Source organism: Aythya fuligula, chromosome 14 (genome assembly GCF_009819795.1).
Source record: "Aythya fuligula isolate bAytFul2 chromosome 14, bAytFul2.pri, whole genome shotgun sequence".
Classification (NCBI taxonomy): Eukaryota; Metazoa; Chordata; class Aves; order Anseriformes; family Anatidae; genus Aythya; species Aythya fuligula.
Window position 1 is genome coordinate 14,050,784 of NC_045572.1, and position 116,686 is coordinate 14,167,469.

A 116,686-nucleotide genomic window follows, 5' to 3' on the forward strand; every position below is an offset into this window, starting at 1 on the left:
TCGCCAAGTTCAACACCTAAACATCTTTTAAAGACCTCCACATTCAACATATAAACGTATTTTAAAGACTCCCAGGGATGGTGACCCAACCACCTCCCTGGGCAGCCCACCCCAATGCCTCACAACCCTCTCAATAAAGAAGTTCTTCCTAATATCCAACCTAAAACTCCCCTGGCGCAACTTTAGCCCATTCCCCCTCATCCTGTCACCAGGCACGTGGGAGAACAGACCAACCCCCACCTTGCTACAGCCTCCTTTAATGTATAGAGAGCGATAAGGTCGCCCCTGAGCCTCCTTTCCCAGCTCCCTCAGCCGCTCCTCGTAGGACTTGTTCTCCAGGCCCCTCACCAGCTTCGTCGCCCTTCTCTGCACCCGCTCAAGCACCTCCATGTCCTTCTTGTAGCGAGGGTCCCAAAACTGAACACAGTACTCGAGGTGCGGCCTCACCAGAGCCGAGTACAGGGGGACGATCACCTCCCTAGCCCTGCTGGTCACACTGTTCCTATTACAAGCCAGGATGCCGTTGGCCTTCTTGGCCACCTGAGTACACTGCTGGCTCATATTACTGAGGGTGCACTCGATCCCCTCATCCAGATCATCAATAAAGATATTAAAGAGAACTGGGGCTGGGAGGGGGCATGGGGCTTGGTGGGAAATGTAGTGCCGGGGGTGCGGGGCTGGGGCTGCTGGGCATGGCTGGGGAGGGCGGGGGGGCGCAGGGGGGCCGGGGAGCTTAAGAAGGAAGGTCCAGAAGGAGCTGGGCTGGATGGGGGTGGCCAAAGAGGGCCTGGAGCCCCTACAGAGGAACCCTAGGCTGGGGGCACCCTTGGGACACCCCAGGGACCCACAGTGGGTAGCGGGGACATGCCCAGGAGTCAGCCCAGGAACTACCTGAGGGCTCAGTTAAGGGCAGATGTGAAATGGGGTGTCCCAGGAGGGGCCGTGACCCCTTCCACCAGCCCCTAGCGGGCCATCAGACCCCCCCAGCGAAGAGGACGGGTGGATAACCACTGGGGTGCGGGCAGGGCGGTGGTTATCAGGCAGGGTGGTGGTTATTGCAGCACCTCCCGCTGCATTTTCCTGCCGTGAGGAAAATTTCCTTGCTCCCAGAGCTCTCCCCAGCTGAGCCCTCCGGGCTGATTTACTGTCGGATGGATGTGAAACTGCTGTGAAGAGCTGCCCAGGCATTTTTGGGCTAAAACAAGCAAACAACGAGAAGAGAAGAAGGAGCCCCTGACACAGAGCAGCTGCTGGAGAGCGGCTGCGTGGCAGAGGGGCTGCCCCGTTAGCGCTCCCCCGTTCCCCGCGCTGATACTTTCCAGGAAAAATCTGGCTCCCGTCACTTTGGCAGAGGTTTATTTTTGGAAGGTTTAATAATGTCCACGGTGCGCCTGTCACTCACTCCAAATACAGAGCCTTTATTTGCATTTATAGGCAAGATTAAATATAAAACTGGCCCCGCTCCAGCTGGCTCCCGCGCCAAGTTTCTTTGACACCAGCGTCGTCCAAAGCCATAAAGCCAGCAGCCAGGTGGCAGTTTTACAGCCCCTGTAAATGGGGCACGGACCTGGCCAGTCCTTTCTGGGGGTGACCTCCGCCGGCACAGATGGTCATTGAGGCTCGGGGTAAATGTGGAAGCTGCAGCCCTGCGAGGGCGACGGCGTGGCTGGCCGAGACGTTGTCCCCTTGCTCCGAGATGACCCTCACACAGAGGTGCAAGGCTTGATCAGCTGGCAGCCTGGTTTGGAGATCCAATTCTCCTCTCCAGTGAAGGAGAAGAGCCCTGTAAGGAGAGTATCCTGGGGCAGAAAGCCCTGAAGTGTGCTTTCTGGGGAGGTTATGGGCCAGGACCTCTGGAAATGGGGTTGGGTTGAGATTCAGCCCCTGTGATACACAAAGGGTGCTGTCTGCTGCAAGTTTATTGATGAACAGATTTTGACCCACTTTGACGTGGAACAAGAACCATCTGCAATGGTTTTATACCTCCTTTTCTGTTTGTTCTGTCTATTAAAAAATAAATAAATTCCTAAAACCAGACCAATCCTCCTGCACCCCTATCCCTGCATACCCCATGGTGTACAGGAGCCCTCCGAGCACAGGAGGGGCTGCCCATGCCTAGGGCAGAAAGAGGAGCCTCTCTGCCAGGCAATGAAGCCCTCTCACCAAACGGCATATGCAAAAGGAGTCCTGTGGGGTGTAGGGAGCTGCAAGAGCTGCACATAGATTGGGCTAAATGGAGGAAGGACGGGGCATCTGGTGCTGGGAGAAGGGCAGGTGAGCAAGCAGAAAGTCATCAAGAGCATCAGAACATCCACTTGCAGAGACAAGGGGCAGGGAGCACATCCCAGGGACTCACAGGGACGGATAACAGGAGCAGACACATGCGGGCAGGGCGAGGGAGACCCTCAGAGTCCTGCAGGGCTCAGGGGCTGGGCTGGGGGCATTCGGCCAGGTTTCAAAGAGACAGAGATGAGCATAGATGAGGGAGAAACACATTCAGGAGGTGCTGCTTATAGGAGAGGCAAGTAGAGTATGCTAAAGCCCAGAGTGCAAATGGACAAATGGCTTTAAAAAATGTCTATTTTTTTTTTTTTTTCCCAGGTGTCTCTTTGCAGGTCTGCTGCAGTTCAGGGTCACCTGAGTCCAGAGCTCCATACCTTCAAACCATGGGCACCCTCAGCAAACCGCAGAGCGGAGCCCGGTAGTAACACAAACCACTTGAATGAAGAAATCTAAAATACATATATATGTACGCTGCACCACAATTACAGGTAGAGAAGGTATTTGAGGCGGTTAGTAAACATGCCAAATAATAAATACAGTTATTCAGCCAGCAAACAGCTGCGTGATTATAAATAGGAAAATTTACCTCAGCCCAGAGCCAGCTGAGGCCCAACAACATCCATTTATTAAGCGGCGATGTTTTCGGGGGCATTTTTTTTTTTCGCAGGGATGTTGAAAATATTTTCGCCCGCTCTTTATTTTAGGAAGGTGAACCGTCCCCGGTGGCTTTCAAAGGCTAACCTCTTGGGTATGCGTTCCCGGTGCCAAGGCACTGAGTCACGGAGGGAAGGGAGGAAGCCGTGTCAAACCCAGACGGGGATAAGGCGGCCGTAATTTGGGAGCCAGCTCAGCTCCGTCTGCTACCAACCGCACGGCCCCGGCCGTGCCCTCAGCCCTGAACGCAGAGAGCTTGGGGGAAAGCTGCTCTGTCCCCATTCCGTCCTGAATGACTGCCTGTGTCCTGGCCAAAGCCGGGCTCGGGGAGCGTGCTAGCAGCTGGAAGCGCTGCCCATCCTCTGCTGGGTGGGAGCCGATGGGCTCTGAGCACTCCTGGTGGACCCTTGGGCTTGCAGGGACACTTTTCTGCTCTCTGCTGCTCAAGCTACGAGCCCTGGCTCGAGGGATTTGTCCGCTCACACGTTAGGGGTGGTTTTCAGGCATTGCTTCTGCCTGCGTGGTGCTGGGGAATGAAGTTTGCCTTGAGCAAAGTGAGGGGACGCCGTGATCCCCGCGGGTGCTGGGTTGTTTCCTGGCATCTCTGGGGTCTGGCTGCTTGGGGGTCCCAGGCTGATTGCCTGAGGACGTTTCTGCCTCCTGCTGCTGGTGGTTACAGCGCGGGGCGGCAGGGATGGTGGAGAGGTGCTGTGCCTGCTTCTAGCTGCTTGTATCCCCTTAGGGGAAGGATCATCGGGGGTGCTTCACGCGGCATCTTTAGGGTGGCTGCTCCACGGGACCTGCTGCCTTGTCTGGTCTGGTCCTGAGGGTGCTCCCTGCTGGGGTGGCACAGGAGTGGGGATGTGTTAGGGCAGGGGCAGTGCAAGAGGGACAGGAGGAGGGAGAAGGGATGGGGAGCAGAGGAACTGGGAGCACAGGAGCCAAGCTAGAGGAAAGAGAGAAGTGGGGACGGGGAAAAATCCTCATTTCCAAGGGAAAATCAGGCAGGGGAGGGAGGAGGCAATGGAAAATGAGAGGCGAAGAAGAGGAAACGGCCAAGGGAAAATAAAAGCCACAACAGCATCTGGCTCGGGGGGCTTGGTTTTACTCCTGCCCCCAGTTAGCCAGCCTGAAGCTGGCGTTGCTCAGCTCGGGGTGCGCGGGGAGAGGGTTGCCAGGTGCTGCTCCGCGAGGCTTTGAGTCACTGCGGGTGTCAGCAGCCCTCGCTGCCGGGCCCGGGGGAGCAGCGGGGGCAGAGGGGTCTGTGGTGAATCCCCCTGCCCTCATCCCACAGGGTGGGCTCGGGCTTGGCGAGGAGCCTCCCGCAAGAACAGCCTGACTCAGGAATCCCGTTTTCTCCCCGTTTTGTTATGCTGTTCTTCCTCCCCCCCCCCCCCTCCTCCTTTTTCTTTGTCTGCTAATGCGCAACAGATGGGAGGAAATGCCATTTTAAATGCCACAGCATCCTGATGAAACGCGATGGGTTATGGCAATCTCCGATGAATCACGGCATTGTTTTGTGTGCACGGCCCCGCTGCAGCTCGGCCTCGCCTCAGCAGCTTTCTGCCTCGGCTTTCACGGGCACAGCCAGGGTCACGGAGGTGTCCGCACCGGGGGCAGGTGCCCTACAGGACCGGGGTGTTCAAGTCACGTTAATTAATTAACCGGCCACATTTCTGGAGTCGAAACCGAGCCCGGGGGGCCTTATCGTTGGCAGAAAGAGCAGCTAGTTTAGAAACATCTGGTCCGCACTGCCTTCGGGGTTATAAATTACACCAAATTCCCATGTTGCGTTTATAGGATTTCCGCACAAGGTGCAGGAACTCGGTCCCCAGAAGGATGGAGGATGGAGAGGAACAGCAGAGCTGTCCCCAGCACCTCCAGCTTCGCCCGTGGCCCCTTTGGGAAGCGAGGCCGTGTCCCCAGCCCTCGTCCCACGGCCGTGCGGGTGGGTTCTGTGATGTGGTTCCCTGCGGCTGGGGGTTTGCTCGGGGAGATGGGGTCGTTTCAGCCAAGCCATGGGGCAGGCATCAAATAATATTGACTCAGTGGCGGGCAGCCTGCTGCCAGATGAGAAACAGCAGCTCAGAAGTGAAAAAAAAAAAAAATATATATATATATATATATATACACACACAAATCCCAGCAGCTCCATGACCCAAAGCCGTGGTGACCCAGCCCTGTTGGTTTTTAACCAATTAAGCGTGGAAAAAAAAGTCACCCCTCAGCCCGCGGAGCATAAAGCAGCCTTGTAATTTGGGTGGCTGCGTGAACAGATTTGAGAGCTCCGACGAGCAGAAGACGTGACATTAAAATTTGGTTGCAATCTGCTTAATTTTAACAATCTAGCTTGGGAATGCGTCCCTGGGTATGTCGAGCTGCCTGCGTGTCTCCTGGCATGGCAGAGACTCGGCGCTGGCACCGAGAAGCCGCCAGCATTAAGGCGTTTAATGCCTCGTGCCTGCGTTAGCTCTAATACGCGCTGCTGGAGCAGGCAGAAGGGTTGTTAGCACCAAGCAGCCCACATCCCAGCCCTGCTTTCGCCCTGCTCGGGGCTGCTTTGTGAGCGTGATCCTCGTTAAAGGGCCTGGCAGCCCCGCGGCGCGGCGGGGCCAACACCAACAGCCCGGCCGTGTTTGCCCAGGTTTCAGCAGCTCTACCTGGAAGGAAAGGGAGAGGGAGAGGGGCTGTGTTTGCTTTTGCAAAGCCAGGGGTTTGGGGGATTGTTTTTCCCCCCGCCAGGCGTCCTTTGCTGATTGAACTCATGTCAAAAGCAGGAAGAGGAGGGGAAGGAGGGAGCGGGGCCACGCGGCTGGGGGTGGAGGGGGAAGAAATGGGGACTTGGGGTAGGAGCAGTCCTGGCTCTGTCTGCGTGCTCCCAATGTGCTGCTGCCCTGCACCGTGGCTCAGCACTCTTCCAAGCACCCTGAGCTTGCTCCTCAGTTTTTTCAGCAGCGAGCTGCCCCGTTAGCTTGGCTGCACCACATAACCTCACCCTCGGGTGGTCGGTCCTGCCCGGCCCCGGGGTCTGTCCCCAAATCCCTGCCCGTAGCCAGCACCTGCCTCCTTCCCGTTGATTTGCTCTGAAATCCCACAGCAAATGGTGCCTGGGAGGCTGGGAGGCAGAGGGAGGGATGTGACTGCGGGGGTCACGCCGAGAAGGGTGCTCCTGGGGACATCACCGTGTCCTGCTGCCCTGCTGTGGGCACAGCCACGTGCCAGCACGGAGCCGCAGAGGTACAGAGGGCTGTCCTCAGCTCGGGGGGAAGCAGGAGGTGAGAATCCACCCCCCTCTTACCGGGTGTTTCTGCTTTGCACATTAGCATCCCTTCCCGGTCCCTCTCATGCCTGGCCGTGGCTGCTGGGAACGCCGAGAGGGCCATTAAGGAGCTCTTGATGTGTGTTTATTTCGTTCGGCACATCCTGAGTGCCGTGCTGAGAGCTTTAGAGAACGTTCGTTACGGTGATTGCTTTCCCTGCTCGTTAAGATGGAAAAAGCCACAGCGGCTGAGGGAGGGGAGTGGCCGGGTGCCAGACGCCGCCGTGCTCCGGGCAGACCCTCAGACCCTCAGACCCTCAGACCCTCAGACCCTCAGACCCTCAGACCCTCAGACCCTCAGACCCTCAGACCCTCAGACCCTTTTCCTTCCACACGTGCCTTGCCCTGGCCTCAGGAGGATGAGGGCAGTGCTGTGAGGAGCACACCCTCCCCGTGGCCACCTCCCCGTGCCCAAATTATGGCACGTTGAGGGGAGTCTCCTGCAGGCTCCATCTCCGAGCCGTGCCTCGTACGGTGGGGGGTGATGTCCCCCTCCTCCCAGCACAAGGAGGTCCTTTTAATGGGAGAGCTCAGGTGGGTCAGAGCCTCCCACCATTCTCCAGGGTGATTTGGATGTTCCAGAAAAGCTCAAGCTTCCCACAGGAACAACTGGCAGCTGTCTGCAGCCTCTCAGCCATACCAGGGAAGGGGCCGTGGTGGACGCACACCACGAGGCTCAGAGATGCCTTGACCCCACTGATCGCTGGCTGTCGTGTGCCCCCAAACTGGCCATGTTGTGTTTAGGATCTGAGCTGGGGAAATGGGATTTTTGTGCGTCGCCCCACCCGTGGAGGCTCAGCTCATCCTGTCCCTTCTCTCCAGGTAGCTCCAGCTCTTGGTCTGCAGCTCGTGGAGAAGTGAGCTGGGTGGCAGGACACAGCCTGGATCTGCACCCTCCTGACAGCAGTGACAGTCCCCGTCCTCCCTGCCCTCCCGAGGGGACAGCACGAGAGCCGCCTGCTATCTGCCTGCGGCAGCAGCACAGGGGGACTGCAGAGAGCTCCCTGCCTTATCTCGCTTGAGGGTTACTGCAGCAAAGGGATTTATTCCGGCCTTTCTGCCAAAAAAATGTACACCGAGATTCCACCGAAGCACATCTATATGTTTCTCTTGGATGCAGACAAAGCTCTGGCATCCGAAAAGCCCTGCGCTGTTATTAATCTCTGGGGTTTTATCCAAGTTTCTTTAGGAATCTGGACGTGCTTGAAATGGCTTTCAGATAAAGCTGAATGAGTCTCCCTCTCCCTTTGAGGCTGGTGTGGCCTGATTTCCCAGCCGAGCCTTGGGTGGGTTGGGAACGGGGTGGGAGATTTCCAGCCACCTAAACCGGGGAGGAGGGAGCCTCTTAAAGCAACCCAATCTGAGCGGATTGTGGGCACTTTCCTGGGAGAGCAGCAGCGTGCCATGGGCTATCCGAACCAGGGGAAGGCTTCCTTGGTCAGTGTTAAACCCCATGGGCAAGCAACTGTTACCAAGACACAGCTCACAAGGCAGGCAGGCAGTTTGGAGAGCTGGGCAGAGGTGATGGTCCATGGTGAGCAGCCTCCTGAGCCCCCTCGGAGCGTGGAGCCCCCACTTTGGGTCAAGCCCAAGGTGCTCCCCAGCCGTCCCCGGAGCAGGGACCCTGCTTGGGGCCACCTCGAAGCCACAGCAAGCCCGTCAGCCACAAGAGGGTGACAAAGTCCCATCCTGCGTTGTGGTGGCCCTGGACAAACCTCGGGATGTCCCCAGCTGGCACAGGACAGCAGCCCACCCTGGGGAGCTAGCTGGGATTGGGTGAGCCGAGGCTCTTGGAAAACCCTTGCTGGAGTCCTCAGTCCGAGGGAATGCTGGCTGGAAACGAGATCCCAGTGCTGAGAAGCTGAGGGCTTTTTTATTTTTTCCACCAGGCTTCAGTTAGCATCGGCAAAATGGTCCGGTCGCCAAACGAGGGGAGAGCTCCCAAAGACGGGAGCAGAGGGATCCTGGAAGAACTCCTCAGCAAGCGGCCACAGCCAGCCTGCCCTGCACCTCCGGGCTGCCTGCAGGGAAGGTGCTGGGACCTGGGGACACAGCTGGGCTGAGGAGCCACCCAGGCTCAGATGGGGCTGGGACGGAGGCAGCTCGGTGACCGGGACACCCCAGTGCCCTGGTGGCTTGTCCCAGCAGAGCCCAGGCTGGGCTGTCACACTGCACAGGCTGTAGCCGTGGCTGTGCCCATTCTCTTGGGCTCCTCGTGGTGCTTCAATCCCATGGGGACCTCTGGGGCAAGCAGTGGTCCTTGCTGCCCGTGCCTGTCCCCTCTTCCCCATGGCATGATGTGCACAGGGAGCGTGTGGCTTCCTGCACCCTGATCTGTCCCGAGAGCTCCCGGAGCATCGCCCGCCTGCCCCAAAAGCTTGAAGCACCGTCCCAGACAGGACTAACACACTCTGGGGCTCCTCCAAGGCCAAATCTCCTCCTCCACGGTCCCAGGAGGCCAGGCAGTGGCTGTGGGCTTGGTGGCATCTCCGGCGAGGAGCCACGGCCAGCTCCCCAAAACCTCATCGCGTGGAAGGAAAGCCAGCAGGGGGGCGACCCGTGCCAGGCTCGGATCGGGGAGGTGAACTTGGAGATCCCCTCGCTCCCATGCTTGATTGATAAAAGGACGAGGGAAAGAAAAATAATAAAAGAAGCCCGCTCTGAAAAGGGAGTTGGGCACCACCTGGGCTCAGGTGCCTTTGCTCAGGTGGAGCAGGGGCTGACGGCTCCCCGAGGCTGTGCGTGGGACAGGCAGCTCCTCCGTGCAGCCTGCGCTCCGAGGAGGTTTTTCTGTTTTCTCTTTAAATACTAGAGCTAATTAGTCGCTGCTCATGAGTAATCGTTTGGACTAAACCGCCTGGTTTCGTTTAAAGTGGTCAGTACGAACGGCCTCGTGATTCGGTAGGAAAAAAAAAAAAACAAAGAAAGGCTCCTTCTCCTCCAGCCTCATGGGGCGGCGGTGGGGAAGTGGGCACCTTTCCTCACCCGTGCCCAGGATCTGCCATGAAGACTTCCCCGGGGAGGAGGAGGGAGAAAACATCGCCTCCGTCTGCGGGCAGGGCTGGGAGGATGAAAGAGGGGCTGCTTACAGCGTGCGGCTTGCCAACAGCCCCGAAGCAGCACGCAGAGCCGCCGGCTGCCACTTCCCCAACCAGCACCTTGAAAGCCCACGGCCCATGTTAACGACACCAAGCCGCACCGCGCCGAGTTTTACAGCCCTGGGTGAGAACCAGGATGGTAAATCTGCGCCCGGCGTCGCTCGCTCAGCCGCCCTCCATCCCACGGAAACCTCTGGCAAATCTGGTGTTGACTTTGGCCGCGCCTGGTGTTAATGGCAGGGGGATTTTCGAGGCCCTGGCCGCAGCGGTGCTGCTTTGGACGAGCCCGTGGTGGGGGGACCGGGCTCTGCGGGGTGTGCTCGGCGTGTTTTGATGCTGAGGAGGCATTTCCCAGCAGGAATGTGGGAGCTGCAAGGGGGAGAAAGTTGGGGCTGGTGGGGCCAGGAGCCCTGGTCCTGGGTGGGGGGAGGCTGGAGGCACCCCCAGGGCTCCCAGCCCTGCCGCAGACCCCACAAGGTCCATCCACTGCCCCTGCCCGTGCCAGGCTGACCTGTGCTGATGCTTGATGCTCGCCGTGCTTTCCGTGCTGGGCTCCTGTCACCTAGCAACTCTGCATCTTCTCGCACGGCGGCGTGAAATAAACGGTGCTGAGCAGGACCGCAGGCCCTGCCGGGCCGTGCACCCGCTGCGGCCGTACACCACCAGGAGCGGCTCCAAAACCCCTGCTCGCGCTTACCCCTTCCCCAAAGCCCTGGAATTTGGGATCTGTGCCAGTCCTGCGATACCAGGGACATCAGGAGGTGCTTTCTGCCCGTGCCACGCTCACTTCTCTGGGGTGGGATCCCTGTCCCACCTCGGCTGGGATCCCGGGGCCGAGCTCCGTCCCCTGCTTTCGCTTCGTGCTGTGTTTCTGGAGCCGAGCACGGGCAATACCTTTCCATTTATAGTTCCAGCGAGGCACGGTTGGATCCCGTTCCCGTCATTTTTTATCTCGACTAAAATGTCGGTTTGGAAGGCCTATTATTAGCAGTTTTGTAGAGCTTCTGGATTACTGCGGGTAATCATGAATCACCCTCTGCAGCAGTGATATAGGGACTCTCAGCCTCCCGACAGCCGCCCTGCACGTTACGCCCCTGGCTGGGAGCAGAAAACCCCCGATGCCGACGGCTGGGCTCGAAATACGGCGCTCCAGATCCTGCTGTGTGCTTCGGTGCCAGCCTCGAGCCCGTGGCTCCCAGGAGTGTCCCACACATCCACCCCGAGGCCTCGGAGAGGGAGAAATCCCGTGCTGCGCCCTGCTTGGCTTCCAGCCCCCTCCCCAAAACGGGGTTTGGTGTTCTGCAGGCTGGGCAGCAGGGGCGCCTGACCCTAACCACGGGCAGGTTTAGAGGGTCTGGGGAACCTGCACGCACTTCTAGGGGATTTGTTTCTAGTAAAGATCTCCAGGAAAACATACCCAAGGGCTAATAATCCCTAATAATAGGGATTTTCTACCTCCAGCAGTGCAGGAGATGATGCACCCCCTCCCCTCTGATCCCCTTAAAGGGTTTGGTGGGCTTCCCTGCAGACCCAAAGGCCTGGGGAAGGCATGGCTGGAGCCCTCCTGCCCTGCACCATGGGGACCAGCTCCTCGTCTGTGTCGTGTGTGTCCCTCAGGACAATGCTGGGGTGGACACAAACAAATAAAGCTCGCCCCAACCTGCTGCTCTGCGAGGAGCTGCCCCGCAGCCTGTCCTTCTGTGGACAAATCTCACCCCGCAGAGCTCAGCTGCAAGCGAAACGTGCTGCAAAAATCCCTCCCGGAGCTTCCCATTTCTGTGAAACCCCGCAGCGCGTTCCCTGGTAAACTCAGCTGATGGGAACTTGCTTTTCTTATTATTGTTTTGGTCCCGTTCCCGTTCAGGAGGGAAGAATCCAGCCTCGCAAATTTCCTCCAGGCTGCCTTTGCTGACGGAGCTCACTGCGCAGCTAGGAAAGGCAGCTCTGGCAGCCCTCGGACACGAATTTTGGGGCAACCTCCTCGCCCCTGGCTGAGGTCCAGCACCTAGATGAGTCTCGGGGTCTCATCAGCACCCCCTGCTCCGGCTCATGCTGGGGAAGCAGCAGCAGTGGCTGCGTTACAGGGCGAGGGGAACGCGGGTGCTGGAAGCCCCAGCTTTGGGATCCTGCCTTCCACCCCGCTAAAAGGGCTGTGGGCACCCGGGGCCCTGGGAGAAACTTCAAAGCAGCCAGCACAGCACCTCCTGGTAGCGGGGAAGGCTGATGAATAATAGAGTGGACCCACCCACTCCCGCTCTAATCTGTCATGTTCTGTGGAAATTAAGCCTCTCGCTTACAAGAAGGCAATTTGTGCTCTTGGCATCCTCAGCGAGAGAGCGAGCTCTCATCCCTTCCGCGGGGTTACGGATGCCCTTTGTGTGCAGTTAACGCGCCGCCTAATTGGGCTCTTTGCCTGCTCCACAACGCTGCCCCCGAGCACCCTGCGGGGCCGGGGCGGGCAGGGGACCCCCGCTGCCTCTTGCTGCCACCGCAGCGTGTTTGGGGCCAGCTTTATGCTCCAGGACATCGGTCCCCAGCTGTCCCTTGTCCAGCAGGTTTGTTCCCTTTGTCCCTTGGGGAACAAACCCCAAACAGGCGGCGCTCGCCCTAATGGGTTACAGGTGCAATTAGGACCGGAGGCAGGTGTGTTTTCCTTGCTCTGAACGGGACAGGGGGATAAACAAGCAGGGCAACGGGGACTGGAGTGCCCTGCTGCGAGCTCTCCAGGTGATAAAGGGCTCCTTGTCTGCGGCAGGCACCCGAGCTGGGGGGTGTTGAGGGTTTCTCTCCCCTCCTTCGCTGCGCCCTGGCGGGGAGCGGAGCCCGGAGGCGTCCTGCTGCCGGCCCTCGCATCTCCTGCCAGCCCAAACCCACCGCAGCCTTTGAAGATCCTGAACTTGAAAGGGGAGCTGGAAGGGAAGGGAAGGGAAAGGATGGATCCGGGGGCTGCCCAGCCCTCGGGAGCTGGGGAGGGGAGCAGGGGGCACCGGGGACGGAGGTGCCCCCGGCCGTGCCCAAGCGGTGCCGGGAAGAATCGCTCCTTCTTAGCGAGCCAGGGGTGGCTGGAGCATGCTTTGAGGAGTGAGTGAGGAGCTTCTGTGTATCCCACGGCGAGCCGTGTCAGGAATGGAGCTGGGGGAGTCCAAAAGCAACAGGCTGGGCAAGCCAACGTCGGGGTCAGGCAGTGGCGCTGCCAGAACCCAGCTATGCTGAACGCTTAAAGCCTTCCTTCCGCTGCCTCGGGACCTTCTCTGCTTCAAAGGGGGCCCTTGGAGGCAAAGGGAGCTGCTGTAGGTGAAGCTTCTCCCTTCTGGGGGGTGGCAGAGTGAACACAGCATCCACCCAAGGAGCTTGAGCTGATGGGATGAAGCACAAACCCACCTGCCTATGGGGACCTCTAGTTTTCCATCCCAAACTGCCCCATACAGGGATGTTTCCCATCAGCTGGGACCCCCCCAGCAAACCCCGGGGCTGGGAGGTGGCAGCGGGGGGCACCTTGCTCACAGGAGGGGCTGGATTTGGGGTGTGGAAACTGAGGGCCGGGGGCAGAACGAGGAGGGAGAGCACCCAGGCGGGGCGCAAAGCAAGCCATAAGGCATGGGAAGGAAGCAGCGGTGCCAAACCCGCGGGCTCCTCTCCAGCTCGTCAGCTCCTCAACGCGAGCACGGCAGTCGGGAGGGGAGGGGAAGGCGGCGAGCTGCTCACCCAGCGCTGGGGTGAGCCGAGGGGACGGGCGTTGGAGCAAGGAGCGGGGCTGGGGGCTACCGGAGGAAGGGGAAAGAAAGGAAACGCGAGCAGGAATGTGCGCAGCTCATTTCATGAGAGAATTCGCAGAATCGTTGAAATGTGCCATCGGGGACCAAAAATGGAAGAAAAATTCCTTAGCCCGAGACAAGCTGACTCGTACTGAGAGCTTTTATTTCTGGTTTCAGGAGCAAGGGGAGCAGCAGTGTTTTTTGGGCAGGAACAAGCCCTGGCCAAGCCCAACATGTGTGCGTTAGGAGAGGCTTCAGGATGGTGCTGGGGCTTCTGGGCGCCTCTCGGTGATGATGATTTTCAGCTGCCCCAGTGGCACGGAGGCAGGCAGGGCACTGGAAAAGGCCATGTGGCTCCAAAACAAGATCCCAAGTGCTGCTGAGCCCTGCCACGGCCGATGCTGTCCCTCTGTGCCCGATGGCCTGCGGGCTGTGGCTGCTCCATCCCCACAGCGTTAGCGATGCTGCAGGAGCCGGTGCAGATTTGCTCTTTCCTCCTCCCCTGGATCCGGCTTCCAGGGAGCAAAATAATGGGGTGTGTTAAAAACTGGGGGGACAAAGCATGCTGGCACATCCCACCCCAAAAACGCGCTCCGGGGGCCACCAGGGAGGAGGCAGAAGTGCTGCGTACCCGCTGTGCGCCAGGCAGGGGAAGGTCCCCTGGGTGATCAGACACAGGAGGAGCAAAGAGGCAGGGAAGACAAGGACAGGAGCGTGATCCATCCCCTGGCCAGCAGCAGGACCCTCGGGGTCTCTCCGAGGCTCCCCAGGTCGATGGTTTGGCCCCAGCCCTGTCCCCTGCCGGCTCCCCGCAGGGCAGCAGCTATTGGAAACCTCTCACCCCTCTCTCAGAGGGCTTTTTATTGACACCCCTCTCCCAACAGCCGACCAATTCTGAGACTTTCTCTTAGCAAAGCAGCTCACGGGAGACCTCTGGCTCCCAGCCCCTTGGCCTCCCACCCTCCCCGCTCCCACCGAGCCCCCAAATCGCCCGGCCGTGCCTCCCTCTGATCCTTTTTCCCCCCCCTCTAGACAAAATAACAAGCTCTCCCCTTTCTCGGGACCGCTCGCTTCTTTTCCAGACTTGCCTCGGCTCTTTCATCACGCCAATAAAAAAGCAAATGCATCACACGTTGGCCGGGGAGAGCGGAAACCCTTAAACATCTAAGAGGCGGCAGCGCCGGGCTGTGTTTGCCGAGGCCAGGCACGGCCCCCGATGCCCTGTTAGGTCGAACGCCTGGCTCTGAAGGAGGAGAGAGGGGACTTATTAAAAAACCCTTTCCTATTTCTCGCTCCCAGGGCCCGTTTCGGGGGGCCAGAGGCCGAGGCGTGAGCCGGGAGAGGGGCTGCCGAGGGGGAAGGGCAGCGAGCCCGCGGCGTGCAAACAGATTGTGCAATATTTGCCTCGCACAGAGCTCCCATTGTACGGCCTGGGAGTTCTGCTTTCAATAATTCCCCTGCTCATAATGCCCCATTGACTGGCGAGAGAAAGGCGGTATTGAGGGCTGGAGGGGCTCCGGCCCCGGGAAGGGTTAAAAAATAAAGAAAAGATGGAGGGATAAAAAAAAAAAAAAAAAAAAAAAAAAAAAAAAAAAAAAAAGAGAGAGAGATTTGAGGCTTGGTTTGAAGCTTTGCTGTGTGGCCCTCGTGGCAAATCGTGGCCGTGGAGAAGTGTGTGCAGCCTGTTTGCATAACCCGGCGTGCAGCAAGCGCCCTGGGAGCCAAAGCACAAGTGCGGCCAGAGCCGGGGGGCGGCGGGGAGAAGCAGCAGGAAGGGCCGGGATTATTTTAATTCTTGCCCCAGGCCGCACAAAATTAATAATGGAAGAAAAAAAAAAAAAAAAAAAAAAAAGAGCTGATGTTCAAATATTTGGTTAGAGGAACAGCTGTGCAAATGCAGGCTGCTGTGCCAGCTGCGGGGACACGGAGAAAAAATGGCTGGGATGCTGCTCCAGGCTCAGCGCCTCGGCTCCTGGCCGAGGAGGGCACCCGGCACCCTTCCACCGGGTTAAAAAACACCAAAAATGAGCCATGAGACCGTAGGGATGTGGGAATATTTGGCTGGGACGTGGGATGCTGCCTGTCCCCGTGAGCAGGCGGAGGATGCTCTGCCCGTGGGGCCGCTGCCAGCCCCGTGGGAGCACCCGGCACGGCCCCGTGGGGCTCCCCATGGCCTGGGCACCGCGGGTGGGAGCTGGCTGTGGGTGCAGCGGGGGGAGCAGGGGTGGTTGTGCCCGGGGAAGAGGCAGGACAGGGGCAGGCAGCGGCTGTGGGATGGGACACGTAACGTCAGCCCGCTCAGCAGATGCAGCCAGGCCAGCTGCCAGGGGAAGGCTCCCCGTTGTGCAACGCCGCAGCTCTCCGAGGGAGCTCCTGGCTCTTGAGACATCTCCCAGCGAGGCCGGACAAGTGGCTGCCCCGAATTCAGGGCGGTCTGGGGGGGGTGGCTACAGGCCCTGAGAGCTTTTTCCATGCGTAGACCTTGTGATGCATTAATCACCCACGGAGCAGCCTCGCAGCTGGCTAAAACTCCCTGACCCCGAGCCTCCAGAGCTGGCTTTCCTCCCCCTGCCTCCGTCACACTTCTTCCTCTCCCTCCTCCTCCTCCTCCTCGCTCCCGGCTGCTCCCATCCCATCCCTCCGCTTCGAATGATCCCAGCAGGGCTGCTCTGAGGGTCTGCGGGCACCTTTCCTGCTGTTTCCCCTGGGGTCTGGAGAGCTCCCCATGAGCCTCTCACCACTTTTCACCCTGTCGCCATGTCCTGGAGGGGACCCCAGGCTGTGCGCCCCTGGGATGCTTCTGCCCGCTGCCACCCGAGCCCTCAAAGCAGGGTCCCTGCCGATGGGTTCGGTGTTTGTGCTCTGCCAGCAGGGCCTTGGGCTCTTGGAAAACCTCCCCGAGCCGAGCTAACCCGCTGCCTTCCCCCCTAGACCCTGGGCCAGCTGCGCAGGAGGTCCCCTCTCGGTGCCACCACGTGCCCGTGTCCGTATCCTTCCCAGCCTTCGACCCTCTGAGCCTCCAGCAGCTTAAACTCCCGGTGATTTTCCCAGCCCACGCTTCCTCTGCTGAAGGCATGGGCAGGATGTGACCCACCACGGGGCTGCAGCGGCCGTGACGCCGTCCATCCCTGCCTCTCCCCTCCTGCACGTCCCTCCCAGCTCTCCAAAGTGTCCCCAAACGCTGTCACACCTGGGCTCGCTCCCCCAGCCCCAGCTCTGCCCCAAACCCTTCCCTTCAGCCCCGACACCTCCAACAATTCCCCCTCTGATCCGTAATTCAGCAGGTCCTGCAAATCCTTCCCCCCGTGCTTCGGAGGGGTGAGCGACGGCAGCTTTCGGTAACACCCTGCCATTAATTCCCAGCTCTGCTATAAACAAAGAGCGTAACCCAGCCGTGTTGGCTAAGTGGAAGCAGGCGGGCTGTGGCAGGGAAGGCACTGGGTTTGAATGTTTCCGAGAGGAACTCATCCAAACCAACCATTATTGAGGGTTTGGAAGGAGCTGGGATCGCAGTCCCTGCCTCTAACCCTGCCCGTGACCCGAGGTTTTTGCGGGGAGCCACGGGAATAGGGCTGCACGTCGGGGTGCTCCCCGTGTCCCGCAGCCCCCGGTGGCTCAGGGGGGCACGGGGAGGTGGGTGCAGGGCCCCCAGCCCCGGCTGCTGGGGTCCGTGGGGAAAAGGAGAGGAGCAAACGGGACCCTGGCACCCAGGGCCACCTCCTTTGTGAACCCAGCCCTCTTCCCCCGCAGTCAGACCCAGGTTTTTCTGCGAGGAGGGAGTTGCTCCACGCTGAAGGAGAGTGGGGAAGGGAGAGGAGGAGCGGGCGGAAGGAAAGAGTGATTAACCCCCGGGGATTAATCAAACCTCGCCGAAGGGTTTGACCCAGCCCTGCAGCACCGCTCCGAGCGAGCGGGGATTTTTGCCAGTAGGGAAAGGGAAGTCTTGTGCACAGCTGTCCCTGTCCCTGTCCCTGTCCCTGTCCCCTCTGCCTGTTGTCTGATTCCAGCAGGGAGAAGCCCACCCTCCTTTCCTTCGGGTCCCCCCAGCCCACGGGAGCGGGGAGCCCCTGCAGCACCTTCCCATCCCTCTCCCTGCTGGTGCTTGGGGTCCCCGAGGGGCAGGCTGGTGTGGGATGGGGGGAGATTTGGGGCACGGGGAGGCGCTGGGGGCATCAGGGGAAGGACAGCGGCTGGGGCAGAGTGGGGGAGAGCCCAGAGAGGGGACGTGGTGGGGGGCACAGAGGAGGAGAGCCCAAGGAAGGGGTTCCCGGGGACATGGGGGGACCCGCCGGAGAGCCCAGGGGAGGGGACGTGGAGGGGCCTGGCAGAGGGAAGCCAGGGGGAGGGGGCAGCGGTGGGGGGCCCGCAGAGGGGAGCGGAGGGAAGGGGGCCGGGGGGGCCCGCAGAGGGGAGCCATCTGGCTCTGCTGTGCAGCACAGCCATCCCAAAGCCCCCGCCGAGCCCCCGCCGCTGCAGCCCTGCGGTCCTAAAGCCAGGCAGTGCCTTGGGGGGGGGGAGTGTGCTGGGGTGTCCCACGTGCGGGGACCCTCGGGTCCCCATCTGGCCACGTGCACGTGCCCAAATGTCCCCCCGCATCTCCCAGGGCTCTCCTCCCGGCTCCACGAGGGGTGGGGGAACACGTGTGGGTCCGTGCTACCAGAATCCCCCCTCCCCGTGTCAAGCCAGGCAGGGCCCCTATTTCACACCAACCCCTTCCCTGGGCTAGCAGTGGCCACGGCGACTCCAAGCGGCCCCTCTCTGCCTCAGTTTCCCCACCCACAAAGTGCACCCACCTCCCCCCGTAGCGCTCAGCACGCCCTGGGGTGCCTTTCTTCCACCCCAGGGCTGTCCCCATAAAGTTTTTACATCCCCCTTTTGCCCGGGTGGTGGTCCTGGCCCCATGGGCGGCCGTCCCCATGGGGCTGGATGGATGCCGGGGGTCTGGGGGGCTGCGGGTGTGGGGTCCATGAGCTGCACGTCCCGGGGCTGAGCCGCGGCGAGGCGCGCAGCCACGCTTAGGACCCTGCAGGCTCGGGTCTTCCCAGCTTTTTTTCCTGGAGTTGCTGAGCGAGCGGGGAGGGGCCGAGCCTGCGGCTCCCCATAAACCTGGCCGCTTCGCCCAGGGCCCGGCAGATGTGGGGACTCTCCTCGTCCCCCCACGGCGCGGCCACAGGCTGCGTCCCGCTGCCCTCGGAGCTGGGCGCCTCGCCCGCCCTCCCCGCCGCGCTGAGCCCGAGTTTCCAGAGCTCTTCGCACAGTTGGGAAAGACTTCGGGGCTGGCCGAAAGGAGCCGGGTGAGCCGAGAGGAAAAGAGGGAGGGAGAAGAAAGGAGAAAAAAAAAAAAAAAATAAGGGGAAAAAAATCATGGTGGTGAGGGCTTGCCAAGAAACGCTTCGGGAGAGGACGGTGAGAAAAGGAGACGGCGGCTCTTCCCCGAGGGGTGAGGACGGGAGCCCAGCACCTCTGGGCTTGAACTTTAGCACCCTCTTCTGCGAAAGCGCACGGAGCAGGATCGCCTCGTCCTGAGCCAGCCGGGAGAAGCCAGCCGCTCTCTCTCCAGCGAGGCTTTTTCTGTGCTGCTTGCAAAAGAAAACACCAGGAAGAGAGCGCAGGGAAGGCAGCCGGCGCTCGCGGCGCTCGGGACGCTTCGTGAGCAGCCGTGGGGCTGTTGGGAATTGCCGAGCGGGCTTTGGACTGAACGCACCCCGGCACGGCGGATTTATCCCTTTGTGTGTCTGCCTCCATGGCAGCTCCCCCCGCAGGGGGCAGCCCCTAGGTGGGGGGCTCTGCGGGCACCCCGCGTGGCCCTGGGGCGATGCCGGCGCAGTAGCGCCCGTAGGCAGGCTCAGGATGGCTGTGTACGCCCTGACGGGCTTCTCGCTGGTCAGCCTGCTGAGTTTTGGCTACTTGTCCTGGGACTGGATGAAGCCCGGCTTGGTGGCCGACGTGCCCACGGGCCCCCTGGAGAAATCGCTGCCCCCCGCCTTCGCCCGGCCGCCCCACATCATCTTCATCCTGACCGACGACCAGGGCTACCACGACGTCGGGTACCACGGCTCCGACATCCAGACGCCCACCCTGGACAGGCTGGCAGCCGAGGGCGTGAAGCTGGAGAATTATTACATCCAGCCCATCTGCACGCCCTCCAGGAGCCAGCTGATAACCGGACGGTAAGCCCCTGCGCCCCCCCTGCCCCGCGGGTCCCCTTCTGGTCCCCTGCCCCTCGAGGTTTGAGCCCGGCTCGCCACGAGGCAGATGCCCCAGGGAATGGGGTTGTGCTGGAGGTCCGCTAGGGAAGGGGTCTTGCTGGCTCCGGCGGTGAAAAGTTGATTTTTTTTTTTTTGCCTGGTTTAATAACAGCACGTGGTGAGTCACCGAGGCCACAGTGCGGATGGGGTTGGGGAACCGAAGTCATGTTGGGAGGAGGCGGTCTGTGGCCATGAGGGCGCAGGGAGGTGTCCCCAAGGAGGTCCCACGTGGGTGACACTGGGGTGCTCGGTCTCTGGGGTGGTTTGCTCTCACGTTGGCCCATGGGGATTCATAGGATCATAAAATCATTGAGGTTGGAAAGCCCTCCAGTATCATCTGGTCCAACCGTCCCCCTACCCTTAGCATCCCCCAATAACCATGTCCCCAAGCACCACGTCCAGCCTTCCCCTGAGCACCCCCAGTGATGGTGACCCCACCACGTCCCTGGGCAGCCCGTCCCAATCCCTCACCATTTGCTGCTGGGCTGTGGGGTGGAAGGATTTCCCTCCCCTGAAGATGCTGCCTCTCCCTCGGGCCCTACTTTTCCTGCTGCTCATCCGATGCCGCATAGACCGGATCAGGGGGAGGGAGGACGGGGATCTGCACGCAGCTGGGGCACTGCAAACCCTTTGGGATTGCTGAGCAGCTCCTGCTCGTCCTGGCAAAGAGCCCAACAACTCCGCCAGGCCGGCAGCAGCAGGGTGACTGCTGGTGGCATCCTAGTTTTGAAAGATCGGGAGCCCAGGGTACTTTTGCAATGTCTCCTGAGCGTGTGCACACACACACTTTTTTTTTTTGCACTTGCTTTTGGTGCTTTTGTGTGGGAAAGGGGTTCCCTGCTCTGGCACGGAGCTCATCCTGTGGGATTGGGCTGGGTGACACGGAGATCCGCACGCTTTCCGGGTCTCCATAAGACAAAGTGCCATCACCCAGCCCCGCTCCCCACTGCCACCGATCCCTCTTGGCTCTCCCCCGGCAGGTACCAGATCCACACGGGGCTGCAGCACTCCATCATCCGCCCCCGGCAGCCCAACTGCCTGCCCCTCGACCAGGTCACCCTGCCCCAGAAGCTGCAGGAGGCCGGCTACTCCACGCACATGGTGGGCAAGTGGCACCTGGGCTTCTACAAGAAGGAGTGCCTGCCCACCCGCCGGGGCTTCGACACCTTCCTGGGCTCGCTGACGGGCAACGTGGACTACTACACCTACGACAACTGCGACGGGCCGGGCGTCTGCGGCTACGACCTGCACGAGGGGGAGGACGTGGCGTGGGACCAGAGCGGGAAGTACTCCACCTTCCTCTATGCCCAGCGTGTCAGCAAGATCCTGGCCTCCCACAGCCCCAGGGAGCCCATCTTCATCTACGTGGCCTTCCAGGCCGTGCACACCCCGCTGCAGTCGCCCAAGGAGTACATCTACCGCTACCGCTCCATGGGCAACGTGGCGCGCCGCAAGTACGCCGCCATGGTCACCTGCATGGACGAGGCGGTGAAGAACATCACCTGGGCCCTGAAGAAGTACGGCTACTACGACAACAGCGTCATCGTCTTCTCCACGGATAACGGCGGGCAGACCTTCTCCGGGGGCAGCAACTGGCCGCTGCGGGGACGGAAAGGGACGTACTGGGAAGGGGGCGTCCGCGGCATCGGTTTTGTGCACAGCCCTCTGATCAAGCGCAAGCGCCGGACCAGCTGGGCGCTGGTGCACATCACGGACTGGTACCCGACCCTGGTGAGCCTGGCCAGGGGCAACCTGAGCAACGTCCCCGGCCTGGACGGCTACAACGTCTGGCCGGCCATCAGCGAGGGGAAGGAGTCGCCGCGCACCGAAATCCTGCACAACATCGACCCCCTCTACAACCACGCCAAGTACGGCTCCTTGGAGGACGGCTTCGGCATCTGGAACACGGCCGTGCAGGCCTCCATCCGCGTCGGGGAGTGGAAGCTCCTCACCGGCGACCCGGGCTACAGCGACTGGATCCCCCCGCAGACGCTGACCAACTTCCCGGGCAGCTGGTGGAACCTGGAGCGCCTCACCGACGGCCCCAGGAAATCCGTCTGGCTCTTCAACATCACCGCCGACCCCTACGAGCGCTACGACCTCTCGGAGCAGCGCCCGGACGTGGTCAGGGCCCTCCTGCTGCGCCTGGCCTACTACAACCGCACGGCCATCCCGGTGCGGTACCCCGCCGAGAACCCCCGCGCCCACCCGGACTTCAACGGCGGCGCCTGGGGGCCGTGGGCCGGCGAGGACGATGTGGAGGAGTGGGAAGGAGGCCGGGAGCCCCCGAAGAGCCGGGGCAAGAAGAAGAAGTGCAAGATCTGCAAGCTGCGCTCCTTCTTCCGCAAGCTCAACACCAGGCTCATGTCCAACCGCATCTGACCGGGGGCTCCCCAGCGTCGATGCAGCCCGGCCGGGGGGGTGCCGGCAGCGCCGTGGGGTGGGATGGAGGGAGAGGGACGTCCTGGGGGGTGCTCAGCGCCCTCCTGCTCTCCTTAGCCCCTTTGCTTTGGGGCACGCCACCCCCAAAATGCTGCCCTTCATCCGGACCAGCAGCTGCAGGAAGGGCGGGTGGGTTGGTGGGCGAAGATGGGTGATGAGGCTCAAGGCTGAGCTGTGCATAGCCCATTTCGAATTGGGACACATTTTTTTTGGGACCAAATTGGAAGCTCTAAGTGTTGGCCGTGGCAGCAGCACGAGGTGGAGGTGCCGCCGGCCTCGGCTGCTCTGGCTGCACGTTTCCCTCCGCGTTGTGCTGTAGATACGTGTTGCTGCCTTCCCACGTGCTGCCAAGCAGCTGTCTGCTTTGCTGTTGAGTTTCCAGGGCTTTCCCTAGCCCACGACTCCCAAATTTCCCTGTTTTACTTCCCAGCAGAAGGACGGACTCCTGACCACGGATGTCAGACCCGGAGCCACCAGGGCTGGACCCAGCCTTGCTGCCACAGGGACCCCGCGTGGGGCCACAGCTCCTCCGCGCTGGTTTGGGGTGCCCAGGAGCAGCCCCAGGGCTGTGGTCCAAAGGGACGTGGCTGGAAGTGGTCCCCTGATGTGCACACAGAGGACAAATGGCTCCACACAGCCCCACACATTTGGGACAGGTTTGTCCCAAGCTCCGGCAGCCTCCACATGGCTCAGGTTCATCCCATCTCTGACCAGACCCCGCAGCCGCATGGCAGTGGGCACCCCTAAATTCCTCCCCGTGCATCCTCCACCCGCGACCAGCTGACTCCATGACCCCAGGACAGAAAGATCTCAGGAAGGTCTGTGCAGAGACGATTTGCCCTGCTCCACGACCACAAGACATGCAACCACGGGGACACGGGGAAGGAGCATCCCCCTGCACCCCTCCTCTCTTGCTGCCTTTGCTGCAGCCACCCTGGGGACCCCAGAGCTGTCACCACATCCCCTCGCTGTGGCCAGACCCTGCACCCCCAGAGCGATGCCTGCACGGGGGGACCCCCATCTGCCCACCGAGGGGCTCCAGGCAGTGCCTTGGTGTGGGGCCAGGCAGCGCGGGCAGCGAGCAAAGCGCCGTGCCCCCGCGCCTTCCGCAGGGTGCGAGCGCGCGTACGTGCGCTCAGATGGGAGCTGGCTTGGATGAAAGAGGGTAAATAGCTTTAAAAGCATTTTGGATGCATGGTGCATTTCCATTTACACAATGTGTTTTACATTTCTCCCCACAGGTTTCTCTTGGTGCAGCGTGTGTAGGCGAAGGCCCTGCTGTGAATTTTGAAAATAGTTATTTTTGTCTCTGGAAAATGAGGCCCGTTAGGACTTGTCAGCTCTTGGATGAGCAGTGTGGGCTTTTTTTTTTTTTTTTTTTTTTTTTCCCCCTCTCTCTCCCTTGCAAAATAACATTCATTTAAAATCTGTCATTGAAAGATGTGACAATTGGCAGCATGCACGCTGAATACCTTTCAGTGCGCTTTCAAGCCCTGCGTGTGAGAGAGGGACGGGGACGGGAAGAGAATGCAATGACACGTTTGTGTTTTTTTCTTTTTTTTTTTTTTTACTCTTAGCTGGATTATTTGGGGGAATTGGGATTTTCTATAGAAACAAAGAAAAAAAAAAAAAAAAGCTGACAGCAAGGCATAATACAGGAGGCCCTCTCCTTGCAGGGATGGGAAGGAGTTTGCAAAGCCGGAGCCTGGCTGTCGGTGCGCCCGTCCCAGCCGCTCCTCGCATCCCCGTCACCGTGTTGCTGGCTCTGTGGGCACGTCCCCTGCAGCAGGACCAGGGACGGGCTTCACAAGAGGCTCAGCTCCCCCACGAGCCCCACGATGCCCCATTTCCATCCCCAGCTCACTTACCAAGGCGCTCTGCTGGGACATCACCAACCCCGTGCCCATCGGCAGCGCGGCTACAGCACCGGCTGCCATTTGGCAAAGCCTCCTGGCGAGAAGGTGCCAAATATAAACTGGATCCTTGCAGGAGGAGGGTGCTCAGTGCTCAGCACGCAGGGGCTGAGGTCCCCCCGGGGTCCTGGCACAGGGCTGCGAGGCCAGGGGGGAGCAGGCAGAGGGAGCGGGGCTGGCCCTGGGGCGGCGGCGAGGTGCGAGGAACGGTTTTCATTTCCATATTTATGTAAACGCGTCCAAGTTTAGTCCTCCTTTTATTTTTTTATTTTTTTTTCTTCAAAAATGGAAATTTCCATGAAAACGTGTTTGATTTGTTCTCCCTTCAGTTTTACTAATATCTCCATGAAAACTGTTCGCCTGGTCTTGTCTCGTTTCCAGTTTCTGATCTCCTGGGCCGGTGCCGGTTTCGCGCCGTCAGTCTAGCCAGAGTTTTAGGTCTGGGTTCTCTCTTTTTTTTTTTAAGTTGAAATCTGAATTTTATCAAAAAGAAGCATTTGAAGGAAAGTGCTAATCCCTGAAAAGAGGAGAAGTAGGCAGAAAAACCTCTGGGTGTTGGGAGAGAGTTGTCCCTCTCTCAGCGCACCCAGGAGAGCGCTTGTTGTTCCCCATATCTCCAGCCCCCCCAGCACCAGCACCCTTCCAGAGCTTTGCTGCTGTGCAGAATTTGCCCCTGGGAGCTCGAGTTAGAGTAATGGGGCTGGAGAACAGCGGGTGAGCAGCTGGAGAGCTTCATTTCAACGTCCTCTCATCCCCATCCCAGCATGGCTCATGGATGGCTCCAGTGGCACCCAGTGCCGGGCAGCTCCAAGCTAAGGGCACAAAGAGAAATGTGCCAAAATCGGGTGGTTTCACACCATTCAGCCCCCTTGGGATGGGGTGGGGTGGGATGGGATGGGGTGGGATGGGATGGGATGGGATGGGATGGGATGGGATGGGATGGGATGGATGGGATGGGGTGGGGTGGAGTGGGATAGATGAGATGGGGTGGAGTTGGAGATGAAATGGGGAGGGCATGGGATGGATGAGGCAGGATGGGTGCACCTGGGAGCCTCTCCAGCCCCGCAGACCCCTTCAATCTCAGCGAGCCAGCACCCTGGGAGCTGCGAGCTAGGGAGGGGGTGCTCTGGGCAAAGGGCTGCACCTCACGCCAGACCCTGGTGTCAGGGAAAAGGTGGCCCTGGGGACCCTCGTCCCACCAAAAGCAGTTTCTGCGTTGCCACTGGCGTGAGTGCTGGGGCCCGCAGGGACAGGGCACGTTTGCAAACACAACCTTAAGTATAAATCAGCTCTCTTTACCGCGGTATTTATAATCCCTTCCTAAAAATAACCGAGACTTCAGCTTCCCAGAGGACAGCAACTGAGCATCCCCCAGACCCCAGCTTGTGTGTGAAACCGTCCCAGTAATTTTGGGATCTCTGCAGCATGCAATCTGCTTGCTGTGCCTGTGAGAGGCTGCTGGGGGCTGTTAGGGGTGCAGGGGGGGCTGCTGCAGGTCCTTACGAGCCCTGTGGGGCTGCTGCTGATCCCACACGTGTGGGGTTTGCCAGAATCCCAAACCAGACCCTGCTCTCTTGGGCAGGCGGCCGCGCTGGGGAGCCCGGCGGCAGGATGCAGACACTGGGTGCCTGCAGGCAGAGCTGGGGGAGAGCAGGAGGCATTTCGGGAGAGGCAGCCCGGCGATGGAGAGGAGCCTCTGGGGATGAAGGTCTCCATCAGGCGGCCAGAGCCCAGCACGGCAGCAGAAGAGCAGCCCGGTGGCGGCGTGTCGAGGGCCGCCAAGGAGCGGGTTTTGGGGACAGCCTGGCTCCAGATGGCTGGGAGAGGAGATGTCGGCCAAGGAGAGGTGTCTGAGGAGGGTCCTGAGGGGCAGGGATGGGTTTTTCCCCTTCCCTGGGCCCAGGGACCCCCTGTGCTGGCTCCCAGCCCGGAGCAGGAGCGTCCCACCCGGAGCCTCGGTGCTGCGCCCGGGGACGGGGCTCGGCGCACAGCAGGGCCCGGCTGGGAGAATTTCAGTCACAACGCTCAACGTGCTCGGCACCGAAACACCCAGCTCCTCCTCTCCTCAAAGAGGGAAAAACGCTGATAAAAAGAGAAAAAAAAAAAAAAAAGCAAACAGAGAGGAGGCCAGCAAGGGAAGAAACCCTTCCTGGAGAGCCCTGCCTGTGCCGGGCTGCGCAAACCCCAAAAATCCTGCACACCACGGGGGGCTTTAATGGGATGGGGGGCGCAGGGGGCTGTTTTCTGCATCAGTGTCCATCCCTCCCCTTGGGGACAACCCCCCGGCAGGGACAGCACACCCACACTGCTGTGAAGGCATCAGGGTGAGCTCTGCTCCCTGTCCCCGTCCCGCTGCCCTCGGGGTCCCTGTCCCCGTCCCCATGTCTGGCCCCATGTGGGAACGGGGCCCCTGGCACCGAGACTGGATGCGGGGCCATGAGGGTGGGGATGGGAGCGGGTAATGGTGCAATTAATGGAAAAGCCATTAGACCTTTCTCCTCCTCCCCCTCCTCTTCCTCACTCAGCCGCTTGCTGTCCTCCTCCACTTCCACCTCCTTTCTTCTCTCCCTCTCCCCGCTCCTCCTCTCTCTCCTCTCAAAGATTTCTCCCTATTTTTGTCTGGTTAGAGCCTTTTCTTTTCCTTTTAACCCTACAGTTCCCCGGAGGGGAGCTGCATCAGCCTCATCTGCCCAAGGCAACGCCTTTCGCAGCCACCCAGAGCCCTGGCTGCCGGCGCCCTTCTCCTCCTGCAAAAATGACCAGAAATGGGGTAAAACCCCAAATAGGGGCCAGAAACCGGGCACCTGCAAGGCTGGAGGTGGAGGTGCCGGCAGCAAGGCGTGCTCCCCGGAGGCCTTGGATCTCATTACTCCACTTTTATCGCCCTTTTCCATTTCTTTTTCCCCCTTTTTTAAACCAAGGGCTCCCCTTGTGGCGTGTTTCAGCCCAAGCCACTCTCCCCACACAGGGGGTGACCCTCGGGTGCCAGCGATCGGGGCCAGGCCCCCCCGGGGGACCCTGCTGCTGGCGGGGCAGTTTGGGGACCTGGGGACCTGCCTTGGTTTCGCTGCCTTCTCCTGACACACTTCTGCTCCATCCGTGCCGCCCGCCCCGCTCTGCACCACCCCGTCCCCCCCCCTGCAGTCCCCCAGGGATGCTGCTGCAGGGCAACCAGCAGGGCCTGGATTTTTTCTTTTTTTTTTTAATTTTCTTATTTTTTTTTTTTAGCTGGGGGGGCAGTTGCTGGGGCGACGGCATCCTCCTGCAGCATGGAAACCCAGGTTTCCATGGAAACCCATTTTTGCCCCAGTTCTCCTGCCACCGCCACGTCCTCCGATTTGCCTGTAGGGTTGGCGATTTTGGGTTTGCCCCCCTTGCATCCCCGCAGAGCTTCGGGGGGACCCCCGGGGCAGCCCCAGGGGCCGGGTCCCCCATCGGGGCCGCGGTCCCCATGGCGGGCGGCGGGGTTTGGGATGCAGTTGCCCAGGCAACAGGAGCAGGGCGTTCCTGGCAGCGGTGGTCGCCATGGGGACGGGGATGCTGACGAAGGCTTGCGAGGCTGAGAAGACAAATTGCCCTCATCATTATCTCCGGGCTTGTCAATCAAACATATTCCCTTATTTACCTCGGCGAGGAGAGAGCCCCGGGAGCACACGGAGAGGGAGGGAGCGAGAGGAGAAGCTGCTTGCCCCCAACTCCGCACCGGGAGGGAGCGTCTCCAGCCCCCGGGGATGGCCACCATCACCTGCAACCGCTTCACCGAGGAGTACCAGCTCTTTGAGGAACTGGGCAAGTAAGTTGGAGACGGGGCTTGGATGCGCCCCGGCTGGGGCAGAGCCTCGGCAGGGCTGGGAAAGGACGGATCCAGGGCAGGATGATGGGCACGGAGAAAAAAAGGGAGCAGCGGGGGGACCGAGGTTAGGAAGGGGTCCCCCAGCCCCAGCCCTGCCAGCTCCGTCCCTTCCCGAGTTGGGGTGCGGGGTGATGGGTGCAGCTTTCCCCGTGCCACATTTCGGGTTCAGGCTCGGGAAGGGGACGGGTGCTCCTCTGAGAGAAAAGCAGCTCCAGAGAGAGGAGGCTGCCGGCTCCCCCGGCAACTTCCCCAGCCAGGAGGAGGGATGGGACAGCCGGGGAGGGAAACCCAAGCGGCGGGCGCCCCTCCGATTCCTTTGGGGAATTTCTCTGCGTGGATTCACTGGGGTTTGACAACTCCTGCAGGAGACCCAGCCCGCCTGGCAGCCCCCGGAGAAACCCCAGCCAGAGCTGGGATTCTCCCACCCCATCCCCAGTCCCAGCCGGGTGTGCGAGTGCCCCACGTTGAAACCCAGCCGGGAGGGGCTCAGTTTGGTGGCTGCGGGTGTCACTGTCACCGCGTGGTGCCTGCCCGCACGGATCCGTGTGCAGGGAACGCCTGCCGGGGTGGTGCTGGGGGGCACTGAGCACCCCAGGGTGGAGCAGGGCACTGGTCCCAGCACCGTGAATGCCCTCAGTGCTGGGCAGAGGGATGCTGTGTGGTTTGGTGCCTGGCAGGATACAAAAAAAAAAGAAGCACAAACAACAGGCGTGTGCCTCGGGTTCGGTTTCGGTGCCTCTTTTTGGAGCTGCCGTGTAAATGTGGGCTGCGTGCCCTCGGAGCAGCTCGGAGAGAGCCCTGTGCACCGTGGGGTTGTCTCGGGAGCGGGGTGCCCGAGCCTGCTGGCAGGGTGCTGGGTGGTGGATGTGCAGCTATGTCCGTCTGTAGGCATGGAAACTTGCTCCAGCCCCGCAGCCCCGCACCGCAGGGCAGCCTGCGCCGAAATGTGCACCCGCGCGCGCGTGGGCGTGCAGAACGGGGGCGAGAGAGAAAGGAGAGGACAAAGATGGAGAAAGCGAGAGGCTGGAACAGGGGGGGACTTCGTGCCGGGCTGAACGCAGCTCATGTTCCCTGCCAAAATGAGGTGGGGGGGGGGGCAGGTGGCTGCTGCAAACAAGTGCAGCTCCTCGGAGTGTGCAGACCCCTGGTGCTGGGATGCGCTGGTGTGCACGCACATCCCCTTCTGCTCGGGGGGCTGGTGGGGAGCAGCAGCTGGGGAGGCAGCCCCAGCTGGTGCTGCAGGCAGGGGGATGTGAACACCCCGAGGAGCTGGGCACGGCTGGGTTCGGGACCTGATTTTCCAGAGGTTTCTCAGCATTTCTGGGCTCTGCGGGGTGCGCAGCAGGGTCAGCAGTGCCTGCAGGGGTGATGCTGGGCCCAGCAGGGCAGGCAGGGGTGCAGGGACCATGGAGGGGAGCTTTCAGGCTGGGCACGATGAGGAAGGACCAGGACAGCTGCTGGAGGCGTTCAGGGCACGAGGCTTTGCCAGGCAGGCACTGAGACAGCTCAGTGGGAGCCCAGACCCCAGGGCCCCCCGCAGCAGCGCAGCAGTGCACCTGGGCAGATGCATTGCTCCACGCTCATCAATAAACAAGCAAAGGCAGCAGCAACAAGGCTCCCCGGCCCTGTGAGCATCACACCCTGGGCAGCCTGGCCCACCCGAGCTCCCCTGCTGCAGGAGGCAATGCAGGGGCTGAGCGGCTCAGCCCGGTGGCTCCTGCAGCTCAGAGCATCCCCCCTGGGCTGCGGGTAGCACCCAGCCGCCTTCCCAACCCCGGGCCCTCGCTGGGCTGGTCAATGCGCTGCGGAGCTGGTTGGGAATTTTCCACCGGGATGGTTTCCACTTGCAAAAACCCAGTGGTTTCCCATGGGGAAATTTCTGCTTCGTGGGCTCGGCAAGGGAAACCAGGACGAGGCGCTGCACGCCGCGCTCCGCTGCCGCAGCCGCTGCCCGCCAGCTCGGCGGGGGCACCCCCAGCACACGGCTGGCTGCCAGCCCTTAGCTGTGCCCCCTCCGCCCTTCCCGAGCTTCCTGCATTTCTCAGGGGTGTTTTCTACCCCAAAAAGGCCTTGGAAAGGTGCTGGGTGCCAGGCTGCTGCGCCCAACCTGCTTCTTTGCCACCTCCTCGGCTACCAAGCATCCTGGCACCGAGACAAGCCGGGTTTTAGGATGATGCCACGCAGCTGATGGCAGCACGGTGATGGGGCTTCGTGGGGGGCAGAGCTGGGGAGAGGGCTCCACAAACAATATCCTGCATGCACAGGCAAGGGGATGTCCCAAGCAGGGGACGTGGAGCTGTTCCCGTGTCCCTGCTGGGGAAAACCTGCTCCCACAGCATCCCCAGGCAAAGCCGAGCCACCAAGGGGCTGCCCTGCTCCCCCCAAACCGCCCCCGCAGCTCGCAGGAGCCGAGGGACAGGGCGAGGAGCGGGGGCAGTGTGGGGGGGGGGACGGGGAGAGGATCCTGCCCACGGCCACCGGAGTAGGACAAACAGAAAGTGCAGCTCCTCCGGCGCCTCCGAATCCGCCCCCGCAGCGGAGCAGGTTCAGGGAGAGGCTGGCGACAATTAGCGAGCGGTACGATCAGCCCCTTGGCTCCCTGAGCTGCAGGAGAGGGTTTTCATTAAAAAGGGAGAAAAAAAAAAAAGAAAAAAAAGAAGAAAAAAAAAGCTACGGAGGAACAAAAAATCCCCAGCCCACACTCTTCTCTCTAGAAAGGAGATAAAATGCCTCGGAGGAGGAGGAGGTGTTGAAGAGAGGGAGGGCGGCAGCAGCGCAGCCCGGTGCTGGCAGGGAAGGTGTGAAGAAGGGGGAAGTGGAGCATCCCCGTGGCAGAGCCGCTGTGGGGGTTGGAGGGACCCGAGGGGGGGCATGGGGACAGGGTCCGGGGGTCACTCCTGGCCTGGGCGACCCTGGAAGCGGCTGCGGGGCTGGGAGCCAGCAGCAGGAGGTGGCTGCGTGGTGTGCGTGGGCATGGCACGGCCACTGAGAGACCCCCAGCGGGGTCAAGCAGCCAGCCTGGGGTGCACAAACCTTTTCCTGTGCCCCGTGGGAGCCCCGTCCTTCCCTCTGCCCCGTGGGGGGGACACCCGCGTCCCTCCAGGCCCACATTGGGTCACGCAGTGAAACCCTACAGCTGGGTTGAGAGCCCCGAGCTGGGTCAGGATGGGGTTTCCCTGCTGTGCTCATTGCTGCAACGGGTTGTCCTTAGGGAAAAAAGAGCAAAGAGGGGTCACGGGGAGGAAAGGAGCCCCCAGACCTGGTGCACACAGAGCTCCTGGTGGGACGCGGCGAGTGGCACCGTGCGTCCAGCCCCATGCCAGCAGCAACCCCGGTCTCCCCAGGCTGGACAAGCAGCATTTCCCCCCTGATTTCCAGTTAATTCCCGCCCAGGCTGTGGGAATGCGAATAACTCATCTCTTCCAGTGGCCGGGATGAGATGGCAGGGCTCTGAGCTCGGGAAGCGCCGGGCTCGTCTCCTCTTTCTTCTCCCCAGCCCCTGCCTGGCACGTGCCGCGGGCGATGCCGCACGGGGCGCGTGGGCTGGCGGCTCCGCTGGGGCTCCCGCGTGCCCAGCCCCATCCCCTGCACCCCGCCGCTCGCCTATTCTGCTAAAGATCACACTCAGCCCCAAATTGCCCGTCTCCATCCGCCCCCACCGGGAAAATCAATTATCCACCGCTGCTTGGCAGCGCGCTCGCGAGCGCGGCCTTTTATTCCTCGCCGTGCAGCGGGAGCGGGGGCAGGTGGGGCGGGAGGTGGCGTTGCTTTTTGATAGTTGTTATTTGAGCGATCGGAGGGGTTTGGCAGGAAAGGGAACCTGGTACAAAGGTTGTGCTTGGTGGGGCTCTGCGGGTGCGTGCGCAGCCCCGGCATCGGCGCCCGCAGCCAGCGGGGATGGTCCTGCTGCTGCTGCGGTGGGTTTGCGGCCACGGGGACCTTAAATCGGTCGCCTGCAGCCACAGCGAGTGCTTGTGCCTGCTCCTGCAAACTGCTGCTGTGTTTGCGAGGTCTAAAGCACGCAGAGAGACGCACGCACACAGGGTGAAGTGGCCGAGCGCGGTGCCACAGCTGCATCCATCCCCGGTGTCCCTGGGGAGCCAGAGCTCCGGGTAAATCGTGGCCTGCTCTCTCCCAGGTGATGGACAAGGCAGAGCTTGGAGGGAGGAAAGGAGCACGGTGCCAGCGCTCTGCCAGGATGGTGCCAAGGGGCAAATCCTGCATTCATCCCCACGTCCATATATGCCTGTCCCCACGTCCCCAAGGACAGTGGTGCCTGGGAGCTGATGGCACACCCACCGTGTTTTCCCCCCTTTCAAAAGCTCCTTCCCGACCCCATCCCCATCCCATCGCTGCCCTCACCCCGCAGCACATTAGGGCCAAGCCCCGTCCTCGCCCCCACGGAGCCCTTCACCTCCCTTCTGTCTCCCCAGGGGCGCTTTCTCCATCGTCCGGAGATGCGTGAAGGTGTTGGCAGGACAAGAGTATGCGGCCAAAATCATCAACACCAAGAAGCTGTCTGCCCGAGGTAGGTGCTGGAGGTGTTTTGGGGGTCGGCAGGGCTTGCAGTGGGGAGTTTGTGTCCTTTACACCATGGTGGGAGCCCCCTGTCCCACCCCATCCCTACTGCAGTGCATACTGAGCTCCTCGATGGATGGGAACCAAAGGCATGAACATCTTGGGGCTGGGCAAGGGTCCCTGGGGACTCCTGTGGGTCTCAGGACCCCATTTCCCTGCTGTAGCAGCCCCAGCACCCCACGCACCGTGTCGCAGCAAAGCGTGGTTACAGCCTGGCAGCAAGGATCTGCTGACAGCCCCGGCGTTGGGCAGCAGGGATTTTGGGAGCATCACCTCCTGGAGAGGGCCCCATCCCATATAGATGCACACACATAAACGAAATGGGTCCCTCGGTGGGGGCTTGGCTTCATTTCAGTCTGGAGATGGGCACGACCCCCTCTGCGGGGTGATTTTGGGTGCGCTGGAGAGCGCTGGCTCCGGGACAAGGCTCGTTCAGATCCGTGCTGGCTGCTCCTCGGGGTCAGGCTGAGCTGATCCTACAAAAAAGCACTCCAGCCATCCCTCGCCCCCGTGCAGGAGCTCCTGTGCCACAAATATCTGGCAGAGGATCTGGGTGGTGAGGTCGGAGGAGACCAGATGGCCCCTGCCACGTCCCCGCCGCGGCTCCTCCTCGCCGGGCGCACTGGGGAGCACAGGATGGGTGCTGGGAGAGCGAGCGCCCTGCCGGGAGGCTTTAATTAACTCCCTGCCTCTGCTTCTCTCCCTGACGCCACTGCTCACCTCTGAAGGCAGAACTGAAACGCAGAAAATGGTGACAAGCTGCTTGCTGACCTCAAATTGAGCCAGCGCTTGCCAAAGCAGCGCGGTGCTGACGCCCGGCGTTGCGCAGTGGGCACCCCCCCTTGGGAGGTGGACGTCCCCTGCCTGCCCCTGCAGTCTGCCCTTCTCCATCTTCTCCTCGGGTTTGTGCCGTGCCCTGCAATGGCTCCGTGTCCCTCTGTCACCTGGAGAGACCTCGCTCTGCTGGCCGAGCAGCAGCTCCTTTTGGAAATATCCCCAGAGCCCCCGGCTGTGCAGAGATCCGGTGATCTCCGGCCTCTTAGAGCAAGCAGATCTGCTTTTACCAAACAGCACCAGCAATGCTGGACCTCCTCATGAGGAGATCGCCTCCAGCGGGAGAAAAACCAACCCCAAAAAGGGTTTTTGAAGGGGGAAATGTCCCCGCAGCCCAGGCATGCCAAGGCAGACTGGCTGGATGTGGGGCGCCCTGGGGAAGGCTGCAGCCCCGCACGTCTCGGCGGCTGCAGATTTGCTTCGATGCAGAGCGAGACTGCGGGGTGTGAACTTGCAAGGTAGCAGCAAGAGTGCCGAGAGACGAGCAGCCCTAATTATATCCCTGCCTCTCCTGGCTGCTGGGTTCCTGCTATCACCAACTGCCTTCAGACGGAGCTGCGGGGAGGAGGCAGCGCGGGGCAGGGAGAGCGGCACGGGGCGCAGGGAGCGAGGGGAATTCGTGGGGCTGATGGCCCTATTGCCACTTGAATTTTGCTCCATCTTCAGGGGTTTGGTTATTAGATTTGGGGGCCAGCAGGGTCCGTGCTGATTGTCTGTGCTCGGCTGAAGGCGAGCAAACCCAGCAGGGCTGCGGGCAGCAACCGCCCAGGCACCTCCAAAAGCTCTGCGGGGAGCTCGGGGCTTGTTCAGCAAAGGGATTGGCGATGGGGAGAAGAGGGCGAGGAGAAGAAGCCCAGGACGCCTGCAGCAGCAGTGCCCAGGGCTTGGCTGGGTGCTGCGCCCATGCTGGGACAACGTCTGTCAGGTCCTGATGCAGAACACCTCCCTGCAGCCATTATCCCTTTGAAACAAGGCAGAACAAAACAAAAAGAAGAGGCAGGTTCGCTCCTCGCCAGCTGCTCCATCCCCCTACACTTCTCCTGTGCTGGCAGCTCCTCCGAGAGCACCGGCGAGACCTGGCAGCAGCTCGTTCCCTTCCCCGGCCGCTAATTCGGGGCCGCTGCTTCTTTCAGATCACCAGAAGCTGGAACGAGAGGCTCGGATCTGCCGCCTCCTGAAGCACCCCAACATCGGTAAGCGCGTGCCCCAGGCACCCGGCTCTGCTGCCCACCCTGCTCCCAAACCTCACCAACGCACCCCAGGCACAGGGGGGGCACCGGGACATGGGTCTGGGTGCAAAACCCATCCCTCCTCTTCCTCCTCTTCCTCCCCAGCTCCCTTCTCCAAACGGGGTCAGGCAAAGAGAGGCCCCCGGCGAGCGCAGGGGGATTTAAGTAGGTCCCAACTAACCCAGTTGGCCGCACGTCCCTCCGGGGGGAGCGGGGCTGCAGGGGGGCTATTTTTACCCCTCGGATGCTGTGTTCCTCTGCCTGCTCCAAAAAGCGGCTCCAGCTCCGAGCAGCAGCAGCAGAGCGGGGCGTGGGAGGAGCGATGGCGGGGGGGAAGCGAAGACTTTCCCACCGGCCGTCCATCTGAGAGTAGCCTCCTTCGGAAAAGCTGTTTCAGGAAAACTCCCGAGCCCCTGCAAAAGACAAAAATAGGCCAGAAGGAGAGAGAGAGAGAGAGAGAGAGAGAGAGAGAGGGGAGGGGAAAAAAATGCAGCAAAATTCCCAAAGCCCAGCCTTGACAGCGATGCTGATGCAAGCTGCCGGCGCCTGGGGCTGGTTTGGGGGTCCCTTTGGGGATGAAGCCCCTCTCCCCCTGCAGCAGCCCAGGAGGTGCAGACCTCGGTGGGCTCCTGGAGCTTTTGGGAAGGCATCTGGGGGTAGGAAGGGAGCTCTGCAGCCTTTGCAGCTGGGAGCAGGAGCGAGCTGAGCAGTGCAGAGCAACGCTGGCAAAAGGGAGAGGAGCCAGTGCTGCTGGGGGTGCAGGAAAACTGAAGCTCGGTGGTCCCCAAAGGAGAAGACCCCAGGCACCGAGGGGCTGTGCTGGCTCTTTGGGTTTCCTGCAGCACATTTCCATCCCTCGTCTGCCCTGGGAACGCCGTGCTGGGCAGCTGGGGGTGCAGGGATCCTGCAGGAGGGGCTGCACGGGGAGGCTGCGCACAGGGTGCCCACCACCCCACAGCACATCCATGGGGCTCAGTCAGGGACAGCTGCAGCTTCCCCAGGTGCTTTTACCTGGAGGGAAAGCTTGCTGGAGGGGCAAATTTTGGCTATGCCCACTCCTGGAGCTCTGGGTACCCATCCCCATCTGAGTCAGTACCAAGCCGTGCCCCAAGCCCGGCTCTTGGCACCGAACGCGGAGCTATTTGGCCACCACGGCGCTGCTGCTGTGCTCTTTCTGACTATGGTCAGCAACAGATGCTTGTAGGACCAGGCTATTTTTAGGGCGGCTGCTCCTCGTTATACCCCCTCGGCTCCTGGCAGCCACGGGCTCTGGGACTTCCCCAGGCAGGGGATGTATCCGGCCCATCTGCTCGTGGTTGCTTGCGCCCTATCCGCACCGAAGGCACCTAATCCCCCTCTGATTGCTCTTGGATCCCAGGCACAATACCCCCAAATCCCTCTCAGATGAGATGAAACGGGCGGAAACGTGTTTGTTTCGACGCAGGAAGGCAGAGGGGCTGGGATTGTGTGTCAGGGAGAGATGCTGAGCAAACACAGGTGGCGGAGCACAGGGCAGCGAACGTCTGCGGGGGCTGTAGGGAAGAAGGAGCTGTGAACGGGATGAGCAGCGCTCAGTGCCATAGGAGGGACCTAGCTGGGGTGAACCAGGCTGGGAGCAAACCCTCCTGCAGCAGCGTTCCCCTGAGCAGTTCGTTTTCCTCCCTGGTTTCCCAACACAGACCCCAGAGGTGGTGACAGCGGGATCGGGGAACCATGAGGAGGTGGCCCCAGGGCAAAGCGGGATGTGGTGGGGGCAGAGGACACCAGACTGGTCTACTCACCCGTCTGTCTGCCTGTCCTACTTATTTCTGCACCTTTCCCCTCGCTGTGTGTCTGCCTGCGAAGCCGGGAGCAGGGAGCTCAGCCTAAATTACCAGAATTCAGCCCAAGAGGATGCGCTCGCACCCGGCGCCCCGCGGAGCAGGGCGAGGAGCCAGGCAGGGGGACGGGGCAGAGCGTGGTCCCTGGGCATCCCCAGAGACAGCCCTCCCAAGGAGACGAGGAAGGTCGCGACCAGGAGGGAAAAAATAAATAAAAAGCGAGGTTAATGCCAGGGCTTGGCAGCCCGGCACCTCTCCTAATCCTCAGCCCTGGTGCGCGCGGCCGCAGCCTGCCCGGGAGCTGGGCCAGGTCCCCGCTGTCCCCGATTTGGATGTGACCTTTGAGCCTTGCACCACGGGGGCCCTTGGCCGAGTGGGAGCCCCCCCCAGCTAGCAGCAAGGAGAAGAAGAGGAGGGGGAGGAAGAGCATCCCTGCTCTGCCCTTCCCTGCTGGGTCCTGGGGGGTGAGCACGGGCGGGAGCCGGGCGCGCCGTAACCCCCCTGTCTCTGCCACAGTGAGGCTCCACGACAGCATCTCCGAAGAGGGCCACCACTACCTGATATTCGACCTGTGAGTGCTGGCTGAATGCAGCTCCTGACCCCACAGCTGCTGCGGGCTGCCCCCAAGGCCGTGTGCCCTGCGCCCCCTGCCCCTCACCCCGAGCTCTGCTGAGCTCCAGCTCGCTCATGGCTTTCTGGGGGGCGCATGGGGTGGGAATGGGGAGGTCTGGGGTCCCCTATCCTATCCTATCCTATCCTATCCTATCCTATCCTATCCTATCCTATCCTATCCTATCCTATCCTATCCTATCCCAATCCATGCCATGCCCCCCATCCCTCTCCCCCTGTGCACAGACAGCAGCACTTTGGGGAGGGTTTTCCAGGGCTGAGCATGCTGTAAATCAACCCAGCCCCTCTGCGTGCCCGCTGTGACCCCCCTGTCCTCCCGCAGGGTCACCGGTGGGGAGCTGTTTGAGGACATCGTGGCCAGGGAGTACTACAGCGAAGCGGATGCCAGGTGAGCAAGGACGTGTTGGGCAGGGAGGGGACAGGAGGGGTCCCCTTTCCCCATTGCTGCCCCTTCCCAGGGCATTACGCACCCTGCTTGCTGCAGGACAGGCTCCCTCTGTGCTGAGAGCTGTTCCACAGCCGCCCTGCAGAGCTTGCTGATAAACCAGATGTGGAGAGCCAAAAAAAAAAAAAAAGAAAAAGAAAAAAAAAAAGCTGGTTTTAACTCGGCTCCTGCGCCAAGAGCTGTGTGTGTTACCGCAGGGCTGGTGCCTGCACCCAGCCTGGGGCTGGCATCCTCCTCCCTGCAGCTGCACCAGAGCCATCTGCAAGCGGTGCTCTGGCACTCGCAGTATAAAAGCGCAAGGAGGAGCAGTCAGGGCTCCCAGACACACGGTGCTCCTGAAGGGAACGGGAACCAGGAACCTCTCAGCTCGGCGAGGGAGCCAGCACTCGCCCCGAGGGGATTTGATCTGGCTGTGGTCACCCACACGGCCTCAGAGAGCTCCTGGTGCAGCCTCGGCTGTGCCCCGTGCGTGGGGCATCGTCCATACAAATGGCCAAGGGGGTGGTAAGCTCCGTGCTGCTCCTGGCTGCGTGGAAATATTCCCCATTTCTAGGCAGAAAGTGATCTTATTAAATGGGCAGCCTGCGCTGGATCCGCTTACAACCCATCCTCTGATTAGCGTCATCCAAATAAAATAAAATACATGTAAATGAAGGCCTTCTGCCTCGCAGACAGCTGGTTGGGAACAGAAGTGATCATTGCCTCATCCTTTTCCCCTTCCTTTCTCACGCACGCAGCCGAGCCAGGCTTTAATGGCCTGGACATACAGCAAACAGACACAGCACGAGCCACCAGCCTCACATGGGGCTGGGGAAATGGGGCTGAAGTGAGCATCAGCTGCTCTGCCCCCGTCTGGAGACCGAACCTGGGCACGTGTGGTGTCCTCCCCGCTGGTCCCCAGCTCCCTGGTGTCACTTCTGGGGAGCCCATGGGTGCACACACCATCCCAGCACCCTGCTTGGGTGTCCAGCAGCCCCTGGCTGGGTCACCACCGGCACCTGGGTGACCACCAGCGTGTGGCACACGATGGAGATGGGCACTGAAGCGATGGGGAGAAGGGTGAGGGGAGGAAATGCAGCCCTGCGGGTGCAGCTAAGGAAAATGTGTCTCTCCAGACACCTACGTGAGCTTTCTCCTCTCTCTTCTGCAGCCACTGCATCCAGCAGATCCTGGAGGCTGTCCTGCACTGCCACCAGATGGGGGTGGTCCACCGGGACCTGAAGGTACGAGCTGCAGGGGAAGGGCCCGTGGGAGGGTGTGGGGGCCCCAAAAGCTAATGGAAAGCTGCAGAGCAAACAGCAGCTCTGGGGTGAAACACCCAAAGGGAGAAGGGGCAGGGAGGTCCTGGTAGTCCGTGGCCCTCTAAGGAGGGTGCTCAATGGGACACACGGCTCCCCAAAGCACTGGGAGCTGCTCTGGGAACCCCCACCCCGGCACAGCAGAGCCCCCGGGTCCCTTCTGCTCCCCTGCAACCTTCCCCTCCTCCTGCAGCCCGAGAACCTGCTGCTGGCCTCCAAGCTGAAGGGAGCCGCCGTCAAGCTGGCTGACTTCGGCCTCGCCATCGAGGTGGAGGGGGACCAGCAAGCCTGGTTCGGTGAGCGCCGGCAGCGGGTTTCCCCCCAGCCCTCCCTCGTGTTCGGTCGGTGGGACCACCGAGGCTGTCCCAGGAGGGGCGAGCATCCCCAGGGGGTGGTGAGGGAGAGCCCAGCAGCCTGGGAAGGGTTCGATGGCTCCCGCTGCGCCCCTGGGAGCAGCCCTGTGCCCATGCGCACACAGCTTGGTGGAAGCTTGGTGCGTCACCGGGTGACCTGCTGAGGCAGACAGCCCCATGGCAGGGGTGAGGAGAGCCTCTTCCAAGAGCTGGGGGGCACGTCAGAGCACCCCGAGTTTGTGCACCGTCCTGGGGTGATGGTGCTCTTGCTGCTTGCTCTGCTCCCGGGAGCTGGGGGTGTTTTTGGAGGGGGGTGCCCGTGCCACCGGGATGCTGCAGGCTGTGCTTGTGGCTCTGGAAGCGGCTGTATGGGGATGCTGGCTGTCTGCAAGGCATGTCACAAGCTGTCTGTCCCAGGTTTCGCTGGCACCCCGGGATACCTCTCCCCCGAGGTGCTCCGCAAGGATCCCTATGGCAAAGCCGTGGACCTGTGGGCTTGCGGTGAGTCCGACTGGGGCCGAAATTTGGGGAGCGGACTGGGCAGCGTGGGACACCACAGACTGCCAGTCTGGCACGGCACTGACCCCACATCTCCTCCCCGGGCAGGCGTCATCCTGTACATCCTGCTGGTGGGGTACCCGCCCTTCTGGGATGAAGACCAGCACCGCCTGTACCAGCAGATCAAGGCCGGGGCGTACGATGTGAGTGCGTTTGTCTCGCTGCCCCCTCCCCTGCCCCTCTGTCCTCCTGCTGTCCCCACTCTGCTGCCCCAGGAGAGCCGTACGGAGGAGTTTGGATAGATGGGGGCGAGTTTCTTTGCTCTGGTCACAGCGATTTGACTGGGATGCCTTGCCCAGGTGCACACAGCGGTGTGTTTCAGGCCCACTTTGCAGCTCTTGCCCTCAATCTTCCTCCTCCCAGCCCTGCTCCCCAGTGCTCCAGCTGGGACAGGGTTGGAGGAAGGTTTTCAGGAGAACCAGCCCAATTGCAAAAGTTCTCCTGCTCCCTGCTGCCTCTCACCCTGGCCCCTTTGCTCGGCAGTTCCCCTCCCCTGAATGGGACACGGTCACTCCCGAAGCGAAAGATCTCATCAACAAGATGCTGACCATAAACCCCTCCAAGCGCATCACGGCAGCGGAGGCTCTGAAGCACCCCTGGATATCGGTGAGCCGGGCGGCACTGACCCCCAGGGGCTGAAGGTTTGGGGGGCACGGGGTTTGCAGAGGGATCCTGCACCCCGTGCCTGCCCTAAGCAGCTTCTCTCTCCTCCCAGCACCGTGCCACCGTGGCCTCATGCATGCACAGGCAGGAGACGGTGGACTGCCTGAAGAAGTTCAATGCCCGGAGGAAGCTAAAGGTAACTCACGCTCTCTCCTCTCCGAGTCGGCTGCAAAATGCACGGGAGGGTCCCCGGGGGGTGTTCGCCGAGTGGGGAAGGGCAGGGTGGGGTCTGTGGGTCGGCAGCATGGCGCTGATGGAGATTTGGGGATCCCGCTGTGACGGAGAGACAGGAGGTGGGGTGGGGTGGTGGCACCAGGCTGGGCTTCCCCAGGGCTCGGAGGAAAGCTGTGGTGAAGCAAAGCGCTGAGCCACAGGGTGAGGCTGTGCTGGACACCAGGACAAGGACATTCCTGCTGGTGACAGCACAAAAAGGTCCCTCTTTTTGGCAAGACAGGGATCCCAGGGGTGTAGTGAGAGCCCTGGGCCAAGCCACGCTGCAGCCAAGGAGAAAACTCTCCCAGATTTGTGGCAAAACCCCCTGGCTCACGCAGTCCAGCAGCACCACAGGCTTACAGCTCTGAGCTCTCCATCTCCCCACCCAGCCGGGTCCCCCACCAAGGGGCTTCAGGAGGCTCTGGAGAAGCAAATCTCTCCTCCAGACCAGTGCCACGACCCCTTCCCACAGCCTCCCCAGCCGGGGACAGCGCGGATGTGTACCAGACCCGCCAGCGTCCCAGCCTGAGCGCAGTGTGGCACAGAGCAGGGCAGCTGCAGGCTACTAACGTGATTATCAGGGAAAGAACCCGGCTATAAACTATTATTACTTTCCAGCTAGACAGGTAATCGAATTAGTTCAGGCGTACACTCCCAAATAGTAATCCATTACTGTAGGCAATTAGTCCTAAGTAATCTCATTACCCGCTGAGCAACTAGTTAGTTGAGTCAGCCGGAGAAGGGGGGAGTTTTTCTGGATGTTTTCTTTGCACGGCTTCCTTGAGAAGCCCCTGCCCCACTGCTCTCAGTGCAATTAAATCCCTCTCTGCTGCCACTGGCCGATGGAGCCTGGGCTGCCAGCAGGGCAGAATGAGGCCAAAATGTGCCCCGGGTTATTTAATACCCCTTTAATCTTCGATGGAAGGAGGTTTTGGAGAACACAACCCAATGCTGGGGATAAGAGCTGGGTACCGAGGGCTGCTTCTGATAGCAGGAGGAGAATATTAGCAGGGGGACAGGTGACACGCGGGGCTGGGGACATGGGGACCCGGTGTTCAGGGCCCTGCACCCCCTTCCCTTCTGCTTCCGTGTGTTTCAGGGAGCCATCCTCACCACCATGCTGGCCACCAGGAACTTCTCCGGTAGGTGCCGTCTCCGGGCTCCTCTCCTCGCCCTGTGCCAGCACCCAGGGCAGGCCCATGGGTGCCATGGGGACGTGGCTTTGCCCCCGGCTCTCAGTGGGGCTGTGGGTGCAGCCGGGTGCTCTGTGGGGTGGGGGGAGGTTGTAAGGCCAGGGCCAGGTCACCCAGCCCCTATGGGGTGGGTGCTGGGGTGGCAGAGGGTAAGGTCTCCGTCTGAGGCTCCCTGGAGGGTTTAGGATCTGGGGCTGGTGTGTGCCCACTCAAATTGCTTGTGCCCTGGTGGTGATGTGGGTGCTGGGGGTGGCGAGGGATGGAGGCAGCTGCTTTTGTGCCCTCCTGGAGATGTTTGTGGTGCAGGGAGAGAGCCTCAGAGACAGCGTCCTCTGCACCAGGCGAGTGCTCGACACGTCTCCAGGTGCCACTGCAGCAGCAGGGTCCCTCCTGTCCCTCCTGCTTTGCCCTCCTGAGGCAGGAGGGCACAGATCCCACAGGGACACGCACTCTCCCTGCATCCCACATCCCCCAGGCTTCACGGAGACGCAGGGACAGGGACAGAGCGTGGCAGCCCAGCCCCTGCACCAGGAGAGGCCTTGGCACAGCACGGCATGGTGGGCTTGGCATCAGCTTTTGGGGGAGCTTGGCTGAGGTGCCCAGGAGCTGGGTGTCGGGGTGAGCAGGGGGAGATGGGGGCTCCCCGGGGGAGATGGAGAGGTCCCTGGAAGGGGCTGGCATCCGCATTTGTCGCGGGGGGATCGTGCTGACAGATTTAGCACTTGTGGGCAGCGTGTGCGGGGCCGGAGGAGTCCAGCAGCTGGGGGGGATCCGGTTACCGGCAGGCGCAAAGCATCAAAGGGCAGGAAATTCAAAAACTTCCCTCCAAACCCTGCCATCCCGCACAGCCCGGGGGCTGCCTGTCCCCACCACCCACCCCAGCTGGGTGACAGCACCCGGCGTGGGGCTGCTCCCACCCGTGGGTGCCTCGGGGTGCCCGGCGCAGCCCCGGGGGTGGGGGCCGGGGCACGGCCGGCAGCCGGAGGTGGGCAGCGGGGAAGGCGTCTGCTTTTCATCATTGTCAAAATGTGGGCTGCAGCTGTCGGGCCGGCAGGCCGGCAGCACATGATCCCGGCAGCATGGGGCTAAAATTAGAGGGCGGCAGGCGGGCGGCCCATTCCTGCGCCGCGCCGCCAGCACCCCGGGGCGCAGCCCGCCCGCGGGCTCCCCGTGCGAGGCACCCCACGGACTCGGCGTGACGTTCGGGGACGGTCATGTCCCTCGTGGAGAGGCACCCCAGAAGGACTGGACGGTGCTACCGGGGTCACCCCTGAGCTCCTGGGGCCGTGCCAGAGGCGGCTGGAGAGAGGAGGAGACCCGCGGGGCTCTGCCGCCCGGCACCATGCTGCTGATCCTCGGCCTCCTGGTCCTGGTGCCCTGCCTGGCTCTCCTGACCTCCTTCCTCCTCTCTCCAGGAGGCAAGAGCGGTGGCAACAAGAAGAATGACGGCGTGAAGGTAAGCCCCCTCCTGCCCGCCCCTGCGCTCCCGTGCCGGCGGTGGGGTCCCCGTGGCACCGTGCGCTCTGAAGGGCGGCTGTTGGCACAGCTGTCCCCGCGTGTCCCCGGGCCACCAGCGTGTCCCCGGGCCAGCGGAGCAGCGTGGAGGCTTTGCAGTGCAGCAAGGGAAGGGGCTGGAGCTGCAGCCAGCAGCAGGAGAGTGGCTTCAGGCCGTGGCTTCAGGCTGCTGGCAGCCGTGCGGTGGTGGCCACATCTCCCCCATCCCATTGTGGTCCTGCTGCTGGAGGTGGTGGGGCTGGGCCAGGCTGTCCCCCAGCTCTGTCCTGTCCCCGGGTGGCACACGGGTGTGTTTAACCCTCCTGGTGCTGCTCCCAGCCCCCTGTGCCCACTGCAGACAGAGCGAAGGAGCGCTCCAGCTCGGCGATGCGCTGGAAAGCAGCCGGTGCTTGGAGGGCTGCAGAGCCCTCGGGTTGCCACAGCTCTTCTCCAGGACCAGGTGGCTCCTGGAGGCAGGGGAATCCTGCTGGCAGCAAGGAGAGCTGGGATTAGCGAGCTGCCACCCTTCTGCGGGAGGCATGGCCCACGTGGAGGTCCTCCTCTCCTTACCTGTGCCTCCACGGACACAAACAGCAAAGAACTTGTGTGATCACATCCCCACAGCCCAGGGCAGGGATGCAAGGTGGGTGGCACAGCTTCAGGACCCTGATTGCAGCACAGCCAGTTTTTTTTTTTCCTCCGTCCCTTTTGTCAGGACCCTGCTGTTGGATTGTGAGGGGTGCAGGGTTTGGGAAGGGCAGAGCCCTCAGCTGGTTTCTTCCTTCCTTTGTCCAAAAGTCAAACCCACAAGGTCTGGGACCACGGAAAACCCTCCAGAGCAGGGCCCAGCTCCACGCACACACCCCCATTGTGGCCCTGCAGCCTTGTGCTGCAACATGAAGCTGCTGGGCTGCATTGCTCCCAGGGGACGTTGCCTTGTGCCGCGGTGTCGGGGTGCCGCGTGCCTTCCAGGACAGCACTGCGGGTCCGGCACTGCGGCGCTGGCACAGAGGGGACAGCCCCCAGGGGAGCCACCAGAAGCCAGCTGCCAGCCCTGCCAGCCTTCCTCTGCTGCTCTGTACCACCAGAGCAGGGATCCCCCGGGCAGAGGTGGCTCGGTGCGAGCTGCTGGAGCACAGGGGACAGCAACCACCAGCTGCTTTTTTCAGCGTTGGCGGCTGGAGAGGCTCTGCAGAGCGTGGAGGAGGAGAAGACAAAGCCGAGCAAGGCTCGTTCCCCACAAGCTGTGGTGTCGGGCACCTCCAGCGTTACCATCCCCACCTCCTCCTGCTCAGCCTGGGGGGGACGTGCAGCGTAACCCCCTCACGGGGGGAAAAACAGAGGGCCAAGGGGGGCTGGCTGCTGCTGGAGAGGCTCTGGTGGCCACCGTGGGCACCTGGAGGATGCCAGGGCATCGCTGGGTGCTGTTTGTTCCTTTCCACCTCACTGGGAAAGCTGGGCAGGAGCCTGGAAATGTGCGTGGGTGGGGGTGGGCAGCTGGGGAGGGAAGGGGAAGGGTGCTGCCTGCGTGGAGAGCAGGGCTGGGGTCAGCATGACGCATGGTTCGATGTGGGAAGAGTTGTCCCCACCCGGAGAAACCTCCTGTGCTGGCCTTCCCCGAGGGAGCAGGCACCTCCCTGCCTCCAAGCACCCTCCCGGGGAGGTTCCCCTTACAGAAAGCATTCACGGGACCAGAAATTCCTCTCCGCCCCTGCTCGGGGGTCTCCGGGAGGTCTGCTGGTCCCAGCAGCTCCGATACCTTCACTGCCCTGTGTAGTGTCCCATCTCGTCACATCGTAAACTAATGGAATCACTGCCCCATGTCGCATCCTGTCCCGTCCTAAATTAATGAGCTCACTGCCCCGTGTCGCATCCTGTTACTGTATGTCCCGACCCGACGCGGTCGCTGCTTTGTGTTGCATTCTGTCGCGTCTGAAACTTCTGCAGTTTACTGCCCCGTGTCATGTCCTTGGTTAGCAGAGGCTGGGAGCCCGTCCTGCAGCTCCTCCGGCTCCCCCCCGGGGGTCCCTCCCGAAGCTCGGCAGCTCGCCCTGCCCTGTGGGACAGCGGCTTCCCTGGAGAAGGAGGGCTGAGGATTTACACAGGGCCCAGCGAAGGAGGGGAGAGCCTCGGTGGTGATGCTGGTGGGAGCCCCCCAGGATATCAAGGGGGTGGATGTGAGCAGCCCCTACGCCCCAGCCCATCCGTACGCCCTCAGGGGTCCCCACTTGTTTTTTTTTTCTGAGAGGTTTGCGCAGGGCTTGCTCTTCCCCTGGTGGGGCAGGCAGGAGCGGTGCCTTTTATAGGTGCTGGCAAAATGCTCCAGATTTGGCACCGCAGCTTCTAGTTCCTACCTCGGTGCCTCCCGTCGCCAGCTGGGGTTTGTCCCCGGGGAGCTGGAGGAAAGGAAAGGGCACGAGGCCAGGGCGCACGGCCCTCGGTGCCCTGGTGGAGAGGGGAGAGGAGCACGGACAGGAAGGAGCGTCCAGGAGGGGTTGGGGACTGCAGGCAGAAAGCTGGCCATGGGCTCTTACCCAAAGCCTAGTGGGAGAGGTTGAGGATGGAGATAAACGTGCATGAGTAGGAGCTTCTCCTTGGAGGAGACGTGGCTCGATCCCAGGCACCAGGACAGCTCCCCGTGCGGCACTCTGCCCTGCAGGGCCACGCAGCCGTAGCCACGCTGGCTTTAGAGCAGCCGGCTCGGTGCTGGAGGAAACCCTAGGTCCAAAGGGATGCAGCTCAGCTGGGTGAGCACAACAGCCAGCGGCACGGGCAGATGCGCCCAGGGCAGCCCCAGTCGGTGAGCCTCCCGTTTGGTGCTCCCACCAGCCTGGTGGCCTGGGCACAAAGCCACCAGGGCACAAAGCCACCAGGGCGGCCACCTACTCCTAGCAGCCTCTCAGCCTAACCAGGTCCTTGGGGTGAGCAGCAACGGAGGCAGTGGCAGGCCAGGAGAGGCAGGGTGCCAGCAGGAAGGCGGGTGGGAGCCGGCACAGCCCCAGGAGCAGCAGGTTGGCCCCCGCGCCTCTCGCTCGCCCCTCCAGGAGGACCACGGAGGGCGGCTCAGGAGCTGCTGCCTCTCACGTGCTGCTCTCTGCCTTTCTCACTCTGTGTCTCTTCCTGTTCCATCTCTTCTCCTTGTTTTTCCAGAAAAGAAAGTCCAGTTCCAGCGTTCAGTTAATGGTGAGTGTCCTTCGTCTTCCTCAATGCTGATATTGCTGGGCCTCTCCACATGTTCCAGCCTCCCCCCGTTTTTGGAAGTTACCTCGGGGTAGGGAAGAAGGGACAGCGGGGTTGGAGGGAACATCCTCAAAGCCGTATCACCCACAAACCCCATTCACAGGGTTGGTGCAGGCACTCGCTGGCCGCCAGCTGGTGGGAAGCCAGCCCTGGGTGTCTTGCTGATGGGTTCTCATGCCGTTTCTCCCAGTTCTCCTGACTCAGGTCTGCAGGCTGCATCGGTCCAAGGAGCCTTGGAGAAACACCTTCCATGCCTCTGCGGGGACTGTATGGTCATGGGACACCTTGCCAACCTCCATCGGGGTATTCTGGGTAATACATCAGCAAGGCTCTGCTGGGAAGAGCTCGCAGAGCCATTGCTCTAGCTCCGCTAGCAGAGTCGCCTTGATGGGGCTCCTGGAGAGAGACGGGGGGGTCAGGACCCCCCCCCCCCCAACACACACCCCAAATCTGTGTAGTTCGCTCAGCCGTTGATGGAAAGAGCTGTGTCTCAGCCTTCGGTGGTCCATGTGGGTCTTGGAAGCACTCTGTTGTATTGTACATTTCTCTCCCTACTCTGCGGTCAGTGTGGTCTCTCTCACTCCTGCACAGTCCCCCTCTTTCTCATCCCAGCTCCTCCTCGCTGTGAATTCGTACATCTCTCTCTCTCTCTCTCTCTCTCTCGTACAGTCAACATGGTGTCTTCCACCCCTGCACAGCCCCTCTCCCTGCCCCTCCTAGCACCCCGCCAGGCCACCCCGGACCTGCCCCGTCTCTGTCCCCGCAGGCGCCGGTAGGAAAAGGCAGCGCCGTCCCTGCGAGACCCTCCCCAGCCCAGCCCTCGTGCCCTCGGCTCCGGGGGCAGGGGGCCGGGGGGGGGCTCTGCGGTGCGATAGAGCTGAGGTTGAGGCCGGGTTGGACCTGCTGGCGCTGCCCTGGGTCGCCGGCCGTGCGCACAGCCGGGCGCTGTGGGGTCGGACTCGGGGGGCTGTCGGACACACGAGCTCCTTCTCGTGCCGGGTGAAGACCGGGCTCACCGTGCCCCGTCTCCTCTCTGTTCTTTGCTCAGGAATCGTCGGAGAGCACCAACACCACCATCGAGGATGAAGACACCAAAGGTACCGGCGGGGGCATGAGGGAGGTGGGTAGGGGCACCCCAGGGTTGTTAGCCCTGTGCCGGAGGGAACCCCAGGGCCATCCAGAAGTGGCTTTCTCCTCTCCTTCAGAGTGAAATGCCAGCACAGGTGGTTTATCTGACTGCAAGGAGTGATCAGGACAGTGCTGGAGAGCAGAGAGGGCTCCCAAAAATGTGGAAGCTCCCTGAAATGTCATGGAGATGCCTGGCACGGCTGGTCCCCACGGGACCTCCTGCGCTCCCGCTGGGCTCCCGGCTGCTCCCAGGCCAACAGCCCTTGGGGAAAAGCCTCCAGGGAAATCCCTGTCGCCTGCCTGCCCGAGCCAGCTTTCTAAGAATAACCCAGGGAATAATTTATCGGTGCTAATTTGCAAAGTCACTCAACGAAGTGATCCCAGCACAAAGCAAGGCGGGCTTGGGTCTGGCACTAATGGGACACGGGGCCGGGCGAGAGTGGCACCACGAGGGGCGATGCTCAGAGCAGGGACGGGGTCCCTCTCCTCTAGGAGTGACTCTTGGCACGTCCTTTCATTAGCCACAGTTAAAAAAATAATTAAATTAAATTAAATTAAATCAGGTATGGCACTGATTCGGCAAAGAATATGCCCAGGGTTGCACATCCCATCCTGGGGTGCAGGGTGCAGGGGCTGGGAGCCAGGCCGGCCACAGAGGGGGCAAAAATATTTGACAGATAATGTAACATGGGTGTTGTGGCTTTTCTTCCCTTTTTATTTTCCTTTACGCCGACAGTGAGGAAGCAAGAAATCATTAAGGTGACAGAGCAGCTGATCGAAGCAATAAGCAACGGCGACTTTGAGTCCTACACGTGAGTGTGTTGGTTCTGGGCTGGGCTCAGCATCCTGGAGCGGGTGCTGAGGGGTTCGTGCCCCCCACGACAGCACAAACCTCGTGGTTCAACCACTGCCGTGAGCAGGGTGACCGGGCTGATGTGGCATTAGGGCACGGAGACCATCCAGGACACGCAGGGGACTTCAGTTCCCAAACCTTGCCACAGTGCTGTGACCGCAGCTCTGCTCTGCTTAGCACGGATGAGCCCGTTTTCTGCTTTTGCAGAAAGATGAATAACTGTAAATGTGATTTATGGAGGCAGAAGGAACATCACATCCGCCGTGTCCATTACGCCCGGACTGCCCCAGGCAGCTTGGAAGCTCTGCTTTCTGCTCGCAGAGCTGCTGCTCCTCACAAGATGTTTCTTCCTTGTCCAGGGCCGATTTAATTAGCTGTTTCTGAGCGAGTGCAGGTCCTCATCCCTGCCCCAGAGGACAGCAGCGGGGATATGTTGATACAGAGCAGAGGGAATTGGTTTTTCCCTGCTGTTTTTCTCTCGCCACTCACAAAGAAGGCGGCAGCACCTTGGGAGGTTTAATGGGAGGAGGTGGCCGAGGGAGGATTTGCCTCATCTCAGTGGGGTCCTGGTGAAGTTGGGGGGCTTGAGGCGAGGTTGGGGGGCTTTCTGCGGGGCCAAGACCAGGTCTGGCTTCTGCCTGAGCTCACAGACAGGCTGCTGTGCTAGGAGCAGCACGATAACCTCTCCCCTCCTCTCCCCTTCCTCCTCTCCAGGAAGATGTGTGACCCCGGGATGACTGCCTTCGAGCCTGAGGCTCTGGGGAACCTCGTGGAAGGCCTGGATTTCCACCGATTCTACTTTGAAAACCGTAAGCAGCCCCCTTCCTCCCCCCGAGGGACCCTTACCACCTCCCAGAGCCCGTCTGCGCCTTGACCTCCAGCAGCTCGCTGGGGAGAGGAGGATATGGGTGGCTTTGGGAGCACCCCTGAGCTGGGAGATCCCAGCAGGAGGTGAATCGAGCCTGCTAGGGCCATGCTGATGTGCCGAGGGGCTGTTTGCTTAGAGGGTCTCTAGGGGAACCCATCCTGAGCCCACCATTTACTCAGCCTAACCCCAAGATCTCCCCTTCCCAAATCGAGGAGCCACCCAAAGCCCCCCTCTCCTTGTCCCCTTTCCAGTGTGGTCCCGGAACAGCAAACCCGTGCACACGACGATCCTGAACCCCCACATCCACCTGATGGGGGACGAGTCGGCCTGCATCGCCTACATCCGCATCACGCAGTACGTGGACGCGGGGGGCATCCCCCGCACGGCCCAGTCCGAGGAGACCCGCATCTGGCACCGCCGCGACGGAAAATGGCAAATCGTCCACTTCCACAGATCCGGCGCGCCCTCCGTCCTACCGCAGTAAGCCTGTGAGGCTCCGGGCATGGGGCAGGGAGGGTATGGGGTCCTCGGGGCACCCTAGGGGCAAAAAAAGTGGGATTTTGCCCCACGGGGTGCGGGATGGCGAGGAGAGGGTGGTGGGAGCGGGATGCTCCGCTCAAAGGGGTGGCCGAAGCAAAATCCTGCTCTGCCCCTCGGTGTTTTGCAGCTGAAGCGCGGCCCGGCCCGTGTCGGGTTTGTCACTGACTGAGTGCCCGGGATGTGAGACCCCTCCGACTCCCCCGACGGGACTTTGGCTGTTGGCTCTGCTGCTTGGTTCCCGCTGGAACAACCCCTCGCTTCTCACCGCACACACCCAACGGCCCCGCCGGCGCCCGCAAGCACCCCACCGCCGTCCCCACCCACCGGGCCCCCTTTCCTCTGCATGAACCAAGACAAGAGACACCGCGAACCTAAACCTCAGCATTTGGCGCCTGCCGGGGCAAAAGCCTCTCCCCCCAGCCCCGGGCTGCATGGCATTTTTGGCCCCCCCACGGCCCCGCAGCCCGGCACGGCCCTTGGACTGGGATAGGACTCGTCGTCCGCCTCCATCCCTGCCTCCGCTGGGAGCTCCCCGAGGAAGAGGAGGGCGCGGGGGCAGCTTGGAGCCACCCCGTGCCGCAGCCCCCTGCCACGTACCCGTGGATTTTGCCTTGCTGCTATCGAGGTCCTCGCTCGCCGCCGGGGTTCCCACCCTGATTTCCCACCTCCCGGCATCCTCGGCCGGGGAATTTGGGTTTAAACCATCGGCAAAAAGTTCAGCATCCGTGCGCCCCGGGTGAGGAGGGCTGTGTGTGCGTGGAGGGGTGAGTAAAGGCAACCCGGCGTTTTCCTTTCCACGGAACATGGGCCAGCTCCTTCCCAGCAGGGTAAGTAGGTTTGCGCCCCGGCTGCTCGCCCTCCTTCCTCCCTTCTCCCCTGGGAGCCGGGACCGGCGAAGCCGGGAGGAGAAAAGCGACTGCACCCCAGGGCTTGGCTCTCCCAGCCCTGCCGGCGGGTTTGGGGCACCTGCATCGCCCCCACGCCCTCCTCCCGTCCCTCTGGACCCCTTCCCCAGCCCCTCGCATGCAGCACCCGCAGCTCCCCGCGGCACAAGGGCTGGGGCAGCCGAGCTGGCCACCGATTCGAGACGCAATCCGCCATCGCCCACACGACACCTTCCAGCGAAGACGAGGAATGCAAGCTTTAGTAACAAAACTCTGCAGAAATCTGGTCGTGCTTCGAAGAAACAACCAAGCCTTTAGCTATCTTCTACTTTGAGCGCATGCCTTTTTATAGGAACAAAGAAAACCGACCTACCGTGTATTTCGTAACTTGATTTGGAGTATTTGCTGAAATGGATCTTTATGTAATAACTAGAAATGTTCAGCTGTTTAGGGCGGGGGGGGGGGTGGGTGGGATGGGGATTTTTGGGGGTTGCTGTTTTTTTGTTGCGTTTACATTTGGAGAGGGGTTGCATTGATGTGCTGCTCCCAGCACCGGGGCACCCATGTCCCCAGGGCACCCACGTCCCTGGGGCACCCACAGGGCTGCCTGCAGGGCAAACCAGGCACCGGGGGGGCTCTTTGGAGCCACCAGGATGTGTTTTTCAGGATGGAAAGCAGGGCCGGGAAGGGGGATTTTTGGTCTCGCCCCTTTGCCGTAAGGTCTGAGAGGCGCGAGGGCGGAGGTTTTTCCGGCAACCCTCCCGTTTCTGGGTCTGTTTTTCCGATGGAAGCTCTTGGCTCGTTGGCGTGGGGCTCCTGCAGCGCCGCCGCCCCGGGGACTTTCTAGCTGCACTCTCTTCATCTGCATGGCGTTTAACTTTCTAGACGGTGCGTGTGTTGAAAAACAAAGAAATGAACAACAACAACAACAAAAAGAAAAACAAAGAAAAAAAAAAAAACAAGCGCTTGTTTTGGACATAAAAAAAAAAAAGGAAAAAAAGGAAAAAAAAAAAAAAAAGGAAATGTTTTCTCCATGTAAATTCTGAGCGTGTATTTTGCCTTTTCTGTGGTTTTGAGTGCTTTGCTCTCTGTCTAGGCAGGGATGGCTGCCTCGTGTAACACAGCCACGTCCTTGCAGACTGCAAAAATATTTCCCACTGGATGGAGGGGCAGTAACCCAAAGCGTTGGGGCAGTGAGAGGCTGAGAAAGGTGTTGGCCATGTCCTGCTGTGCAGGGGCTGCGATCCTTGCTGGCAGTGTCCATAGGAGATGCCTTTTTGGGGGGAGAAATCCGACAGGACTTCCATGGGCACAAACGTGTCCATGTGCCCTTGGTGGGCCTGTGCTAGGAGCGAGTCTGGCTTGCACGAGTTGGCCCCTAAAGCAGGGAAATCCTTTCAGGGAGAGGATTAGCGTTTAAGGTAGAGTTGGGGTGTTTTTACAGACCCGATTTTCTTCCTGTAGTCGTGTAGTGATGATTTTTTTTTCATTTTTAAAGGAAGGACTCCGCTCTTTCACAGTCCTCTCTCCCCCTCTCCAGCGTGGCGAGTGCTTCATCCACCTCCCAACGTCAGAAGCATTTTGGGGATGGATTTGAGAGGCAGGAGGAGGCCATGGTAGGGCTCTGCGTGGGGCCATGGGGCTCAGCCTGGTTTTGGAGCTGCTGGCAGAAAAAAGGGCTGTGCTGGGGTGACGGGTGAGATGCTGGGGTAGGCACCATCTCCTTTCTTTGAGCCCTCTTTGGGTGGTTGCTGCTAGAGAAGAACATCTTGTGTTCCAGGGAGGCTTTGAGCTGTCCTTTTGGAGATGGTTTCTCCTCCTTGGGGCTTCCCTACCATCATCTCTCCGGGGGCAGGTTCTTTTGGAGGCACCTGGATGTCCTTGCAACACCCAAAATGCTCCTGATCCCTCAAAGGGAAGCAGAGTCTGGGGTTTCAACTCTTTCCAGTCTTCCAGTCGAGCTGAAGCCTGACCAAGGAAGACCCAACTTCCCAACCTGCCTGATGTGGCAGCGTTAAGCACCGGCACTTTAGGGGTCTGTTCTGCCTGGTTTCTCTCCCCACCTTGCCCTGGTCCTCCGGAGCAGGTTTCTGCATCCCCAGAGCATCTCCGAATGAGCACTGCTAAACCACCCCCTTTGCTTTTAGTAGCCATGGTGAAACACCTCCTGTCTGTCTTCCTTTGCGCTTCCTGATTTTGCCAGAACTTGCAGGAAAACCGAAAAAAAAAATAAAAATAATAATTGAATATTCATCAACTGAGCTAGGGCTGCTGCAGCTGCTGCTGGCACCATCCCCAGTGCCACCCCAGCAGCCCCAATGCCACCCCAGCTGCGTTATCTCCCTCGTACACACAGCCTGAAGGGCCTGGCCAGCTGGGGCAACCTAAATTCACAAGTCCTCCAAACCGATCTCCTTTGCTGTCTCGCAGGCCACAGGATTTATCAGTGTGAGGGCTTGTCATGACGGTCTCAGGCTCCCAGAGCCGTGGGTAGGGTTGGAGCTGCCCCTTTTCCCTTCCTGACTTTGTGCCCAGCTGCAGCATCTTCATTTCTCAGGTCTTGCTGGAAGGAGAGAGGCGTCTCCAGGGCCTCTGCTCTTTGCTGGAGAGAGCAAGTGCTCTTCTCCACACCCCAGCCAGGCACAGAGCTGTCTTCCCCCTTCCCGAATAAATGCTCCATCCACCAGACCCCAAACCTGCCTCCTCTCCCTTTGCCCCCCATGAATTCCTGACCCCACAGAGACCCACAGGTTGGAGCTGGCTGCGCTCACCTCCCCAGAAGAACCGTCCAACAGCAGGACCATGTCTGAGAGCCCCATGGACCAAGCAGAAAACCCCATAACCATCTCCTCTGATCACCCCAGGAGCTGGGCTAACCCTTTATGGCCACCGTGGGACATCTCATGGCCTGCAGAGCTCTTTTGGAGCAAGCATCATGCTCCCACACCTTGCCACCGTCCGTTCCCAAAGGTGCAGGTCCCAGCCCCTCCACACCACACGGGGAAACCCAGACTTGGGCACATCAGAGGAGGGGACGGTGGCCCCGGTGCCACTTGTCCCCAGAGGCCACCCAGCAGCTCCCAGCCCCTTCCCTCCTGTAGGATGACAGGGAGCAGGAGAGGGGGCATAGAGGGGGCTCTATGGAGCGGCTCCTTCCTGCTTTGGGTTGTTGTCCCTTTTTTTCTAACCGTTGCACAACTTTAGGGCTTTTGTAACATTTTTTTGGACGAACAGGGAAAATGTTAACAGTGGTTTAAGAAAAAAAAAAAAAGAAAAAGGAGATCTGTCTCTCTTATATAATATATATATAATATAAATATACATACAGGAATTCTCTATGGAAATATTTATTTAAGATGATTGCAAAAAAAAAAAAAAAAGTTAATAATAATAATATATGATCATTCAGAGTATACCAGGCTTTGTCAAGTAACCCAACCCAGGCCCTGGGGAGGGACAGCCGCCCGTCCCCTCGTGCCTGGGGGGCCGTGGGGCTGCAGCCGAAGCCGTCGTCTTTTTGCCAGCGCCCTCGATCCGTTGAGCGGCGTGTGTCGGGTTCAGCAGGCCGGTGTCGGGGTGGGAATGGGGTTTTTTTTTGGTGTCCTTTTCCTTTCTTTTCGGCACCCGCGGCTGTGAACAGGAGGCTCACTGCTCCGCTCGGATGCTGGAGGCGGGGAGGGCGGCGGGAGGGGAAGGGAAGGGGAGCAGCCGGGTGCGGGAGGGCAGGGCGAGTGTCGGTTTAATTCTTGGTGTTGAAGTGCAATAAATAGCTACCAACTTCTGAGCATGGAAACGGGTGGCTCTCCCTCACTGCGGGGCCCCGCAGCCTCCCCACCACAAAATCTCGAGGCCCGGAGCAAGCCTGGGGTGGAGGCTGGAGGAAGCTGGAGCATCCCTGGTGCCGGGACACAGCTTGGCACAACTTGGCACATCTTGGCACATCTTGGCACAGCTTGGCACGGCTCAGCGCGGCTCGGCACGGCTCTGCAGCCTGCAGTGGAGCCGTGGCCCCACGAGGTGTCAGCACAAGGCCGCTGCGGAGGACGTGGCCTCCGCTGTCTGCATAGGGAGGGCAGGGGGCAAGGGGCAGGGGGCTCCCTGCCACCCCATACCCAGGCACTGGAGGGTCCTGTGTGGGACAAGGGATGTGTCCCTGCCCCAATCCTTCCTGCTGTGCCTCCATCCGGGGGTGGCCACCAAGGGGGAGGCCGGCTGAGGGGCTTGCAGGGGCAATTTGGGGAGTGGGGACACCACAGCGGGAACGAAACCAAACTGGAGCCATGCAGAGGCGAGCAGGGTGCTCAGCTCGAGGAGCCTCCAGATCCATATTATGCCTCTCTCAGCCTCACCTGGTGCCTGCGGCACGCTGTGACCCCACAAAACGCCCATCCCCTGCTCCGTCACACCCCGCAGACCCCCGCCCGTGCCCCCCAGCCCGGGCTCCGCATGCAGCACCCGCGGCGATGGCTGGGCAGCGCCGTGACCTGCCGAGGCCTCCCGCTCTGTAAATAGTGTCAAGGTTAGAGCGAGGGATTCATTGGGGCCATAAATGTTTATGGCAGGCCCTCCCCGCTCCCCAGCCGCCACAGCCTGAACTTTCCTTCAGCGATGCTTTTATGGCCGGCCTCTAATCATTAACCCGGGGACTAGCGGGGGTGCTTTGCGGCACGGTCGCACTGCCAGAGCTCCCCAGGCCCAGAGAAGGGATCCGAGGGGGAAAAATAGGGCCAAAATCTGTCAGGAGGGGCTCTGGGGTGTGCTCAGCATCCCCAGCATGGGGACGTGGGTAGCTCTGCGTGGGTGCCGTGGTGACACGGCCGTGCTGGAGAAGCCTTGTGCCAGGGTTCGCCCTGGAGTTAGTAACCCGGAGAGAATCAGGGCATAATCCCAGCATAATCCCAATTTTTTTTTTCTGTTTATCCTGGGTTTTGGCACTTACCTGACCAGGATGGCGATGTGCAGGACAAAGCCCTGGGGGTCTGTGCCCCCCATGCCCGGCAGCCCCCCTGGTTGTGCCCTTCCTGCTCCCACGTCAGCTCCTCTCCCTGGCAGGAGGCACGCTGGGGGAGGCAGCATCCCACTGCCCCTTTCTTGCCCTCCAAATAACTCACAGGCTGTGTCACACACTGCTTTTTAATGCAGAACTGATGGCACATGGGGAAGGCACACACAGCAGCAGGGCGATGGGGACTGGCAGCATCAGGGCTGAGCACCCACAAGCTCCCCAACACCCTCCAGACCAGCAGCTACCCCAAAATCCCACCTGGGCATCAAAACCCAGCCCTTCACCTTCCCCTGGGCAGCAGAGGAGCTACAGCAGCTCCCCCCCAGCCCCGAGCAGCACCCAGGGCTGGGGACATCCCTTGGATACCCCCAGGGATGGACATGGGTCCTCCTTTGGCACTGGGGCCAGCTGAGACCTGTCCATGATCTCCTGCGTCTGTGGGGGTCACTCAGCCTCTTCCCACCCTTCAGCTTTTCCAGCCCTACCAGCATGGGGACCTACAAGCTCAGAATACCCCCAGCCAGCTTGTTTAGGAAGCATTTTTTCAGTTCTTACTCTTTTTTGACTGCTCATTTATTAGGGCAGGTTTCATCAGCAGGACACCGACGCGCCCCGGTTTTGCTGGAGTACCTCTGAGAGCACTGACACACGCCTTCCTCAGGGCATGGAGGATACCAAAATCCTTCCTTACACCTCTTTGTGGGGTACTGGAGCTAAATACACGTTAGCAGAGAACGGACAAACTCAGCGGGCTGCTGCCCCTGCACCCAGCATCCCTGCACCCAGAAACTGGGCTGGGGCTGGGGGGATCGGGGCAGCCCGGTCACCTACACAGACACCATCACACGAATGCACGGACTCGCGACACTGACACTAACACCTTGGGGGGGCCGGGATGGTGGCAGGGGGGCCAACAGGGGCAGCAGCTCCCCAAAACCCCCCCCGCTGCCCCGAGCCGGCCTGAAGTGCCGAAGTGCAACCAGTGCAAAGCCGGGGGGCGAGCCCCGCATCCCATGGGGGTCCCCTCACATCATGGACTCCTCCTCCTCCTCCTCCTCCTCGATCTCCCGGTCCACCTCGACGGCCGTGTTCTCGTAGCTGGTGATGCCCCCGTATTTGCGCATGTGGACCATCAGCGGCTTGGGGGACTGGCTGCCGGCCAGGCTGGCCACGTAGGCACCCGTGCGGTTCTCCTCCAGCGACGGGCCCCAGTCCATGGTGGGGCGGCTGGCTTGCTGGAAACGCTGCGAGGGGACGGGCAGAGGGAGCAGGGCGCACATCACTACAATCCCTGCTGTCACCTCCATCCCTCCCACGAGATGGGCAGAGCCCCTGGTGTGGGTGGGATGGGGATTTGGGGGAAGGCAGCTCCGTATCGGCGCCCTGCCGTGGTTTGGGGAGGTGTCCTGGTCTGCAGGGGGTGGTGGGGAGGGCTTGTAGGGGCTGGGGGCTGTTGATCCCCCTAGGTGAGGGGACAGCGTGCAGCTAGGTGGCTCCTGGCCGTGTCACCGTGGCCCAGCTCCTGCCTGCGAGGGCTGCAGCCTGGGGAGGGCAGCAAGCTCTGCGGCACTGCGGGGAGCAGCCCGGGGAGAGCAGCAAAGCCAAGTGAGCTGGGGAGGCTGCAAGCAGCCAGTGGCTCCATGGCGCATCCCAGGACCAAGCCTTTCAGCAGAGGAACCCCCCCATGGTGCCTGGGGTGCCCCCATACTGCTGCCTCCTTGCTCTGCCTTGGCTCCTCCAAAACAGAGCCCCTCACACCCATGCCCACCCCACACGAGGGACCCCATCTTTGCACCCCACAGGCAGCAAGCTGCTGGAGAGCCCCGGCTAGGCTTGGGATGACCCCCCCAACATTTCTGGGGTGCTCTGGGGCCTCCTACCTCCCACAGCGTCCCCTCTTCTCGGAGCACGGCCACCAGCATGCCCGCGGGAATCATCAGGCAGGAGAAGAGCCCCATGAGGATGCCCAAGGCCTCGGCCCAGGCGGGGAAGCGGTAGGCGCCGTACTCGGAGGGCTGGTACTTGATGATGTTGTACACCAGCAGCGCCTGCGGGGGGGGAGGCAAAGTCAGCACAGAGCCCTCGGGAGGTCTCAAACCCACGGAGACCTCCCAGCAGGAGCAGGATGGTCCCCGGGCAAGGTGGAGGCCAGCAGGAGAGGCCGGCGGAGCGATGTGGCACAAGGGGAGGTCACCCAGGGGTGCTGGCACCACGCAGCACCGCGAGCCCAGCGGTTACCATCATCGTGGCCGGGGACAGGACCATCCAGCATGCCCTGAAGTAAGGCCCTGGTTTGAAGCCCAGCATCATGTGGATGTCTCGGCAGAACCTCTTTATGCCTGGGGGAAGGAGAGGGACAAGGGCTCAGCTCTGCCCCACAGCCGGGTGCCCGCAGCAGGCTGGCAGACAGCCCGCCATGCCCTGTGCCCCCCTGGGGACAGACCCCGTACCATAGACACGTGTCACCACCAGGCAGGTGGCGATCACCACCACCATGAGCCCAAAGCCGGCGCTGTAGTCATCCAGTAGGACCAGCCAGTACATCCCGCCCTGTGGAACAAGGCACCAGTGGCTGGCATCGCCGGGACCAGCGTCCCCATAAACCCACATCCTCCTGCCCCACAAGCACGTGGCCGCTCTGCCCCACGTGGGCGGTGGAGAAGACAGCAATCAGGTACCCTCAGGGGACACCGCTCCTCTTCTGGGTTGGTGCAGGGGCAAGAATTGTGCCCTGCTACCCCCTGGGGGACCTCACATCCCCAGGGAGCCCAGGCTCATCAATCATCCCTCTCCCACCTTGTTAGCTGGTGTCTCTGCAAACTTGGCTGCTGCCCTAAGCGTTCCCTAAAACGAGCCCCTCCTTATCCCTGATGTACCCATCCCCACGCCTCACCTCTGTGGTGAGGATCAGCCCCATCAGGAAGAGGGCAATGCAGATGACAGCCGAGAAAGAAGCTTTCTTTGGCCGCAGGTAGTAGGGAAATTCGTCCGTCACTGCCGTCACGATGGTCTCCATGAAGGCAAACTGCACGGAAAGGACAAGAGGGACCCCTGAGCCCCCCCAGGGCTGCCTGGTGCCACCGCTGGCTCGGGGGGCTCTGCTCTCACCTGGCTGTCCAGGCCTAAGGTTAGCAGCATGAAGAAGAAGAGGAAGGACCAGAACGGAGACAGGGGGAGCATCGTCATGGCCTGGGGGTACACCACAAAAGCCAGCCCAGGACCTAGGGGAGGCAAAGGGCAGTGGGGTAAAAAGGGTTTGTCGGGCACCTCCCCAAAATCCAGGTACAGGAGGGCACTGGGAGCCTGCGGCTTCTCCAGGAAGGCAGCCAGGGAGGGAAATGCAGGCAGAGGAGGAATTTCCCATCCCAGGTCCTTGCTCTGGCAGCTGGAGATGCCACGGGAGATGGAGATGGAGATGGAGATGGAGATGGAGATGGAGATGGAGATGGAGATGGAGATGGAGATGGAGATGGAGATGGGGGAGCTGCCCCACACCTCCCCTTCCCAGCCCCGGCTGCCCCAGGCAGAGGGTGAGGGAGGAAGGCTCCTCTTCAGCCTCACCTGCTTTGGCCACTTGGTTGACAGGGACCCCGAGCTCCTGGGACATGTATCCCAGAACGGAGAAGATGGCAAACCCTGCCAGGATGCTGGTGACGGCGTTGCCCAGGGTGACTATGAAGGTGTCCCTAGGGAGGAGAAAGCAAATGCTCTCAACCTGCCTTTCCCTATCCCGCACCAGGCTGGTACTTCCCAGGGGCAGCAGGACCTGTGTCTAATGACATGGGTCACATCGTGGGGCTCCTGCCAAGCTTGTTTTTCCCCAGGAGAAGGGGAAAGATGCCCAGATGTGCCGCACCCAAAGTCCCCCTTTTACTGGTGGTGCTGGGGGCAGGCCCAGCAGGCCCAGCTGCAGCCTCACACACCCCCAGCCACCAGCACCTGCAGCCCAAAACTCCCGCACCAGCTGCTGTCTCTTGACATTTAGGAGATTTTTCTTCCACCAAACCCTCGAATCCCCCCGCAGCCTGGGTGAGCTGCCTGGTGTCTGCAAGGAGCACTGCAGCATGACCCTGTGCAGCTCCTGCTCCCCTTGAACCCTCCCCTTGATAACCCATCAGCAGAGGCTTTCGAGGCTCCCCACCTACAATTTTTAGCAGAGGGTATCTGGCTCCCACCTGTAGATGTTCTGATGGAAGGTGTTGTACGAGGCGAAGGTGAGCAGGCCCCCAAAGCCTACCCCCAGGGAGTAGAAAATCTGCAGGGCTGCCTCAATCCACACCTGGGGGGGGGAAACGGAGCTGAGCAGAGCAAGGTTTGGGAAGCCCCCTGAGGACTTTGGGTCAGGGGGCAGCCAGAAAAGCCACCCAAGTAAGGTGGAGAGAGAGGGAGCTGTGGGAGCGTGCTGGAGGGGGCAGGAGGAGGTCTGGCTTTGTGTCTTGGGCAGACTGCAGAAAACCCTGCTCACCTTGGAAGACAGCAAGTGGTCAAACTGGGGCGTGAGGTAAAAGCGGATCCCCTTCCAGGCCCCCTCCAGCGTCACGCCGCGAACGAGCAGCATCACCAGGATGAGGTAGGGGAAGGTGGCGGTGAAGTACACGACCTGCGGGAGCACGGGGGCGGCTGGGGAGCTGGGGGCAGCACCCAGCACCTCATCCCCTGTAGCCCCATCCCGGGACGGGACACCCCAGCACCCCTCTGCAGTGTCAGGGTCCTCGGGACGCAGCAGGGCCAGCAGCACCAGTGTCTGGGTGTGCGAGCTGTGCCCAAATCAGGCTGTGTCCTGCTGCTGTGCGCACAGGTCTCACTTCCCCACGTGCACAGGGAGATGCAGACAGGGGTGGGCATGGCTGTAGGTCCCCAACGGGACCACCCAGCCCTTACCTTGCCGGAGGATTTGACTCCCTTTAAGATGCACAGGTACACGATGGTCCAGGAAAGGAGCAGGCACAGACACAGGTTCCAGCGGATCCTCCCGGGATCCCCGATCCCAGAGCTCCCTTGGATGTGCAGAACATAGCGGCTAGGGCCAAAGGAGAGCCGATGGTGAGCGGCCACGGCTCATCCACCGAGTGCCAGAGACCCTCTCTGATCCCAGGGATGCTTCTGCTACAAATAATGGCCATGCCAGCAACACCAGCAGTGAGAGAGCAACAAGAAGGAGATGCCAGGGAGAAAGGCAGCACTCGGTGGGACTTATCCATGCACTGAAAAGCCCAGAGGGGAAAACTGGTTGAGAGCAACTCCCAGCCGGTCTGCCCATGGGCTGCATTTCATGCCCATGGGTGTGCATTTCTAGCACACCTACAGGCCAGCAAAGCAGCACTAAATCACGGACACCCCCCACATGCCAGAGACACGATCCTGATGATCAATCTGGGATATCACCGAACGCAGACAGAGGGGTCCCATCGCTGCGCCCACAAGCGCGGGCGCCCACGAGCTGCTCAGCACAGCCCCTTCGCCCCCAGTTTGTCCCCGTGCCGTCCCCGGAGGGACACCCACCCCGTCCCCACGTGGGGCCAGGCTCGGTACCTCCAGTACTCCTCGCTGGGGCTGACGGTGTTGGAGGTGTTGACGGGGAAGGTGGCATTCCCCGCCTTGAGGACGTGGTGGTCCAGGCACAGCTCGGTGTTCCACCAGTTGCCGCAGTGCTGCCAGGGCAAGTCGCTTGTGAGGGATGCAAAGAGGTAGAAGAGAACGTAAGCAATGATCATATTGTAGTAAATGGCCACCAGGGAGACGATGAGGATCGTGCCCATGCCAACGCCTGGAGGAAGGAGAGGGTAAAGAAGGAGTGAGCCATCTCTCCGCGTCGGAGCACTTCCACGACCAGGGGCACACTCTGGGTTGCAGCAGCCCGGTGGTTAACCAGCTCTGGGCCAGAGGTTCCCCTCCTGGGGGAACCCCTCCGTGCCCCCAAACATGCCCAAATTGTTGACCTGTTGCATTTTACGCAGGGTTTCACTCCAGCTCCGTGTCAGGAGTAAAAGCGTTGGGGCCGACCTTTTCCTGAAGGTCTCTGCCTCTTACCTTTGTCTTCAACAGCCACTGCGCAGCTTCCATGCTGTATTTTGCACACTGGCTGGTTTAATTGCTTTCAGGGAATTTCTAGAGCTGATCATCGCATCCAGAGCCTCTGCAGACTGGAAGATCTTACACACAGCTGGCACCTACTGCAATGACCAACCCAGAAGTCCAGCCTGCTCCACCTTCCCCCAGGGCTTAACCTCTGCTGCTAACGGGAGCTTGGAGGATTTGGGATTTGGGGCCGACACTGCTGGTCCACGTCCTCCTTGGGCAGGAGCCCGGCAGAGGCTGTGGGTTCCACGCACGCACCTTTAAAGAGAGGGCTGATCTTCCAGACAGCCAGCGGCCCCAGGCTGGAGAACTGCCCCAGCGACAGCTCCATGAAGAAGATGGGGATCCCGCAGATGGCCAGCATGATGAAGTAAGGAACCAGGAAAGCTCCTGCGAGAAGTGAAAAGAAAAAAAAAAAAAAAAATACAGAAAACAACAAACAAACAACTAAAATTAACACAGAGCCAACACCTAAAGCAAAGATTTGGAAGGAAATCTTTCTTGCCACAACCTCCCACTGCCTTCCTCACGAGGAATATTAACGGGGCAGCAAGGGGCAGCACGCAGCCCCCCGCACTGTCGCCCACCCCAGCCCCACATCCCCAGGGCAACCTGCCCTTAGTGCAGGGGAAGGGGCTGTGATCACGCCTTGCCTCGTTTTTCCCCCCACACACAGACACTTTTTCCTCCTTGGATCTTTCACAACTGCCACAAAATCCTCCGGTTATTATTGCAAGTGGCAAGCAGCTGCTCTGGGAAGCGTGCACCGAGCATTTTGTGCCGTCGCCGCTGGGTTCTTGCATTGCAAAGGGCTCCTGCCCCTCCTGTGGTGCCTGGAAAGTGTTTGCCGGGCCCTTGGGGTCCTGCAGGACACCGGGGGAAGACACCAGAACCAAAGGGGATGCTCGGCTGGTGGATGCTCACGTGCAGCACGGAGCTCTGGGGACATCTCCGTGCCACCATGTGGCGACTCGCAGGTGAGCCCCATCCACACCGGGGTGCAGGCTGACCCTACAGCCCTGCAGCAAGCTCAGGGGCAGGAGGAGGAGGCTGGAAGCAAATCCTGATCCCTCCATCCTTCAGCACACAGCAGCCAGCACTGCTTCCCAGCCCCAAGGTGGGGAAGGGGGCGTCCATTCGGGGTCACATCCCACCAGCCCAGCCCAGCGAGGGGGAGATGCGGATGGCAGGATGAGCAGTACCTCCTCCGTTGGTGTAAGCCCTGTAGGGGAACCTCCAGACGTTGCCGAGCCCCACGCAGTACCCGATGCAGGAGAGGAGGAAATCCAGGCGGCCCGTCCAGTTCCCTCTGTCCTCAGGGCACTCGGAGCCCAGGTCCCCGTCCGGGCTGCTGGGGCTCACCAGGAGCTCCGGTGTCACCGGCTGGAAGAGAGAGGGAGCAGGGGATGGGAGAGGGCACCCAGGGGTGGAGGGAAGGGGTGAGGCTGGGTAACCCCAAATCTCCCTCTGGCTGCCTCAGGTGCGGGTCCTGTGGCATGGAAGATGCACCAGGAGGGCTCCCTGGGGTTTGTGCGTGTGGGAAAAGCAAAGGGGTAGGATGAGGGTCGTGTCCCTGTGTCCCTGTGTCACTGCACGTGGCTCACCCCTGCCAGGAGGCCCGCTGGGTGCAGTTTCCATGAAGCAAAAGGACACCAGGGGGACAGGGCAGGAGGATGCCTGTCTGGGAGCCTCCCCTTTCTTGTGGCATCCCAGTGGGAAAAAAGCATCTGTCTCCGTGTCTCTGAGGTCAAAGGATCCTAGGGAATGAGCCCATGGGGTGAGGCTGAGGGGCAGGGGTGTGGATTTGGAGAGATCAGCCAGGAGCTGTGCGTCCCCCTGCACGCAGACCTCCATCCCCCAGGGGATGAGCGCGGGCTGGGGAGCAGAGCCCAGCACGCTCCCTGCCACAGGACAAGGTGGCACAGTGCCTTCCTCCTCCTCTTCTTCCTCCTCCTCCTCCTGCTGCTCTCCGGCCAGCCCTGGGGATGCTGCTGCCAGTTCCCATGGAGACAGGAGCGGAGCAGTGATGGTGATGGCTGCGTGCTCCCCCCAGCACCGCTCGCAGACCCCTCGAGGGGCAGGAAACTTCCCCAAACCAGCCTGAAACGCTCAACCCGAGCAAAGGCCTCGCACCAAAACCCTGCAGAAGCCACCCCTAAATGCCCATCCCTGCTGGATGTCACCATCACAGGGCAAAGGCCTGAGGAAAAGCATCAGAAACACAGGCTGCAAAGTGAAACCGCGACCCAAATATAATGCTGGAGCTACAAAACCTCCCTGCCACCTGGCAGCCCTCCTGCAGTGCCTTAACGGGGCTCTCCGACGTAGCTACTCCCCCAAAACGTGGCCGTGCTGCTAATTAGCACAGCACCTGCAGAGACCTGTGCTTGTGATGGACAAACGGCCCTGCAGCATCGCTCCTGGATGTGCCAGCTGCCGAGCCCTGCTTTCACCGAGGGCCCTGCCAGGAGGGCAGAGGGGTGACAGGGATGGCCGGACGCCCCCGTCACTAAAACCTGGTCTATTAGACTTAAAATAAATTACACAATGTGGTATTTAAGGATTCCAGCCCGTCTCTGCCCCAAATAACAGCGAGCCTCACGCCGTGCTGATTCAGGTGGAAACCTCACGCAGCGCCTCGGTTTCAGGCCCTTTTTTTTTTTAGGCTCCCTTTCAGCCCGTGTCCTAACGGGGCTTTTCCTTCTGATGCTCTAGCGCTTTCCACGCTGCCATCTTCCAGACCGCGCTCCCGTCTCGCGGCTACCAACAGACGGGGACCAACAGCTCCCTTGGCAACAGCATCCTCCCCCTGCACGGCACCGCCACGAGATGCTCCCAGCCAAGCAAAGGTCACCGAGGAGAAGGAGCTCTCCAGCCCCGAGGAGGACGAGAGCTGGCTTCCCCGAGGAAATTTCCCCGCGCTAATTATTTCCCCGCAAGCCGCTTTGCCGAAGCCGCTACCACACTCAGCTGGCACAGGGCTGGATCTAGAAAGGCAGCCAGATTCGAGCTGTTTTTTTCATCGTGTTTTGCCTAAACTCGTACTTGGCAGCGTGGGGCTGTTTTGTCCGCGAGCGCCGAGCTGGGAGAGATGCCACCCGAAGGCAGATTTCTCCCCTGCGGCTCCGTGCGAGCACAGCGCGTCTGTGAGGCGTGAGTCACTTCGGATTAGTTGGAGGTGCGTGTTCATCTCTTTAAGAACAGAAATAAAAGCCACCAAAAAAAAAATTAATTAGGATGCAGAATCGCTTAGGAAGTGCAATAAATCTGAGTCTGAGCGGTGGGAAGAGCCCCGGGGGCTGTGCTCGCCCTGCGTGCCCCAGCTCTGGGGTCATGGAGCAAGCCAGGAGAGGGAGTGAGCCTTGCTTTCGGTGGCCACAGGTGGCTGAGGCCGAAACAAACTCATTGCAGGGATGTCCGGAGCATGGGGAGCGTGCACAGCTCCGGTGACACCCACTGGGTGCCCCCCAGGACCCCAGCAGGGGGCAAAGGCTGGGATGGGGCAGCCCAAAGCCGGGCTCCTGCCCTGTCCCCCACCCTCACCAAATAACCCTCCAAGCAAACAAGCACTCGCTTCAAACAACAGCCACTGGGCTCTTCTGGAAATGCTCTTATGCAAAAGCAAACGCGGCATCCTTAGGGCCCCAGAAGGATCTCTGCTAAGGAGGAATCTCCGCGTGCCCTAAAGATGTCTGGGGAGGCTTGGACCTCCCGGCTCACAGGTGGGAAGCAGACGCTGGGAGAAGGGGGCTGCGGGGGGCCCGGGGATGTGCAAACGGCTCCATCAGCTCAGGAAGCCCCTGCCCAGCTCGGACACGGCGTCCTGCAGTGCCCGGTGGTGGGAGGGGGATGAGAGACCCCCGCCCGCTGTCAGCAAGAGGGGGTTTGGGGAGCGAGGGGCAGCAGGGCCCCGAGCAGCAGCAGCAGTGGGGGAAATGACCCGAGACATCTGCTGCTCATCCCAGCTGATCCCTGTGGGACTAAACGAAATCCTGAAAAAATGTTAAACGGGATCACCAGCGGCAGAGGAATTCTTTCAAGTGTCTCGGAAAACCTTTCAAAGGGGCAAAGGGAACTTTTAATGGACCTTGCAGTCACCAAGTGAGCTGAATAAGCAATTTGTAGGGCAGAGAGGAAAGAGCTGCCTCCAAACAGCACCGGGGACAGGTAGGCAACCTCAGGCTGCTGGCTTGCACCAGGCCAGGGCTGGTCCTAGGAATTTCCTGGCAGGGACACAGCTCTGCTGGGCTCTCATCCCTGAAGGCTGGGAACAGGTTGGAGCCCTCCTCACTTTGCCTTCAGCAGGCAGGGGCTGGCAGAGCAAAGAGGAGAAAGGCAGAGCCCGAGGGATTCGTGGCACCCAGGGTGCCCGGGATGCTCCAGGGAGCGCGGAGCCGCTGGCAGCAGCAGCGTGTCCCCCCACGGGACCTGGGGACAAGGAGGGGCTCGGCCCCTGGTGCAGGGGCAGCTGGGGACCCACCGAGTAAAGCAGGAGTGGAGGCAGAGCCTGGCACGGGGGAAGCCTGAAAGCTGCCTTTAAAAAGGGTTCCCAGCAGGATTTCCAGCTCTGCCAACCCACAGGGGGCACGAGGGGAGTTCAGGGTGCAGCACCACCCCGACCCCTATAAACCCTGCGGAGGAGGGGGATCCCCCTTCCCCAGATGCGGGTGGGAGAGGCACTGCCCAGCCCCATGTACTCACCCCATGGAGGGGGGACACCCCAAACCCTCCCGAGCACCCCCAACCTCCTCGTGCCCGGGCAGCCCCAGGCTGTCGGGAGCAGCATCCCCAGGAGCAGCACCACGGGGAGCTGGTGCTGAGCACCCACCCGCAGCCCCCCGGGGCAGCCTGGCCATGAATCACCTGCAGGCAGGGCAGGGATGGGAGAAGCATCCCTCCGAGCAGGCAACAGGTCCTGAAAAAACGATCGGGATGCCCCAAATCCTCCCCGTTTGCAATCCGTGCGTGGGGTGCCAGGGCCGAGCCGTGCACCCATGGGTGCCAGCCCCCGCTGCCCGCGCTCCCTGAGCACCGTGAGCGGCTCTCACCTTGCGGAGATGCTGCTGCCGAATCTTCTTCATCCCCCAATCCTGTTGCTATGCGCTCCCCGCTCCGACACTTGTTCTCTCCGGCTCCGCAGACCAGACGGCCTCTCCGGAGGCAGGGAGGGAGAAGAGGGAGAGGGCGAAGCGATGGCGGGCAGGGAGGGGTGCCGAGCTCCTCCCGGCGCCGCCGATGGAGGCGGGGGGCACGGGGGGACACGGCCCCGCGGGAGAGGAGCTGGCGGCAAAGGTTTTGCCTGGAGTTGGGGATGGCTGCGTGCTGAGCAGGCAGGGAGGGAGGGGACGGCTCTTGGCAGGCTGGGGAAGGGCTGTCTGTCAAATGAGCCCCTGATGGGGGGGAGTTCAAGCCCTCAGCCCCTGCCAGGGCAGCGAGGAGGAGTGGGTGCTGCTTTACGCATGCCACGGATGTGTCAGGTCCCATGGGTGCCCTGCTGCTGGGCGCCCGGTGCTCCCACATGTCCCAGGGGGTGGTGGCAGCTGAGCAAGTGCCAGAAGCTCCCAGCAGCTTTCTGGCTGGCCCCACGCTGGTTTTCCTTCTGGCAGGGCGCAGCTGGAGCCTGAGCAGCTCCAAAGTGCCTCGTGGCCGTGCTGTCACAGAGCCCAGAGCCCAGGGCAGGGGATGCTCAGCAGCCCTCGGTCCCTTTGGGCAGGACCAGTGCATCCCAGTGAGCCTGGGGCAGGTCCCAGTGGGGACAACAGTCCCCAGTGCTGTCCCCAGCACTGAAGCACAGCTCCCGTCCCCAGGGTCAGGTGTTGCTGGAGAGCTGTCAGTGGGACCCTACAGCCCCAAAAGCAAAGGTAAAGGGGGCTTTTCCCCCTTGTGCTCAGCCAAATCCCCAGTGAGGAGGCAAGGAGCTGATTTCTGGCTCCTTCACCCACTGCTGCGGTGAGAAATGTCCCCAGCTTTGCTCAGCTGTAAGGCTCAGCAGGTGGCTCTGGGGCTGTGGAGGGGAACAGGGCTGGAACCAAGGCCCCAGATCTCCCCAAAACCTACTGGAGGTCCTGTTTCTACAGTCCTTCAAACACTCCTGAATAATTTCCCCAAAAGGAAAGAGATCGCGGGCATAGAGACATTTCTGCAAAGCCCAGCGCTGGTGAAGCACCTCAGTGTTTGCACAGCGGGTCTTTGAGAGCTAACATTTACCTGGGATTCCCAGGGGGAAGGAGGAAGGAACAAACTGCACAATCCAACAAACATCTCCTTTATTCACAGACTCGCAGTTTCCTCAAAAAAAAAAAAATAATAAAAAAGGCTTTTGGGAAGTCACCGAGCTGGGTTTTCCTTGTCGTGGTCTTATCCATCCCTTCTCCCTCTCCTGGGATGCGTGGGGAAAGCCGAGCCCAGCTGCCTGGGCTGGTGGCCCGGGGCCATATCTCGCTGTCCCAGCCTCGCCCTTCCTGCTCGGGGCAGCGATGCTTTGTTTGCCTTTCGTGCCCATGCCATCTGAATCAGCCTTTTCCCTCCGGATCCACCTAGGGAGAAGTGTCCCACGGGGGCAGGCTGGTGGCAGCTTGTTACGGCTGCCCCAGCCCCGTGTCGCCCTGCACAAACAGCCCAGCCCTCCGCGGGCACCCTCCGAGCCTCCTTCTTCCCATCTCTAGGGCAGAGGGGTGGTGTTACCCCAAAATTGCACTGACATGGCTGCCTGTGGGATGCTCTGTGCCTGGAGCTCCATTTTGGGGTTCGGCTGGTGCTGCTGTGCTAGGGCCACCAGCTCTCCATCCCTGGGCCAGCAGGGTGTAGATACACATTGTGGGCACCTGGGGTGCTCCAGCTTCTCATTTCAGAGCTGACTCAAGCCTGGCATCACCCCAGAGCCACTTGGAGACCCACCCTGTGCCACAGCACCTGTGAGAGGCAGCAGGAACCAGGGGGAGCTCCCAGGAGGAGCAGCCTGCCCTGGGGACCCCAGCAACCCCGGGGGAGCTCAGGCAGAGGCAGCACTGTGCTGCTGTGCCCAGTACCTAGGACCTGGCACTGGGGAGCGCACGCACCTCTCCAGCCCGATGCTGTGCCTGATGGGCACCAGTGGGAAGGGAAAAAGCAGCCCCCTGGCATGGGGAAGCCCCCTGCCCACCCTGCTCGCAGCCCAGCAGTGCCTGGGGAGGTGCCTGGCAGCAGGACGGGGCCGTGCCCGGATCTGCTCCGTGGGGCACGGGGAAGGCAGCAGCCGCCGCGGTGCTCCCGTTCGTCAGCACCGGGAAATGTGCCACGCCGGAGGCTGCTGCGCTGCCAGCCACCTGCTGTGCGTGGCCTTATTTTGAAGATTATTGCAAGATTTCTCCAAGGAGGGGTGCGGCCAGGCAGTGGGAGCCAGCGGGAAGCGCAGAGGAAGGAGTGGGAAGAAACCGCGGGGGCTTGCTGGGGACAGTCCCCGGGGTCCCTCGGCAGTGCCACCCGCTGTCCCCATAAAGCTGCGGTGCTGTGTAGGGCTGTGCAACCCCAAAGGTGGCTGCCGGGGTGCTAAAAATGTGCCTGTCACCTGCCAGGGGGCTGACCATCAGGGTGATGCACGGCCAGGAGCTTTGGGTGCCAAAGCCAGTGGGGACACGGGGACCAGCGGGGACACGGTGACCCCGCAGCCCTGATGAAATGGTGGCTGGAGGGAGGCAGGGGAGGACAGGGGAGCAGGGACGCGGCAGATGCCTTCCGTCAGCAGCCGAGGGGTGTGTGTGTGTGTTGGGGGAAGGGGTGCAGGGCGTGTGGGTGCATTTATGGCCCCTTCCCGCCAGCGCCTGCTCCCTGAGCACACACAGGCAGCAGCAACCCAAGGGCACAGCCCCGCGGCTCGCTGGACTTTTACCCTGCTGTGCAAACAGGCAGGCACCTGATTAGGGTATCGGTTGGAATTTCATCCTGTCAACGGTACCGGGAGCTTCTCCGGGGCGGTGGCAGAGCATCTTCCCTCTGCCCGCACCCTCCCGTGGGCACCCTGGCGCCCAGCAGGGCGCAGCCCTTTGGGCAGGCAGCCCGTCCCCTCCCTTCCACTCCCTTCCCTTCTCCCTTGTGGCACCAGCTCCGTCCCCGTTGCCTCCCCGGCCTTTTAGCTACCAAAACCCCGTGTCCCCTTGTTGCAGGGCACACAGAGGGATGTGCCGGGCACCCTGACGCCGTGCCAGTGAGCCCAGCTCAGCAGGGCGAGCAGTGGGTGCTGCCACTCCTGTAAGGTCAGGAAAAAAACCCTTTGCTCTGTCTTTCTCCCTGCAAATCCACCTCATCCTGCCTCTGCTCCTCCATCTGCTCTGCCCAGGAGGACTTTATCCCGCACCAGATGTCCCTCCACATCCACCTTCCCTGCCCGGGCACATCCCTGCCTCCTCCCGGCACGTTTTGGGGCTGGAGGAGCAATTTTGGGCAGGGATTTGAAGACAGCCCCTTTCTCGGTGCCCTGCAGGACGGCTGGGATGTGGCTGGGATGGAGAGGTGATGGCAGCACGAGGAAGGGAGAGGATGGCAAAGCCAGCAGTGCCCGGGCCGGGCCCACCCATGCCCGCTCCATCACGGCCGGGCACCGATGCCAGCTGTCCCAGGCGCTATCTCACATCCTCGTTCTCTGTTTGCTCTTCTCGGACAAGGAGGATATTCAGCCCGTCAACAGCCATAAAACGAGATTAGAGGCCGGGAGGCGCCAATCGGCGGCGGCCACGTCCGTGGGCAGCCGGCCTTGTTCTTTGGCCTCCAGCAGCCAGGCCCGGCCTCACCCTTTCCCCCGGACGCCCCCGGCACGGACACCCCCACCGTGGCCATGGGACGGGACGTGGCCACCCCATGCCACCCGTGCCTCCCTCGTGCCGGGCACATGTCATGGTGCCACTAGCCCACGGGGCCAGGCTGCTGCACCCAGGCCTCTGTCCCTGTGCTCCCCACTTTTTTGGCACCATTTGGGGACATCGGTGCGGGTTTGTCCCCGCAGCCACATCCCTGCCCTGCCGCAGCAGCGCCCGGGGTGCAAGGAAGCAGCAACGCATCTAGAGCACGCAGGATTCCTGCTTGTTTTTATTTTTACCGATGCCTAAAAAATAAAAAGGAAAAGCAGTTCTGCTTTATATACACGAGCCGTGAGCCGAAGTCCCCAGCCAGTGCCGGGGTTCGTCCTCACCGCCGGGCTGGCAGTGGTGGCCCCAGGGAGGTGTCCCCACAGAGGGGAGGTGTAAATCCTACGTGAGCTGGAGAGGGGCTGTGGGCACAGCGGGACTGCAGGGACCCACGGGGTCCTGCAAGAGCCACAGCACCCCCGGACACTGATCTCTGGGCCAGAAGGGGCTGGGGGTGGGCAGGGGGCTCGGTGCATGGGCAGTGCTGGGGACATCTCTCGTCCCTGCTGGGGTTGGGAGGACAGTGCTGGGAAAGGGCAAACGGGGCCCCTGCACCCTCACCTTGGTCTTGGGAAGCTGCACACCTTGGGGAATCCAAAACTGGGCGGTACATCAGCTGGGCTCATACGGATCCCAGGAGGCAGTGGGATGAAGGGCATTTTAGCTGCAGTTTTCCAGCAGGAAATAAAAGGACATTGGTTACTGGCCTTGGGCATACAGGGGGCAAGAGGTGGTGCAGTGCATGCAGGGTGACAGGGAGAACAAAATCCCAAGTCCTGTGGGTTACAAGAAAACTGCCCCTCTGTCCTGGAAGCTCTCCTTCACCTCGCACCGCCGGCCCTTCCTCTCCCCACGACAGCCCCAGCGGTGGCTCTGGTGGATGTGGCTGATGCAACGCCTTGGTGCAGCAGCACGGGGCTGTGCCAGGGTCTGAGGGCTCGGTCCCATCCACGTTTCTCCCCCCAACCCCATCAGATGTCCTGCTGGTGAAGATGCTCTGCTCCCGTGCCATGGGGCTGCAGTGAGCGCAGCTCGGTGCAAGGCTCTGCGATGCTGGGGGTCGGCGTTTGGCCCCTGGGGCTGGCTCCTCTGCCCTGTCCTGATGGCAAACCTTCTTCTTCTTGTCCTTCCCACCGTGGAGGGTGGTCTCAGACCTCAGCAGGGTGGTTCAGTTACGGGGTGGAGGTCCAGCACGTCTCCTGGTGGCTCTTTGTGGCCACAGGGATGGAGCTGGGGACGCAGGCGTGGTGGCTGGGGGACACGGGGGGCACTCGCCCAGGTCATGCTGCAGCTCGCTGCCGTCTCCCAGGTTTGGAGGAGCCCCTGTTCCTCCTCAGACCCCACACGAGGGTCCTGCATGGCTCACACCATCCATCTCACTCTGCCGTGGGCAGATCCTGCAGCCCAGCTGAGATTTGTTCTGCCTCGAGTCCAGCCAAACCTTTCCTCTAGTTCAGTCTTGCTCCAACCACCCCCAAAAGCAGCAGGCAGCTGGATCACCCCATAAAGCCATCCTCCACCACCACCTCACGCCCGTCCTGCTGGCTCTGCGATCGTCCTGGGGGCTACGGCAGAGCCCAGAGCAGCGCGTTGCCCCCGGGGAGAGCAGCACGACCTAACCCACGGTTTGTGTGCGGGACCGAGCCCACCAGCCCCTCGGGAAGGCGACGGTGCCACCTGGCCCAGCCTCGCTGGCTGCCCCCGAGCACAGCCGGGGACAGGGGGTGGGTCTTTGGGCAGGGACCGTCCCTCCTCGGAGCACGGCGACCCGTGGTGCTTATCTCTCGGTGTCCGGAGCTGGCGGAGGGGGCTAAGGCATGAATTCCTCCTTGATGGTCAGCGGCGACGAGGAGACGAGGCTCGGGGCGCTGCTGCCGCACAGGGCACCCATGGGCCCCGGCGTGCCCACGGCCGGGGGGGTCGGCGTGGTGGTGCTGGTGGGCTGGCTCTGCTGCTGCATCTTCTTCTTGTTCACCTTCCGCTCCTTCGCCCGCCGGTTCTGGAACCAGATTTTCACCTGCGGAGAGACACCGAGAGCCGTGCAGAGGAGGGGACGCAGCTGAGGACAAGCACCCCGAGGCCAGGGGATGGAAATCCCAGGGGCTGGAAGCTGGGTGGGAGCAACGCTGCCCTCTCCCAGCCCCAATTCCACCATTTTTTCCCCATTTCAGCACTGACCTGCCGCTCAGTGAGCCCCAGGGCAGCGGCCAGCTCGGCCTTGCGGCGGATGGTGATGTAGCGGCTGTAGTGGAACTCCTTCTCCAGCTCCAGGCGCTGGTGGTCCGTGTACACCACGCGGTATTTGTCCTTCGTCCTGGTCTTCCCTGGCAGAGGAAGCAGAGCCGGGGTGAGCCAAGAGGGGCTGGGGGGGGCCAGGAGCATCCCTAAGAGCATGGGGGAGCTGCGCAACCCCACGGGTAGCTCTGGAGCAACGTGGTGATGATCTAGGACCATGGGGCGAGAGAGTTGGGGGTTCCTATGGGATCTGACACCCACCCTGGGTAACAGCAGGGTGTTTCTCTGTGTTGGAAAGTGCCTTGGGGCAGGGGAAGTGGCTCGGTGGGAAGGGCAGGAGGGGTTCAGCTGCATCCCAAGAGGATGGGCTGTAAATCCCACGTGCCACGATGTGCCATCCCCAAAAGGAGCAGTGCTGCAGCCCCGGGCTGAGCACCCAGAGCACAGGCAGCCTGCACACATCCAGCCTGGGAGGGCTGCGGGGAGCACAGCTCTTTGCCACGGAGCCCATGCCCACGGTGCCACCACTTCAAGGCCCACGGATCACGGAAAGGAAAAGAGGAAAAACCCGGAGAGCTCCGTTCTTGGGTTCCCCCAGGTTTGGGCACAGTGGAGCGAAGCTGCACTCCCACAGAGACTCCGACTCAATGTTATTAGACATCAGAGACTCCACACAGAAACACCTTCCCTCCCAGCCTGGAGATCTGCCCATGAACCAGCTCCGTTTCATTTCTAAGCATCCTGGAGGGGATGGGAAGCAGGGAACGTGCAGGCAGCCCCTCGCCGCCCCCCAGCACACACACACGGGGCTCTTGCATCCCAAATTTGCCAGCAGAGCGATTCCCAGGGGGGTTACAACGTAAATTAAATTTACACATAGTGAGCAGCTCCCTGAGAAACCACACACCCCCTCTGGCTGCGCCAGCCTCAGGGAATCCTACGAGATATCTGTTTTCTCATAGAGTTTTTTTCTTTTTCTTCTGAAAGCAAAACCTTTTCAGGAGAGATAATAACTGAAAAGCGAGCATCTTATTTGCAATATTACTATTTGAATGCCACTGCTCGGTGGAAAAAATAAAATAAAACAGCTGAGAAGCAACGGAATTGACAGCTAAAATAAAGAATACAGAAATAAGGTGGTTTGTGGATACCGCATATGCCAGAAATTTTAGCAGGAATTATTATTTCCTGCTGCAGCCACAAATAGATCCGTCACAGACCATTTTTTTTTATTCCCTCTTGGTTGCTCATCCCTGTCAGGTTCCCGGCTCTGCCCCGCTCCTTCCCCCGTGCCAAAAATTGGGGAGCAAACGCAGCCAAGCCAGAGATGGAGTCATTCACCTCGACTAATCGGCGATGTTTGCTGAACTCAGGAATGTATCGTGGGTGATTCACAAGGAAAAGAAAAGGATTTGCAAGGAATACTGTTGACAATGAATAATGCAGCCCCCTTGAATGTCAATGCGGAGTTGCGCTTAGCTCTCCCTCGGCGGCCCTTTTATGGCCCTGTGAAAGGAAAGAGGAAATTTGGGCCGAGCCAGTTCACTCTGAACGGGGTCCCCTCGTGCCCCAGTGCCGCCGTGGGGAGCTCGGGGGCAGAGGGATGGGGCAGCCCCCAGCCTTTATCCAGTGGACCCAGTGGAGGTGGATGGGGTTGTCCCGGGTCTGTGGCACAGCCCCTGGCTGCTGGAGGGAGCACGGACGGGACAGGGGGTGCAGGGAGCCTGGATTGCTCCTTGAGGTCCCACAAAGCATCTTCCCCTCTCCTGCCACCAGTCTGCCCAGCCCCATTGTGCATTCACCCTTCTCGTCCCCAAAAGACCAGCCCAAAGAGCAGCTGGGGCAGCCAAATCAAGACATCCACGGGGCTAGTGGGAAAGGTTTCAGCACTGGGATCAAGGCAGGGCCCGTGGCTTCAAGGGGAGAGGGCATCGTTACTGCTGTTAATGTGTAACCCTAATAGCGCTCACCTGAGCCACGATTAGATAAGGGAATGGCTTTAACACGCTGCACAGGCCCCGGAGGACACACTCCTGAGCGTGCACGCACATGCACTCGCACACGCGCTGGGGGAGACCCCCAGCCCTCAGCCTGTCCCGAGGGCAGCCTTGGGGACGGGGATGGGGACCTGGAGATCCCCGCGCTGCACCACGGCACTGGGGCACCTCTGGGACGCACAGGTCGGGGTCACGTAGCCCTGGTGACACGGGGTTGTTGCTTCCCTGCCTCCAGAGCAGGGCAGAGGAAGGGAAAACCAAGCCCCAGCCCTGCACTGTTCATCCCCAGCTCTGCACCCACCGGGCTATGGAAGGCACTCTCCAGCCCCAGCCTGCCCAAGCGATGGCTTTCGGCAAGAAGCTGCACCCAAACAGATAGGCAGGGGGTGTTTTAAGGCTGGCGTGGAGCAACTCTGAGCTCTGAACAGCTGAGCTCAGACCAGGGAGGAGCAGAGCCCTGCACCGTTTCCCAAAGGTCTCCATTTCACAGGTCAAAGCAGCTCCAAATTGCGGCGGCTGCGAGCCCCGAGCAGTGCCGCAGCCATCAGGGCTCCGATCAGGGCAGCACGCAGCAAGCAGGGGTACGGCAGCCCCTTGCTGGAGCCGAGGAGATGAGAGCTCGCCGCTGCATCAGCAGAGGTCCCCGAGGCCTGGGGACACGGGCACGTGCCGGTCTGGGTGCCAGGCGCCTTGCAGGGCTCTTTGCACGGGAGGTGCTGGCGGGGACGGAGCCGGCGCCGCGAGGCTTTGCACGCCCTGCTGCACAGACACTCCTCGCATGACTGGCGTAAAAAAATTGGGCTGCCCTGAGGTGGCTTGGAGAAACACGGGGAAAAAACGTCGTGGGCGAGAGTCCCATCACCCGGGAAGGAGCTTTCACTTGGTGATCCAGCTGCTTTTTTTTCTGGAGCAGCATCTGTTTGCAAAGGGGATAAAATCCCCCCCATCCTAGGAAAGCGGGTGCTGCATCTCTCCCCAGTGAAAGCCTTAATGAAAACCTTCCCTCTGCCCTGATGTAGCCAAGGCAGAGCTATGGATGGGGAAACTGAGGCACGGAAGCAATGCCAAACCCAAATGGAGCCCCAGGGTCAGAGCCGTGAGCCCCCTGGGGAGCATAAACCCTCCCTCCACCCTCCTACAGCTCCAGAAGGGGAAAATGCAGAGAGAGGGCAGCCGGCACAGCATTGCCCCGTGACAGATACCCTGGGACAAGGGTTGGGATCAGCTCCTAACGCTCAGCTCCCTCCCAGCTGGAGCTCACCCAGCAGCCAGCTGTGCCCCAGCTGTGCTGCACGGAGGGGCCGATGCTCCCTCTGCCGAGCAGAGGCGACCACAGCCCTTTGTGCTGATGCTGGGGACAGACCGCCCGGCACATCTCACTGTCCCCAAACCTGCTGGAAATGGCAGCTCCGAAGCCTGCACTGCCTGCAGAAGGGGCTGAGCACCCCCTGCACACACTCAGGAGCCACCCAGAGCCCTGTGCCGGGGGGTTAAATGCCCGCAGGACCCCTGGTGCTGGGACCAGCACGGGGTTCACGAGCCTTACCATTCCCTGCCATATTCCCAGCCCTATCCCACCCATCCCAGGAAGGACACGGCCACGTGGATCCCGATTTCCGAGCTGCTGGGCTGCAGGCAGGGCTCAGCCATACCCACAGCCCTCCCCGAGCCAACACCGAACCACGCCGGGGAGTTCTTCCTGGTGCCAAACTTCAGAGGAAGCAGCAATGCTGCCACGGCCACCCCTCCCGCAATAAAATCTCATTTGACTCGATAGGTCGAGCACTGGAAGTGTTTCGGTTACAAAACCACGCGCATGCATCCCGATGGTTTTGTAGCCTTTGCGTGCAGGGGATCGAGCTCGGCGCTTCCAAAAAAGCCCTGTGGCTTTGCTATGAATACAAACAGGGGCTGTATACCAGGGTTTGGGGGCTGGCAAAGCCAGGAGCAAAGCCCAGGGCACAGCCAAACAGGGGTGGTGAAGCTGGGAAGGAGCAGAAGCGGCCGGGGCAGAGCTGGGTGTGGGGAGCGCAGAGCAGAGCAGGGGAGCGCAGGCTGGCCCCGGCCGGGCAGGGTGCCGGTGGCAGCCACACGTCCCCATCCCAGCCCTTGGCCACAGAGCAGCAGCCCGAGGCTGGGCGTTGGGGCTGCGGTGATTCAAGCCTTTATTTTGGCAACGGGCACATTCCTGGGGCTGCTCCTCGGTTTTACGAGCGCCGCCGGGCAGGCTCCTGCGCGGGGTCAAAGACCGCGCCGCGAGGGTGCCAGCACGGAGCATCGCCCCCATGGCACGGGTCCGAGCCCTGCTCAGTTCCTCCAGAGCTTCACGGGGCAGGTGACACAGCCTTGGACCCTCTCCCCCTTCACGGCCTCAGCTCCGGGGAAGGATCCGTCCCCCTTATCCAAGCAATCGCAAAGCTAACAGCGCCCAAGCGGGTGTCCTTGAAGGGTCCCCCGCAGGAAATATCTCCATTGGCCAGGGGGTTTAAGTGTCCCTCGGCTAATCCCGGGGTATTAGGCAGCCCGGCCCAGCACGTAGGGACCTCCAGTGCTCCAGGGAAGCCCTTTTTGTTCAAGGAAAGTCGATTCTAGGAAAGTTTGAGCCGCCTGTACCTTGGCCAGCTAAGCATTCAGCAAACCCCAGCGGAGGCCAGGAGCAGGTTGTGGGTTAATAATTCAAGGGGAGAAGATCGGTGGGGCCCCCAGCGGCATGCAGGCACTCTGGGTGACACGGGGGAGCAAAGGATTTCGTGGGGAGCAGCCACATCCCAAAATTGGGGGCCTACAGGAGAACCCATGCAGGGGCCTCCCTTGCCAACACGAATCCTGCCTGCGCAGGGCTGCTGCATCTCATTCATGGGGGTTTTAGTGTTGCCTTCAGCTTTCAGAGATCTCCCTAGAGCTGAACAAGGAAAAGGGAGCTGGAAACAGAGAATGGAGTTGGAATTGAAGACTGCACGCCCAGCAGGTTGAACCCTGCTCGTGCTCAGAGCATCCTCATCTGCTCTCCGCCTGGGCACCACGGGCACCACACCACGGGCACCCACACCGTGCCGCCCCAAGCATCTCCAGCTCCCCGGGGATGCCCTGGGCGCACTTTCACTTGCAATATTTAGCTGCAACCAGCTCCATTAGTGACCTAAAGGCCGGCCCCGCGGCAGCACCCGGGCATTTACATAACTAACGAGCAGGGGGTGAACTTCAAAGTTCAGCGCGCTGCCACTTCCAGCACCTTCCTGAGCTTTTTATAGAGCAGGGGTGCAATTCACAAGGAAGTTTGCAAATAATTGTGAATAAGGAGGAAGCGCGAGGCTTTGACACTCCGCTCGTGAAGATTTTATGAGCAGAAAAGGAGGTGATGCTCGGGAAAGAAAAGGAGGGCTGGGGAGGCCTTGTTCGCTCTAATTCCTGATTTCGAGAGCCCTGCATCACAGCCCCTGCTGCTGCTGTTCCCCAGGCTGGGTTTTGCCCTCTGCCGTGGCTAGCTCAGGTATTTAGCAAGAGGTATATCGATTCTGCACCCCGTAAGCCTGACGCTGGGAGATTTCTCTCCGATTTTTCTCAGGCTCTGCTCCGTGCGTGCAGGACCCCCGGCACACTCAGGCCGTGTGTGAAGTCGCCTCTCAGCAAGGCACAGCTCCTTCCCCAGAGCCTGCAAACTGCAGCCGATGGCTGTTTATACAAGGGAAGACGGAGAGGGAGCTGCAATTTACAGCCCTCTGAAGTATTATGATTTACGGCGTTCGCACAGAAACTCTTGATATTTATAGCAAGAAGGGACGCGTATTCGTTTCCTATTCCCACAGCGGTGAGAGGGGCAGTTAATCCATCCAGGCTGATTAATGCTCAGTTTATTGATTTCAATAAAACAATTCATTCCCGAGTCTCACCTTTATCTATGTCAAACCCATCTCTGCTCTGCTCATTTTCAAGCTTTATGGAGAAAAGCGTCCGCAGCACTTGCAGCTCGCTGCCTTACTCTAAAGGGAGAGAACCCCCCGGGGAGGGCATTTGCTGAAGGTGCCCGTCCAACCCAGGGGGGTTTTGCTCTGCTGCCCTGCTCGCTGGGACTGATCCTGCTCTACATGATGATGGCTGGTTTATTTGTTCCTTTGTATGTGTTCAATCTCAGAGATACCAACTCAGCAGCGGCTGATTTTTGCAGAATTCAATCACTCACTTGCCACATAACTCAATCAAGGGGCACTTTCAAGCCCCCGGTCTGTCAGTCCCTTGATCCAGAGGAGGAGAGTGCTGATCTCTTTTCTCCCCACTTTCATTTTTTCATCTCCTCTCCCACCTCTCTCTAAAAATACACATGAATTCAGACCAACAGAACCTGCAGAAGCTGTGGGGTCCCATTCACTGCCTAGAAGGAGGGGGCCATTCTTCCTAAATAAGTATATTCAGAGCTTAAAACAGGCCAGGAAATACCAGCCTGCCTCTCCCCTCCTGCTTGCAGTCTGGCGTTAGCTGTTTGCACCCCCGGGATGCTCTGCCTGCCCATCACAGCCCCTGCTCCCTCCGGGACAGCCCCGATCCCAACCCCACCATGCACCAAGTGCAGCCACGGAGCAGTTTTCCACGCAGGGAGACCCCAAACACCTCTGGGCTGAGCCCCTTGGCACCACACAGCCTCTGAATGGATCTTGGCCATCATGGCCCCAGCACCATGCATGGGCCAGCCCCACATGGTGATGGTGGGGAACCAGAAGCAAGCCTAAAACAGGGACATTTTGCACCTCGATGTGCATTTTTAATCTGGGAGCCATGGCGAGGGACAGGGTGGTGGTTTGGCCAGGCTGGGCTGGGAACCCTGGAGGGGAACATGAAAGGGCACGGGCAGGGCAGGACAAAGGGCCCCCCACACCTCACCTCGCTGCCAAAGGAGCCGGCCAGCATCTCCATGACAAAGCGAAGCCTTGTCAATTTGGGCTGGCCCCGAGGGGTGACTGCCCACCGCCTTTGAAGTGGGCAGCGGGGCGGCCTGCGGGCAGGGGGCTGCAGGGGCCCAGACACTTCCCCCCCCTCCTGCCCCGGGTCAGGAGTTCAGTGGGGACAGGACCCCGGGGACAGGACACGGGGACAGCGGGGCCACCCGGTGCCAGGCACAGGAGCGGGGACACCCGCACCCACGGCACGCAGCACCCTGAGCACCCCCACGCACCCTGCGCATGGCACCCAGCTCACCTTGCACGCGCACGGGGCGTGTGGCATCGCCCGTGCACACTCACCGACCCCGTGCAACAAGTGCCTTGCACGCAGAGCCTCGCACACCCTGCACTGAATGCGCTTTTGCACCTCTTAACCGGGTGCACGGCCACGATCACTGCTCACACACACAGCCACAGCCTTGCACACACACCCTTGCACGCACCAACAGCCCGTCCGTCACCAACTGGAGCATGGACGAGTGCCCCAGCAGAGCAGGGTGGGGCAGGGCTCCTCCAAAAAGCCCCTTTTGGGCTGCCTGCAGCCGGAGCACCCCACAGCCTCACAGGTCTCCAGCTCTGCTTGCCCTCTCCAGCAGCAGCAGGCGAGGGCAGGGATGGTTCAGAGGCTGGCTGGGACTTTCCAGCCATATGCAAGGCAGAAACCATCCACTAACCCCGGCTGCTGGCGATAAGGAAGGACAGGGCAGCCCACCTGCTGGTACCCTCCATACCCATCCTCACTCCGTGCCACCTCGGTGGCCACACAAGCTCTGTCCCTCTCTTGCAGCCACAGACCCTGCAGCAGGACCCAGCCCTGCAGGACTTCAAGATGAAGGCTCCTCTGAGCAGAGGAAGGAGCCGGGGTGCGGGGCTGGGGGTTTCCTTACCGCTGTTGCTGGTGCTGGGAATGCTGCGCCTCATCCACTCGTAGGGGGTGCGCCTCTGTGCGTTAGGGGACAGCTGGGGGACCGAGCTGCTGATGGGCGGAGGCAGGAGTCCAGAGCCCGGGGGCTGCATGGGGTTAAAATCCGGGGGGCTGAATCCGAACTGCCCCGGGTTGGCGGTGGACGAGGCGGCGGCGGTGCCGTACGAGTGCCAGTCCTCCTTGGCAGGGGTGTAGGGAGAGCCCCAGGCGGCCGCCGGCTGCCCGTGGTGCGGGTCGCTGTTAATCCCCGGCACATGGTGGTAGCTGGCGAAGTCCGAGTACTGGGGAGGCCCCGGCACGTAGTTCTGGGGGTTGAGGTTGAGGCTGGGGTGCCGGACGGGGCTGGGATACATGTTGGTGTCCTTATCCAGAAGATAACCTACATACATCTTCCCCGGCTGGCTCCGCGCTCATGCTGCGCCGTGCCGTGCCGTGCCGCGCCGTGCCGGGCCGGGTGTCGCGGTGTGGCGGCCGCCCCTCCTTCTCCACGCTCACCTGGGCGCCTTGGGGAGCTGTGTCCCGGGGCCAGGCACCTCCCTGCCCACAGGCTTTTATTGGGCCCAACCTCTCGCAGCATTTGCATTGAAAGGCAGGTTTGCATTTCAAAGTGCAGGAACCCCGGGCGGCGGGGCGATTCAAACCTCCCGCCTGCACCCCGCCGGCCCTCTGTCCCCTCGGCGGTCACCAGCCCGCTGTCCCCACGGTCCCTTTGTAGCAGCCGGGGCTGGGGACGCTCCAACACCTCCGGCACCGCATGGGAGGAGGCCCCAAAGGAGCTCGTCCTGTCCCTAACGCCACTCGTAACCCCAGGAGTGGGGTGGCGTGGGCTGAGCCCGCAAATTAAATCCTGGCTGCGGGCAGGGGACAGGTTGGGCTGCACCTGGCGTTGGCCCCATCAACCATGTTGGGGACACCAAACCCTGGCTGTGGGGTGGCGCTTTCCCCCTTTTCCCTCCCCAAACCAGCTTCTGCCTGGCTTGGAAATGGGTCGGAGGGAAGGGGTGGCTCTGGGTCCCCCAGCTCTTACAGCATTTGGGGGCAAGCCCACCCCTCCAACCCCATAGCCCAGCCCCAGAGAGCAAGACAGACAGAGCTGGATGCATGCTGGGGGGCACGGCCACTTCCACACCTCACCCAGAGCAGCCTCCCGGCCTGCCCTCTGCTCTGCAAGGGGAAGTAAAAAGGAAACCCATAAAACACAAAAACACAACCCTCCTGGGGCTCCGGCACAGCCCGGGAGGGCTGGCAGCGCTGCAGCGAGAGGAGTTTATTGTCTGTTTTCTGTCTTAAAGGAACAAAAAATCCCCATCCATTTTTTTTTTCTGATAGAGAAACCTCCAGGCACAGCCGTTTGCAGGCTCGGGCTTTCACTTTCAGCCCAAGCCCAGGCCCGCCGGGGCTGCCAGGAGGATGTGTCGGCACCTCCCTGCTCTGCAACAGCCCCATCCCTGCTGGGCAAGGGCTGCTCTGTCCTCATCCTCCCCGACTGAAACAGCCCAGACTTGGGCAATAAGAAACCGAAAGAAAGAAAAATAAAAATTAAAAAAAAAAGTAAAAAAAAAAAAATTAAAAAACAGGGAAAAGGATTTTGGATGCAATTGAGAGGAGGGGATAACCCAACAGACTCTCTGCGCCTTCCCCAGTTGTGGCTATGAGCCTGAGATGAGGTTTCAGGGTGGGGCTGCCTCCCAGATTTGTGGGGTTAGAAGGAAAATGGTAACAAAAACGACAAAGCTGCTGTGGTTTGAGGAGCTCAGTGCACGCATGCACAGCCACTTCTCACCTGTCCCCCTACAGCTGGCAGGGATGTCCCTCCTGAGCTGGCATCACCCAGGCTCTGCCTCCTGTGACCTTGCCACCCCGGGGTGGAGGTGGCCCTGCAGAGCCCCTGTGGCCAGTGTCCTCCCAGCCCCAGCACGGGGGCTCGGTACGGCTGTCTCCATGCCACAGACCAAGGAAGGATGATTTCCCCCAGAGCCAGCCCAACCCTGGCATCTCCACACCACCCGAATTAAAGGTTTTCACCAGGCAGCCTCCAGGAGCATCCCAGAAGACCACATTTGAAGGGTCCAGAGTCCCTTGGTGCTCAGCCCAGCATGGTTTAGCAGGACATCACTCACACCGGGGTCCCATGGGAGAGCAGTTTGGGGGCTGCCAGAGCCCCTGGGGGTCTCCAGCTGGACAAGGGGAGGTGGCAGTGCCCTCTCCACCCTCCCCAGAGACCCCCAGCACCAACCCCAGCTCGGGGAGCCCCTTCCAGTCCTGCAGTCCTGCTGGAAACCTAGAGGAGGCCGGGCAGAGCGGCCAGGATTTCCCCGGCTCTCCCAGGGACTGGGTGCTGCTATCTGTGATCGAGTGATGCCATCTCCTGGAAGCCACGGGGCTGGGGAGCGGAGGGCTGGGAGGTCCCCAGGGCCAGGCTGCAGCCAGCTAGCACAGACGGAGCAGCTCTGCAGGGGAGGCCACGGCCTCACCGCCTCCTCTGTGCCCATGGAGGAGGCACTCAGGACACGAACCCAAGCCCTGAATGTCCCCAGTTTGCTCCGAGCCCCTTGGTTCTTTCAGAGGGATGGGGAGATGCCCGCAGAGCTTCCCTTTCCCCCGGATCCCCAGCACCCCCATGGGCGTCTAACCTCCCCGCTGCCCCCCAAAACAACCCAAGGTGCCCCATCTCAGCATTGCGTGGCCCCCCCTGCACCCCCAGCTCCTCCTGCTGCCCCCCTGCAGGCAGAGGAGAGCAGGGGGCAGAGCGTGGCTGCTGCGCATCGCTCCTGCCACCCACTCCCAGAGCAGCAACCTGGAGAGCGTGGAGAAAGCACAGCCACCCTCGGCCCAGCTGAATGCCCCGAGAGCATCCTCCCACCCCTCTCTGCCCATGTGCAACCCCTGCCCAGCTGCAGGGTCCTGCCTCAGACCCATGCGTCCCCTCCTGGCCTCGTGCAGACCCGATGGAGGTCCCCCAGGGGCAGGGGAACCTCGCTCCCTCCTCGCCTTGTGCCGGCGCGGCGCGGCGCAGAGGGTTAACGATTCCCACGTTAAGTGGCTGCAGATGTGTGGGAAAGTCTGGGGCGACCGGACGGCACCGTTATTAACATCCACCCCCCCCCGAGCCTGCCGCTGCCTCCCGGGGCCCCGTTCAGCACATTTCATACCAGGGCTGGTGGCGGGGGTGAGCAGAGCACGTGGGATGGGGGTGGAAAGAGGCTGGGGAGGGGGAGGCAGCGGGATTTCATCCTCTGCTGCTGCCTGCTGCCTCCTCCCAGCACCAAACCCTGAGGAGGTGACAGGGCAGCGCCTGGAGGGACACTGCCCTCTCTCGTGGGCTGAGGCTCAGCCACCACATCACAGCGATGCCGAATCTCCCAGGCTGACCTGTGGCTGATACGGGCTCAGAACTGAAGCCACGGGCCCTCGTTGAACCTCCAGAGAAGTGGAAAGGGCTGAGAGCTGCTGCTCCTGCCCTACCTGCCTCCCCCCTGCTGCCACATGGGACCTGTCGCTGACTCCTGCACATCCTTTCCCACCGTCCTGCCAGCTCACCTGGCTCAGGTGGCTTAAAAGAGCTTAAAAAAAGTGGCTTGAAAAAGAAATCTTTTTCCCAGGGTCCCCAGCTCATCCTGGGGTGGGACAGCAGGTCACAGAGCTGCTGTGATGCCAGAGCAGAGCACCCCACAGCATCCCCATCCCGTTGGCTGCTGTGCCCCCCAGAAACCCAACACCACGCTGCCCCGAGCCCACGTAAGCTCTAAGGCCACTTATTTGGCCTTGCTGAAGGCCAGAGACCTCCGCAGAGAGCAGCTCTGGCAGCCTCCCCTGCAGCTGTCCCGGCCCCGGGGGAATCGCTGCGTCCCGCAAGCCTCATGGATGGAAGTGCAGGCGCCCAAAATAGAGGTGAGCAAAGCAGGGGGGAGAGGCAGGGGTCACCGAGCTGCTCCCCCCACTGCCCACGCACCCGCAGGCGCGAGTCCCTCCGGCGCTGGGGCTTCCTCCGTGCTGGCCTTTCCCAGGAGCTGCCGTGACCCCAAACCAGCGCCGGCCCCGGGTGCTGGCTGGGGACGTGCGGCGCCGCGTGCTCGCCGGGTGCCGTGGGCTCTGCAGCCCCCCCCCGGCATCCCAAAGCAGCCGTCATCAACCCCAGCGGGCTCCTCCTGGGAATTTTGGGTGCCTCCATCGCCCTTTCTCCCGGTCTGGGGATGAGCACTGGGGTCACCTCTTTATAGGGAGGAGGGGGAGGCGCCCGCCCTCGGGATCAGGATGCGTGCCGCACCGTGCCGGGTGCCTGTCCCCGGTGCACGGGGCCCAGCAGGATTGCACCGATGGGTTTTTCCCTCTCCTGTTGTTTTGGGAAGAGGGATGGTGCCGGGAAATGGCTCTGCCTAGCTATTCCCAGCAGGGACCCAGCAGGCACGTCCTTATCCCTTGGGAAAAGCCTGGCAGAGAGCCCTGCGCGCAGCACATCCCCGCCGCCTGCCCCCGGCTCTCGGACACTCATCATTTCAGCTGGGGGGGGGCAGCCTGGCCCCTTGTGCCCTGTGCCACCAGCAGGTGAGCTCTCCAAACACAAGCTCTCCACGTTGGATTTCCATCAGTGGGCAGCACGTGCTGAGATAGCAGGAGATAAGCGGCGATGTCGTGGGCTGGGAGTCACCAGCTGTGCCCTTTGTGCGCGCCTTCGCCCGGCAAGACGGAGGGGATGGCACCGCCTCGCCAACAAGCCGGGCCCAGATCTCAGCTGTGTTGTCTTTGTGGGAAGGGCTTTTTGATCTTGGAAGGAAAAAAAAAAAGGACATCTTTGCAGGGAAACGTTCTCTTTCAGGATGGATGATGCATTTTCTTCATTTTTTTTACTTGGATCAGACTAAAGCACGTCCCCAAGGCAGACACGGGGACAAGAAGTGCTGGTTCAGAGGGCAGTCTCCATCCAACCAGCCTCTGCACCTTGTTATAAAGGTGAAACAAAGTGCAAAAAATCCCTGTGCGGACAGGCTGTAACGTTGTGCCTCTCAAGAGCTCCTCAGAGAATTGATTTGCGCTCATCAGGGTGTGGGGGACTTAAAGCGGACCCATTAACCTGCTCCCCGTGGGCACTCAGCCCTAGGGTGCAGCACATCGGATATAATGGGATGGATGAGGAGGAGATGGGGGCTTTTAGGTGAGCTCCATGCCCTCGGCAGCCAAATGTCCCCATCCAGCCCCCACCATCCCCACGTCCCCTACACCCTGTGCCAGGACAGCCCCGTTGTAGGGTATCTTTTAGTCCCTTTTCCCCCCCAAAATCAAAAATCACTATCCTGGGGTGCCCCCACCATAGGATGCTCTGCCCCAGGAGCATCGTGGGGAGGGTAAAAGTGGCCAAGGGCACACGTTGGAGGTCCGAGGGTCCGGATGGGGGCTTTGGGGCTGGGGGGGGGCAATCCCGGCAGAGTTGGGGCAGGAGGTCCGGAGGGAATACGCGGAGTCAGTTCAGCACAGGCCTTCTTTAATAAAAACATGAGTCAGCTGCTGGCGTGGGCAGCGGATTTTCTAAACATCCCCTCATATCCTGAGAAAGGAAAATAAAAAGAAAAAAACAAATCAAAGCAAAGACATCGGGGGGGGGGGGGGGCGGGCTAGAGAAAAATAAATAAATAAATGAAAAGAAGAAGAAGAAGAAAAAGAAAACAAGGAAAAAGGCCAGAATTGAAAGCAGACACGGGGAGAGGGAGAGCAGCTCCCTTCCCTCCGGTTTAGGGAGGCGAGAGCCAGGCTGGTCCCGGCTCCTTTTGTTTCCGCTAGCTGGGCCCTGCTGCTCCCCTGCTCGGCTGCCTGCGGCCAGCCTCCCCTCTCTGCAGCCTCTTGGCCTTCTCCTCCTTTTATTTTATTATTTTTTTTCATTTGTATTTTTATTTTATCCCCCCTCATCGCGCCGCTCCGCCGGGCTTTAATCGAAAGTTTGGCTCAGCCAAGGGTCCCGCAGAGGGTGGAGGGAGGAAGTCGCAGGGACTCCGCTGGAGAGGGAGCCTCCCGCTCCTCCTCCTCCTCCTCCTCCTCCTCCTCCTCCTCCTCCTCCTCGCCAGGGCTCGTTTATTTATACACGCACACACACACACACGCGTGCACACCCCTCTGCCTTTTCTGCACACCGGGGGCCGAAGCGGCCGAGCCCCCTCCCGGGGTGTGCTGGGGGCTGCGATGCGCTAAAGGGAGCAGCCCTGGGGGCTTGGCCGCAGCCCAGCCCTGGCACAGCTTTCCCTTCCCTTTCTATTTTCTTTCCTTTCCCTCCTCCCCCTCCTTCGTCTCTTCCCTTCCCTCTCTTTCTCCTTTAAGTGGAAGAGCCTTGCCAGCTGGGGAAGGCTGGGAGGGCAGCGGGAGCCTCGGCAGGCAGCAGATAAAGGGCGCGGAGGAGGAGGGAGAGGAATTTGGGAACCAGCGCCCGCGGACACGCAGCACCAGAGCTTCCCCGGTGGGACCCCCATGCAAGGTAAGCCCTGGCGCTGGAGGTGGTGAGGGGCTTTGCTGCCCTGCAATAATTTGGGGGCTGGCAGCCCAAAATGTCCTGCCAGCCCTGGGGAGGTTGGGATTCGGAGAGGGCGGCTGAGCGTGGTGGCATCCCATGGGACAACCTCTCTTGGTGAGCCCCTGGGGACCCTGCGGCTATGACAGGACCCATGGGACCTCTGCTTCTCCCTGGGGAGCCCCCAGTCCCTCCCTGCACCGTGCTGGGCTGGGGGCTGCCCTGGTGCCCCCTCCCAGCCCGGTGGCTGTCACGGGCTGCTCCCTGTCCCCAGCAAGGAGACCCTCAGGTGGTGCTTGAGGTCCGGGCTTCACCCCAGGGCTTTTGCTGACAGCTTCCAGGCAGAGCAGTGTCAGAGCATCCAAACACAGCCGGGGGCATCACCTCTTCAGTCCCTGCTCCGGGTGGCCCTGCTGTCCCCAGGGGCTTGGCACGGGGAGGGACATCTGCAAGCCCTGCTCAGCGCCCCAGCTGTCAGCTGGGTATGAACCCACGGGGCACGGATGTGGGCAGCCACTCTGCTGGCCCACGGGCCCCTGGTGGGCTGGAGCTGGTCTGGAGCAAAGCTGTGCTGGAACTGGAGCTGGGGACGGGGGTGGCAGTGGTGGCTGCAAGGCGGTGACAGTCACAGCGGGACTTTTTGGGGGTGTTGTGGGAAGAGGGCACCCTGCTCCTGCGCTCACCTGCCATGTCGAAATGCTAAGTGGCTCTACACGATTCGGGAACGGATCCGGGGGCTACGCCGGACACAAAGCAGATTTCAGAAGGGGGAAACCCACAGGGCTTCCCGTGGGATGTGCTGGAAGGAGTGGGGCTGGCTGAGCCAGCGCTGAGTGGTGCCCAGGGATGCTTGCGGGGAGGAAGGTTTGGGGAAGCACAGCAGGTGCTCGGGAAACCAGAAAGGTGGTGGAGAACTGAAAGAGGAGGTGAAAGAGGAGGTGATGGGGTTGGCTGGTTGCTGGGTGTTGGGGTGGCAGTGTGAGGTCTTCGTGCACGAGGAAAGCTGATTCTTAGGGGGGTGAGGGCACGCTGCCGGTGAGCTGGGTGCCTTCAGCCCTGCAGGGTTCAGAGTTGGGGTGAGGGGGGCGTGGGCACTGCCGCCTGCATGCTCCCCTTCAGAGCTGTGTGGGTCTGTGACGGGGCTCCCACAGTGCTTGGTACAACTCCATCATGAGGAGAACAGCACCACGATGTCCTCCAGGGCTCAGGCGAGAAGAAACTGTCTCAGTGAGCACAGAGCAAGGCTCTCCAGCAGCAGGCACCGTGCCGAAGCGGGGCGGTGTTTGCAGGGTCAGACCCTGGTGCCCAGCATCTTCCTGGGATGCAGCAGCAAAGGGCAGGGAGCAGAGGGGCAGCGGTGGCCGAATCCCCTGGGGACCGTGGGCTGGATGCGTCCTGTGGCTGCAAGGGAGGACGGGGCTAGGCACTTCTTGGAGTTTGTTTGTTTGTGCTCTAACCGGGGAGAAGAAATCCCCTGGAGGGGAGTGTATAGACCGGGTATTGTTCCCTGAGAGGCTGGAACGGCTCCAGGAGGCTCCTTCCGCTCTGCCAGGCAGATTGGACGTAACGAGACTTGTTTTAGGGGTTGCCTAATTAGCCAAGTGCACCTCTGCCCTGCTCTGCCCTCCCCGGGGACGCCTCTTCCTGGAAGCTCTGCCCTTCCCCGGGCCAGACCCAGTGGGACAGGGACAGGGACACATGCCAGGGATGTGCAGAGGGGCACTGGGACAGGACACGTGCGGAGCAAGGGGGTCCCACGGGTCTGTCCCCTTCCCTACCAGGGCACAGGGGATGCTGCCTGTGGTGTCCTGGCCCCCAAACCCTGGTTTCTTGTCACCCTTGGGACAGAGGCTGCGGCACAACTTGCCCATATTTCACCCTTCCTCCGTGCTATCACCAACCTGCAGGGCCAGAGGAGCATGGTGTGGAGAGCCCATGCGGGCAGGAGTTTGGGAAATCTCCCATGGAGAGGCTGCTGCCAGCAAGCAGGAGCCATGGTGCAGGTGGTGCACGTCCTCCTGCATCCTCGGTGGGATTTGCCCTCCCCAGGGCACACCTGCAGGGTGCAGGGGCACGTCCTCACCCCCCAGGTCTCCTCTGGCACCCACACAGGGCTTGGTGAGAGTGGGGTCCATGAGAAGAGAAGGTTTGGAGAGGGCTGGGATGTCAGCAGGGCGCTGCACTGGTGTCACCCCCCAGGCTGCTAACTGGAGGGGGCAGGAGGAGCCCTCTCCTGCTAAGGACAGGGACTTCTCAGCTCATCCCCACAGCCCAGGCAGGGGACGAGGCTCTGGATGGAGCCAGGCGATGGGCAAGGCGCAGGGCCCCATCCTGCTCTGCCCTCCGCCTTCCCCCCTCCTGGCCCGGCTGCCATGCAAAAGAGGCTGTGACTGAAATCTTAATGCTACCGAGACGCAGCAATTGGCACCAATTAAATTGCTACATTCATGTTTGAATTGCTTTAACTGGCGAGACACACTGTCTTATTTATACAAAAAAATATGTTTGCTTGTGGGTTTGTCTGAACCGGGGCCAGCAGAAAATAAACCATTTCAAGCTCCGCTCTCTGAAAGCGCATTCTCCGCTCGCACGCTGGAAGTCACCTCGGTTTCGGTGTTTGCCGAGCAAAGGGCTGCAGAACAGAAACCCCGCTCTCCTCGGGGCCGGGCGCTCCTGGCACCTCGAGAGGGTCCCCCCGTGGCTGCCAAGTTTCTTTCTCCAGCCTGGGAGCGGTTTGGGAGAATATGGTCTGATTCGGGAAGGCGAATTTTGGCAGGCGCAGGGCTCGGTGACGATTTCAGAGCCGTGCTCGGGGAGGGCACAGGGTGATGGCAGCTTGGGGGGGGCTTGTAGAGCATCAGCGCAGAGAGAAGCTGATTTTTTCTCCGTGACGAGGGGAGAGGAACTGTTGGGGGATGTAAAGGAGCCTGCGTGCAGGGCAGGGCGGTGAGGACAGCAAGCAAGGCTCGTGCTGCCTGGCCAGAGCACGTAGGAAGAGATTTTCCAGCAGGGAGGCGTTGCTTTTGTATCCCTCAGGGGACGTGCTTGGCTCTCTGCCCCCATCAGCCACCCCAGAGAGCCCCGTTGCTGCCCCCAGATTGTTATAAGGACTTGGGGGCCTTGGGGTGCAGTTTCCCCCCGGGCTCTGACCCCAGCTTGCAGCATGGCACAGCCACACCGGGGACCTGGTGGCTTCGTCCCCGGTTTGCAGCACGGAGAGGGGACACGCGGAGCTGGGTATGGGGCAGGGGGTGCCACCACCCCGTTCCTCCTGCCCACAGGTGGATTTGGGGAGAAGGGTGCAGGATCAGCCCTCGGCACCTGCAGCAGCAAGTGCTGGTCAGGCTCCATCCCCTCGCCTGCACCGCCGCCGTTTGCTCGCCGCGCCCCGCTCCCCGTCCCACTCCTCCCCGACCGCAGAGCTGGCGGGTGGCTAATCCTGGCCACGAGAGCCTAAAGCCCCAGAACCAAGCGATTAAGCGCGGGTCCCTCGCAGGCAGCCCAGAAGAGAAGGGCCGATGCATCCCTGCAGATTGCGTCCTCCTGCTCCGCGTCCCACGGACATTTTCTGGCGAGGATCAGGTTCGCCGGGACGTGGGGCTGGGGATGCAGCCACGCACCGGCTGCTCCTGGAGCTTGGCTGGGGGGCAGAGGAGAGGAAGAAAGCTCCGTCTCCATTCTCTCTCCTTGATTAGTGGTTAATTAGAGCCATCCAGGACCTCTGGCCCCAGCTCTGTTCCTGCCACCCTCACGTAGTGGTCGTGAGCGGTGATGGGGACTCCGTCGTGGTGCTGGGGGCTGTTTTCCTTGAGCTAAGGACTTTTCTTTAATTGCTGCTGGAAGGGAGTGAGCAAAGCCCTGGGGTGCCCTCATCCCTGCATCCCCCCAGCCCCTCTCTGCTCCCCTGCATCTAGGAGAAGCTTTAGCTGAGAGGATGGGGACGCCGAGGTCCCCAAGGGACCCCCAGCCAGGGGACAGAGGGGACAGATTTCTCTTCGAGCCGCCGCTGCCAGCCAGCCCCAGCTGGAGCTGCCTTTTCCTGGGGTCAGCAGCAAAGCGCTGCCAGGAGCTGTGTGGGTGCTGGCCCGTGGTGTGCGTGCCCTGCACCCACGCTCATTGCTCACATTGCTCACACGCTCGCAGTGTGGCCCCCCGAAGGCTCTGCGCTGCCAGGGCTGAGGAGAAGCTGGAGGATGACCACGGGCAGCCCCGCTGGGCTCTGCCGCATCCCTCAGAGCAGCCTGGTGGAAAAAGGTGTCAAGAAAGTGCAAAACGCTCCCAAGGGGCCCAATTACACCCCCAGGGGGGTCATTGTGCCGCAGGGGGTGAGATCCAGGGCTGAGCTGACCCCATAGCCCACGTCCAGCTCGAGCATCCCAAGCTGTGCGATGCCACAGCTCGGTCATGGTGACCAAGGGGCAGGATGCATCCGGGGCAAGGAGCAGGCAGCCAGGCACCTCCATCCAACACCCTGCCCTCCTTCCCAGCCCCAGGTGAGCCCCAGCCCCTTTGTCCCCCCCCCAGGGTTTTCCCACAGCCCAGGCAGAGCTCGCAGGCTCGCGGGAGCAGCCCCGTGCCCGGCCTTCCGCAAGTGGAAGCGAGGGAGCATGCGTGGCGAAAGGGCCACGAATACCAACACTCGGGGCTGGGGGATTATTTATAACGCTGGCCCCGCTCCAAACAGATGTTTCGCTTTATTTTGAACTCGCACTAAATAGGTCACTCATTTCCTCTCTCTCCCATGGGCTTAAACCAGAGGGGGAATGCGAGGGGACCGGGGGTGAGAGCGCAGGGCTCGCCGTGCTCCCACGTCTCCCCGTGCCGGTTCCTCGCCGTGCGCACGGAGGGCTCGGGGCACAGTCGTATGGTGATGGAAGTTAGCTGGACCCCCTGGATGGGGAGGGAAGGACGATGGCCCCAGACAAAAAGGGGCTGTGTGGAGTTGGTGCCCGAGTCCAAGCCCTTTTGGAGGCTCCTGACCCCACTGGAGCTGAGTCACGCCGCCAGGTCACCCCCTGCAGCCCCCACACGGCTTGGCAGCACGGAGCTGGCTTTTGGCTGCCCGACAGCTGCTGTCAGAGCTGCCCAGGGCAGGGGAGGCTGCTGGGCTCACCCCACGGCTCTCATCTGTGGTCTCACCACCGTGTGTCTCTTCTCCAGGTGCCACCAGAGCTGGTTACCAGTGGCTGTCATTTTAATCCCTAAATTCACAGCCAGCACAGCCAGAAAAACTGCTCGGAGAGCTCAGGTGTTCACAGTGCTGTCTGCTAGTGCGGCTGAGGGACAGGGTCTACAAAATCCTCCTTGTAGATGAATACAAGAAGCCCCCAAGCCCAGGCACGGTGCAACAGGCACCCAGGTTTCTGAGCATCCCTTGGTCTCACCAGCACGTGGGTGAAGTGTCAGGACCCCTTTGGCACTGGCAGGTGGCCGTGCAAGGAGGTTTTGGCCCCAGGGATGGCCTGAGGGGCCCCGGGGACTCCCCAGCCCCCCTGGTTTCAGCTTTCCAACCTCTGCGTTTTATCATCAGCTGTTTACGGGGCTGGTCGACAGGCTCCCCATGTGTGCACGCCGCCTAATTCCAGCCATGTGCTGGGAAAAAGAAAAAGGGCTCTGTGATGATAATCTGGCCTGTGAGTAAACGTGGTGTCATGGGAGCCGAGGGACCCCAGAGGAGAGATGTTGCAACTCCGGCCAGTTCCAGCCAAGGAAAAAAAAAAGAAAAAAAGCTTGGTTTTATTTAGATTAAAGGGTGGGAAAGAAGCAGTCGCGGAGGCAGGGGGGAGGGTGGCAGAGAGAAACAGGGCAAGCCGAGGAGTTTCAGTGCTGGACAAGCAAAGCTGGGCTCTCAGGGGCCAGCAGCCTTTGCTTGGGGAGCTCTTTGCCTTCCAAAACGATGACGGGGCCCCCCCAGGCCAGGAGGAGCCCCCAGAACCCAGCTGTGCATGGCATTGATCATGGGATCCACGCGGAGCTTTCCTATTGTGCATGGGCACCCGTGATCTCACTTAATGACTCAGATGCGTTCAGACAAAGAAGAAACGAAGGGCATTTGACTTGCCGCTAATTCACACCAGATGTCCTTCGCCTGCTTGGCAGGACCGTGGGGCCAGCGAGCGTGGTGGGAGCACCGGGAACTGCAGCCCGGCTGGAAATGGAAAGGCAGGGGAAGAGCGAGGGCAGCCCGATTTGCAACCCCAATTTCCAGCAGGCAGCACGTCCCCTTGCTGGTGGAGCTCCATCTGAGGAGCAGGGGGCTGCTCTGCACCTCGCAGGCACCCAGAGCCTTCCCCTTCCCCACACAGAGATTTGCAGGCTGGTTCCCAGACCCTGCAGCTCTGGGGGTGCTCGCAGGGCTCCCATACAGGTTCTTGGCATGGTTGTGGGGGAGAGGGGAGAAACGTGGTCGAGGCACACTCAGGCAATGGGCAGAAAATCGTGGTGGTCTCCTTGGCATGGATGCCCACCGGTGTTGATCTCCCATGGTTTAAGGATGATGTAGGGTTAGAAATGGACACGTCCCACATGGGCAGTGCCCTACGATGCTCACACCAGCAGTGACTGCTTCATGCTCTGCTGGGACACCACGCCAAACACATCCTGGGGGCAGAGGGAACGGGGCTCGGAGGTGTGGCAGGGCATGCCGAGCAAAGTTCCTGCCTTGTTACCCCAGAATGTTCAAGACAGAGCCCACACAGCATATTTTGGGCATTAGCAAAGGCATATTTGCTTAGTAACATCCTTGAGCAAGACATGGGCCTGGGAAAATGGGAATAAATCAGTAGGTTTGGTGAGGCGTGAGGGCCTTAGCAGGGTGCCGTGATGGGGAGGAGTGGCAGAGATGGATGAAGGAATGGTCCTGCCTGGGTTTTTGGGGATCTCCCCCAGCAGAAGCTGGATGCAGCACTTGCACTTCCTCACACCCAGCGCCCCGGGCCTCGCCCTGTCCGGCTGCAGAAACTCCAGGCCAAGTCCATCATCCCTTGGCCACGAGCAGGAGGGAAGGCAGAGGAGAAAGCTGAGCTCCCATCCCATTTGGGAGGCAGGGAAACTGGCGCATGCTGCTGCGGAGAAGCCACAAAATCATGAGACCGGGAATCACGAGACCTGAGCTCTGTGGCCATGGCCGTGGTGTTTGACCGCTCCGCTCCCACCCTCCAACCTGCGTCCTGCTCCGTGGGGGCTCAGCACCATCCGGGGAGCCCCATGCTGTGAAAATGCAAGGCCAGAGGCGTGCAAATGTGCTTTCAGTGGGCGCCCTGGCAGCCCCCATGGTGCTTGTCCCTGGGACACGTTCCTGTCCCCAGCACTGGGACTCCCAGGGCTGGCTCAGCCCCGGTCTCGCCCACAGCTCTGCCCCTCTCCAAGGGCTCAGTGCGGAGGAGGCGATTCCAGACGAGAGATAAGGGCAGACAGCAGGGCTTTATCTCCTGGCGGGGAAGGTGGCGGTGTCTGCGCCTCGTCTGGAGCCCCTCCGTGCTGGGCGCAGCGCGGGAGCGAGCGGGGCCATGGGGCCACATCTCCTGGGCAGCCCGTCCTGCCTCCAGCCACCCGACCGCCCTCCCCTCTCCAGCCAAATTCCTCTCTTAGAATAACAAACAGGCAGCTCGAGTGAAAACGGACGGCCTGCCCTCGTGTCACAGTGCTGGAGAGGGGCCGAGGGAGGGTCTGTGCCTGCGCTGGGGACCTCTGCGGGGAGGAGAGGATGGCGAGGGGATGGGGACCCTGTGACAGGTTGCCAGTGCCACCAGGGCTGTGCCAAGGGCCTGGAGGTAGCACTGGAGGTGCCCAGCAAGGACCTTGCCCATGGCATGTGTCACGGCTTGAAGATGTGCAGCTGATGGTCCTTGGGAAGGGTGTAGGAATCTGGGGGTCCATGGGGCTGTTTTCACCCATAGGGTTGGAGGAGATGACCTGAGGCAGCTGAGCACCACGTTGGTGTGGGTCCTTAGGTGCGATTACATCTGTGTGCCTGGTTTGGGCACCTCCTCCTTGTCCGGCACGCATAGGGTGCACCTTGTTCCTCTTGCAGAGGACGAAAGCTGAGGCTGAGGAAGGAATCAAGTGCTCTCAAGGCTGGCAGTGATCGGGGTGAGTTTACACCCCTTGTGAAATGCCTGTTTGCACAAAGTGAGCACAGGTCTGTGTGACGAGGAGAGAAAGAAAGGTCCAGCCGGCCGCTAAGCAGGCTCTGCAGCACGGGCTGAGCCTCTCACCCGGCCAGAGCAGACAAACAAGGGAGAGGTCGCTGCTGTTTGCGAGACGTTGCCACCCTCCTGCTCTGCTCGGGAAGGATCTCCAAGAGAAAAGCTTTTCTGCAAAAAACCAGCAGTTTTATTAAAACCAGCTCTGAATGCCGGGGAAGCAGCCAGAGGCAGCAGGCGGGGGCTGTGGGGCTCTCGGTGCTCGCTGTGATGCTTCAGAGTGGGGTGAAACCTCTCCATGGGGGCAGAGGGAGCCTTCAGCAGGGCCCGTGGCCACAACCGAGGTGCTGGACAAGAGCTGAGCATGAGCCTGGGGAGATCTCAGCCATGGGCAGGCAGAGATTGGGGGGGTGGATGCAGCCTGGCTCCTGCATGCAGGCAGGGAGGGCTGAAAGGAGACGGTGCCAGTTGTTCTGACAACCTTGACCACTGGATAATGGATGAATGGCATATCTCTGACAAGGAGAATTGGGAAACAAAGCTGATTGTTCTCGTGGCAGCGCCTTGGGGCACCAGGGAGATTAGGTTGTTCGCCCTCCTGGCCTCTCCTGCATGTCGGTGGGCGCAGAGCTCCGGTCATTTACAGCCTGAATTTCCCCTCCGTCCTTTCATCCCATCCACCCCTAGCTCCTTCCCGTAAGTGCTCTCACTCCCTCCAGCACACACAGAATCCAGGACTCACTGAGGGGTTTTATGGAGAGGGAAGCTGCTGAGTAAGCTGGAGACCTGCGAGGGTTTGCTGGTAGTTCGGGCTTTTTTCTTTTTTCTTTCTTTCTTTTTTGAGCCAAAGCAAGAGAATAATAAAAACATCTGACAAGTGCGCGTCATTTAAGAACCATTTCCTCCCAGCATCGAGCAGACAGAGACACCACTTCAGGGCCAGGAGGCAGCAGAGCCACTCGGTAAGGGACGGTGCCTGGGGCTGGGCCAGCAAGCCCCCGATTGCCACCAGCCCTGGGCAGGCAGCTCCTGGGAGCTTCACCTCGGGGTCTGCCTTGGGAGCAGGTCCAAGCTGCCCATTTTCCCAGGTTCAGGAGCTCTGAACCCCAGCTTTGGCTCTGGGGATCCCATTGCTCACCCCGAGGGTCAGCTCGCCCACAGCTGGCCCAGTCTCAGGGCGCCCTGAGCCCAGCCCGTCACCCCGTAACGTCGGGGACAGACCCCACTGCTCCCAGCATGGGCTGCTGGTTGGCACCAGGGAGGGTTTGACATGCTCTGCAGAAAGGGCTTTGGGAGAAATGTCGATAAAAGGGATGCCTGGATGAAAATATTCCCTTAAAATACATATTTGGAAAAGTGAAATACGAGAGACGTTTTTTATTTTTTATTATTTTTTATTTTTTAGTTTTTCTTTGGTCTTGTTTTGTTTTGTCGAAAGGAGCAGAAAATGTGGGAGGATGGCAGGGGGGATCTGTTTTCTAGCAAGCTTTATCTCCCCGGGACTGAGGGAAGGAAGGCAAGCGGCCGATCAGAGGGAGGCAGAGAGGCAGGGCTGAGCAAGGGCTGACACCACCCCGGCAGCCTCCAGCTCGAGCCCTGTTTGCTGGCAGGGAATGCCTTAAATCCGCTCCCTCAGCAGATCCAGGGCGAGGGGAACCGTGTCACCACCAGGAGGGAAAGGCTGAAAATTGAGGAGAGGGACAGGGGGTGGAAAGGGGACCCCGTCGCTGCAGTGCTGCGCTCATCCTGTACTGATCTTGGCAGGATTTGGCCGCCGGGCCGTGGAGCCCACCATGCTGTGCCCCTCTCTGAAGGCTTCGCTGCGGCTCCTCATCCTCACCGGTGAGTGGTGCGGCTGGGGAGGTGTGTGCAGGATCGGGCCCTGCCTGGGGATGCTGCCCAGGGATGCTCCCAGTTTTGGGGTGATGGGCAGGAGGTGGTTACGGCACGGGGAGGCACGGGGGTGCTCAGCATGCGCACCCTGAGGACCTGCAGCCACTGAATCCTGCTGAGTCCTACAGAGGGGTGGACACCTAACCCTAACTTAACCCTAACCCTAACCCTGACCCTGACCCTGACCCTAAGCCCACCCCTGGGGAGCACATTCCCTTTCCCAGCCCCACGGGGACATCTGGGAGAAGCGAGGAGGCCAGGAGAGCCCTGGGCAGCCATTCAGGAAGACCTTGGCTGCTCTATTGCTTCCATAGGATTTCCTGCAAGGCTTTGCTTGCAGTCCTTTTTCACTTTCCCTCAGACGGACATTGTTTCAGCCCAGACTGTGTCACCTCTGACACCGTCCCTGTGGAGGGGCAGCCAGCGGAGCAGGGAAGTGCCTCACCTCCCGCCCTCCCCGCTCAATTCACTGTCTGAGCTCCTGGAGGTGCACCTGGGACCTTCCTCTGCCCAAAAGACAGGCTCATTTTGGGGCAGTAGCACTGCTGTCTACACTGGCAGCTCCCCAGGCCATTGAGACGAGCTCATAGGATGCATAAAAGCTACGAATTTGAGCAAACATTTAGGATATGGCTAGATCACCCCCCACTGTCCTCACCAAGGATGTCCCTTGGGGTGGTCAGCAGCAGGCTGAAGGGTGTCCCACCAAGGTCTGCATTGGCAGGACTTTCCTGAGGACACACGTTGGGAGCCAGCGTGGCTCTCCTTGGGTTCGAGAGGAGCCCAGCAAGGTCTCACCTGGCTCCTCTCCCAGGTCTGCTGGAGGTGACGACGGGCGGCAGCGGGCTGCGCATCGAACCCGAAAAAGCCGAGCACGTCCTTAGCCTCCACAGCACCTTCTCCCTCGTGTGCTACGGGGACGGCGCGCTGGTCTGGGAGTGGGACGGCCAGCCTCTCACCGCCTCGCTGGAGCACAGGGATGGGGTTTTTGTCAGCAACCTCACCCTCAGGAACGTGACGGGCCGTCACACCGGGGAGTACGCCTGCACCTACAGCCCCGACCAGGCTCCAGAGCAAGCGGAGAGGAAAGCCATCTACATCTACGTGCCGGGTAAGGGACAGCGCATCCTTCCCTCTGCATTTCCCTGGGGTTTAGTGACCAGGACGAAGAGGGGTTTGAATTATGGCTTTGTCTCCAAGCACCTGACCTCCCCAAATCCTTACCCTGTTGCAGGAGAGCCCCTGTGGCAGGCTGTATGGCTTTGGCAGGGCTCTGCCGTGCCATGCCATGGGAGAGGTGCATGTGTCCCACGCTGGGGCCAGCAGGGAGGACGCAGGCAGCTTGCTGTAACCAGTGTGCTCTCCCTCCCGCAGATCCCTCCCTAGCCTTCCTCCCCACAACCACCTCTGAAGAGCTCTTCATCTTCATCACGGGCTACAAAGAGGCCGTCATCCCTTGCCGTGTGACTGACCCGCACCTGCAGGTCACCCTCTATGAGAAGAAAGTGGAGAACCCCATTCCAGCTGCTTATGACCCGCAGCAGGGCTTCAAAGGCTTCTTTGAGGACAAGACCTACTACTGCCAGACAATCGTGGATGACCAGGAGGTGGATTCAGACACTTTCTATGTCTACAGGATCCAGGGTGAGCTGCCCTTACCTTGGCATCCCTGCGTACCTGCTGTGGCTTTTCCTTCAAACCTACAGGGGTGGGACAGAAAAGCTACCCCCATCTCTCCTTATTCCTGATCATTTTGGAGGCTGAATTACAGAATGTAGTATCTCCCCTGTCTCCATCACAGAGTGAGTTCCTTTATTAACCTTTATTCCTTTCCTCGGCCCTCCCCACAGTCTCGTCTGTGAACGTCTCCATCAGCGCGGTGCAGACCGTGGTGCGTCAGGGGGAAAACGTCACCCTGATGTGCACCGTGAGCGGCAACGAGCTGGTCAACTTCAACTGGGATTACCCCCGCAAGCAGGTACGTGCGGCGCCCCCGGCCTTTGCCTCACGGCCATCACCCATCAGTACCCCAGAAAAGCTCGGGAAGCTTCACCCCACGGCAGAAGCTGTGCGATGCTGCTGCCCTTCAGGGAGATGGGGAGAGCCTTGGATGAAGGCTGTCTCAGTGGTTTCTGGGGGTGTATGTTCTCTGTCCCCACTGCAGCCAGGCCAGAGTCTTCTCCCCTTTCTCCTGCCTCCTTGTGAGCCCAGATCTCTAGCTCTGTTGGCACAACACGCTCTTGACTCCCCAGACTGTATCTCCTGTCCCCATTTGCAGGCGGGGAAGGCTGTGGAGCCAGTGACCGACTTCCTGCCAGGGTCCTCCCACGATATCCGCTCCATCCTCATCATCGAGAACGCGGAGCTGGAGGACAGCGGCACCTACGTCTGCAACGTCTCTGAGGGCTACCACGAGAAAACAGATCGGAAAGACATCACGGTCCAAGTGATCGGTGCGTCGCTGCTGTGCGCTCAGAGCCAGGCTGCCCCGGGACAACACCCTCTGCCCTCTGTCCTTACTAACCACGGCAAAAAGCCAGCCCTCACCCCACGGCATCCCACATCTTGGCTTCAAAACATCCCAGCTCCCCCGTCGCACCTTTTGGGATCCTTTAATCCACCTGAGGGTGTGGGTGAGAGCTCTCCTGTGTGCTGTTAGGTGCAGTTGTCACCTCCCATCTGTACCTGTGCTCCTTTCCCGTGGGTTAAGAGAACCTGCTCCATCTTTACAGGGCAACAGCCTTTTCTTTCCATGTTACCTTCCCCTGAGCTCCCACCCACACTCTCCTTCAGCACAGGATTGAGACCTTGAGGGATGGGCCTGGAGCTGCTCCATCACTTCTGGATGCTCGGGGTGTTTTGTCCCTGATCCATGCCTATCCGTAGGGGTGGAGAGGGGCCCGTGTCTCTCCCTGAAGCCTGTATTCTTCTCTCCTCTCCTCAGAGCGTGGCTTTGTGAAGTTCCACACCCAGCTGGCCAGCACAGTGTACGCTGAGGTCCACAAGAGCCACACCATCCAGGTGGACCTGGAGGCCTACCCACAGCCGAGCATCGTGTGGCTGAAGAACAACAAGACGCTGACCATGGAGAGCAGCAGCGAGTTCACCATCACCAACAGGAACCTGTCCGAAACCAGGTGAGCTCCTCACCAGGGGGCAGGGAGGGGATAATTCACGAGGCAAGCTGGGTGGTCATGGGGTGATGGGTGAACACTGGCCTTTCTGTAGGTGGATTTTGTACATTCAGTACAAAATTCTGTACACACTGTGTCTTCAGGTACCAGACGTCCCTGGTCCTGGTGCGGGTGAAGCAGGAAGAAGGAGGATTTTACACCATCCGGGCTGCCAATGAGGACGATGTGCAGGAGCTGTCCTTCCACCTGCAGATAAATGGTGAGGATGTGCGCACAGGCATGGGGCTGAGGAGTGTGGGGGCAGTCCCAGGGGATGGCTCCAACCGTTGCTGCAGGATTTTCAGGCTGAAGCCTTTACACCTGTGACTACAGCTTCAGGGTGGTTTGGGTCAAAAGAGAGCATTAGAGTAAGAAGCATGCTCACTGAAAATATCTCCCACTGGTTCTCAGAGCAAGGGGGATAGGGAGGCAGTGCAGACACCAGCAGTTTGGCCTTCAAGCATTATCCCAAGGCAGTAGATGCAGGTGTGACAGATGCAGGAGTGTCCAGGACTCCCCTCTGTGGACCCCCTGCTCTCCAAGCAAGCTAGATGGGGACGTGTCTCCTTCATGACCACCTCAAACATTTCTCTTATTGCTGTTAGGTTTCAAATGTGAAACATAATCGCTGTGATGAGTCCAACCTCACTTTGTCAGTCCTGGGCCATGCTAGGGATCCAGAGGGAATCAACTTCTATTTCTAATCTGCATTCAGAGTGGAGGATTAATTCCCACCAGTGTCTCTTGGTTCCAGTGCCAGCCAAAGTGGTGGATCTCAAGGAGAACAGCAGTGCCACCAGTGGGGAGCAGACCGTAACGTGCTCTGCTGAAGGGATGCCCCAGCCAGAGATCAGCTGGTCCACCTGCAGTGACATCAAATGGTAAGATGAAGCCTCTGGGAACTTCAATGATCTCGCATTTATTAAAATAATCAATTATTTTGTTGCATCCTGTGGTGGTGCATGGGTGCGGCTGCCTCTTAGGTGCTTTTATCCTCCCCTGACCAGGTGCAGCACCAAGGGGCAGCCCACCCGGCTGCTGGGGAACGACTCGGCAGAGATCAGCCTGCAGACCAACGCCACATACCACAGGGAGCTGCAGGTGTACCGCGTGAACAGCACCCTACAGCTGCACCGTGTGGACGAGCCCCTGCTCCTGAGGTGCACCGTGCAAAACTTCCTGGGCACCAACTCCCAGGACATCACCCTGGTCCCGCACGGTGAGCACGGTGGGAGGTGGTCGAGCTGGAGGTGGGGAGAGGGGTTCTTCTCTCCTGGAGGTGCTGGGAGCCAGCACCGTCCTCTGATAGCCCTCAGAGGCAGGAAGCCTGCCCCAAAGCTTGAAGTTTCTGCCCAAAATGAAGCCTCCTTTGAGCTGAGCAGGAAAGGCTGCCCCAAGAGGAGTTTGTAGCCCCCGTGTCTACTTGCCATGGCCATTCTCCTCCCACCACTGAGCAGAGCTATCCCTCCAGGGAGGCAAGAATACCTGAAGAGGTCCCCAGTGTCTTGTTATTAGCCCGAGGGTCACTAGATGGTGCCACGGACCCAAACATCCCCTCACTGTCCCAAATACGAGAGAGGATGGTCTGAGGCCAGGTCTGGAGCTGCCAGCTCTCCCTCGGGGCAAAAAAAAACAACCCTAGGCTCCTTACACTCTCCTGTGGTCAAACCTCTCCCAAGGTTTTTGCTGCTCCCTTTCCCCAGCATGCCCAGACCACGCAGGGGTGGAGGAGTCTGACTGCTGTCCCTGTGGTTATCGTTGTAGCCTTGCCGTTCAAAGTGGTCATCATCTCCGTCATCCTGGCCTTGCTGGTCCTCACCGTCATCTCCCTGATCATCCTGATCGTCCTGTGGCAGAAGGTAAAAGAGGGGAGTGTTTGCAGGCTGCTCTGGTGGTACCCCCATGCCAGGGTGGATGGGAAGAATAAAACCATGAGCTCCTGCTGGCATGGGCCTGAAGATGTCCCACCCATACCAGAGATCATGCTCCTCCACAACCCCCTGCAGTCTGTAGTCTAGATGGGGCAGGCAGCAATTGCTGCAGGGAACGAAATCTCCCTGACAAAGCCCATCCACATCCCCTATTCCCTCCCTGACCCCCCAGCCTCTCAGATATCTCTTGCTTCCTTGCTCCCCTCTCCAGAAACCTCGTTATGAAATCCGCTGGAAGGTGATCGAGTCGGTCAGCTCCGATGGGCACGAGTACATCTACGTGGATCCCATGCAGCTCCCCTATGACTCCAGCTGGGAGGTGCCCAGGGACAAGCTGGTGTTAGGTAAAGGCTCCGCGGGTCCCGCTGGGCTCCCGGCAGTCTGGGGGCAATGGGTGTGGGTTTGGGATCTCCAGAAGAGCAACCCAGGCTGGGTACTGTGATCCTTGGAGATATGGTGTGGTCCTGGGGCAGAGGGGCCATCTGGGAAGCCAGCTGCTCCCTTTGGCAGGAGGCATCGGGTGATTCCTGGCTGTCCTTCCCCGCGGCTGGCAGCTCCTTCGTTTCCCAGCCTCACCACCAAACACCATCACTCTCCATGCCCACCAAGGCCGGTTCCTTCTCAGACCACGGACCTGCCTTTTCCACGGCCTTCTCCTATCCTCACCTCTCAGCGATCACCACCAACCTTGTCTCCTCATTGTCCCCCTGCAGGACGCACCCTCGGCTCCGGCGCTTTTGGCCGCGTGGTGGAGGCGACAGCCCATGGTCTGAGCCACTCGCAGTCCACCATGAAGGTGGCGGTGAAAATGCTCAAGTGTGAGTCCCCCCCTGCCACCCTGTCCCCCCGTCCCAATGCTGCGGGGCCGAGCGGTGCCCACCGGCTCCCCCCCAGTCCCGTTGCTCACCCCGGCTCTGCCCCACAGCCACGGCCCGCAGCAGCGAGAAGCAGGCCCTCATGTCCGAGCTGAAGATCATGAGCCACCTGGGGCCCCACCTCAACATCGTCAACCTGCTGGGGGCCTGCACCAAAGGGGGTGAGTGAGCATGGGGGGAGAATTGTGCAAAGAGAGAGTGAGTCCTGATTTCTGGTTCAAAACGGCTCGTCCTTCCCCTAGGAAAGCCTTGTGGGGCTCTGAAGCCTCCCTTCCCAACCTGCTTGGGACAGAAGGCATGTTTCTGTTAACCCCTCCTGCCTTCCCAGACACTAATTCCACGTCCCAAAAACACTCAGTATCAGAGAAACAGCTTTTCCCCGTGGCCCTGGCCAGACATCCCGCAACCCCGTAATGTCCCCGAGGGACAAAATTCATCAGGGTGCTGTCTCCCCCCAGGGCCCATCTACATCATCACGGAGTACTGCCGCTACGGGGACCTGGTGGACTACCTGCACCGCAACAAGCACACCTTCCTGCAGGCCTACGGCGACAAGGCGCGCCGGGAGGCCGAGGCGTACGGGAACACGGCCAAGGAGGACCATGTGCACAGGTGCCTGGAGAGCCGTGCTCACCTCCTCCCTGCTGACCACCCCATCATAGCCCCAGGGGACGAGTATCCAAGAAGGATACCTGTGTACTGATCCTACAGATCAGTAAATAAACGCTGGCCCAGAACAAGAGCACAGTTGCCCACCTTGTTACCTTGAGCCCAACCAGCCACCTCCAAACGGCTCCTGGCAGGCAGGGATTTAGCAGAGGCAATCTGTGTGTCCTGGAGGCTGCTTGCTAGCACACATGCCTGCTGCTCCATGCCAGTTGGGAATATTCCCTGGCATCGTTAACTTTACTCGCATAACCGTAGCAGTGAGTACAGAGAAGGCTTTCCCAGCCGTGTCTTAGCCCTTGGAGATCCCAGCTGTGCATTTTCAGGGCAGGTTGTGTTGCTACCATGCCCTAAGGGAGAAGTGCTAGAAGGAGTGCAGTTGCACAAGAGGTGCTCAGAGGAAAGGGAAACAGTCCTCCGTCCGGTCACCAGCTGTAAGAGGTGCGGGCACGTCAGTGCAGAGAAATGTTCCCATGGGAAGTTAGAAAGCAGCATTTCCTTCCAGCAGGCCAAAATACTAGCAGAGTAGAATAGTGGTAGGACGCCAGCACAGCTGCCCCCTGCTCTTTCTGCTTGAAGGCAGCTGATATCTCCCTAAGCACACAGTGCTGTGCCCCAAGCCCCAGGGTCTTCCTCCTGGGAGGAGGTCCCCAGTGCCATTTGCACATCTCTGATGCATGACACAGAGCTCCCTTCCCTGCTGCGGGACATTTCAGAGCTGCGGATGAGGGTTCAGGAATTGCAGTCCTTCAGGTCATTTCACCCATCCCCTGCGTCTCCTCCTCCCCCTGGGCCTGAACAGCCTCTTTTCTCCCCCTCCAGTCACCTCTCCTTGTCTGTTGAGAGCGATGGGGGCTACATGGACATGAGCAAGGATGACTCCCTGGATTACGTGCCCATGTCCGACATGAAGGGCGAAGTCAAGTATGCTGACATCGAGTCCTCTAACTACGGCACCCCGTATGAGCTGGACAGCTATTCCCCTTCAGGTAACAGCTCAGACAGCGAGAGGGAGAGGAGCGTGGGGCTGCTGGATGCCTGTGCTTGCAGAGCTGGGTGGGCCACATTGCAAAGTCACCTCTGGGACAAGTCCTGCAGTGGTGGCAGATGCCTCATGGTGGGAGCCCCCAGCTCTGTCCCTTTGTCACTGGAGGCAGAACAGCCCCCATAGGGCTGAGCCTTTACTAGTGTCAGTCCGTGAGTGTGCCAATTAACGCTGAAAAACGTCTCTGCTTCTCCTCCAGCCCCTGAAAGAACAGACCGGGTGACACTGATAAACGAGTCTCCGCTCCTCAGCTACATGGACTTGGTGGGCTTCAGCTTCCAGGTGGCCAACGGGATGGAGTTCCTGGCTTCCAAAAACGTACGTATGTGGGCTGGTGCCTTTGGCGGTGGAGGTGAGGAATGCTCTGCTGTGCCTGTGGTCAGCTCCAGCTTACTGTCCCCTGCCCATGCTGACCTCCACAAGGGAGAAGCAGCCATGCAGTTGAAGAGCCTCTGACCACTTCTCTTTGGAAGTACAGCCCTGGAGATCAGTGACAGCTAACCCTGACATAGACTGAGCTCCAGGCCTCCAATTTCCTGCCTCTGATCTCCTCCAAGCCCCATACAGCACAGCAGTGATGTTATATCATCCCCCTCTGCTGGGATGGCCAGCCCCAAACAGCGGTGGCCTCCCCGTCCTAAGGCACAAGCCACTCCAGAACAGAGCTGCAGCTCCCCATGGACACCCCTATTGCACCACATGCTCTAAGCCTTCCCAGGCCCCATCAGAAGTGCTTGTTCAGTGGAAATTAAGCCACCAAAGGCTCTGGGGGCTTCCTAAGATCTGGCTTAGCCCAGGGCAGGCAGTAATACAGGCTCTCCATGTGAAACAGCACAGAGGGTAGGAATAAGAGACAGGGTGGGGATGGCATGAATGACATGCTGAGGGAAATTCTTGGCTCTTTGCCTACAGCCAGATGTTATGATCCCAAAAATTGCTTGGTCAGTGCTCACCCATGGAGTACAGGAGCTCCCAGCTTTCCACATTCACGCTTTGCAGTGGTGTAACATCTAGTGGCCAAAGCTAGTGGCTTTGCACCATCGTTGTTCCTAGAGGTGGAGGAGATTCCTCCAGTGATGTGAGGAGACTCCTGTCCCTGCAGCCACAGAAATGGGCTAGTGCTGGAGCTGGGCTCCTCCCCTGGGCTGTCTGGGTGCCCCTCTCAGTGCCCTGCCTCTCCCTGCAGTGTGTGCATCGCGACCTGGCTGCCAGGAACGTCCTCATCTGCGAGGGGAAGCTGGTGAAGATCTGCGACTTTGGCCTGGCGAGGGACATCATGAGGGATTCCAACTACATCTCCAAAGGCAGTGTGAGTACTGAGAGCCATGCAGCCCAGGGTTTTGGGCCTGGCACCACGTACACCCCCCCTCTGTGAGCCTGTCCAGGAGCTGTGCCAGGGCAGCACTCCCAGCTGATGGTGTTAACCAACAGCCACCCCTCCTGCAGCTGATGTGCTCTGCACGCTGCGGAATAGCAGAACTGCATGCCTTTATCACCAGGCTCTTACAGAAAAACCTGGGCAGCAGCAGCAAAACTAAGGACTGTGTCCTGTAAAGGGTTGAATCCCTTCCCTGTGTGGTGCTGAGCCCAGTCCTGAGCTGCAGGCAGGAGGGGGGCAAGGTTAGGCGGCTCGACGGTGGTGCAGTGAGTCACTGGCCACTCTGGAAGAGGTTCACAGACTTCTGCTTTAACCACTAGACCACAGGGTAAGAGGAAGTGTTTTCCTGCGAGCAGCTACTTTCCAGAAAGACATCTCCAATCTTTCGAGGCAGAAGAGGATGAGGCTGATTTTGAGCTTCCCCAGAATCTTCCCCATGCTTTTAACAACAGAGTGTCCTCTCCAGAGCTGGGCACCCAGGAGCATGTAACCCTAAGCAAAGTAGGCCGTGTAATTAGCCCTGTTTTAGCAGACAGGGAAACTGAGACTAGGGGAGCTGAGAGTGTTGCCAGGCCCCTCAAACCCCATTCTTTATCTACTCAATGAACCACTCAGCTTCTCGCCTGCTTTGTCCCATTTGCATGGGACGGCAGCCAAGTGCTGAGCGTTTTGGCCAGGAGGCCTTCCTGAAGAGGGGCTTGGGTTTTGCAGTCCAGCCTTGGCATAGCTGCTTTTCCTTCCAAAATGGGAAATGAAACTGGGCCCCTTTGCAATCCTTCCTGGAGATTATTTTGGTATTCATTGTGCAAGCAAATCCCTGGAACAGCAGAGCCAGTACTGCACACAAGCTGATCAAGCGAGGCTCCTTCTAGTGCATCACTGAGAGTAAGAACAGGGAAAGCTGGAGCTTCATCTCCTTTCTAGTCATCCCACAGCCCTCTCCAGCCTAGTCTCAGGTTTCCAAAGTCTAAATAGGCCTGGACTCCCTCTGGGAGCACTGTGGTCATGTTGTGCAAGTCAGTGAACTTATCCCAAGGACTAGGGAGCAGAGATGCACACCACGACAGCTCATTATGTCAGACAGGCTGTTGGCCGTGATGGCAATGGATGTAGCACACCTATTTTTCCCTCCTGCGTGCTGGGTTCATCCTGTGCTAAGAAAGAGAGAGCTGGTCCCTCCAAGAAGTGGCTGACAGCAAATGTCTTGGGCTGACAGGCAGCTCCCAGGGGTCTTCTCTGCTTGTAAACTGAGTGTCAGACTTTCCCCTGTTGAAACAAGTGCTGTAGATGCGGCTCACCCTCTTCCTAATCCATTTTTCCTCTCAGACCTTCTTGCCCCTTAAGTGGATGGCCCCGGAGAGCATCTTCAACAACCTCTACACCACCCTGAGTGATGTGTGGTCCTTTGGGATTCTCCTCTGGGAGATATTCACTCTAGGTAAGTGTCCTGGAGACCCTGGTGGTGTCCATAGGAATGGTAACACGTTAGCAGGATCCCTTCCCAAACTGAGAGGGTAGAAATCTGTTCTAATCTTCTAATGCCCAAGCACTCTAAACTCTACCAGAATCACTTTATTCAGTATCTCCTTTTTTCCCATGCTGACATTGCTGTTTGGAAGTGAAATGAAACAGGAAAGGTAAAGAAAATAAAAAAGGAAACCTTGGTGTGAAACGCATGATGGTAGGGTGGGCGGCAGGCTTTGCACCAGTCTGATTCCCTGCTCTCCCTTTACACCCAGGAGGGACTCCATACCCCGAACTGCCCATGAACGAACAATTCTACAACGCCATCAAACGTGGCTATCGGATGTCCAAGCCCACCCATGCCTCCGATGAAATGTAAGTGCTGCCTCTATGCCTTTCCCCTGGGCCTGCCCTGCACAAAGGACGGGAGCATCTCTGCCTCTGGTTTCCTGCTAAGCCACCAGCGTGCCTGTTCTTCCCTCCTGTTAGCTACGATATCATGCAGAAGTGCTGGGAGGAGAAGTTTGAGATCAGACCATCCTTCTCACAGCTGGTGGTGCTCATGGGGAACCTCTTGGTGGATTGCTACAGGAAGGTACGTTCGAGGACCCTGCAATGGGGGGACAGAGCGAGTCAGTGCTCTGGGAGGGTGCTGCCTTGGTTAGGGCACTCACTTAGGGTTTGGAGACCCTAATTAGTGATTAGTAGCGGCTGTGCCAGAGGATTTTGTTGGGATTTGGGCTGTGTCGGTTTGAGCAGCCAATGGAGGTGCTTTGGTCATCCAGGGGACGTTGCTGAGACAACTGCCATCGCCAGGCCGGCAGCTGGTATCTCAGCAACTGCGGAAATCAGGGCTGGCAGGAGACCAGAAAGCTGCCTCCGACTGATATTTTGGAGCTGCAGAGTTGTGCTACTGATCTCTCGTTTAGGAAACATTCACGAAATGTCTGTGCTGGAGTCAGGGTAGCTAAACCCCGCTAGATGTCAGCCCCTTTAGAAGAAGCCTAGCAGCCAGGGAAGGCAAACACAACACCGGTGCCCTCTCTCCACTCACAAAACCTTCCCATCTTTTTGTTAACCCGCCCTGCGGGAGCAGAGGTACCAGCAGGTGGATGAAGAGTTCATGAAGAGCGACCACCCCGCTGTTGTCCGCACGAGACCCACGATCCCCGGGCTGAACAACACCAGGCTCACTCCCAGCTCCCCCACCGGCAGCATCCTCTACACGGCCGTGCACCAGAACGGGGGCGAGAACGACTACATCATCCCTCTCCCCGACCCCAAGCCCGAGGCGGTCTGTGACCTCCCTCAGGAGGCCTCCATCAGCCGTGCCAGGTAAAAAAAAAGTCACTTCTGAATGCTGTCCCTTCCCAGGATTGTCCAAAACTGAGAAAGGTGGGGCTTAAGAACAAATGGGGATGCCCCACTGAAGGATAGACCTGGGGTGGGTTTACCGGGAGAGAAGGAGGGCTGTGTGACCCCCATCTGAGGTGCTACGACCTTGCATGAGACCCCAGGGATGGAGGTGAACCAGAGGGCCTCATTTCTCTCCTCCTCGTCTCCCTGCAGCTCTATGCTGAACGAAGCCAACACATCGTCCACGATATCCTGTGACAGCCCCCTGGGCACCCAGCAGGACGAGGAGCAGGGATCCGACCCGCAGCTGGGCTGCCAGGAGCCGACCACGGGGCACCACGAGGTGGAGGAGAGCTTCCTCTAGCCAGAGCTGGGCTGGTGGCACCCCCACGGCTGTCCCAGATGTCACAGAGAGACACTGCTTGTCCATCGGGACATCCCCGCCTGTCCCAGCCTTCCTCCTTCCCTCCCATCTCCTGGAGCGGGGCGGGGGATTAGAGACGTTTCCCCCATTGCCGTCCCCTTTCCTCCTTATGAAGAGGTGGCTGAGTGCCAGCAACCTCGGGATCACTGCCACATCCTCCTCGGCGATCACACCGCGGCAGGAGGGAGACATCTCACAGCCCAATATCTTCTTTTCAAGTGGAAGGCGTGGGCCGGATCTCGGCGAGAGCCACCGCTTTCCGCATAGCTAAGAGGATGCTCCAGCCCCTTCCCCATCCCTGCCCTTCAGGTGGCAATGGGTTTCAGCTCCTCTGCACCAGCACTTCTCTGATGGTCTCAGCGCCAGCCGCACACGGTGGTTCTGTGAAAAGCCACCGGGACAGACGATTTCCTTGGAGCCCTTTGCTGGGGTGTAGAGGAGCTGCAATACCCAGCTCCAGCTGCTGGGGATCAAGAACACGTGGGGAGGGCTCTCCTCCAAGCACAGCCAAGGTCTGGACAGACCAGGCAGTCTCGGAGACACCGAGTCACTGTCTTCCTAACCTTCCAAACCTCTCCTATGGAGGATGGAGCAGGACAAGCACTGCAGGTACCCGTGGCTCTCTGGCTCACCCTGAGCCATTCTGTGCCCAGCCAGGAGCCCCAGGGGCACGCCAGGAACCCAGCACGCTCTCACAATGACTCTGTTGTGGTAGCAAAGAGGGCGGTGCGGTGGTGGTGTTGTCTGCGTGGACACTAAGCTGATTATTCTCCGCCGAAGATTTAAAGGGAACAAAATATATTAATCCACTAGCCAGGGCCAGTATAAGGAAGCGATATGGCTATTCATTAATCTTCCACTGCCACTAAGCCCAGCTCATCTGCTGGGAAATTTTATAACCCCGTTGGCTGCAAAATGTTTATGCCTTACCTTTGGGAAACAAGATCTCCCTCGTGATAGACTGTTCACCCAAACGCCGTCCGTCCCAGGACGGCAGGTCTCACCAGTCCCTCCCGAGTCATAGCAAGACTACTGGGAGCAATAAGGATGCCAGAACACCAGCCCAGGGACATCACAAAAGACAGAGAGGCTGGGAAGCCGTTTGGCCATGGCTGTAGCATGTCTCATGCCCTGCCACTTTGGGGGGCCAGGCAATCCCATTCGCAGCTTGCCAGGGCCGTGGGTGAAGTGTTGTAGGGAGCCAAGCAGAGCAAGAGGAATCAGGGAGGATTCCTCTCCCTCGGGAAGTGTTTTGAAGGGCAGAGACCTTCCTCCTGCTTCTCTCCTCCTTCCTTGCTTCTCACAGGCAGGCACAGGACCTCTTGTGCTCTCAGCTGGTACTTGAATGAGGAGACTCAAAGCAGGAGGAACACCGGGCTTTTGAAATCAGTCGTGAACCCCACCTCTGCGGAGATGAAATCTAGACCCCAAAAACTACAGCTCTGACACCACAGAAACCAGCAGGTTTTTCTAGCAGTTTTTTTTTCTTTTTTCTTTTTCCCCAAAAGGAGAAGTTTCGCCTTGCACAGAGCTCTGTCTGCAGCATGTCTCCAATCCCATTAACCCCTTTGCTGCCCTATGCATGCATATTTCTCTGTGCACCCTACAAATCCTATACAGGCAGGTTTAAAAATTCAATCAGCATCTTTTGGATTTCATCCACCTCAGAGCCACTGAGTTGTGTTTTTGTTTTTGTTTTTTTTTTTTTTTAATCTGAAACTTTTGCCAAAAAAAAGGAAAAAAAGGAAAAAAACAACCAGCAAAACAGCTTCTGTCTTAAGTTTTCTATCGTTGCAATGCTGCCATTTATGCAACTAAAAGAGGAGCAGATATTTCACAGGCTGATGTCCTTGTTAAAATGTGAACATAAGAAATAGCACTTTTATTGGCAGCCCGTGGAGCATATTTTCAGCCCTCGTGGTCAGACGCCCCATCATCTGTAGGAAACACACTGTGAATGACAACTGTTTTTCCGTGCTAGTTCCTTCTGCCTGTCATGAAGGAGCCATCTTCTGTGGTTCAAGAAATGATCCTAACTGTGGAAAAGCAGTAACTTGTGCGATCCTCGGGGTCAGACCACTTTGTTTTTCTGACATGTAAGGTGCTTGGTAGGATGCCTGTAGCTGCAACTTGAGCCCATGGGGTGGCACATCGGATCATCCTGATGGCCCCTGTCTGCACCAGCTCCGTTTTTAATTTGTCCTTCCTTGCCAAGGATGACCAGAAGTATCCAGTACTCCAGTAAGGTCAAGTCTAGACCTCACAGAGGGCATTAATACGTTCTGGTCTGTACTGGATTTGTGTTGCCTTTTCCCAGCCACAACATACTGGTAGTTTGGAGTCATCCTCTGACCAACCTTAGCACCTAGTTCTTTCTACTCTTCCAGCATTTCTAACCAAGATACTCCCTGCTGTTCCAGACATTGGGTCATCAGCACATTTCATTAAGAAACTGTTATTTTTGGGGGCTGGACTGACTAATAAAAATACTAAATATTTTTGGCATCAAGAGCAACCCTAGAGAGCTACTTTTACTACCTCCATCCAGCCCAAAGATTTCCCCATCAATTAACTCCTTGTTGCCCTCCCTTTGGCCATTTGCTTATTCACTTCACAAACCCCATAATAACTCCATCTCATACAGCTGAATTACTAATTTCCCACTACCAAACACTACCCCACAGTCCTGAAAGAGGAGATCTATTTCTTCTCCCTGGTGGGGGAGCTCAGGTATCCTGTCCCATTAGCTGGGCATTAGCTACACTCGGATTCCTATTGCGTTTTATCCCACTTGTACATTTATTCCAATTATTCTTCACATCAGAACTTGCTCTGGCTGCCAGTGGGGTCAGATTTCTCTTCCTTCTCAAAGCAGGTACGCCAGTCCCTTTGCATATGGTACTGTTCTGCACTCCGGAGAGGTGTGACCAAATATTTGCCCTTGGCCCTGGCTCTGCAAGGGCCAGCTCCTGCACTTTGCGGTACTTTCCCACCCTTACTCGACTCTTCCCACCACACGTTTTGCTAAACACCCCTGCAGCCCAAGCCAGGCAAACTCTCCTCAAAGACAGGGCAGAAATGGTCGGCTCTTCTGGGCCCAGCAGTTTTGCAGCCACGGGTTCTCCGGTGAGATTCTGAAGGGAAGCAGTCCCTCTGGGTTTTTAGTTTTGATAATCAGTATTTTTTGTTTGGGTGTGTTTTCGTGTTTAGAGGTGGACTCAAACTGAGTGCCCCCCAAAGGGACACGAGCCACAGCTTGGGCCCACCTCTAGTGCAATATCTTTTATCTGTAGATTATATTTTACTCTGCAGCTGTTGCATCGTTATCAGCACCAGTATATGCATAATCCTACTGCCAGTCACTATTTCATACATACCTACGTGTATCCCAGAACCTAAAGCGACACTCTGGTGTCTTTCTGTGTTCAAGATGCTTCTCGGATCGATGTGTGTGCAGGTTTTCAACCTTTTGTCCTCCTCAGTTTGAACGTGTTGCTATTTTTCTAAGTGAGAGTGTCCCGTTTAGTGTTTGTTTGTGTTGCGTTAAGAAATCTAGAGCACAGCGGACTTTACTTGTAACTAAATTCTCTCTGTTCACCTGTCAAGGGGACTGCAAGGAGCCCTGTGGGGCGTGCAGGCAGAAGCGCAGTGCAGATGTGCGGCCGGGGGAAGTCAGCCAGAAGCAAGAAATGGCTCTTCCCCTTCTTCCCTGCCAGGGCTCCGGGCTGGGGCAGGCAGCACCGCTCAGCAGGGTACTGGGCAGTGGGTTTGGGCTGCGGGGAAGCCCCAGGTCTGCCTGTGTAGAGCTGGGCGGATCTGCACAAGGGGCTTTCTCAGACATCTCTGTCTGGGGGCTTTTTTCTAAAATGGCATGTCAGCTAACGTGCTAAGGAGGCAAGCCCCATGCTCCCACCTGCAGGTGCTTGGCTCTGGTCCCAGGAGCAGTGTGGCTGCTTCTCCGTGCACAGCACGGGACATCCAGGCACCCCGGGCAGGCCAGCTATCGCTCCAAGACCAGATTTCATGGGTCAGCAATCGGGGCGCTGGGCTCCCAAGCATAACTCCCACCTTTCCCTCAGTGCTGAAGTTTCTGGGACGTGCAAAGATGGATCCAGATGGCTTTCACAGAGGCAGGGACCTGCTTTAGCCCCAGAGGGAACTAGCAGGGGTGGGAGGAGGCAGGGAAGCCAAGTCTTGCTGGGAGGTCTGCAGTGTCCCATTGTTCCTCCTTTCCTCCTTCATGGATGGCACTGGAACTGTAAAGACCTGCAAAGTTTGCCCAGAGCATGCCCTCTGCCCTCTCCCCCTCCTGCAGTGCTGGCATCGCGCTGTTACTCTGCAGCATCTCTGAACCGAAACAGCTCCTGCCTGCACTGCCTGTCAGAAACCACCCTGAGGGCAAGGCAAAAAACAGAGTTCGGACTAAGGTACCAAAGAGTTAACGTTTTCCTAGGTTTACAGATGTATTTGTAGGACTTGTACTATGTCACTTCTATAGCCATGAGATATTATTTTTATGCTGTAAACTTTTACAAATACATTTTTAAAGAAAGAGTTTAAAAATAAAGATGTTTTTCTTTTTGGAAAGTGCCTTTTTTTTTTTTTTTTTCCTGTTTTTTTTGTTGTTGCTACCTGCTCCCGCTCAGATGGGGTTGGGAATACAGCTTAGCCACGTTGTGGGTGCAAGCTAAGCACGTTAATACGTTGTGCATGACCCCAGTGCTTAGCAAACACCAAGCTGGGTGCCAGGCAGAGAGAAGCACAGCAAGACAGCAGCTGAGCCCAGAGACATGGTGAGGAAAAGGGGCTTCAACATGTCAGGGGCTGCACACATGGCAGGATCTGCTCCAGCATTCTGGTAATTGGCCAGCCTGTGAACCCTGTTGCCATGGCAGGAGGTGAGTAGGGGGAAGGACACGAGGAACAGGTCCCATCTGCATTCCCAGTGCCTGAGGTTGGGCCAGCAGCCCCCAGCAAGGGCTCACCGTGCTCCATTGCTGGGTCAGATCAGGGGATGGACATGGGAGGTGCCAGGCTGAACAGTGCTGCGTGGGGGACACCACACTGCCCGTGAAACTTCCACATAATTTAATAACTTGGGGCAGTGAGAGTCAGTGGCTAGCAGTGGGGCAGGGCACCAGCAGGCTCTCCTCCGAGCTGGGTTCTCCTCCCAACCTTCTGTGATGAGGATTTAATTAATACCCTTTAAAGATGTAACCCCAAAGTCTGTCTCCCACAATAGCACTCCCTCAGGTCCCCACCTTCCCCTGCTTTCCTCCTGCTCCCTCCACCTTCCCCCAGCCACCTCCCCGGGAGTGCTGAGGTCCCCAGCCCCACGGGAGACAGGCTCCTCCTGAGTCCATCCCCAGGTTTTCTCCTCTCTGTGGCTCTGCTCAAAATGCTTCTCCCCAGCACGACCCCAGGCTGCTGAGCAGAGCTGCTTGCAGCCAGCTCTGACTTACACACGTGGAAAGGCTGGGGTTGCTGCACAGAGATGATTTTGAGGTTCTAATATAATGACTTTGACCCTGGTTTCAGGCTGCATGGTGCTGCCCTGGTGTAAGTCCCAGCTGGCAGCTTCCCTCAGCTCCTGGAAGCTCCTTGTGTACCCAAAGACCCCAGGCTGGAGCAGGAGGCACATCCAAGCCCCTGCAAGGCTCCCCTTTCCAGCACTGGGCTCCTGTCTCTGCTTGGTTTGCCAGAGAGGAGGTGTGCGGGCTGCCTGACCAGCTCAGGCTGATTCTCCCCAGATATGATCTGAGTCACCTGGCACAGCTCAGCCGTGACAGCCAGACAGGGCATTTTTCTCCAGAAGCTGAATCAGCAGGATAAAAAAAATAAATAAATAAATCATTTTGTCTCCAGAGGCTGCAGCAAAGGCTTGGGAGGAAGCAGGGAGGGGGAGCTGGCAGACCTCAGCCCTGAGCCCACTGCCCAGTCCCTGCCTGCCAGGACTTTTTGCACACAGAGATGCACCAAGACTGGGCCATAGGGCTGGGAATGAGGACATGGAACTCCCAGTAGGGCATTTTTCCCACCCCAAAACTCCCAGCACATCCCCTTGGGGCCTCCACTGACATCTCTGAGCATCCAGTGATGTCAAGTGAGGCTGCAGCTCCTCTGCGAGCATCCCTGCTGCCCCTTTTGCTCAGAGCAGCCTGGACACAAGAGCCCCAGTAGCACTGCTGTTGCTGGATTACAGGATTTGGGGTGCAGGCTCCACGAGGAGCCTCCTCCAAGAGAAGAAGGGAGGCTAAGAGATTGTTTCCCTTTTCTGAATTAAACCTGTCTGGTTTAATACTTGTTCACACTGGTGAGTCAGTTCTCTCTGAGCTGGCATTTGTTCTTGGAAAAGAAAGAAGGAAAAAAAAAAAAAAAAAAAAGAAGAAGGAGGGAAACAAACATCCTTTAAAAAGCCCCTTTGGCTCTGAAGGAGGAAAGAGTAATCAGGCAGACGTCTCCTGCGGCTCAGCCACTCAGCAGGCCCCAGCCCTGGACAGGAGCCCCCCAGCACACCACGGTGCCTCCTCTTCATGCTCTCCTTCTCCGTGTCCTGCCAGGAAAAACTGCTGAGAGGAAATCTTCTCTGGCCAAGCACTGCTGTTTCTTCTCTCTGGTCTCCCTCGTGCTCTCCAGCCATCACTCCAGCCAAAACCTGGAGCTTTCTCCACGTTCCCATGACTCTTAGTCATGTCCAGCATAGTCAGCCATGCTCTCATCTCTTGGCCCCAAGACCTTCTCTTCCTGGTACCTCTGTGCTTGTAGAGACCCCCAAACCCTTTCCCCTCTGGTCTGCAGAGGCATGAGGAGCACTCCTCAGCCTGGCACCTTCAAATTGCAAATCCAGGCTCCACAGCGGCTCTGTGCACTTCAGTAAAGCCTGGCTCTTTGTGCCTGCATTTTGCAGCCCCTGTCCCCGTCGCCGCCTGGCGGACAGCAGCACGGTGAGGTGGCCACACAGGACCTTCCTCAGCTGTGCTAGCCAGCCTTGGCAGGTGGTGGCCGCAACTTCCCAGCCCAGCACTGCTGTGAACTGACATGAACTTGGAGTGTGCCACGAGGTTATTTGGGGTTTGAGCAGAGAGCGAGGGGCACCACGTGTCATCTCCCTGAATGTCCTGCTGACTTAACTATCCCCAGGAGAGTTGTTTTGCTTCAGTCCTACCCTCTATGTTATGTGTGCTGCCCAGGAGAGGGTTAACAAAGTGTCTCATTACTGCTCCCAGGTGCCTGTCAGGCTGTTAATTGGAAGAAAGCTTCAAAAAGCCTCCTCACCAGCTGGGTGAGAGGGGGGTTGTGGGCAGAAAGGGTCCTTGCCTGAGCCCTGTGACCACCTCTTGGTGCTAGAGGAGCTGTGTGCTCCAGCCTGGAGCAGGGTATGGCAGCACAACAGCAGGGACCTGCC

General features: G+C 60.0%; 5 protein-coding genes across 6 annotated transcripts; 3 read left to right on the forward strand and 2 right to left on the reverse strand.

Moving 5' to 3' along the window:
* The first annotated feature begins 18,959 nt into the window (after positions 1 to 18,959).
* Positions 18,960 to 21,763, forward strand: ARSI (arylsulfatase family member I). The gene is made up of 2 exons (XM_032196991.1): positions 18,960 to 19,279; positions 20,338 to 21,763. Exons 1-2 carry the CDS (start codon positions 18,960 to 18,962, stop codon positions 21,737 to 21,739), a joined length of 1,722 nt encoding a protein of 573 aa, XP_032052882.1. The 3' UTR covers positions 21,740 to 21,763.
* A 5,559-nt stretch (positions 21,764 to 27,322) lies between these two features.
* On the forward strand, positions 27,323 to 50,830 carry CAMK2A (calcium/calmodulin dependent protein kinase II alpha). 2 transcript variants are annotated; one of them, XM_032196993.1, is made up of 19 exons: positions 27,323 to 27,505; positions 31,999 to 32,093; positions 34,111 to 34,170; positions 36,543 to 36,597; positions 36,979 to 37,044; positions 38,252 to 38,324; positions 38,593 to 38,695; positions 39,170 to 39,253; positions 39,359 to 39,453; positions 39,794 to 39,916; positions 40,026 to 40,109; positions 41,286 to 41,328; positions 42,795 to 42,835; positions 46,024 to 46,056; positions 47,162 to 47,210; positions 47,978 to 48,053; positions 48,809 to 48,903; positions 49,214 to 49,450; positions 49,630 to 50,830. In XM_032196993.1, the coding sequence occupies exons 1-18, from the start codon at positions 27,444 to 27,446 to the stop codon at positions 49,444 to 49,446; spliced, it is 1,470 nt and encodes a 489-aa protein (XP_032052884.1). In that variant the 5' UTR covers positions 27,323 to 27,443; the 3' UTR covers positions 49,447 to 49,450; positions 49,630 to 50,830. The 2 variants fall into 2 exon arrangements, with proteins under 2 accessions (XP_032052884.1, XP_032052885.1); XM_032196994.1 differs by having other exon boundaries at positions 49,214 to 49,442.
* A 5,586-nt stretch (positions 50,831 to 56,416) lies between these two features.
* SLC6A7 (solute carrier family 6 member 7) lies at positions 56,417 to 66,550 on the reverse strand. Its single transcript, XM_032196949.1, has 14 exons — positions 66,518 to 66,550; positions 62,672 to 62,852; positions 61,728 to 61,859; positions 60,924 to 61,158; positions 60,273 to 60,411; positions 59,857 to 59,991; positions 59,567 to 59,670; positions 58,953 to 59,077; positions 58,500 to 58,612; positions 58,285 to 58,416; positions 57,842 to 57,941; positions 57,630 to 57,730; positions 57,272 to 57,439; positions 56,417 to 56,635 (listed from the first exon to the last, which is right to left on the reverse strand). Exons 1-14 carry the CDS (start codon positions 66,548 to 66,550, stop codon positions 56,417 to 56,419), a joined length of 1,917 nt encoding a protein of 638 aa, XP_032052840.1.
* A 5,608-nt stretch (positions 66,551 to 72,158) lies between these two features.
* On the reverse strand, positions 72,159 to 80,828 carry CDX1 (caudal type homeobox 1). Its single transcript, XM_032197205.1, has 3 exons — positions 80,402 to 80,828; positions 72,527 to 72,672; positions 72,159 to 72,365 (listed from the first exon to the last, which is right to left on the reverse strand). The coding sequence occupies exons 1-3, from the start codon at positions 80,826 to 80,828 to the stop codon at positions 72,159 to 72,161; spliced, it is 780 nt and encodes a 259-aa protein (XP_032053096.1).
* Positions 80,829 to 86,738: 5,910 nt separating this feature from the next.
* On the forward strand, positions 86,739 to 113,829 carry PDGFRB (platelet derived growth factor receptor beta). The gene is made up of 23 exons (XM_032196750.1): positions 86,739 to 86,899; positions 96,841 to 96,918; positions 97,784 to 98,080; positions 98,344 to 98,613; positions 98,820 to 98,947; positions 99,248 to 99,422; positions 99,914 to 100,106; positions 100,247 to 100,362; positions 100,897 to 101,023; positions 101,150 to 101,361; positions 101,907 to 102,001; positions 102,285 to 102,417; positions 102,787 to 102,891; positions 102,999 to 103,109; positions 103,407 to 103,560; positions 104,437 to 104,603; positions 104,859 to 104,977; positions 105,846 to 105,968; positions 107,364 to 107,475; positions 107,777 to 107,876; positions 107,991 to 108,096; positions 108,598 to 108,836; positions 109,071 to 113,829. Exons 1-23 carry the CDS (start codon positions 86,893 to 86,895, stop codon positions 109,219 to 109,221), a joined length of 3,318 nt encoding a protein of 1,105 aa, XP_032052641.1. The 5' UTR covers positions 86,739 to 86,892; the 3' UTR covers positions 109,222 to 113,829.
* Positions 113,830 to 116,686: the final 2,857 nt, after the last annotated feature.

Bases quoted from the DNA above. Each gene is read 5' to 3' on its own strand.
- ARSI (XM_032196991.1), top strand. From the start codon at position 18,960: ATGGCTGTGTACGCCCTGACGGGCTTCTCGCTGGTCAGCCTGCTGAGT. The intron at 19,280-20,337 runs GTAAGCCCCTGC...CTCCCCCGGCAG, and splicing joins AGCCAGCTGATAACCGGACG to GTACCAGATCCACACGGGGC.
- CAMK2A (XM_032196993.1), top strand. From the start codon at position 27,444: ATGGCCACCATCACCTGCAACCGCTTCACCGAGGAGTACCAGCTCTTT. The intron at 27,506-31,998 runs GTAAGTTGGAGA...CTGTCTCCCCAG, and splicing joins CTCTTTGAGGAACTGGGCAA to GGGCGCTTTCTCCATCGTCC. The intron at 37,045-38,251 runs GTGAGCAAGGAC...TCTCTTCTGCAG, and splicing joins TACAGCGAAGCGGATGCCAG to CCACTGCATCCAGCAGATCC.
- SLC6A7 (XM_032196949.1), bottom strand. From the start codon at position 66,550: ATGAAGAAGATTCGGCAGCAGCATCTCCGCAAG. The intron at 59,671-59,856 runs GTGAGCAGGGTT...TCCCCCCCCCAG, and splicing joins ACCACTTGCTGTCTTCCAAG to GTGTGGATTGAGGCAGCCCT. The intron at 59,078-59,566 runs GTGGGAGCCAGA...TCTCCTCCCTAG, and splicing joins TTCCATCAGAACATCTACAG to GGACACCTTCATAGTCACCC.
- CDX1 (XM_032197205.1), bottom strand. From the start codon at position 80,828: ATGTATGTAGGTTATCTTCTGGATAAGGACACCAACATGTATCCCAGC. The intron at 72,673-80,401 runs GTAAGGAAACCC...TTCCTCTGCCAG, and splicing joins TCCCAGCACCAGCAACAGCG to GGAAGACCAGGACGAAGGAC. The intron at 72,366-72,526 runs GTCAGTGCTGAA...GTCTCTCCGCAG, and splicing joins TGGGGCTCACTGAGCGGCAG to GTGAAAATCTGGTTCCAGAA.
- PDGFRB (XM_032196750.1), top strand. The intron at 100,363-100,896 runs GTGAGGATGTGC...TCTTGGTTCCAG, and splicing joins CTTCCACCTGCAGATAAATG to TGCCAGCCAAAGTGGTGGAT. The intron at 102,418-102,786 runs GTAAAGGCTCCG...GTCCCCCTGCAG, and splicing joins CAGGGACAAGCTGGTGTTAG to GACGCACCCTCGGCTCCGGC.